At 39.6% G+C, this 144,179-nt stretch overlaps 5 protein-coding genes and 1 long non-coding RNA gene across 11 annotated transcripts in view; 2 read left to right on the top strand and 4 right to left on the bottom strand.

Moving 5' to 3' along the window:
- Window positions 1-55,942, bottom strand: part of LOC129729821 (tetratricopeptide repeat protein 28) — a 465,629-nt gene extending 409,687 nt beyond the window's left edge. For both annotated transcript variants that reach the window (XM_055688659.1, XM_055688660.1), the window contains exon 1: window positions 54,646-55,942. The gene's annotated coding sequence lies outside the window, so the exon portion shown is untranslated. The remainder of the gene's footprint in view (window positions 1-54,645) is intronic.
- Window positions 55,943-58,944: 3,002 nt separating this feature from the next.
- Window positions 58,945-60,285, top strand: LOC129729820 (uncharacterized). The gene is made up of 3 exons (XR_008728746.1): window positions 58,945-59,120; window positions 59,171-59,445; window positions 60,005-60,285. It is a non-coding gene; the product is annotated as an uncharacterized LOC129729820 (long non-coding RNA).
- Window positions 60,286-79,167: 18,882 nt separating this feature from the next.
- LOC129729819 (phosphorylase b kinase gamma catalytic chain, skeletal muscle/heart isoform) lies at window positions 79,168-123,100 on the bottom strand. 4 transcript variants are annotated; one of them, XM_055688654.1, is made up of 11 exons: window positions 122,053-123,100; window positions 106,843-107,012; window positions 106,400-106,532; window positions 99,930-100,081; window positions 99,774-99,864; window positions 99,486-99,622; window positions 99,197-99,294; window positions 92,206-92,289; window positions 91,567-91,581; window positions 80,321-80,479; window positions 79,168-80,257 (listed from the first exon to the last, which is right to left on the bottom strand). In XM_055688654.1, the coding sequence occupies exons 1-11, from the start codon at window positions 122,142-122,144 to the stop codon at window positions 80,123-80,125; spliced, it is 1,266 nt and encodes a 421-aa protein (XP_055544629.1). In that variant the 5' UTR covers window positions 122,145-123,100; the 3' UTR covers window positions 79,168-80,122. The 4 variants fall into 4 exon arrangements, with proteins under 4 accessions (XP_055544629.1, XP_055544630.1, XP_055544631.1 ...); XM_055688655.1 differs by lacking the exon at window positions 91,567-91,581; XM_055688656.1 differs by lacking the exon at window positions 92,206-92,289.
- A 3,326-nt stretch (window positions 123,101-126,426) lies between these two features.
- Window positions 126,427-127,733, bottom strand: LOC129729818 (cyclin-dependent kinase 7). The gene is made up of 2 exons (XM_055688653.1): window positions 127,560-127,733; window positions 126,427-127,494 (listed from the first exon to the last, which is right to left on the bottom strand). Exons 1-2 carry the CDS (start codon window positions 127,611-127,613, stop codon window positions 126,520-126,522), a joined length of 1,029 nt encoding a protein of 342 aa, XP_055544628.1. The 5' UTR covers window positions 127,614-127,733; the 3' UTR covers window positions 126,427-126,519.
- A 1,444-nt stretch (window positions 127,734-129,177) lies between these two features.
- Window positions 129,178-131,287, bottom strand: LOC129729817 (calpain-D). The gene has a single exon (XM_055688651.1). It carries the CDS (start codon window positions 131,023-131,025, stop codon window positions 129,217-129,219), a length of 1,809 nt encoding a protein of 602 aa, XP_055544626.1. The 5' UTR covers window positions 131,026-131,287; the 3' UTR covers window positions 129,178-129,216.
- An 8,135-nt stretch (window positions 131,288-139,422) lies between these two features.
- On the top strand, window positions 139,423-142,184 carry LOC129729816 (mitochondrial nicotinamide adenine dinucleotide transporter SLC25A51). Of its 2 annotated transcripts, XM_055688650.1 has the most exons (4): window positions 139,423-139,676; window positions 139,742-140,655; window positions 140,713-140,842; window positions 141,139-142,184. In XM_055688650.1, exons 2-4 carry the CDS (start codon window positions 140,174-140,176, stop codon window positions 141,421-141,423), a joined length of 897 nt encoding a protein of 298 aa, XP_055544625.1. In that variant the 5' UTR covers window positions 139,423-139,676; window positions 139,742-140,173; the 3' UTR covers window positions 141,424-142,184. The 2 variants fall into 2 exon arrangements, with proteins under 2 accessions (XP_055544625.1, XP_055544624.1); XM_055688649.1 differs by having other exon boundaries at window positions 139,423-140,655.
- Window positions 142,185-144,179: the final 1,995 nt, after the last annotated feature.

Genomic DNA, 144,179 nt, shown 5'->3' with positions numbered 1-144,179 from the left:
GTGTTATATTACAAATTATGTAACGCTGAAAATCTAGATTTCAGACCCCCCCCCCCCTCCTAAGTAACGATAGGTTGCGTTCGACATGACTCCCCCCCCTAAAATTACTTACCACTAATCAGTCTGACTCCTCTCCGAAATTTTCAATTTCGAGCAAACATGATAGTTACGTAACTGTCTCTACTAACCCCCCTCCCTCCCTCCCTCCCTCCCTCCTACGCAAAACTAAGTAACGCAGTGATTCTTTGTAAAAAGTCAATCCGAAAGGAAACGATGAAAAAATAAAATATTACACGTAGGTACCCGAAACTTATTGTTGCTTGAAAAAAATTATTGCTATGTTTACTAAAAATCTTAGTTCAATACGACTAAAAAGAATTTAGTTTTAGGAGATAGGTTCAGGCATTTGAATGTCTACTATCAATCACGCAAACTATGCCAAGCTTGCGTTTTTTAAATTTATTTATATCAGGTAGCCACCTTCTCTCTCTCTCTCTTCTCTTAGCACTACCTCTGAAATTAATATGAGGAAAATGTTCCATTCACCAAACCATAACCAAAACGAGAGGTAGATAAATTCTTCGGCATAACCGCAAGCTTAAAGTAGGATAATTCGGGTAATTGTATAATAGCAAAGTTTGGTACCTATCAATTTCTGTATTACCTGCTTAAGCAGCCTTTTTTTTTAAATGCATAAAACAAAAAAATATTATATAATATCATGTTTCACACTACTCCAGCAGTTTTTCATTAATTGGTGTAGCAAACCTGCTGAAAACAATCGTTGCCCAAGTAGTCCGATAGCCTAAAATAACTCTCCCTCCCGCCGTCACCGTACCACATCACTGCTACTGCGTCACTGCGATGCGAAGGGGACAAGTCAAGTTTATTATTCTCTTTTGCTATCGTTTTTCCTCGTGCGACGAGCCACGTACGGAGAAAAAAACACAACGAGTTGCGCGGATCATTCTCTTCTAAGAGCTGTATATAGTCTAATTATGTATTTATTATTTCCGAGTGAGCAATGCATCAACATTTTGTTACGTACTGAGAGGATTCAAGTTTATTCATTACTCGAACACATCGCAATCTGTACAGTTTGGGACAAAACGACAATCGGGTCATAATCGTTTCGTTTCCATCGCTGATCAAGAATATTACAGGCTTTGTTATTTCTATAAAGTTCAGATATATTTGTGTTACCCTTTTGTTATAATCGTTTGATCGGGATGGCATCCAATAAATGCGTTACGCAAGTTCCGATCAATATTTCAACCTTCTTTCCTATATATGCGTGAAGTATGAAAGCCTCCTGTCTCCGTCAGCGCTCATTGTCATTTTCAATTGAGACTCGTCGTGTGAGGCCTCTGCCATGCTGAAGGTCAACGCGTTGGCGTTCAGCCTAGCAGAGGCCTGAGAGTGATGGTGATAATCTCCGCTTTCAACTGAAAAGCATTTTTATCAATTACAAGCCCATCAGTTGTCAAAATCAAAGCAAGAGCTTTCGACTGGGTTTCATGTGACTCACGAAGTGCTCGAAAATGATACAAAAGCTTTTCAATTGAAAGCGACGGGTCAAAGCGTCACTATAACCTGATATTTGTCAATTGAAAATGACTGTTAGGCTCTTACTGGTTCACAGTTTTTAGGTATTACCATAACTGGTACGCTTCCCCTATTTATGAAAAAAATATTCCACAATTTCCATCATGTCTTACTGAGTTTTTTGCTTTTAGCAAATTTTTCTCGAAAAGCATTTTTCGTTTATATGAAAGTATGAGCAAATATTTTTGTACCTTATTTCAAATAATAATAAAAAAAAAATAAAAATAACCTTGAGTATACAGAAATGAGTTGTTTATTATTCACGAAAATCACACGCCATTGCCGAACAATGCAACTAACATTAGAGGAAGACGCTGATGTTGAGAACCACTGGATTTCAATACGCTTTCTGTGGAATCTGTTTGAAATTTTCGCATCACAAACTTTAATTTTGCTATAATTTCACTCTATAATGTAAAATTTGAAAGAACTTTCTTAAATAATCTCTCGAACTTTAAAGCTGAAGAACTCTTTTTGAATATTTCTGGTAAAAAGCTGAGTTTTAAGTTTCAGTATGATTCTTCGTTAGAATATACAGTAAGGTCTTTTTTACACGAAAAATGCGTTTCAAATTTGTATGGATCGTGTAGAAAAAGACTTTTTTGAGTTGCAAATATAACGAAGAAAGCCGTTTTAAAATGTTTAAACTTCGTTTGAATATAATAGTGGTCAATCAAGTTTTCAAATTTTCAGTATTTACACCAAAAATTGCGGTTTTTTTTTTTTTTTGAAAACTGATATATGATTTCATTTGGCCTAGAACGGAAAACGTGATTGAAATGAGGTGGATATCTTTTGCCGATTTTGAGTAATTAAGCAAAGCAACCCGCGTAAAAAAACCGTGTAAAAAAGAACCTTACCATAAAATTTTTTTCGAATGTTACGATATTTTTAATTTATACACAGACATTCCTTTCGATCAGAAATAATCTAAACAAACCGATTTACTGCTTAAGGTTGAATATCCTCCTTTTGTATTGTTGGTGTCCTTAAAAGAATCATAATTACGAAGTGTTTTGAATAATGATTTTACGCTAGATGGTTCATAATTCCACTGTTTTTATCTAGAACACACTTTTTTCACACTTTTCATCATCTTAAACAATTGACTATGAATGAAAAAACTTTTCAGCGAAATTTTTGTTACATTCGAAGTGCCATTTGTCTACAAAACGAATTTGAGATTCTATTTTTTAGTGAATTGCCCAATACTGGTCTAGTTGATGCAAAATCCGTAATGAGCTGCTTTAGCAGCGAAGTTTCATATTCCTGTCAAAAATTCTCTTCATATCAAAAGATTAATAGCTTCCGTTTGTTTTTCTCGAACTCGAAGAGGTCGGTATAAATGTGGTCTGCTTCGGGTTCCAACTGCAGGAAATGACACTTTTGTTGGTGAGCAAAACTAAAAGCACACACTCCGTTGTTTCGTCGTACAAGGAAACGAAAACCAAAACCCGTCCACGTTGCCACCCGAGAGAGGCATGAAGGAAAGCAAAAGAAAAGCCTCATAACCGGCAATTAATTAATCTTCGGCGGAGAGTGAAACTCTTCGACATCTCGCGATCACACAGACAGACGCGGACAGATGGCCAGGTGGTATTAGACACGCTAGGCTAGAAGTGGCCAATGTTCGAGGAAGTGGTTTTCTTTATTCGGAATTTGGTTTCACAAGCGTCACAAGCCTGGGTGGGCTTCACCACTAATAGAAGCCCAGTTGTGGTGCGAGAGACAGACAGAGTTACAAGTTTTATAATGATGTAAATTGCTAATGAGTCGAACGGTTGACGACCAGCAATCGAATCGGTTTGCAGGTTTTAATCATGCGCAGATGTGATAAGGTGTGAAAATCGATCTCCTCCAAGCGGTTTGAAATATTTCGATCGGCTTCGTAATTGCACTAGATCTCCGGTTGTGTGCTAATGCATTTTTTTCCTGCATAGCAGGATCTCGCAATCCGAATTACCACTCTATAATCATCAGCACGGCTCGATCTCGTTCTCCAGGAAAGATCCAATTTTTGATACCGCGAACCCGTCCAGACTTTAGCCTTCGCGGCTGGCTGGCTGCACCGAAAGAGGATCACCACACCTTCCTTTGTTCTTCGGGCCGTCCGTCGTCACCAGCAGGTTCGTCACTTGTGCAGCGGACGGGCACTGCAAATAACTTCGGGAAACAAAAGCATTACCATGAGAGAGGTTTTGCGCAGCAACAGTTACAGCAAAAAAAAAAAAAACAAATTAACACTGAAACAATGTCTTCAATGCATTCGCCTTGGAGTAGGATAGTATGCCCACGTTCTACACGAGAAGAACTTTCGGTGCATGATCGTCTCCTCGTACACCTGCGCGCTCCAGTGCCAGAGCCGGTCACGAAACGGAATCGGAAATTTGAACTCCTCCTTCTTCACGTTCTGCAGTAGTAAGCCGTCGGCGTCGTGGCTGTCGTCATCGTCGTCTCCTGCAATCATCGTCTCTTCGTCATCGGTGTATCTTGTAAGTGCATTGTTTCTGCACCTTGGCCACAATAAAATTGTGTAACGGGTCACCGAGCAGAGGTCGTCATCGTCTTCGACACACAAAAAAAAGACGGGTGATGACAGTGCCCGCGGACGAAAATTTCACCACACTCGCGGCGGAGTGGCAAGGGCGCGGAAGGTAGAACCCCCAAAAGGAAACCGAGTGGTGAAGAGAATGATGGAAAAAATACAATGTTTCGGCGGCGATGATTATATGACGGCGGAGAACCGTTTCCTCTTTTCGCCGTTTTCGGGGCTTTCGCGGTCGGGGTACCGCGTCCGATGTTTTAGGGACCGAGACAAAAAGTTTGATTATAGCTTTGTGCCGTACGGCATGCGGCATCGGGTTGGGCGGCCCTGCGCGGGAGGAATCCCGTGAGACCAGATTTTGTGGGCCCGTTTTAAAACAGTTCAGTTCGGGGTTAGGTTCGATTCGAATCACCTTCCCCGCTCCTCCCAGAGGTCATTGTGCCAATTTGGGTTCCGATGGATCATGTTTTCGTTTTTTTTTTTTCGTTTCAGCAAGCAATCAGTTTCATCAATGTTTCCTACTGTCGCTTCTAGGAGCTTTTATGCGAATAGAATGACTTTATAGTCTTCTTCCAATGGTTCTGTTCGGTTGTCGTAAACTGGCCTGCTATTCACAATTTAGTGGATTTATTTTTCTTTTTTTTTTTACTCAAAATATAACTATGTAAAAACATGTTTCGGTTTTCAGATAGCAATTTCCAGGCTCCAGATATAACCGAGGGTCTAAAAATACCCATCGATTTCATTAAGATAGTTCTTATAATTCTCGAAAATACTTGACTTTCTCATCAATTCTTCTATTTGATATGTAAAATTTTAATTTCAATTGTCCATCGATAACTTAACAATTTAAACTATCAGTCAAAAACAACAATGGAATCTACCACTTTACAGGTTAAAAGTGCCAAACGCCCATCGGCCAGACGTCGCCGTCGTAATTGGACTCGATTAATGGGATGAGGCCGACCTCGAGCTTCCGCAAAAAATAAACCAAACCAAAAAAATAGGCGGAGAATCACGTTTGTCGTGTCATGTGTGTCCTCGAAATACATCCCATTATCGATTCATTCGTTCCTCCGGGCCATCCGACATGACAGGGAGCGAAACTAAAGCGTTAATAATTACACTTGCATTTGCGCGCTTGGTCGCTGCCGATTTTTTTAAACAACCTGACCAAAAACGTAGGGTCTGTGTTTGGAGAGGGGGGACTGGGAAAGAGATGAAATCAGAAATTAGCAGCGACGCAAAATTAATGTGCGAATCCTTTCTTGGGCAGGCGGGTGCACCGAAAGCGGCGGAAAGTGGCTCCACACTTGCGCATGTTTGTAGTAATCTAGGTGTACATTTGTGACTTTATCCTGTTTGCAAACGAGTTGCCTGCCATTGCGATTGGATTGCGGCTGGAACTGGAACTAAGAGAGGAGGCGCGGTGAAACAATAATAAAGTTTAATGGAAGATGGTCGCCGGACTGTCGTCGCCATGGCTGCCGCTGGCTGATGGACACCTCCTTTAGGAATCAAAACGTTGGCATACGCGAGAAAGCGTGCGTACCAACTGGTAAACTTGTCTCGTTTAGCATTTCAAATTCTCTCTCGAAGTTGAACTTAAGTAATTGAATTTGGTGCTCCACAGTTTGTTGGTTGATAATTACGCTAAACTGTTCACAGCAGATAGTTTTAGATTTCAAGAAATCGATTAGATACTATTTTATAGTCAGTTTAGGACATGCCAAACCTACGACGACATGTAACCTGATAATTGCAACCGAAAGGCAGTTTTATGGGATTCGTTATTCAAGCGTAATTGTCATATTATGTTAAGTAATCAACAATTATTACCTCTGGGCTCGGACTCAGCATGCGCGCAAGATTTGTCCTCATGTTTTGTAATAAACTAACAACAGACATCAACTTTTTAATGGGATCTTTTTTTTCTATTCAGTGGTGGAACAATAATCGACAGTCCGACAATCCGAGGGTCGAATTCAGTTCCTCCACTGGTTAGGTAGTATTGCTGAACAATTCAGAAACAAGGTTAAAATAAATGTATCTCATTCTTACGCAGACCTTACCGCTCTTGCCTTTCACACTTACTGGGGTCATTTATTACGAAACTTGTTGGCGTTTTCTGTGCATTTCAATTTACATTTACGTGCTGTTTGTGCCAATTTAGGATCATAGTACTTCAATTAAATAACTGAGACATTCTGAAAACTAATTTCTGACTGTTGTCGCCTCTGCAGCGATACAAAATTATGCCATTGCAGTGTGTTTCTGCTCTGAAAAACTCGCGTTATTGCGCTTTGCAACGTTTTTTGAGAATTAAAAGATTCAGTTTGGGATGCGCCACAACTTTCTCAATTATTCTTGGATAACTTCAATGTTGGTTCTTACAAGTTATTGTCAATATACGAATATTAGCCCTTTACCTAGAACCGTTGTCAGCACTCCAAAAAAGCACGATTTCAATAACGATAGCCTCAGAAACCATTTTCAATACGCTTATGCCGCTTCCTGACAGAGGAAGTTCCAGTACATTGAGACAGTCAGGTTTTTACACGGATTGCTTTCTCCAATACCTCCAGAACGGTACAACGGTTCTCGGTTCTCCAATAACCAAAAACGGTACAGGATATCGACCTCATTCCAATCACGTTTTTCTTTCGGACAAATTCAACCATATATTTTGATGTAAATACTGAAAATTTATGATATTGCATATTGGCCATTAGACTGACCACTAGTTCAAACGTTTAGGGACAGTTGTCTACGTTATTTTTTCAACTCAATTTAGTTTTTTTTACGTGGTTCATACAAAATTGGAACATATCCACCGCGTGAAAAAAAACCTGACTAAATATCTTTTTCTCTGTCAGCACTTATCAGATTATGACGGGGAGCTGGTAGCCACAAGGTTACAGAGTCCGCCTTGATAAGCAGATGGTCGTGAGTTCGAATCTTGTTATAGAAGCAGGCCATTTTTTATTATCAAAGGACTTAAGCATGGGTTAATGCTCAGGCTCCTCATCTCACCACCTTCACACTCCCTAGAATCACCTAGCGATAGAGAACATTTATATGCTTCTGAAATAACTTTGTTCTTGCATCGATAGAACTGCGATACACACATACATACCCTCCACTCCGTTCTCGTTATGAAATAACATTTGAACGTCTCTGGTATTGGGTTTTTTGGGTAGACTAACGCGCGCGTCGTCGCTCTCTCGCAGTCGATAGAGTTAGAATCGCGATACTACATACGGTGAAATTTCGAAAAGGAATGCGACAAAAAAAAACACACTAACACAAATCTCCTTCATACCCGCGATGCTTGTGGAGTGTGCAGGAGTATATCCGGCTCTCTAGTAGCAACAACTTGTTTCCAACAAGTATCGAACTAACTTTCCTTTCCCATTGCTTCTTCGGCAGCCGAGCAGGAGAGTCGTTTTTCTTATATGCTCTGCAGAATTTCCGAATCAACTCCCGCTTCTTTTTAGCGTTCGCGTGTGCAGTGAGTGCTAGTGCCTGTTTTTGGCGCGATATTCTCGGCGGCGGCAACGCAACAAGTGCAAACGCAACACATAAGGCGTGTATAGTGTGTGGTAGTGGCGTCTTACCAGCGTAGCGGCGTTTTTGGCGCGAGAGCTGAAAGGTGTCGTGCTTACTCGACTTCAAATTGCGCGTCCCGCAGCAGAAAAGGTCGATTCAACTGGTAGTGGAACCCCAACGGAGGAAAGTAAGCGGCGCTGCTGCTCAGCAGCCATTTAGAGCAGCGGTAACGCAACCGGTGCTTGCGATACACATCTACATACATAAGATAAGGGACTTCATTCTCTTTTCTCATTTCTATATATATATATATATATATATATATATATATATATATATATATATATATATATATATATATATATATATATATATATATATATATATATATATATATATATTTTTTTTTTTTTTTTTTTTTTTTGTTTCAGGTGGAGGGGAAATTTGCATCCAAACCCCTGGGGTGACCAACCTCAGGGAGTGTGGGGTTGGTTTGAATCAGTGACCGGACCCACTAAAACCCCTCCAGTCTCCAGCCCATAATACTCCCCGGGACCACCGCTAGGTATTGCTTCGGGGAGCGGCTTTTGTGCTCTGTGCACCCTCTTGGTTCTATAGATCTCTTTGCTAACTTAGCTAACTAACCTGGAGACTGGCCGTTAGCTAACACTGGCGTGTCGGTGGTCAACCTGTCGCCTGTTTTGCAATTCTAAAACTATTTGAGAGGCGGCTGTACAAACCGCCCTCCAAATGTTTGGGTCTTTACACATCCTCCGAACTAGGTTGTCCGGAGTGGTGTCTGGCCCGCTCACTACCATCATGTCGCTCCGCGCATGCACAAAACGAGGGCACACGAAGAAGACATGCTCATCAGTTTCTTCCGCATCCGCGCACTCGGGACACATGGGGGACCCCGCATGCCCGAATCTGTGTAGATACTGCCTGAAGCAACCATGACCTGACAGAATCTGTGTCAAGTGGAAGTTAACTTCTCCATGGCGCCTCCCGACCCATCCGGATACGTCCGGAATAAGTCGATGCGTCCATCTACCCTTTGCGGAATTGGACCATTCCTGCTGCCATCTGATCATCGAGAATGACCTTCTGGTGCCTCGTATACCCCTTGTGTCACGTTGATCGAAGCATTCTACGTCCTCCTTAATGGCTATGCTGATAGGCATCATGCCGGACAGGACGCAGATTGCGTCGTATGACACTGTACGGTACGCGCTCACAACCCTCAGGCACATGAGCCTGTAGGTACTTTCCAGTTTTCGACGATGACTGTTGGTACCTAACGCTTTGGACCACGCTGGCCCACCATACCTAAGTATGGACGAAACCACGCTGGCAAGAAGTTTACGCTTGCTGCCATATACCGCTGAGCTATTGGACATCATTCGAGATAGTCCTGCAGCGGCCGTTGAAGCCCTCTTACAGGCATAGTCGACGTGACTCTTAAATGTGAGCTTATCGTCCACCATAACCCCCAAGAGCTCCAAGGAACGCCTTGAGGTAATGGTGCAGTCACCGACTCTGACCACCGCCACGGCTGCCGTCTCTCACGGATTGGATGCTCGGCAGGTTGGCCGACCATCCCTGGTCTGTGTCTGAGATACTGGAACGTCGGACGTGAGACTCAGCAACCGGAGGCCAAGGATTTGGTTCGTGTCGTGGAAAGAGTCCCTCGATGATACGCTCCAGCATCGCTGGTGATCGCTCTGCAGGCGCCAACACGCCTTTGGTCTTCGCCATTACGACTCTGTAGGCGTTGCCCCACGGATTCGTATTGGCACTCGCGCATAGCCTATCGAAGCAGGCCCTTTTGCTCGCCTTTATCGCACTTTTAAGCGCCGATCTTGCAGATCCGAATACTACACGGCGCTCTACCCTCTGTGCATCGGTACGTGCACGTTGCAACATCCGTCTTGCACGGAGGCACGCGCTACGGAGGTCCGCTATCGCGTCGGTCCACCAGTATACCGGTGACTTACCATTCCTAGGTTGGCGGGTCCTAGGCATGGTGGCGTCGCACGCCCGCGGTAATGTGGCAACTAATTGGTCAGCACTCGGGCGGAGCCAACTGCCCCCCTCGCGCTCTCTTCTCATTGCTTCTGCAAATACCTCGGCATCGAAATGCGATGTCTTCCACCCGCGGACGGTCGGAGTATTGGCTCTACCCGTCGCCTGCCGCCTCACGTTCTGGACTACGCTATAGCAGACCGACTGGTGGTCACTATAGGTGTAGCCATCGTTTACCCTCCAGTTCACGATCAGTCCTGGGCTGGAGAACGTCACGTCGATGATCGACTCCGCACCATTTCTGCTGAATGTACACTTGGTTCCAACGTTGGCCAGATCTAGGTTGAGCTTTGCCAAAGCTTCCAACAAGATCTGACCCCTCCGGTTCGTGCGGCGGCTTCCCCACTCAACAGCCCAAGCGTTGAAGTCACCCGCCACTACTAAGGGTGTTAGTCCCGTCAGCTCCATAGATAACAAATCGACCATCTGGGTGAACCTTTCGATAGACCAACGCGGCGGAGCATAACAACTGCAGTAGAACACTCCATCCACCTTGGCAACCGCGTATCCTTCATTTGAGGTTGACACAACCTCCTGAACCGGGAACTTGCTGGTCGTGCATATGGCCGCCGTGCTGGACTTATCTGCAACCCAATTACCGTTTCCGGGAGGAATGCAGTAGGGGTCCGATACGATTGCGATGTCCGACCGCGACTCAGACGCTGCTTGGTATAGCAGCTGCTGTGCCGCATAGCAATGGTTCAGGTTCAATTGTGTCACCCTCACGCCCGTGGTTTCGTGGCCGCCTTACCGGCTGGGCACCGTGGGCCTCCCATGAAGTGCTTGGCGTCCCGTTTTCCAGTACATACCAAGCACTTGGGAGGCTCCCCGCAGTCTTTAGCTTTATGGCCAGCACCACCACAACGCCTACATAACTGGCTCCTATCGGGCCCCTTGCAGGTCCAGGACTTGTGTCCTCCCTCGAAACACCTGAAGCAAACGTCCGGCTGCTGGAGTATGCTCAGGGGACATACTGACCAACCTTAAGTTTGGCTGTCTTCAGGGCCAGAGTTGCATCGGCCGATGCAAGCCGGAAAGTGGCCACCTGGGTCCCCGCTGGACCCTTTCGGAGGCGAATTACCTCAGTGGCTACTTCCACTCCGCACTTCTCCTTGAGGGCCTGTGCAATATCGCACCTCTCGGTGATTTCATCCAGGTTTTTGAGCTGGAGAGTCACCTCTGAGGTGAGTGCCCGAATTTGCACATCTTTCCCGAGGACCTGCTCGGCTACCGTCTTGTAGGCAGCGCCCTTGTTTTTAGCATCCTTACGGAGCTCAAGGATCATCTCGCCGGTGCGAGAACGAGAATATATATATATATATATATATATATATATATATATATATATATATATATATATATATATATATATATATATATATATATATATATATATATATATATATATATATATATATATATATATATATATATATATATATATATATATATATATATATATATATATATATATATATATATATATATATATATATATATATATATACATACGTTTTCTTATTCCTCATTGTCTTTCCTTCACATAAAATCATTCTTTTTTCTTTCGTATTATTGAACTGTGCATATAATAATATTCAAAAATAGACAGCTTACGACCGTAAATGCCCGTGGGTGGACTACTTATCCCCCCGGACCTTTCATCTTCCTCTGAAGGTAATGGTCCGGTAAAGGTAAAGGTCCGGGATGGACTTTTCTGAAATACCCGAAAATAGTAATGGCGAGTTTTTTGGCGTTGTGAAAAAGCGCAAAAGACTTCGCAGGACAGCTTTGATTACTGCACCCGTTGGTGAACCAACGCGGGTTAAAAAGTACCAGGAAGGTCGACCTGGACTTCGTTGGGTGGTTTATTTCCGGCCCAGAAACAAACCTCTGAAGGTCGTTCAAATTTGTAAACTTCTGCGAATAAGATATACCAGCTTGGTTGAGGTTTACAAAGTTAAAGCAGATAAATTGAAGGCCACATTTTCTGATCTCCAACAAGCAAATGAGGTTGTTGAAGATCAAAACTTCACGATCGAGTACCGGGTGTATATACCGGCTCGAGCAACTGAGATCGAGGGCGTAATAACAGAACCCGATCTCACCGAAAAAGAAGTTTTGGAAGGAGCGGGTCGGTTTAAAAACCCAAACCTTCCAAAAATTAAAGTCTTAGAGTGCCGAAGAATGTACTCTAAAGACAATTTGGGCAACTACTCTCCGAACGATTCGTTTCGAGTCACCTTCGAAGGAAAAGTGCTCCCAGATTTCTTTGAGCTGTACAAGCTCAGACTACCGGTACGACTTTTCATTCCAAAAGTCATGTCGTGTACAAATTGTCTGCAGTTAGGTCACACGAAAACCTACTGCAGCAATAAAACCAAATGCTACAAATGTGGGGAAATCATGGAGAGTAACCATGCTTGTAGCGAACAGGAAGCGAAATGCTCCCTATGTGGTGGTAGCCCACACAAAGTCGAGACGTGCGAAAAATATAAACAACGCTTTGACGCACTGAAAAAATCGACAAAACAGCGCAGTAAGCAGTCCTTTCACAGATGCTAAAGGCTGCCTTACAGCAGGAAGAAACTCGCTACTCCAGTTTGGAGAACGATGATTCGAACGATGACGATGAAGTTTATCAGCCTCTCCCGTCAACAGGAGCTGTGCGAAAACGGCCGAGTGCATCTTCTCCAAAACTTCCTAGAAAGGAACAGAAGAGGACACTTAATGATACCCCAAGAGGTCCCGCTGCCAAGCAAGATGCTAAAGCACCACTACCTGGTTTTAAGGTTAATTGCGATAAGGAGTTCCCCAAACTCCCGGGGAAACAATCTGCCCACCCCCAAGATGTCATCGGAATCTGAAATACCGTCTACTGATGGACGTATTTCATTCAGAATGATCATTGAATGGATATTTACCACTTTCGGTTTATCCGATGCTCTTAAGAGTATGATTTCGGCTTGGCTTCCGACAATTTGCATGTTGGGTAAGCAACTAAGCACCAAATGGCCCCTCCTCGCGTTCGTATCCTTCGATGTCTAATTCAGACAACCGAAGCGACGAACCGACAACAAGGATCATCCAATGGAACTGCAGAAGCTTGATCCCCAAATTAGAATAATTTAAACTACTTCTTCACGTTACCAAATGCGATATTTTCGCACTATCTGAAAGATGGTTATCAACTGATTCGACACTAACCTTTCGAGACTTCAACATCATCCGATCAGACCGAGAAAACTCTTCCGGTGGAGTACTCCTAGGTATCAAAAAATGCTACCCATTCTTCCGAATCCCCCTTCCAGCAATTGATGGTATAGAAATTGATGCTTGTCATATAACAATTGCTGGCGAGGCCCTCACTGTCGCATCAGTCTACATTCCACCTAGAGCTACTATTAACCGGCTGAAGCTAGCACAAATAACGGAACTGCTTCCGATACCACGCCTTCTTTTGGGAGACTTCAATTCTCACGGTATGGCGTGGGGAGCACCTGGAGATGATAGCCGGGCTATTCTTATTGAAAGCTTACTAGACGAGTTCGATATGACCCTATTGAACATACCTGGGTTAGCTACAAGAATAGCAAGGCCTCCAATACGAGAGAGCACTTTAGATTTATCTATGTGTTCCTCCTCAATAGCTTTGGATTGTAAATGGGAGATTGTTCAAGATCCCCATGGTAGTGACCATTTGCCAATAAGTATTTCGATTATGAGCAGGCTCCAGTCTGTTACCACAGTCGAAGTAGAGTATGATCTCACCCGGAATATTGATTGGGAAATATTCTCGAACATGATATCCCAGGAGCTCGAAACAACCGATGAGCTTTCTCCATCCGACGAATACAACTTCCTTGCAACATTAGTTCTAGATAGCGCGTTGCAATCTCAGACGAGGCCCGCCCCTGAGATCAAGTTGAAAATTCGTCCTAACAAACAATGGTGAGACAAAGAATGCACTGAGATGAAAAAAACTCTGAAAAGAGCATACCTAGCATTCAGGAAAGATCATTCCATTCAACTTTTTGATCAGTTTAGAGAGCTGGAACTGAAACAGGCTAAACTGCACAAACTGAAAAAAAGATCGTTCTGGCAAAATTTCATAAGCACGTTACCCAGAGATGCTTCTATGAGCTATCTCTGGAATACGACTCGGAAAATGCGCAATAGGTCCGACAACAATGAGGCTAATGAAAACTCTGAACGTTGGATCTATGATTTCGCGAAAAAGGTATGCCCAGATGCTGTCCCACCACAGCAGAAATTCAGCGACACAACGGCGATCGAAGAGCCAGAATTTTCAATGCTGGAATTTCCGATTGCCCTCGCGACTTGTAAGAACAAGGCTACAGGACCGGACAGGATCAAATTTAATTTCATGAAAAACCTGCCGGACTCAGCCAAGATACGATTTCTTAAACTGTTTAGTAAGCTTATCAGGGACAATATGATCCCGAAAGCTTGGAGACAGGTTAAGATTATCGCAATCAAAAAGCCAGATAAAACTGCCGCAGATCACCGCTCGTACAGGCCGATTGCGATGCTCTCATGCATACGCAAACTGCTTGAAAAAATGATCCTGCGCAGACTTGATAACTGGGCAGAAACAACTAACCAACTATCAGAGACCCAGTTCGGCTTTCATAGGGGCAAGGGCCCTAACGATTGCCTGGCATTGCTAGCCACAGAAGCGGAAATGGCTCTTGGCAGCAGACAACAAATGAGCTCGGTTTTCCTGGATACCACAGGTGCATTTGATTCAGTTTCAATCGAGGATTCTCCCCTATATTGACAAACTTTTTGATCAACCTGCTGCCTGAAAAGCATTTACTTTTCAACCACGGTTCTTCAACAATAACACGAACAAGCTACATGGGTCTTCCCCAAGGCTCTTGTCTGAGTCCGCTGTTGTACAACTTCTACATCAGTGACATTGACACATGCTTGACGGACGGCTGCACAATGCGCCAGTTAGCTGACGACTGCGTAATATCAGCCACTGCGTCTCTGGCCGTGGACATGAAAAACAGCCTGCAAAATACGCTAGATAATCTGACCGGTTGGGCCAGTTATCTTGGAATTGAATTCTCGCTCGAAAAAACGGAGATGGTAGTCTTTTCAAAAAAGAGACCACCACCCCGTTTGGAGTTAGTTCTGTCCGGAGACCCATCACTCAGTCACCTAGCTTTAAATATCTCGGAGTATGGTATGACTCTAAGTGCACATGGAAAAAACATGTCAATTACCTGAAGCAAAGATGCCAACCAAGAATCAATTTTCTTCGGATGGTAACAGGAACATCATGGGGAGCTCATCCAGAGGATTTGATACGACTCTACCGAACCACGATACTGCCCGTTATAGAATACGGCAGCATATGCTTCAGAGGTGTCGCAGCTTCGCACATGCTGAAGCTAGAGAGGATACAATACCGTTGTTTGCGTATCGCTCTAGGCTGCATGCAATCGACACATACCATGTCTCTAGAGGTCATTGCGGGAGTACTACCACTCAAAGAGAGGCTATTCGAGTTGGCTCTTCGTTTCCTCATCAGATCGGAGATAGCAAACCCAATGATAATCGAGAACTATGAGAGGTGTTTGGAAGTTGTTCAGAAACCCTGTATGTCAGTTTACCAGCGGTTCATGACCATGGAGATAAACCCTTCGGTTGTTGCTCCATCCCGTGAGATTTCAACATCGCTAGATAATCGTTCTGTTGCATTTGATTTGACGATGAAACAAGAAATCCATGGAATTCCCGAACACCTTGAACCAACAGTTGTGCCATCAATATTTTCGGCAAAATTCGGCCACCTTCTAAAACAGAATTCCTTTTTCACGGACGGATCTGTAATGGATGGACATTCCGGATATGGCATTTTTAACACGGATCATCGCATATCCCGCAAACTGGCACAGCCTTGCCCCATATACGTAGCTGAATTAGCTGCCATACACAATTCGCTGCGATTTTTTTTTTTCTTCACATAACATTTATTTGACACGGCACAAATACAATTTAATGTTTAACGGCGCCAATTATATCTGATGACTAAAAAACTTAAGCAAATTTTTTATCCTCGCTGCCGACTACGAGCTGAAATTAAGTCTAACTTAAAACTAGCATGGAATTTCCAATCTGTGTTTTGTTGTTCAATGGTCGTCTGATAATCGTCGAATGGCATGTATGGATTCGTACTGCTGAGCCACGATGTCGTGAGTTGGGACAGAGGCTCGTAGTCCTTGGGTCCTGGTTCTATTGTGCGGGGTCTGGTTGCTGGTTTTGTGCTTAAGGTTCAAACGTGTTCTTGTCGTTTTGTTGGGTGTAGACGGAGGGGAACGGGACTAGACTGGGGCATGGATGGATTTAAGGAAAACGTATATAAGGGTCATGTAGGGTAGGTCACGGCTCGCCAAGACATCACGAACAGGAACAGCTGGCCGTCTACCTCCGGCCTGAAGGGAAGCTACAAGTTTAGACCTGGCGTCACGGTGAACAGGGCATGACCAAACAACGTGCTCTATGTCGTGATAACCTTCACCACAGGCACAGATACCGCTTTCTTCGAGCCCAATACGACGGAGATGCGCGTCAAATCTATAGTGGTTGGACATAAGCCGAGACATCACGCAAATGAAATCTCGACCTACATCCAACCCCTTGAACCACGGGCTCGTCGATACCTTGGGAATTATGGAATGTAACCACCTTCCCAGTTCCCCTTTAGTCCATGAATTTTGCCAACTGATGATCGTATTCTGACGTACGAATGCGAAAAATTCATTGTAAGCAATTGGTCTTTCATAAATATCGCCGTTTATTGCACCCACCTTAGCTAAAGAGTCCGCTTTCTCATTGCCCGGTATCGAGCAGTGAGAAGGGACCCACGCTAAGGTAATCTGAAACGATTTTTCGGATAAAGCACTCAAATGTTCCCGTATTTTCCCCAGGAAATACGGAGAGTGCTTAACATCTTTCATCGATCGGAGAGCCTCGATAGAACTGAGACTGTCCGTAAAGATGAAATAATGGTCCGTGGGCATTTTTTCGATAATCTTTAGGGTGTACTGAATTGCAGCTAATTCTGCGACGTAAACAGAAGCAGGATTATCGAGCTTATAGGAGACGGCTAAATGATTATTGAAGATACCGAAGCCAGTGGACCCATCCAGAAGTGATCCGTCAGTGTAGAACATATTGTCGCAGTTGATGTTTCGATATTTATTGGAAAAATTTTTAGGGATCTGCTGCACGCGTAAATGATCCGGGATTCCACGAATTTCTTCTATCATGGATGTATCGAAGAACACAGTAGAATCAGAAGTATTTAATAAGTTGACACGATTTGGAATGTTCGGAGAAGGGTTAATATTCTGAGACATGTGATTGAAATACAATGTCATAAAACGGGTTTGAGAATTGAGTTCGATTAACCTTTCAAAATTATCAATCACAGGACGGTTCAAGACCTCACATTTAATAAGAATACGAGAAGAGAGGCTCCAAAAGCGGTTTTTCAATGGTAGAACTCCAGCTAAGACCTCCAGACTCATCGTATGGGTCGACTGCATGCATCCTAAAGCGATACGCAAACAACGATATTGTATTCGCTCCAGTTTGATCAAATGTGTGTTTGCTGCGAAGCGGAAGCAGAAACACCCGTATTCAATTACAGACAATATCGTTGTTTGGTAAAGCCTTATAAGGTCTCCTGGGTGGGCTCCCCACCATTGTCCGGTTATTGTACGAAGAAAATTCACTCTTTGTTGACATTTTTTCATCAGATACCTCACGTGACAACCCCAGGTGCCTTTAGAGTCGAACCAGACACCAAGATATTTGTGTACTAAAACCTGAGAAATCGTTTTACCCATTAACTGTGTTTGAAGCTGAGCAGGTTCATGCTTCCTAGAAAAAACCACTATCTCAGTCTTCTCCGGAGAGAATTCGATACCTAGCTGTAAAGCCCAAGTAGACAAATTGTCCAAGGTATCTTGCAATGGTCCTTGCAAATCGGCAGCTTTGGCTCCTGTAACAGAGATTACACTGTCGTCTGCAAGTTGTCTTATCGTGCATGAATTTGCCAGACATTCGTCGATGTCATTTACATAAAAGTTGTAAAGAAGGGGGCTTAAACATGAGCCCTGGAGAAGACCCATGTAGCTAATGCGAAAAGTTGCCAAATCGCCATGCGTAAAATGCATGTGCTTTTCGGACAACAAATTGTGCAAAAAATTGTTCAAAATTGGAGAAAATCCTTGTCGGTGAAGTTTACCCGAAAGAATGTCAATAGAAACGGAATCAAAAGCCCCCTTAATGTCCAAGAACGCAGACGCCATTTGTTCTTTGCGAGCATACGCCAGCTGAATATCTGTTGAAAGCAACGCAAGACAATCATTCGTCCCTTTGGCGCGGCGGAAGCCAAATTGAGTATCTGATAGTAGGCCATTTGATTCGACCCAATGGTCTAAACGACGGAGTATTATTTTGAAGTAGAATACTTCTCTCAGGAAGTTCAGCTACATAGGGATGTGAAATGAAAATCTAAAACCGAAAAAAGGGAAAAATATGTCCAATTTCAAATGCTGATAAATCGGTTAGTATTCGATGGATTTCCTTCGTTCTTGCAGCAATAGATTGGAAAATCTTCTAAGATTCTTCCCAGAATAAGATAATTGTAATTTTATTATTCACACTATTGTACTATTGAAAATAGTCAAGCCTTGTCAAAACGAAAAATTCGACCTCTGATTGGTCGTTATATGCTTGCTTCCCAAGCACGGTCGACAGGATCATATACCTTGCAATTGAAAACATGCTATTTGGCCTCTATAAGAGCCTGTTCCAGCCGGAGCCGCTCATAGAAGAACGACATCCAAAAGCTGTCTAGAAGAGGAGGCAATTTCGTCATCACAGGTGATCTCAATGCTCGCCACTCCGCTTGGGGTGACTCTAGGTGCAACTCAAATGGTAACATCATCGTAGAAGATTCCGAAGCTGGATAGTACTATCCCGCTCATCCGGAATTGCCAACTTACATCTCTCCTGGTGGTGTAGGCTCTAAGCTTGACATTTTTCTGACCAACATCACCGATCGATTTTCGATTCCGAAAACCATAACAGAGCTCTCCTCGGATCATCTTCCGGTCATTGCTGAGATTGGTGCTAACGTAGAGCGGCGTCAAGTTCAACAAAGAAGAAATTACCATCGTGCAAATTGGGCTGCAGCGGTATGTTGAAAACCATCTTGATGCGGACATCACTTTGAACAGCACTGGAGACATCGATCGTACTCTACAGTCCATGATAGACGTCATCCAGGAAGCAGAGTGCCGCTACATCCCATCTGTTCCAGTGACACGTAAGTTTGCGCAAATCGACGATAACACCAAGCGCATAATTTCCTTGCGAAACTCGCTGAGAAGGCAATATCAACGTACCCGCAACCCTAGGCACCGATTCTACGCTAGACAGCTGACAAAAACCGTTCAAGAACGTCTGGAGAAAGTGAAAAACAGACAGTTTGCAACCGAATTACGTAATTTGCCCAACTGCTCACGGCCATTTTGGCGTGTGGCTAAAGTGTTGAAGAACAAACCAAAACCCATTCCGCCATTAATAGTGAATAGTGAAACTTTGCTAACTTCCCGCGAAAAGGCTTGTGCTATCTCTCAGCATTTTGCCGCTTCCCACAATCTTGGTCGTGATATTGTGAGTGGAATCGAACCAGCTGTCAGTGAATCGATAGTAATTCTGGCCCGCACACCGAGTATCTTACCACCTGATCAGCGGATAACAGTGGACGAGGTACAAAACAACATTAAATTCTCTCGGAACATGAAGGCTCCCGGATTTGACGGAGTGTTCAACCTTGTGCTCAAAAACCTTGGACCAACAGCCTTGTCTGTGGTGGAAAAAGTGTTCAACCGATGCCTTGAATTGGCGTACTTTCCAACAAAGTGGAAACTGGCGAAAGTGATTCCCATTTTGAAACCAGGAAAGGATCCCATATGCCCCAAAAGCTACCGTCCCATCAGTCTGCTTTCTGCCCTCAGCAATGTATTCGAACGATGCATCTACAGCCGTATTCTGTGCCACGCAGAAGTGAACAACATATTCCTGGACGAACAGTTCGGTTTTCGCAGAGGCCATTCAACAACATATCAACTGCAGAGAGTAACAAAACTCATCAATCGGAACAAGGAGCTATCTAAAACAACTGCCATGGCCTGCCTGGACATAGAAAAAGCATTCGACAACGTGTGGCACGACGGGCTTATCTACAAGCTACAGCTCTACAACTATCCCGTTTATCTAGTGAAGATTGTGCAAAACTATCTTACGCTGCGCAAATCTCAGGTCTGTGTGCTGGGTGGCCTGTCTGACCCATACGACGTAGGAGCTGGTGTTCCACAGGGCAGCATCCTTGGTCCTGTTCTGTACAACTTATTCACATCAGATATTCCTGAACTACCCAATGGAGGCATCCTGTCGCTGTTTGCTGATGATACCGCCATTATGTACGAGGGCAGACAGATCAACCAAATAGTTAAAAACTGGGCTTAACGTCTTTGTGAATTACCTCACCTCATGGAAAATTTGTGTGAATGCAGCAAAAACTCAGACCATAGTCTTCCCACATCGGAATAGTCAACGTTTGGTGCCGACAACAAAGATTCGGTTGAACAATGTGGATATTCCCTGGTCGTCAAATGTTCGCTACCTTGGTTTGACCTATGATCATAAGCTACTTTATCGCCCCCGCATTGAACAAACAGTAACGAAAAGCTTAGTGCTAATGAAGAAGTTGTACCCGCTAATCAACCGAAAATCGAAATTATCCGTCGTGAATAAATTGACGGTATACAAACAGGTCATCCTGCCGATGCTTCTATACGCCTCCTCGATCTGGAGAACCTGCGCGAGAACCCACCTGCAAAAGATTCAACGGATCCAGAACAAGTTCGTTCCTGAAAATGATCTTGAACGTGCCCTTCGGAACCCGGAAATCAGAAGTGCATCAAATAGCTGGTATCGATATGACCGAAAACATAATCTCTGCACACGCTGAAAACACTAAAAACAATGCACTTAACTCTAGTGCGGTGCTCATTCGTGAGCTTTATTTATAAGTAGCTAGGTATATTTATTTAATGATTAAAACTCTAATGCCGAGCATTAAAATGTAAATAATGTACGTAGAAAAGGAAAAAGTAGTAACACTTATAGTACATTAAAAACATCAGAGTTGAAAAGTTGATAAAATTGAATCTCTCACAATGTTCAAAAAACAAATGTATAATGAAAATACCGTAAGAAAAATAAAGAATATTGAATCCAAAAAAAAAAATGAGCCGCTCATAATAGTTCTAGACAGCGACAACAGCAGTCCTTCCTTAGCAGCAGCACATTTGCCTGTGGTTGGTCACCACGTCTCAGGAGCAGCGCGGTTTTTTTCAGCGTGTGTCGCCAGACAGCCATTATTCCCCCGTGTTGGGGCAGCATGAAGATTGCCATCAGGAAATCCAATTTCGGAAATCAAAATGCCTTTTTCAAGGCAAATAAACAAGTCATTGAAAATTAACAATTTTTGTCAACGCAAGCAAGCATTCTGTGTTGCATCCTAGCAATTTAAATTTGTCGCACCCGTCTAATTTACTGAATGTGAAATAGCTTCCACAGTGCATGTTGTCCGTGTATCTTAATTCCACCAGTGTTAGGGCAGCTCAAAGGTTGTATTTAGCAACCGATTCTGAACCGCAACATGCTTTTTTCAAGGCAAATAAAAAAATAATTGAAGGGTAATAATTTTCTGGCATCAACACAAACAGACATTCTGTGCGGGATGCAATCAAACTCTGTTGTAGTTGTCTAATTTTCACTTTATTTAGTAAACCCCCCACTGTAGGGGCAGCGCAAAGGCTGCGATCAGCATGACCAACTTTGAATAACAAACTGCCCTGTTAGACCGCATTCACAATGACGAAGATGCAACACGCAACAGCGAGCAAACGAAATCGCTTGATGTTACAAACCGCAATAAGATACGGGTTAAACCCGTAACGTGTGTGAGAGCACCATCGGTGTTTATTCGCTGGATACAAACATCATATGCGAATTGTGGAATAATTCGTCTAAAGAACATAAGGAAATGGTAAACCTGAACTGAAAGACGTGGCCTATTACGTAGCACCCTTCGGCTATAAAAGAGTGTTTCTGGGAAAACTAGCTACATTCATTAGTCGGAAGGTGAACTGGATGGACCGTCCACAACGTTGACAGCAGTAACAGGAGATATCGGCACTCAGCAGTAACAGACCATAGCAGCGGGTCGCGCCTGTGGCTGCTTTCAAATTAAACAAATCACTTGCCCTGTGGTTGGTCATCACGTCTCAGGCCTCTGCCAGGCTGAACGCCAACGCGAGCGATCGGGCGAGATTTTTGCGGTACATCAGCCGGCACTTCCTCTAATGGAAAAGTAGGATCATTTTGTTTAGAAGAATATTACTGTCGGTAATATTACAGAGATGCGATTGCATCATATCCGATGTGGAATTGAACAATTGTTCTTTTGAGGACAAATAAAACACTTAATTTGAAGAGTTAATAGCTTTGGGTACCAGTAGCAGTATGGTAACAGCCTCAGCGATAGGTGCAGCCGGTACTTCCCTAAGGCCGATGTAATAAGAAAGTAAATAGAAGCGGCACGGCGAAACAGTTCGGGTGTTCTTAGACGCGCGTCATTTTTCGTACGATAGCGGCGGTATTAGCGGTAGATGCATTTGTCAACACTTACTCCAGTAAAGCCGTGTCTAATTTTCAATGTGAAAACACCTTTCTATTGTGTTGGCCGTGCGCATTAGGCCTCTGCCAGGCTAAACGCGATAAGCGGCGCGAACCGATACGCCGGTCGTAGGTTAATTTACAGCCGTAAGTAGAGCTGTGTAAAAGTATTCTACTTCAACCTTGCGGTCGTGGCTTTGCACACAACCCTCCTGTGATTTTTCCATCAATTTCCGGATACAGGATAGCATTGCAATCGGCCTATAAGAGTTGTGATCAGAAGCTGGTTTCCCTGGTTTTTGGATGGCGATCACCTTCACTTGCCTCCAATCTGCGGTACAATGTTTTGCTCCAGGAACTTATTGAACAAGTTCAACAAGCGCCTCTTGGCATTGCCGGGTAGATTCTTCAACAAGTTGAATTTGATTCTATCTAACCCAGGCGCGTTATTGTTACAGGACAGGAGGGCAACTGAAAATTCTGCCATCGTAAAAGGTTATTCTATCGCGTCGTGGCCCGGAGACGCATCGCGAACAATGTTTTGCTCAGGAACAGAGTCCGGACATACTTTCCTGGCAAAATCAAATATCCACCGACTTGAAGACTCCTCGCTTTCGTTGACCGTTACGCGATTCCGCATTCTTCGAGCTGTGTTCCAAAGAGTGCTCATCGATGTCTCCCTCGACGTCTCGTTCACGAACCGACGCCAATATCCGCGTTTCTTTGCTTTAGCCAGGCTTTTAAGCTTGGTATTAAGCTCCGAATACCGTATATAGTCGTCGGGTATACCTCCCTTCTGGTAGGCCAAAAACGCGTCGGATCTTTGCGTGTAGACATCGGAGCACTCTTGGTCCCACTACGGAGTGGGAGGCCGTTCTTTGATCGTTACGCCGGGATATTTCTTCGTTTGGGCTTGCAACGCGGCGTCGAGAATCAAGCCCGAGAGGAGGTTGTATTCTTCAAGTGGTGGATGATGTTGAATCGACTCGACCGCTTTTGAAATCATTTCCTCGTATAACTTCCAATCGACATTCCGTGTGAGGTCATACGGAATGTCAATTGGTCGCATGCGAGTTGAACCGTTAGTAATTGAAATAAGAATAGGCAGATGGTCGCTACCGTGAGGATCGAGGATTACCTTCCATGTGCAATCCAACCGTAGCGACGTCGAACATAAGGATAGATCCAAAGCGCTTGGGCGCGCTGGAGGTTTCGGGATACGTGTCATTTCACCGTTGTTTAAAATAGTCATGTCGAAGTCATCGCAAAGGTTATAGATTAAAGAGGAGCGGTTATCATTGTAAGGGGAACCCCACGCCACGCCATGAGAGTTGAAGTCTCCCAAAATCAAACGTGGTGAGGGAAGAAATTCTATTAAATCAAAGAGCAGCCGTTGCCCAACCTGTGCTCTGGGAGGAATATATATTGAGGCAATACAAAGCTCTTTACCTTGTATTGTCATTTGACATGCGACAACTTCGATGCCTGGAATCGAGGGGAGGTTAATACGATAGAAAGAATAGCACTTTTTAATCCCTAAAAGTACTCCTCCATATGGGGTGTCTCGATCAAGGCGAATAATATTAAAATGATGGAAGTTGAGATCAATATTTGAAGTAAGCCAAGTTTCACGAAGGGAAAATGCATCGCATTTGTTTTTATTTATCAACACTTTAAACGAATCAATTTTTGGTAGAATACTTCTACAATTCTACTGTAAGACAGAGATAGAATCCTTCATATACGCAGTTGAATTAGGCATCGAAGGATACAATCGCTGCAAGGAGGGGCCATTGGGCAGTCAACTGCTTCAAAAATGATCAAACTGTTGGGAGGAGCGCTGTAAGAAAGTTTTTAATTGGATCAGGTATATTGAAATTTTCGAAAATCCAGTCCACAATATTAGAAAAATTTACCAATCCAGCATTTGTTTTGTCAACTGGATGTGCAAAAGGAGCAACTGGGGTTTAAGATGTTCCTGGAAGTGCTGGGAACTCCTTCTGGGACTTTAAATTACCAAGCCCAGGAGGGGTTTGCTTCGGTTTTTCCGTAGCACCTTTAGTTTTGGTTGTACTGTTCTTTCCACTTTGGGAAATCTTAGGACCTTTTCTGGGAAGCTTAGGGGAGGAAAGATTTTTCCTCTTTCTAGACTCCCCAAGATTGGCAAAAGAAGTTCCCTCTAGTGGTTCGTCAGAGTCGGTTTCATCTGAATACAACAGATCAAAGGGGTTCGCTGTTATGGTAGAAGTGGTCGTGGTCTTCTTGAGCATATCAGCGTGAGAACGCTTTGAACGCTCTTTGAGAGACCGTTTCAATTTATCCTTGCGCTGCATGTACACCGCGCATGTGGAGAGCTCATGCTGATTCTCCCCGCAGTGGATACATTTTTCAGCATTCGCACTACAGGAATCGTCGGCATGGTTTTCTCCACACTTACCGCACCGTGCCTTATTGCAACAGTAGGCGGCTGTGTGACCTAACTGCTTGCAATTGGTGCAGTTCATTAAACGGGGCACAAATAAGCGCACAGGAAGACGAACCCGGTGGATCAAGACGTGGCTCGGCAATGCAGACCCGGCGAACGTGACACGAAACGAGTCTGACGGAGTGTATACTTTTTTGTCGCCGACGAGCGACACAGATCGCAGTTGTTTAACCTCTAATACCTTAACCTCAGGAAGGCTGCTGTTTTTAAAACAGCCTACAGCATCCTTCAAGAGGCACTCGACGGACAAACTCGGATCAGTCACGACGCCGTCGATCTCCACGTCTCGGGCCGGTATGTATACGCGATACTCCCGAGTAAAGAGCTCGAAACAAGCTATATCGTTGGCCTGTTTCAGGTCATTGACCACAACACGGAGCTTGTTTGGTCTGACCTTGATTATTTCAGTCACAGCCTTGAAGCGTGACGTCAGGTCTTTCGAAATTTGTAATATGTTCAGGGATTTCGACTTAGGTCCTGCTTTTGGCCGGAAATATACAACGAAACGTGAACCTGCTGTTTCGTCAAGGTAGAGCTGGCACGAGGGGGAACTGAAGAGTGAACAGCGGAGGAAGGAGCAGGAGGGACAGGGTCAGGAGGGTTCGGTGTCGGAGGATCGACTTCCATTGTGCTAAGGCTAGCGCCCTAACACCGACAAGAAACACGTACCTTTTCTTGATTTCGAGCGATGCTCAAGTTGTCTTCGACAATGTGGTCACGTAATCGTTGGGTGCAGCAGCCGGCAGCCGGCAGCTGTGCGGATTTACACTTTCTTCTTTGTTTGTAGCTCTGGTTGTCTTCAACACAGCTAAACACCGAAACGATCGGTTCAGCAGCGGCGGTTCAGCTACGCAGCAACAAAGCAAACAATAGCGGATGACCTTCAAAGCGGAATTATTTGGCACTGCACAGCACTCGTTAGACCGGGACCGGGCAAGCGATGCCTTTTGTTCGATTACTTTTTGCGAATATATCGAGACGACCGATAAACACAACCGATGCGCTTGGTTGTTCGACTCGGAATGATCGCTGCGAATTATCGAGCTCAAGATACCAGGTAGTTATTTCATCTTTTCGGACAGCCTCAGTTCTATTGAAGCTCTCCGACCGATTAAACCGGACAAGCACCCGTCCTATTTCCTTCCGGAAATTAGACGGATATTGAAAGTGCTGGTCGATCGGTCTTTCATTATCTGCTTTGTGTGGGTCCCCTCTCATTGTTCAATCCCAGGCAATGAAGAAGCTGATTTATTAGCAAAAAGGGGTGCCATAGAAGGAGATATATTCGAAAGACCGATCACCTATACCGAGTATTTGTATCTGCCCCGACAACTGGCTCTGGCAAACTGGCAGGAAAAATGGAATTCTGGCGATTTGGGGCGATGGATGCATTCCATCTCGCCCAAAGTGTCTACGAAATCATGGTTTAAAGGCCTCGATTTAACTCGGGATTTTATACGAGTTATTTCACGCCTAATGTCAAACCATTACATGACAAATGCCCACCTCTATCGAATAGGAATAGTCGATAGCAACCTTTGCGAATGTGGAGGGTACGAAGATATAGAACACGTAGTCTTCGTATGCCCTAAATACCGCAGAGCAAGGTAAAAACTTTTCGATTTCCTCCGGGAACGGAATGCACCATTTGCAACGCAAGTTCGGGATGCACTTGCCGGCCGTGATATTAGTTTTCTCAGCCATGTTTACCAATTTATTAAAGATATAAATTATCGTATCTGAATCATCTTTCTTTCTCTGTTTCTCTCTGTCCCTCTTCCTATATGTAGATTTTGAGGCTAATACTAATCTATGTTCTCTCTCTCTATTTTTATCTTAGGTTATGATTCCCAAGAGACAAGGACTCATCATCTGCAATTTATTACATAATTATATAGATAGATCGTTTATCATACAAAAAAATATAGATATATAGATGTGCATATTAGTTTTAAGTTGAAATAATTTTGTATTTTTAAATTGTATTTTTAAAGAGAAAAGATGAGAGGGTTTTTATGCCTGTTTGAGGAGGAGCAGTCGGGATACAGGCTCTACTCAAGCTGGCTTTTCCCTACCTCAAAAAGACATTCGGCCCCGTTATGCTTCGCGGTTGGGCCTAAATAAATATTAGAGTTAAAACAAAAAACTTTCCTTTCCTTCCTTTCTCCGATCTACGTTATGGACCGGCAGGCGTCGGTACTGATCAGCATTCCTTGATCATTGGAGATGCACATCGAATAGCTAAAAAAAAAATTCCAAGCAATAATTGATAAATTCCATGTGCAATTCCGGTCGATCCTGGTCAGTAACGAAGTGGCAACCAGTGGTGATCAATTAAGCTCAAGCTCAAGTCAGCACTTATCATCAGATTATGAAACTGATTTGGCAAACTTTAACAAGCACCAATTAAAGTTCCCAATCGAAGCAGAGTATTTCAATGTGCCCAGGACACGATATAAAGATTGTCATCGGAGATGCAAATGCACAGGTCGGGCAGGAAGACTTCTTCCGCGCCGTAACTGGTAGGGAAAGCTTCCACTCTACTACGAACGACAATGGCCTGAGGCTTGTTAATTTCGCTGCAGCTAGGGGAATATCTGGGGGCTATCTGTAGCACTTATTTTGCACGCCGGAACATACGTAAGCACAGTTGAATGCATCCGAACGGAGAGCTTTGCTCTCAAATTGACCACGTTCTGATTGATGGACGGCACTTTTCAGAGGTTACAGACGTGAGGTCGGTCAAAGGACCGAACGTTGACTCGGATCACTATCTCGTAGTAACCAAAATCCGCGCCCGACTATGTGATTATCGATCCAATGCCGAATCCAGAATACGTCGCCATGTCCCTCGGTCTTGGGCTGCTATCCTCCAATCGCCCCTAACACCTATTTCGCGTGCATCCTCGTCGACAGCACACATCCGACGAGTGCGGGGTCTACCTCGAAGTCGTCGACCTCTATCGGGATTCCTGCTAAATATAGCCTTCACTTGACGCTCATCCGGCATTCTCGCTACATGCCCAGCCCACTGAAGCCTGCCGTGTTTTATCCGCTTGACTATATCCGCCGATTTGTATGCCTGGTACACTTCATGGTTCATGCGTCTGCGCCAAACACCACTTTCTAGTTTGCCGCCAAGGATTAAACGCAAAATCCTACGCTCAAAAACGCCAAGAGCTCGCCGATCAGCCTCTTTCAGAGTCCATGATTTATGGCCGTAGAGGGCCACCGGAAGAATCAGTGTTTTATAGAGTGCAAGTTTAGTTCGGATTTGCAGACTGCGGGACCTTAGCTGGTTACGTAATCCGTAAAAGGCCCTGTTAGCGGCTGCTATCCGCCTCTTTATCTCACGGCTAACCTCGTTGTCACATTTCACTAATGTGCCCAGGTGAATAAATTCGTCGACTACTTCAAATGTTTCCCCATCTAGCACCATCGCAGCACCAACCTCCGACGGACTACCACGCACTCTGCCAGCCACCATGTATTTCGTTTTGGCAGAGTTTATGACAAGCCCTAATCTCGCAGCTTCCCTCCTGAGAGGTCCGAAGGCCTCTTCCACAGCTCTACGGTTGATACCAATGATGTCGATATCGTCCGCAAAACCGAGAAGCATGTGCGACTTCGTAATGATGGTGCCGCTTCTCTGCACACCAGCCCTCCGTATAGCACCTTCCAATGCGACGTTGAACAATAAGTTCGACAGCCCTTCACCCTGCTTCAAACCATCTAACGTCACGAAAGAGTCCGATATCTCACCGGCTTTCCCAACGCTTGATGTAGAACCTTCAAGGGTGGCACGTATCAGCCTAATCAGCTTTGTTGGCAAGCCATGTTCCATCATAATCTGCCATAACTCATTCCTCTTGACTAAATCGTACGCTGCCCTGAAGTCTATGAACAGATGGTGCGTCTGCAAGTTGTATTCTCGAAATTTATCGAGGATTTGTCGCAAGGTAAACATTTGGTCCGTCGTGGAGCGTCCCCCTCGAAAACCGCATTGGTACTCGCCAACAAAGGTCTCCTGCAACGGCCTCAGTCTGTGGAACAGGATGCGGGAGATAATTTTGTACACGGTATTGAGAAGTGTTATGTCCCGATAATTGCTACAGTCCAGGCGATGGCCTTTTTTGTAGATCGGGCATATGAGACCCTCTAACCAGTCCAAGGGCAATTCTTTATCAGACCACACTCTCAGCATGATCCGATGGATGGCACGATACAGCTGTTCGCTCCCGACTTTGAAGAGTTCGGCGGGAATGCCGTCCTTCCCAGCTGCCTTGCAGTTTCTCAGCTCTTTCACTGCTTTCTTCACCTCGTCCATGGATGGTGGATCCACAGCTTGACCATCATTCTCAATAGTCATCCTGCTCCTTTCGACTCCACTGTTTCCCTCACCGTTCAACAGCACACTGAAGTGTTCCTTCCAACGCCTGGCCACCTCTGTTTTATCGGTTATCAGGTTCCCCTCCCTATCGTTGCACATGACAGGGGCTGACACGTTTCGATTCCTGATTCCGTTGACCTTCTTGTAGAAGCTCCTCGCATCGTGCCTGGAGAAGCAACCTTCCGCCTCCGCAAGAATACGCTCCCAATGTCTGATCCAGAAATATACGTCAACTCGAAAACATCTCTAAAAACCTGAATTAATCTACCTAGCAGTGCAGAAACCTTTGTTATATTAACTAATACTAAATAGAAACTTATTATGCCAGTAAACCATAAATCGTTCAAAATTAAATTTTAAAGATAGTTTTACAGTGGATGGAACAAGTACAATCATTGAATCAAACTTCGACGTGGTTTTCACAAATATTGTGAATGTGAAGTCTGGGTTATATTTTTTTCGACCCCAAACCAATTTTTTAAGCTGTCTAGGATAGAAAAATGAATTTTTGATATAATCGAACGTGCAGAAATATTAAAGACAACAATGATGCAAATTTCATTCTAGAACAGCATATATGTTTGTCAGCTCATTGCAACACTATTGATATAATTCCCCATAATCCAAGCTTAAATACCACAATCGCTTCGTTTTCAAAAATCTCGAAATCTAGAAAAGAACATAATGATTGTAGATTATGAATTAGCATCGAAGTTCTAAAAACTTGCTCTCAAGAAATTATAGTTCAGAATTATACAAGAACGCGTTAAATGCTTTGTTACCATATAAAAGTTACTTGAATTATACGTGTGATTATTTCAAGAAATCAACAAAAATCCTGATAAAATCTGTGAGGATCAAATGCTATAAGATTTCATTGAAATTCATATAACTGCTGTTGAAAGTTGTCAGTTCAATTCTATTTCAAATGCATTATTTGAAAATGAAGGTTTTTCGCAAGGATGAAGGATTTTAACTTCTCAAAGTGTATTCGAGGACGTTACTCTTTTTTAAGGCCTAGACTGTATGGTAAAATTCAAAACAATTTCAGAACTTTATTAAACTTGCAGCGACAACGAGAAGTGGGATGGATACTCTGTTAGCACTGACTTTTAAATTAGAAAGCAATATTTATAGTATACAAAAGCGTAGTGTATCAGGTTAGTAAGAAGCGGATTTAACCAGGCATTCCGGTTTCCTCTGAAATATATTGGAAGCTGTTAGTAAAGCGCTATTAAAAACAAAAGGTTCATTAATTTACACCCTTTAGGACGCACTACACAGGGTATGAAACACAGCACAGAAATCTTTTACTCTTAGTTTCTTTTGAGAACTAAATAGCGGTTGAAAAAAGAAAGGGTAAGAGAAAAAGAGAGAAAGGGAGATAGAAAGAAAAAAATGATAGAGAGAAATGATCCAAAATGAAAAATATCTCATGTTCAAACATTCTGTTTAAATATTCTAACATTCAAGCAACTAATAAAATACTCGCTCAGTATGATTTTTGAAGAGCTTTGGAGTTTCCATTTGCACTTGTATACACCAAAATCGGATAATGCGTTCTGTAAGAAAGGTGGGATTTTTTCTTGTTTTTCTTTGTTCGATTTTGATATACCACACGAATAAACAACATATTTACACCTACACACGTACAGACACACATACACATATATACATGCAATGCTCATTCAGTTGAACTGGGTTGATTGGTATACAACACTTGGCCCTCAACAGATTCATTTTGTGTTTAAAGTTATCGTATGTAAAAAAAATACTCTTTGATCAATATCTCGAAATCTAAGCCATTAATCAAAAACCCACTCGGTAGCATTCTTTAGGAGCACAGTAGCTTTTATTTGCATATAAGATCATCAAAATCGGATATCGCGTTTTGTAAGAGAGGTGCGTTAGTATTTTGCGACACATACATACAGTCAACACACATACACACACATACACACATACACACACACATACACACGAACAAACATTGCTCAGTTCGTCGAGCTGAGTCGAATGGCATATACGGTTCGGCCCTCCGTGCCATGGATCTATTTTACGTTTTTCGACCGATTTTATAACCTTTGTTTAGTATAACAAAGGTAATTAGTATAACAAAGGTAAAACTAGTGAGAAAGCATACAAAAGTTTACACTGGAAAAACATGTCTGATATCCAGAAGAAAATGAGAAGAAAATATTCCTGAATGTAACTTCAAGTGACTGAAATTGCGATAAGCAAAACAAAACAAAAATTTTAAAACCGTATGCGAAAATGTAAGCAATTACAATTTTATAAACCTCTTCTAAACAAACAAAAATATTTTTTCTTCCTACTTGCAAAAGTGGAAAATCTCTCCCAATACTTCAAAACTCAAATGATAATTTTTCCGCATAAGCCTAGGGCTTCTTTCCTCAAGCCAAACAATAATCACGTTGTCAAGATGAATGGGGTTATTTTAAGTTGGCCTGACAAGATTAAGTACTTGGGACTAATTTATGATAAAAAACTTATTTTCAAAGAGCACATTGAGAGTATACAAGCCAAGTGCATCAAATATACGAGATGTTTATATCCTCTCATTAACAGGAATTCTAAACTTTGTTTAAAGAACAAACTTTTGATTTACAAACAAATTTTTAGACCAGCAATGCTTTATGCTGTACCGATCTGGTCAAGTTGCTGTTCAACAAGGAAGAAAACGCTCCAAAGGATTCAGGATAAAATTCTGAAAATGATTTTGAAGCGTCCTCCTTGGTTTGGTACACTCGAGTTACATAGACTTACTGGTGTTGAACCATTAGAAGCTATGTCAAATAATATTATTGACAATTTTCGACAAAAATCGTTGCAATCCTCAATTGCTACGATAAGCTCTCTTTATAGCCAATAAATTAGCATTTAAGTTAGTTGTAAGTTTACTTTCCTTTCTTGACAAGTAGGTTTAAATCCCTACGAATGATAAGTCCTAATTGCGGAAGCAAACAAATCCTAACAATTAAAATTACAAATTTCTAACAGTGTTGAGAAGTCACCATTTGTGATTGGACACACATACTCATTATTTACTAATATTTATCATAAATACTTAAGCTACTAACAAATCCCCCCGTTAAAAAAAAAAAAAAAAAAAAAAAAAACAAACAAACAAAAATATCTAGATGTAGTCTAATAAACGAAGATTTCTTTTAAAAGATGAAACCAAAAACGAAAATAACAATAAAGAATAAAACTTACATGTAATTAACAAATGAAAGTCGATTGTCATAGCCAAAATATTTTCATAAACTTAAAAATAAAAACCAAAAATATATGGCTCCAAACGCGACCTAAAAAGCATAAAAATAAAATTATCTCGAATATATCTAGAGCTATTAGAACGGTCAGAAATTCATATGATTGAAATTCGGCCAAAATGTCCAAAAACGTAAAACAGCGGTGAGTTCCCAACAAAAATGAATTTCAAATTGAATAAAAAAATCGTTCGAATGAGCAGAGAAACGCTTCCAAAACAAAAAAAACTGTTAAAAAATGATTTCAAATTGGCATCTAAAAACTTGAAAGAGCAACTATAAATCAGAACAAACTCAAGAAAGAACTATTCAATCAAGTTTAATTTAAAATGCATAAAAAATTCAGTTAATGTATTTCAAAACATCTGAAAGCACTTCTTTCAATTAGAAAAGATGATTACTGGATTTTGTTCAAAATTATTAAAAAATCGTCACTAATGTCTAGAAAAAGCCAATAATGGAAATAATAGTTTATGACGCTTTATTTAAACAGAAAAGATAAAAAAAGATTAAAATGTTTCGAACTTAGCGGAAAAATGTGGTTTGAAATTATGTTAAAAAAGCCTTTAGAGAACGGATAAAGCAAATTAGGCATTCCAAACTAACTCAAAGTGCTTAGGAACGCTCCTGAAATGCAAAAAAAAACAAAAACTAAGAAAATGTTTTCAAATTTAATCAAAATAATAAATTAATTCTTTGAAGAGGAAAAGGTCAAAAAGAAAATGATTTAAATTCATTTGGTTGCAAAATGGAAGCTCTCTGAAAAAAAAGGCTAAGCAGAAAATGATTCCAAATTTAACGAAAAGTGGATTGATAGATGGATGAATCTTAAAACAAAACTTGTTCCAAATTGAGCTTAGTAGAAAATGTCTCAAAGACCTCTGCTAACGAAAGAAAATTATTGTAACGGAAATATATATTATAAGCCAAATTTATCACAAATGCAGCCGTTAACGACTTGAAAACCAGAACAGCTGTAGTTTTTTTATTGCATGTCAATTTTTTTTGCAGATTTCCATTTTTTTTGAAAAATTATCGGGTCATCAATAACCCCTCCCTCTCCCGCCGTGGACAAGCGTGGACATTTGCGTACAGCCTTGGTGCTACATTTCGATTCGGAACTTGACCTTCTGTTTATTATACACAGACTTCGCAGCCAACTGTTTAGTGTACAGGACAATTGCGGGGCTAGCGCTACGATTCTACTGACACTAACAGTCTCTCCCGAGTCGAGACTCAAACCTACGACGACTGGCTTGTTGAGCCAGCATCGTACCTCGAGACCAGCTGGGAAAAGCACCGTTGGTATTTTTCAGAGCTCAATGTAAGTTTTTCTTTCTTTAGTGATTGAGTAGATGACCAAACAAAGCCGAACTGGAGGTGAAACCCATCTACTGACAACGAATGATACGTTTGAGCCAAGTGTTTAAGTAAGTTGATTGTTTCGCATGAAAACGCTCGACCACATCGTGCTAAGGTCACCAAAACGTTTTTGAAAACACTGAGATGGGACATCCTACCTCACCAGCTGTAATTCTCCGATATTGCTCCATCCGATTACCACCTCAGTCAGAGCAGTTTTTTCGACACGAAGTTCATATGAAAAAAAGGCGGTTTTCAATTTGTGCACCTGATGCAGTTTAATTATTTTCGACGATTAAATTTTTATTACAATGATATTGTCGATAACTTCGAGGTGTATTTTTACAAATTTCTGCTATCAGAAACTGTATTATTGCATAAATTATTTACCTAATATAACATACTCTAACACCTAAATACTTAATAAACTGTTAATTATTTTTGTGTTAAATAAATAATGATTTTGACTTTATTTTAACTAAGTTCAACTACCTATCCACAAATGAAATCAATCCGTCCGTCGAAGTGTGTTTAATTGGTATCTTAATTGAATGTTGTGTTTTGGAAAATTTTAAAAATTTTGCTTGGTAACTATGGAAAGTGTGAATATTTCCTGAATCTAAATCTTTATAACTTGTAACCTTTCTTGTAAAAGTTTTGTGTTTCGAAGGTTTCTATCAACACAAACATTCACAGTTTTTTTGAGTAGCAATTATTAAGCGAGGTGACGTTAAAACAAGAAACTCTTATGAATTTTAATTGCGTTAGGAAGAACAAATAAAAGAAAAAAACAGAACCAAGAGTCATTTTCAAACAAATACAAATCATCGATGACACCACGAAGGCATGCAGCGTGTGGACGGATTTGAAAAATGACCCCCCCATTTAATCTTCTATTTTTATATCCACCCGTTGACTTGTGAGCAACCTACAACAAAATCATGATGAGCATTTTTATCTTCTTCGCCTCTTCGCCTTCTTCCTCCTAGCGAGGATTGCAAAACAGAAGCCAAACGGTTCATTTGGAATCACACCGCCGGCTGCTGGGTGGCGGCCGTTGGATCGCCTGGCGGAACACACGACAGGTTCTTCTCTAGTGTGACACAATGTCGCATCAACCGGGACCGAACGTTTGTGGTCCGAAAGCGTCGTGTTGATCTTGTTCGTTTCATTTGGTTAAGCATCAAAAATAAAAGAAAGAAAAAAAGTCCGAGAGAATATCTTAAAATAAATCTGCTTCTTCCGCCCAGTTTGCCGTGTTATTATGCCAACCGGGCGAAGACGACTCCACACATCATATCTTTTCACCACTACGACCGGGGCGCGCGAAGAAATTCCCGGAATATAGATGGTTCGAATTTGCATACAAATGTCAATTTAATCGATTAATGATTGAATAATATCGTACTGATGGGGAGAAATGTTTCTCTGATTGCAACGGGTCCGATAAAACGGCCTTCCGGCTTGTCGACCAGAGGCAGCCATGCAGCGGCGGGCGATTGCCTGTGTGAATCTGGTCCGAGGAATAAAAAACCGTAAATTATAAAGAGAAAAAAAACTGCTGACCCAACGGGGGTTTCGTAGAGCATTCTAACGCAAATGAGATCTCGTACCAAATGCGCCCCAAGATGTTGCTTTGTTGGATGATGGTAAATAGAAATTTTATTACTTTGTCAACATTGCCCTCGATTTTTATGGCGGCTTTTTCGAGAAATATTGATTCGACTCACCACCGGCTCGCTTCGTTAGTTTTAACGACGGATCGGAACGAATAACGAAGCTGACACGGTGTCCATCCGTTCGTCCGTCCGTCCGTCCCTGGTCGAATGAACCAGAACAAGTACCCGCTAATTAGTTTGGCTCGAAATTCGAGGGAAAAAAATCGTGCCAGGCTGAGCAGCGCGCAAAAAGACCTATCGAACTTTTATCATGTTCAACCACATGTTCCAACATATCACGATAATTTGTCCATCACGATCTATCTCCTTCTCGGCTGTTGTTACTTCATGCTATCCCGCTTCCGCCCGTTGCTCGGTTCGGTTTCGCCCGGATGCGCGCGAGTCGTGCATTAATTTAAATTAATTCCCGATAAGAAAGGTTCGATAATTTACTTCAGTACTAATTTATCACTCACTCACCGCTTGTTGGAAGGATTTTTTTTTTCGTGTGTGTTTCGTTCACTGCTGGGCTTCTTGGGGTTTCTTTCAGTTGGCCCCGGATCGGTTCAATCCATCCATCCTTCTCGTCACTCCACGGATGGATCCGATGAAGAGTGGCTGCCGTTGGGTGCACTTCTTAAAGCATCGCAAAAAAAAGAGCCGATCGCTCCGCTCCGAGCAAGGATGGATGGACTTTAATTAGGAGCAGAACTGTTAGGAGATAATTTGGTGGCAATTCTGCTGTCTCCCGGCACAAACCCGCTCATTGTAGATTCGCGCAGATTTGCTCCGAAGATAAATGAATTGAAATGTAAAATTTTATGTGATTGATTTTTGCGCTCTGTGTGCACAGCAAATGGGTCGCCGTTTTTTCCCGTGTGAATATGCGGTGTTGGATTGCTGGCCCGCCTCCGGAATGACCCCGATGAAACCGTAACCGTACAGTTTACTTTTTGTAGGGGATTATTTCCAAACTGGTGATGGTCACATCTTATGCCTATTTCCTTGAAAGGAGGTCCGTGTTGTCCCATCCTCTCCGAAAATTTCGACCTTTTGTGGCAAAATGAATCTTAATGTCACGTACAATTCTTCCCTTGTAGCTAAAAACATTTATGGTAATAATGAATTAACAGACCAGCTTCCGTGGAAAACTAAACAAAACGCTTTAATCTTATAGTTGGCTCCGTAAAACATTAATTTGTATTGTGCCGTGGCAAATAAATGTTGTGTGAACAAAAATAACCCTTTAATCGGTGTACAAATTTTTGTGGTACTTTTAGCCAAATACTTTTTTAGTATCATTCATACAGTTTGTTCAGTACTCTGCAGAGGAATAACCTCGATGTTAATTCTTGCTGAAATATGAAAAAATAATCCAATTATAAAAAATGTGTGAAGAACAATATATAAAATTCTACTATTTTAGATATTGTTCTTCACACATTTTTTATATTTGGATTATTTTTTCATCTTTTAGTAAGAATTAATAAGCTAATAGACAAAATAAATATAATTTCGTGGAATTTTCAAATGCTCGAAACTGGAGGATCAATTTTCTAAAAACAAATACCAAATTCTCTCAAAATTCCAAAGTTGCGCGACATTCTGAAGTTGACGCAAAAAAATCTAAATCTTTAAAAATCGGTATGGAATTATACCATTTATCACGACTCTCGGTATAATTTTTTTTTCGTATTTACAATCAAATTTCCAAATTTGACTAAATGAAACCATCGCTGTAAATCGAACACCAAAAACATACTCTCCCGCCCCATACCGAAGCCGCAGGCAGCGAACAATTCACCAGTTCCAACCTGTTGCAAAGAATCCGTCGGCACAAGTGAGTTCAACACTTACCATGCCAACGCTACCGAGCCGAGCGACGAACCTCATCTGTCGAACATTCCTCAGCCTTTCGATCATCGTCGTCACTCGGCAAGCATCTCGACCACGGAATTCCTGTGGCACTGCTCCCTTCTACACCCATCTTACTATCTCCCAGAACACATAAAAACAACTGAACTTCTCCCGCCTGCCTCATTCCCAGTCCCCCGTTCCACCCAAACGGCATTGCAATTAAAATTTTTCCTTACGCATTTTGATTCTTTTCTCAACAGACAACGCGGTACAATGCATGACGAACTCTAGTATATTCCACAACCATCACAGCTGTAGTGAATACGTCGGACACAAAAGGACAGGAAAAAAGTGCGTGAGTAACTCCGTGGATCGAGAGGAACTAAGACCAACACTAACGTCTCTCGTTTTCCAGTCATTTCTGCTCGGTATTGGTGACTGTGGCGGTGCTTTGCTATTGCCCACGAACATCAACCAACATTAATGACGTGCCTATTTTAAAGTTTTTTTTATTATGACTATACACAGAGTTTTAACACAAATAATGGATAGTGTTTTGATGGCTAGCTTCAAAGTTCGAGAAGAAAATTGAAGTAAATTCGTACAAGATAAAACTTTTCTCAAGCTGTTAACTTCTTTGTTTGAGAATAGTAATTGAAAGCTAACTAATTTAATTGGCCCGATTGCAATCAATTCAAAGACTTTCCAAACATATTCAAAGGAGTTTCACAGATTTCATTCACTAAGTTTGAAGTATTTTAAAATGATAGAAGAACAACGAATGCCACTTTATCGAATAATGGAACAAATAAAACTGCAAGTATTAACGATAGAAAATCGGAAAAAAATAAAATAAAGTGAATCGGTGACTACCATTTCAGTCAAACATCAAAAATTTGATATGAGGTCGAAGCGAGAATAGAAACATAAAAAAATCACAGGAGGGTTGTGTGCAAAGCCACGACCGCAAGGTTGAAGTAGAATACTTTTACACAGCTCTACTTACGGCTGTAAATTAACCTACGACCGGCGTATCGGTTCGCGCCGCTTATCGCGTTTAGCCTGGCAGAGGCCTAATGCGCACGGCCAACACAATAGAAAGGTGTTTTCACATTGAAAATTAGACACGGCTTTACTGGAGTAAGTGTTGACAAATGCATCTACCGCTAATACCGCCGCTATCGTACGAAAAATGACGCGCGTCTAAGAACACCCGAACTGTTTCGCCGTGCCGCTTCCATTTACTTTCTTATTACATCGGCCTTAGGGAAGTACCGGCTGCACCTATCGCTGAGGCTGTTACCATACTGCTACTGGTACCCAAAGCTATTAACTCTTCAAATTAAGTGTTTTATTTGTCCTCAAAAGAACAATTGTTCAATTCCACATCGGATATGATGCAATCGCATCTCTGTAATATTACCGACAGTAATATTCTTCTAAACAAAATGATCCTACTTTTCCATTAGAGGAAGTGCCGGCTGATGTACCGCAAAAATCTCGCCCGATCGCTCGCGTTGGCGTTCAGCCTGGCAGAGGCCTGAGACGTGATGACCAACCACAGGGCAAGTGATTTGTTTAATTTGAAAGCAGCCACAGGCGCGACCCGCTGCTATGGTCTGTTACTGCTGAGTGCCGATATCTCCTGTTACTGCTGTCAACGTTGTGGACGGTCCATCCAGTTCACCTTCCGACTAATGAATGTAGCTAGTTTTCCCAGAAACACTCTTTTATAGCCGAAGGGTGCTACGTAATAGGCCACGTCTTTCAGTTCAGGTTTACCATTTCCTTATGTTCTTTAGACGAATTATTCCACAATTCGCATATGATGTTTGTATCCAGCGAATAAACACCGATGGTGCTCTCACACACGTTACGGGTTTAACCCGTATCTTATTGCGGTTTGTAACATCAAGCGATTTCGTTTGCTCGCTGTTGCGTGTTGCATCTTCGTCATTGTGAATGCGGTCTAACAGGGCAGTTTGTTATTCAAAGTTGGTCATGCTGATCGCAGCCTTTGCGCTGCCCCTACAGTGGGGGGTTTACTAAATAAAGTGAAAATTAGACAACTACAACAGAGTTTGATTGCATCCCGCACAGAATGTCTGTTTGTGTTGATGCCAGAAAATTATTACCCTTCAATTATTTTTTTATTTGCCTTGAAAAAAGCATGTTGCGGTTCAGAATCGGTTGCTAAATACAACCTTTGAGCTGCCCTAACACTGGTGGAATTAAGATACACGGACAACATGCACTGTGGAAGCTATTTCACATTCAGTAAATTAGACGGGTGCGACAAATTTAAATTGCTAGGATGCAACACAGAATGCTTGCTTGCGTTGACAAAAATTGTTAATTTTCAATGACTTGTTTATTTGCCTTGAAAAAGGCATTTTGATTTCCGAAATTGGATTTCCTGATGGCAATCTTCATGCTGCCCCAACACGGGGGAATAATGGCTGTCTGGCGACACACGCTGAAAAAAACCGCGCTGCTCCTGAGACGTGGTGACCAACCACAGGCAAATGTGCTGCTGCTAAGGAAGGACTGCTGTTGTCGCTGTCTAGAACTATTATGAGCGGCTCATTTTTTTTTTTGGATTCAATATTCTTTATTTTTCTTACGGTATTTTCATTATACATTTGTTTTTTGAACATTGTGAGAGATTCAATTTTATCAACTTTTCAACTCTGATGTTTTTAATGTACTATAAGTGTTACTACTTTTTCCTTTTCTACGTACATTATTTACATTTTAATGCTCGGCATTAGAGTTTTAATCATTAAATAAATATACCTAGCTACTTATAAATAAAGCTCACGAATGAGCACCGCACTAGAGTTAAGTGCATTGTTTTTAGTGTTTTCAGCGTGTGCAGAGATTATGTTTTCGGTCATATCGATACCAGCTATTTGATGCACTTCTGATTTCCGGGTTCCGAAGGGCACGTTCAAGATCATTTTCAGGAACGAACTTGTTCTGGATCCGTTGAATCTTTTGCAGGTGGGTTCTCGCGCAGGTTCTCCAGATCGAGGAGGCGTATAGAAGCATCGGCAGGATGACCTGTTTGTATACCGTCAATTTATTCACGACGGATAATTTCGATTTTCGGTTGATTAGCGGGTACAACTTCTTCATTAGCACTAAGCTTTTCGTTACTGTTTGTTCAATGCGGGGGCGATAAAGTAGCTTATGATCATAGGTCAAACCAAGGTAGCGAACATTTGACGACCAGGGAATATCCACATTGTTCAACCGAATCTTTGTTGTCGGCACCAAACGTTGACTATTCCGATGTGGGAAGACTATGGTCTGAGTTTTTGCTGCATTCACACAAATTTTCCATGAGGTGAGGTAATTCACAAAGACGTTAAGCCCAGTTTTTAACTATTTGGTTGATCTGTCTGCCCTCGTACATAATGGCGGTATCATCAGCAAACAGCGACAGGATGCCTCCATTGGGTAGTTCAGGAATATCTGATGTGAATAAGTTGTACAGAACAGGACCAAGGATGCTGCCCTGTGGAACACCAGCTCCTACGTCGTATGGGTCAGACAGGCCACCCAGCACACAGACCTGAGATTTGCGCAGCGTAAGATAGTTTTGCACAATCTTCACTAGATAAACGGGATAGTTGTAGAGCTGTAGCTTGTAGATAAGCCCGTCGTGCCACACGTTGTCGAATGCTTTTTCTATGTCCAGGCAGGCCATGGCAGTTGTTTTAGATAGCTCCTTGTTCCGATTGATGAGTTTTGTTACTCTCTGCAGTTGATATGTTGTTGAATGGCCTCTGCGAAAACCGAACTGTTCGTCCAGGAATATGTTGTTCACTTCTGCGTGGCACAGAATACGGCTGTAGATGCATCGTTCGAATACATTGCTGAGGGCAGAAAGCAGACTGATGGGACGGTAGCTTTTGGGGCATATGGGATCCTTTCCTGGTTTCAAAATGGGAATCACTTTCGCCAGTTTCCACTTTGTTGGAAAGTACGCCAATTCAAGGCATCGGTTGAACACTTTTTCCACCACAGACAAGGCTGTTGGTCCAAGGTTTTTGAGCACAAGGTTGAACACTCCGTCAAATCCGGGAGCCTTCATGTTCCGAGAGAATTTAATGTTGTTTTGTACCTCGTCCACTGTTATCCGCTGATCAGGTGGTAAGATATTCGGTGTGCGGGCCAGAATTACTATCGATTCACTGACAGCTGGTTCGATTCCACTCACAATATCACGACCAAGATTGTGGGAAGCGGCAAAATGCTGAGAGATAGCACAAGCCTTTTCGCGGGAAGTTAGCAAAGTTTCACTATTCACTATTAATGGCGGAATGGGTTTTGGTTTGTTCTTCAACACTTTAGCCACACGCCAAAATGGCCGTGAGCAGTTGGGCAAATTACGTAATTCGGTTGCAAACTGTCTGTTTTTCACTTTCTCCAGACGTTCTTGAACGGTTTTTGTCAGCTGTCTAGCGTAGAATCGGTGCCTAGGGTTGCGGGTACGTTGATATTGCCTTCTCAGCGAGTTTCGCAAGGAAATTATGCGCTTGGTGTTATCGTCGATTTGCGCAAACTTACGTGTCACTGGAACAGATGGGATGTAGCGGCACTCTGCTTCCTGGATGACGTCTATCATGGACTGTAGAGTACGATCGATGTCTCCAGTGCTGTTCAAAGTGATGTCCGCATCAAGATGGTTTTCAACATACCGCTGCAGCCCAATTTGCACGATGGTAATTTCTTCTTTGTTGAACTTGACGCCGCTCTACGTTAGCACCAATCTCAGCAATGACCGGAAGATGATCCGAGGAGAGCTCTGTTATGGTTTTCGGAATCGAAAATCGATCGGTGATGTTGGTCAGAAAAATGTCAAGCTTAGAGCCTACACCACCAGGAGAGATGTAAGTTGGCAATTCCGGATGAGCGGGATAGTACTATCCAGCTTCGGAATCTTCTACGATGATGTTACCATTTGAGTTGCACCTAGAGTCACCCCAAGCGGAGTGGCGAGCATTGAGATCACCTGTGATGACGAAATTGCCTCCTCTTCTAGACAGCTTTTGGATGTCGTTCTTCTATGAGCGGCTCCGGCTGGAACAGGCTCTTATAGAGGCCAAATAGCATGTTTTCAATTGCAAGGTATATGATCCTGTCGACCGTGCTTGGGAAGCAAGCATATAACGACCAATCAGAGGTCGAATTTTTCGTTTTGACAAGGCTTGACTATTTTCAATAGTACAATAGTGTGAATAATAAAATTACAATTATCTTATTCTGGGAAGAATCTTAGAAGATTTTCCAATCTATTGCTGCAAGAACGAAGGAAATCCATCGAATACTAACCGATTTATCAGCATTTGAAATTGGACATATTTTTCCCTTTTTTCGGTTTTAGATTTTCATTTCACATCCCTATGTAGCTGAACTTCCTGAGAGAAGTATTCTACTTCAAAAATGAAAGAAAATCTACACAAAAGTCAGTTGTTTGCATTGCAATTGAAATCGAAGATTGAAACACAACCAAATGAAAATTAAACAAAACTAAAACTAGTTTAAATCAAATTGCAGCAAGATAAAAAAAGTTAAAGTAAAATTAGTGCAAAGTGAAATGGAATAATACTTTATTAAAACAAAAATCGATACGACATAAAAACAAAAACAATTTTATTGTATAAAAATGGAAAAATATTGAAGTTTACAAACATTTGAGACGACTCTAAAACTACTTTTGATACCAAATCAAAATAAGCAGATAAAAATGAAAAGAAGTTAAAACACAAAACTGAAAACAAACCTTTAAAAAACTGAAACCAAACACAATCGAAAAAAGGATGAATAGAACTAAAGCAACGTGTAGGAAACTTAATAAAATAAATAAAAAGAATCACACATAAAAATAGTAAACAAAAATATATTTAAAATCTTGAAAACTTGCTATCAAGGCAAATCAAAACCAATTTTAAACCAAATTGAAGCCAAATTCAAAACGAGATTGGAAAAAAATTATGCAAAGTTAAAAAATATATAGCACTTTATGAAAGCAACGATAGAAAGCCAAACAAAGGTTAAAATAATCGAAACGAAAATCGAAATAAATCTTCAACAACATGGGAGATATTTTATAATATTTCAATGCAAATATTATTTAACAATATCAAAAAAACCACAAAAAATATTTAAAAATTAACACAAAAGATCAAAGCAACGGTCCCAGTGGCACATCTGTTCAACTGAAGAACCAAAAACGAGGCAAAATCTCTTTATTTTAAGTATCGACATCTAGCGGTGGAGAGCATGCATTTTACACTCGAAATTTCATTACGCTTATATTCCATTCATTCAACAAAAGGACTGTATGAGCTCTCGCCGCTTTTTCATCGAGAGAATCCTTTGTTCTCCCCGGTACTGGTATAGCGAGGGTGCCTTTTCATGATAAACGTACAGTACCACCCGCATACGTGCAACGGTTTTTATGTAGATATATTTTTAATGAATTTCATTGTTGCCCAAGTTGAAAACTGAATATCTTGACTAACGACAATCAATTTTTACATTGTACCTAATGAAGTAAGCAGTGCTTGTACAGCGCGTCTGATATGCATTTCTAGCCATGTTAGGTATAAAAAACGGTACGAGAAATAAATATTGTCGTTGATCGAGAAATTCGGTTTCCAAGTCCAACGAAAATATTCAACTAACAGGTTAAAATAGTTTTAGCAGTCGTGAGGTGTACGATCCAAGAAAATTCGTTAGACAATGTTTGAATGGTAGAAAGATTTTTAGTTTAATTTGTTTCATTGACGTTGATTGTGAATTGTTACTGAATTTCCACTTTAAAGATCTCTTGAATGCGATCCTGTCTTAACTTGATTTTGATAGATTCAACTATTCAAGATCACCTTTTTGCCTGGTCATTAAAGCAAAAAAAAATAGTTTTTTGGTACATGTTCAAACTATTGGAGCGAACTGTTCGAACGATGCACTGTAAAATCAATGTAGGATGGAACAGCAAAAAATGAATGCGAAAGCTTGGGCACCGATTTGCTGCAGAGTTTTGTTCGAAGTTGCATATCTGTTCTGTGCCAATTTTAAAAAAATACATACAATAGGTTAATTTCAGACAACATTCAAGAAAGTGATCAAAACAACGTTATATCATTATGGGCTATTAATAATTTTTGTCGATCATTTTGTCTTCCCGAAAAATATATACACCGTAAAAATCTGTTATCTGTAAGCTGATAATAAAATACAATATTCAATCATTCAATATAAATTGTTTTATTCGCTTGAACATCAAAATTCTTTCCATAACATAACATAACAAAAATTGGAGTGATATTGATTGCACTGCAAGCGTTTTGTTTGTCTTCGCAGTTAATTTGTTTCAATTTAATGTCAGTTCCGAAATTCTGTCAAAAATGCTTGTTATTATTTTTTTCAGACTTTTTAGCGCTCAAGAACATCATTTTTCAACTTATTGTTTAAATAGTAACTATTGAAAAAAATCCTCCCAAAAATACATTTTCATAAAACTGCAACTTAGGATGCACCTGCTGTGAAAATTTCATCAAATTCGATGCAATATTTTTCAAGATATGTTTATTCTTAAAAATATCAACCATAATTTTGAATGACAATAACAACTTGAAAACTTACCTAAATTTAAAAAAAATTGAAGAATGAAGTTGTCGAGTGAAACTTTTGAAGTTTTAATGTGTATTTGAAAAAATAAACATCGCGATTTTGAGTGATTCGTTTCACGAATTTCGACCAATCTTTTCTATTTTTTTTTTGCTTTCAACAAATTTTTTCACAAGGTTTTTTTTCAGAGAGACACGATTATTTATTATATACAACTTTGCCGACGGCGTCAAACTAACCGTTCTAGCTCTGAAAACATATAATATATAAACCTACACATTCTTACATAACGCTCCTCGAAACTTGATCGTAATTAAAAAAATCACAGGAGGGTTGTGTGCAAAGCCACGACCGCAAGGTTGAAGTAGAATACTTTTACACAGCTCTACTTAAGGCTGTACATTAACCTACGGCCGGGCGAATCGGTTCGCGCCGCTTTTCGCATTTAGCCTGGCAGAGGCCTAATGCGCACGGCCAACACAATAGAAAGGTGTTTTCACATTGAAAATTAGACTCGGCTTTACTGGAGTAAGTGTTGGCAAATGCATCTACCGCTCATACCGCCGCTATCGTACGAAAGCGCGTCGTTTCATGTGGGGAATAATATCAACAACGAAAAATGACGCGCGTCTAAGCACACCCGAACTGTTTCGCCGTGCTGCTCCCATTTACTTCCTTATAACATCCGCCTCATGGAAGTACCGGCTGCACCTACCGCTGAGGCTGTTACCATACTGCTACTGGTACCCAAAACTATTAACTCTTCAAATTAAGTGTTTTATTTGTCCTCAAAAGAACAATTGTTCATTCTTCTGAACAAAATGATCCAACTTTTCCATTAGAGGAAGTGCCGGCTGATGTACGGCAAAAATCTCGCCCGATCGCTCGCGTTGGCGTTCGTTCTCAGGCAGAGGCCTGAGACGTGGTGACCAACCACAGGGCAAGTGATTTGTTTAATTTGAAGGCAGCCACAGGCGCAACCCGGACGGTCCATCCAGCTCACCTTCCGACTAATGAATGTAGCTAGTTTTCCCAGAAACACTCTTTTATAGTCGAAGGGTGTTACGAAATAGGCCACGCCTTTCAGTTCAGTTGTTCCATTCCCTAATGTTCTTCGGACAAATTATTCCACAATTCGCATTTGACTTTTGTATCCAGCGAATAAACACCGATGGTGCTCTTGCTCTCACACACGCAACGGTTTTAACTTGTATCTTATTGCGGTTTGTAACATCAAGCGATTTCGTTTGCTCGCTGTTGCGTGTTGCATCACGTTGCAACTTGGCAGCTGGGAGACGACAAAATTCTGTTGATGCTAATTGATTGAATCGACTTCATATTAGCTCTGCATAGTCGAACTTACTGTCTTTGTGAATGCGGTCTCACAGGGCAGTTTTTTTTTCAAAGTCGGTTATGCTGATCGCAGCCTTTGCGCTGCCCCTACAGTGGGGGGTTTACTAAATAAAGTAAAAATTAGACAACCACAACAGAATTTGATTGCATCCCGCACAGAATGTCCGCTTGTGTTGATGCCAGAAAATTATTAACCTTCAATTGTTCGTTTATTTGCCCTAAAAAAGGCATTTTGCGGTTCAAAACCGGCAACCTTTGAGCTGCCCTAACAGTGGGGGAATTAAGATATACGGACAACATGCACTGTGGAAGCTATTTCACATTCAGTGAATTAGCCGGGCGCGACAGATTTAAATTGCTAGGATCCAACACAGAATGCTTGCTTGCGTTGTCAAAAATTATTAACTTGCAATGACTTGTTTATTTGCCTTGAAAAAGGCATTTTGATTTCCAAAATTGGGTTTCCTGATGGCAATCTTCATGCTGCCCCAACACGAGGGGAATAATGGCAGTCTAACGACACACGCTAAGAAAAACCGCGCTGCTTCTGAGATGTGGTGACCAACCACAGGGCTAGTGCTGCTGCTAAGGAAGGACGACTGCTGTTGTCGCTGTCTAGAATATAGGCCAAATAGCATGTTTTCAATTGCAAGGTATATTATTCTGTCGACCGTGCTTGGAAAGCAATCATATAACGACCAATCAGAGGTCGAATTTTTCGTTTTGACAAGGCTTGACTATTTTCAATAGTACAATAGTGTGGATAATAAAATTACAATTGTCTTATTTTGGGAAGAATCTTAGAAGATTTTCCAATCTATTGCTGCAAGAACGAAGGATATCCATCGAATACTAACCGACTTATTAGCATTTGAAATTGGACATATTTTTCACTTTTTTCGGTTTTAGATTTTCATTTCACATCCCTATGTAGCCGAGCTTCCTGAGAGAAGTATTCTACTTCAAAAACTGAATCAAACATGATTGATAATAATGGTTAACTTGTTTTGACGTAGAACTAAATCTATCTTCCCTGTACTGGGGTACATTTTGTGAAAGCTGAGATGAGCGTGTAGGGGAACAACGGGCAAGATAGACACCCTAAGGAAATCTGTTCTGTTCCAAACACAATATTTCAACCAACTATATTCATAACATTCGCGAATGAACGGTCTTTCTAAAATAATTGAAAAAGACTAAGCAAGCCAATTTTGGGGTGCTGAACTAACTTCTGATGTCAGAAAATTTTATTCACCTGAAATGCCGTTAGACCTTTCATATTAACATATTTCTCTCATGCTCAACATTGGTATACTTGTTCTTTCTCGAAAACTTTAGACCCGTCCTTTTTTGTTTGGTCCTTAGGGTGCTCCTTTGTGTATTAGGGTTTTCCAAAGATAGGCAATCTTTTTTAAAAAAATTTGAAACTTTTAAGCCGTGTGACAGATTTAGGATTTTTTAATGGAAAATTAAGAGTAATTAATAGGCTATTCAACAAAAAAAAAAGAGATCGTACGTCAAAGTGGTTTCGTTATATTTTTCCCGTTTTACGAATTTGGGATTAAGCATTATTCAGCCCTTGGAGCAACGATGTGCAAACCGGGACTAGAAAATTCAAAAAGTAAATACTGTTCGATACACATGAGCTCTAAAATACCCGTTATTTGGGCATTTTGTTTTGAGTTTGACTCAAAAACTGGTCGTATTTTCCGCGAAAAATGACATAAATTCGCTTCAAAATGAAACTTGTTGATCTTAAATTGGATTAAAATTGAGAGAGTTACAGGAGCTTGAAGTTCAGATTAAAATGGTGATTTTCGAATATAAAAATCAGCGAAATCGTCTTACACAACAACATTCAAAGTGCTGCCAAAAACCGATATATCAACCGATTCTCAGAAACCTCGGAAAAATACATTGTGTCGTTTCTCCTCAGCATGTAGAAGAATACTACGAAAACAACTGCTCTCACACTGGTGAGCAAAGCGACGCACTTGCTTGAAGAGGGAATCGATTCGTTTGTATCTGAGAAGATTGCAAAAAACACCGCAGTGAAATCTGAAATAAGAGAATGCATCATGGTCGGAACAGTCCGAAGACTTTTGGCAAGGCATTTGATCACATAGACATGCTAATGCTACTCTTTAAATTGCAAAAATGGGCTTGAAGTGGCTTGAATCCTATTATTTAATACCACATTCATTGTTTTTGATTGGGAACTTCCGAGGTGAACTAAAAATTAGCATATCCAATTCACATGTTCTGAAATACTTAAACCATGCTTTGCGGGATGGTTACCATAGATATGAACTTTTTGCGTGGTATCTTAGTTTACAATATTAGTATTTTACGTGGTTAAATCAATATAGAGCATAACAACGAGGTTTTTTGTTATGAACGCAACTCAACAGCAGGAAGTCGTGGACTAGCGAAACGACCAGCGTTCGAAAGTGCTATTGTTATACTTTCATATTCTGACTACCGAATTGGCATCTACTAACTGCTCCTAAGAAAGGTACAGAGATTTGAAATAGGGCAAAAAATAAATAAAAAATAGTCCATAACTCATAGTTTTCGAAACAATACGAATGTAGTATCTTTCAGACAATTGTGTATATTGATGCTACTAACAACTTTGTAGAACATAGTGAAGGCCTAGAAAATAGAAAACAATATGTTTCATTGAAAAATGTGTTTTGACAGGCCTTTTTTTTAACAAAAACTCTCTGAGTCAATTTGAGTAAGAGATACGAATTTCGTGTCTTCGGCAAAGTTGGTCATTGGTCATTGGATTTTACCTTTAACTTCACCAAAGACATCAACCCTGTATCACGATGGAACAAAAAAGTAGATTTTGCATCTCCCTTTTAGAGAGTTTAAACACAAATCTCATAGGACCAAAGTATTCAGGGGGTCATACCTATCAATTTTGCTGAAGATATCATAATTTTATATCCAACGTACGTGGAGTTATCAATAAGCGCGTCAAAATGGACTTTTAAACCACTGAGTGGCATGGTATACAAAAAGCTTACTAGAGCTAAATGTACAAAATGCAACCTAATATCATTCTGTCAAAAAAGAACAACACCAAACATTACAATATCATTAGGAAATCAGACTGTAGCAAATTATGAGAGATTTAGGGACTTAAGAGTTGTCTTAGACTCCAAATTAACCTTCATTGACCATTACAACACAATAATCCACAAAGCTAATAACATGCTAGGCTTTATAAAGCGCTTTTGTTACAACCTTCAGGATCTGTATACCATCAAAACATTACATACAGCGTGTTAGGAGCTCACTTAAAATCCTCTAAGGGGTGATAGAGGACCCTATTTGATAAAAAAAAATTCTTCTACGCATATGGCCAAAATTTAACTACTGCAGTGTTATTCCCTATTTTCAATTTTCGGTTATGTTTGCCAATCTTACAACACTAAAAAAAGGCGCAGCTTATTGCTTTTAAAGTGAAATAACAACTAAACTAAAAAAATTAGATGCTTGGTGTCAAAGACTACCTACTTGTAGAGTAGACTTCAATGTTTATTTTGGTCAACAATAAAACTCATGTTTATCACTCATTTCAGAGAGAAAATTGCAGTTTAGTGCTCCAAAAAAAGGGGGTTCGGCCACATACTCGGCTACATACTGCCGGTACCCGTATAACTGTCTCATAATGAAAAACAACATGTTGAGAAAACGGCAATTTAATATTATCCGTGAATTTTCGGATTTCCAGCAATTCCATCCAGAACCAATGACCATAACAGTTCCATGGCACAAGTTTATCGTTGAGAAGAAAAAACCATGGATGGAATTGGTTTTACGTTATATAACTTGGAAAAAAGAAAAAAAGGGACAAAATATGCGGGTACATTTAAAAGTACTCGCATATTTTGTCCCATAACCTAAAATAATCCGATATACACTAATCTGGAGCAAAATTATATGTTTGCAGTTTGTACCACTATGCAGTAGGACTGTAATGCGGGTACTTTCAATATGGGACAAAAACAACTTGGTATTTTTTCCATGTTTTTCCATACAAAAGTATCAATTTTAATTTTTTTCCAGAAAATATGATAACAATTAAGTCGATTCCCGATGATAACTCAAAAGTGAACAAAATCAGTATGGGACAGTTATGCGAGTACCGGCAGCATAGGGATGTAAAATGAAAATCTAAAAAAACGGAAAAAATTAAAAATGTGTTCAATTTCAAATGCTTATAAATCGGTTAATTTTCGATGGATTTCCTTCGTTCTTGCAGCAATAGATTGGAAATTCAACTAAAAATCTTTCCAAATGCAGAAAATTTTAATTTTGTTATTCGAACTATTGTACTATTGAAAATTGTCAAGTCTTTCCAAAACGGAAAATTCGACTTCTGATTGGCCGTTATATGATCGCTCCCCAAGCACATTTGACAGAATTTTCGACCTAGTAATTTGAAATGTGCTATTCGGCCTACATAAGAGCCTGTTTCAGCCGAAACTGCTCATATTAGTTCTAGACAGCGACAATAGCAGTCCTCCCTTAGCAGCAGCAGCAGGAGCAATACAGCGGATACCAATGGCAGCGGATAGCGGCCACAGCTGTGACATGGCAACGGATAGTGCAGCAGTTACAGCTGGTGTCAGCATCGATAGTAGCAGGGCCAGCTAATGCAGTGGCACTTCCTTTAGTGAAATGTTGTCTCTGTGCGATAGCGGGCAGTAGTAAATGCGTCCAATTAAAAGTTGCCCCATTTTGACAACACACCAACGTTCTGGAAAGCTGGCGTTCAAAGTACATGAGTATTGAGTTTTAAAACAGCTTTTCACTGTATTTTCTATCACAAGGAATACCTTCATTCCTATTTACCTATTCGCACTGTCAATGATAATGCAAATATGTGATCAGCATCTTCATATCTAGTTGAAGAGTTAATATTTTCTCTTAAACTAATTACACCTTTAAATGGTAGAAAAGATATTAATTTTACTTCCCCTCCATGCCTCAAAACGTACTGAATTGTCCTTATAAGGACAGAAAACAAATTGTTGAAGATTCAATTTATTCTCGTTTTGCACTCTACTAACTAAAAGTAAAATTTTAAAAATTATGTAATAAACAACTTTATGTAGTTCCATGGAATGGGGTGAAATTGGCCAATTTTTATAACAATTTCCAATTAACTAGCTTCATATACATTTTTCCCGAAATAGTATAATTTTAAAACAAGTACTGGTATGTGCTCCAGTAAACCTCTATGGCTATTGGTGAAATTTCTATCGTCTACTTCATGACATAAATTCGATAATTCTATAAGGTACTATAAGGTAAATTGGGGTGAAATTGATCACCAATGAAATCCACACATTCTTTTGGCAATGTGCTTTTTTTCGATATGCTAAAGATTAATGATGATTTCTGTACTGGAAAATATCATTTACAGCTAGTTTGGAAACGAAAATAACGATATTTCAGGTTAAAATTTGTTTATTTAGGTTCACGAGCTGCTTGTTGCTTAATTTTCTTTTATTTGATCGTCGTTAGATCGATTTCAATTCGGTTTGTTGCAAAAGCTCAAAAACTAGCTCTGAAATTGAAATCTTTGTGGTTTCTTGCGAATTCATCAGTATTTCTTTAATGGTATGGAATGATCATTGTTGAAAATTACATTTTTTGAGTTTTTATTAAACTTTACTCACTTCTCCAAATTTAACGTAATTATCCCTCAACTAAGATTACTTTCAGTAAATTCAATACTTTTTTATTGTTATTTGGAAACTTGTTTGATCAAATTTGATTGAGTTTTGACTGAGTTAGAAGAATTTTTCGAAGATATGTTATGTTGTTGGGCATGCAAGGGTTAACTTTGACAGGTATGTGAATCATGCAAAAGTTGCGTTGAAGGACACGTTAGCATTGCTTAGAGCAATATCTTTTGAATAGTATTTTGTATCAAGAATTTTCAGGTGATCAATTTCACCCCATTCCACGGTTCTACGTCAACCTGGCGGTCGTGGCTTTGCATACAACTGTTTTTTCATCAAATAGGGTCCCCTATCACCCATTGAAGGATTTTAAGTGAGCTTTCTAATACCCTGTATAGCCTATGTAAAATCGATACTGGAATACTGCAGTATTGTATGGTCACATTACCAGTAAAAACAGTAATGAAGAAATAGTTGTAGACAGTAATGCAGAATTAAGTGTTTTGACTGGATGCCCTAGACGTGTATCGGCGTGTAACTAAGGCGGCATCCACTAATTACGTAGCGCGCATAGGAGGGAGAGGGGGTACCCTTGACTTTCCAGAAACGAGCAGGCAAATTCTTCTACAGCGTTTGGAAATTTTTATGGGGGGTTGGTGTTGGCGTTATTTTTGTTACATAGGAAGGGGTGGGGGTCCAAAAAAAATTGTTTTTTGCGTTACGTAGTTTATGGATGACGCCTAATCACCAATTCTAAAATATCGGTAAACCCGGTTTTTCTTTATGCTGCTAATAATTCAACAAGAATTTTTCGAAAAATCATCAAAGCATCAACGATCATAAAATTCTAAGATAGTTCAGCCTGATTACAAAATACTAGCGCTGGCCTCGCAATACAGTCCTGTACAATCAACAGTTGGCTGCGAAGTCTGTGCATATAAATGAACAGCAGGTCGAGTTCTCATTGGGAATGTAGCACCGAGGCTTTGCTTTGCTTTAGTAACGCAAGAGAATATTGTTCGAATATTTTCATTTATTGTTGTTTAAAATATGCCTGTAATAACTTTACAGAACTGCAAAATATGCTTCTCCGACTGATCGACTTGTTTTCATTCAACACAGCTTTTGCTGAGAAGCCGAGGTCGCCTTGCGTTGGAACCAACATTCCTCCGACAGCTTGAAATTAGTTAGAGACTTCGGTTTCATTTTGAGAACCTTTTCCATAGTCGGTAGAATCAAGCTAATTTAGTTATCATACAATAAAAGTGACAGAAATTCTTCACGTTGATATTTCCTCGGAAATTATTCATCCAATGAAGCTGAAGACATGAAAAAGCCTCTCTGATTAACGCACAAATTATGCAAAATTCGGACCTTTGTATCGCATGATGGCCACTTACAATCAATACTGCGAAACCATTGACATTACAATGTCTCGGCATGAGCTGAAGCACTTTTCAGCTCAATACGAAATCGCACCGCTTATTGAATAAAAAAAAAGCTTGTGAGTAAACATTGTATAAGAATATTGTTTACTTCTGATTGACGAAATAAAAAAATCACATGCTCTTTTCACATATTGAGGATAATAACAAGCCTGCATGCAGCAAATAACTAGCATACCTGGAGTGTGACATACTGACATGACATTACACATTTCGCTCCGAGTAACTCGAAACGAAATAAATCAATCAATATTTTGAATGCGACCATTTGTATGTAGCATATATTGTTTGCACTCAAAGCTTATGTCGTGCGTCAGACTTTTGTTGGGGTAGTAAGAGTAAGAGTCACCCAAATAATTTTTGGAGCATCAAAATAAACCGATAAATGCATACAAATTGTGCCATACTTACAATTACCGGTGGATTATGAAGATTGTGATTTTTGTGCTTTGAATTGTACCAATGATAAACCACTAAACAAAAATGTAAGTAAATTTTGAGCAAAACTGAAACTAAATTTCTTTTCTTATGTATAATTTTCTTTCCCTGATAACCCACAATGTGTTAGAATATCTGATGTTTTTATCGAAAATTTACTCATTAGACTTTTTTCATAAAACTTGTGAAGTGAAATATTAATAAAAATACGTTTAGTGTCTTTTTATATTGAATAACCAGTTTTTGGTTATGTTTCAAAAGTACATCGTAAAGCCATTGGAAACAAGAAGTTGTCACTCAAATTTCTTGAAATCAAACTAAACTACAAACTACGAAACACAAATTTGCATTCAGCGAATCGTTACGAGTTTCAAAATGAGTCCTAATGTGACACGTTACATATAGTTATCTGTTTATCATTGATAAAAAAAAATGCATTACTTACCGCTTCATGCAGGTCAAAACAAACGCAGCATCGGTAAATGAGTACGCTAATCAGGAATCATTAAAAAACAACACACAGCCCACTCCTCGAGGGCTCAAACCGACACGCACACACACGAGCCGCAGTGCTCTGACAGTGGCGCTGATAACCGCCGAGGCTGCGTTGTTGCTGCTTCCTTCCGTAGCTCCATCGGTCCATCGGTGCGTCCCCCAGACTGACACATTCCTCACGCAAATTTTCTTCGTCACTTTCTCGAATTGCGCACAAGCCCGCACGCTCACACAACCGCTTCTTCGTGCCTGCGGTCCTTGATCGCAGAGGGTCATTCGTTCTACTTCAACCGCGACTGGTCATTATCAACGGGGCCCTTCTTCACTGCTGCTGCTGCTCTCTGTCAATCTTCACCGTTTGACAGAACCTCAACAACGCAGTTAAAAAAAACGGGAGCAAAAATAAACACACCTGTGGGTCTCTCCCTCTCACGGGGAGGGGAACTCTGTTTGATAGCAGCACTTGGCAGCTCAACTCGCTTCTTGATAGTGTGCGAGGAAATTCCTACCGACCGCACTCTTACACTGTCACCGGGAGATCTCTCATGACACTTTTAGCTGCTTCCCGTACTGATAACCTCTTTCGTTTACCACATGAATCAATTAAAAATCAGTTGTTTACTACAGTTTTTTCCACCTTCAAATTTTTAAGAAAAGTCCTAGCTCTGAGCTATAAGTTTACTATCAGTAGCAAAATTAAACCTGGCGATCGCGATCTCCTCCACTCCGGTGAAGTTCCCCATACTAGTACAAGCAAGTTGTACAATTTACCCCCAAATTGGGACCTTACACTCACACCGCTTCGCCTCTGACAGGTTGTCCGCACGGGCACTGGGCACTCAGAAAACGGTCAAAACACTACCACCACCCTATCACGGCACTGTAACACTCCGTGGAACCATCAAAGTCAGAGTGAGAGAGATAATAACACACATTCCACATTTTTTCCCGAAACACAATTTTCGACTGCTTCGAGCGGATCGATTAGTACCGTTCAGGCGACATCGATGAGTTTTCCAGCCACGATAGCACCCGGAGCCATCGCAAGTTTATACAATCGTCGGGAAAGTGTCAAAATTTGCGTCGGAAAACCGTTCCAACTCTCGAACGAAAACGGAGTTTTATTGCTGCTGGCTGGCAGGAGTACCTCCACACTTGACACTCACACCACGGTGAACCACACGCGCTCTGCAATGGAGCCGTCCGGCAATACACGGTTGAAGCTGGTCGAAACGAACGATCTTCGGCGAGTTCTTCAGGTAAACTGAGCGAATCGGTTCGATGGGTGGTAGCTTTATGCTGAAGAAACCACACAAGAAAGCAGTTGAGTGAGGGTCCTTCAGCAGTGTAGTGCGGGATGCAGTGGAACTAGACCCGAATCGGTGCGACTAGTGGGCAAATGGTTCGTGTGCTGGATCGAGTAGATGCGAGATGCGCTAGCATGGGAACTTTGTCACCCGCGAATGGTGGAGCTTTCGCGTTGGTGATTTCAACCGGTTTTAACTCAATCGACGGCGACGAACCTGACGGCGGGAAGTATTCCAATTGGTAGGGGTACGATAGGGTGGGTGAATCTTGTTAACCTATTGAAGAGATAAATGAAAATGTGAATAAAGTTCAACAATTCTTTGTTTGACTATAAGCCAAGTCATATTATTATTTATTTAAATTCGTAATAATGAAGGTTGAAAAATAAAGAGAGAAGAACGTAAAACTATGCGGTTCAATTTTTCATTTCTCAATCTCTCGAGTGCACAGAACTAGGTTTTATATCACTTCTTACCATATCCCTTTTCTCGGTCGTACAGTTCATCTTCAGTTATCTAATTTCATTTTCTTTTCGCTTGCAGATCGATCGACCATCAACCATGACGACACGCAATTGTAATTGTTTATTGGACATAGGCTGTTAGCCCGTTACCCCTCTTAAATCTAGATACAATACGTGTTTGCGTTTAAGTATATTGCTGATTTCTTAAGTATAATTTGAGTCTTCTTCGAATTACTTCTGGAGTCATATTTACAGAGATTACGTCCTGCAGTTCATTGAGCTCGTTCATAAATCTGCTGGTGGGTTCGTGTTGTGTGTAGTTCCTCGTTCTCAATGGAGGATCAAAGACCCTCCGACGACGAAGAGAAACCGGGCTTTCGTTGAAATTAAGTCGGTCCAACAGGTAAGAGCTTTCAATCCGTCCACTGAGTATGTTGCAAAAAACACAATATCTGCGATCTAATGTCTGCTACTGATTGTTTCAAAATCTACTAGACAGCAAAGGTTTTCGTATTCGGGTAGTTCGTCATTCCATCCAAGGTGTTTTAAAGCGAATTTCACGAATTTACGCTGAACTGATTCAAGTCGTTGTTTTTGCATGCCATACTTTGGTCGCCAAACCACACTCGCGAAATCCAGTTTTGTTCTGACAAGACTGCCGTAAATTGCAAGAATTGCATGAGGGTCCGTAAATTCCCGTCCAAATCGTCGTGTGAGAGCAAAAAGTTGCATCGATTCCTTCACTACTCTATCGATATGATCGTTGAATGTGAGAGACTGATCCATTGTCACGCCCAGGTCTCGAACATTCCGTACGCGTTGTAAAATGGAAGGTCCTAGCATATAGTCAAATAATATCGGACGAACTCTCCTGGTGTACGTTATGACAGAGCATTTACTCGCATTTATACTCAGTCCATTTTCATCAACGAATCTCGTAAAACTATTCAGATCCTCTTGAAGCAAATCGCAATCTTCGGCGATTTTAATCGGTAGGAAAATTTTCACATCATCTGCGTAAATTAGTACTATTGCTCGGCTCATGAAGGTTGGCAATTCATTCATAACCATTACAAATAACAACGGACCTAGATGGCTACCTTGTGGGACACCTGACTGAACACCAAAGGTACTGGATGTTTTGTTGAATATTTTGACATATTGCATTCTGTCTTTAAGGTATGTCTTAATCCATGCCAACAACTTCCCATTAATATTAAAATGGGCTGCGGCTCGTAAAATGCTATCTATTCCAACCACATCAAAGGCCTTGCTCATGTCCGTATATACACAGTCGACTTGATACCCTTTAGACATATAATCTGTGACCATAGAGGAGAATTCACAAAGATTCGTCACAACCGATTTTCCTTTCAAGAATCCGTGTTGTGCAGTTGAAACGCGCTCTCGGATGCGTTCGTAGAGATGTGAGTAGACTAATCGTTCGAATAACTTAGGAACCGCGGACTGAATCGCTACCCCCCTGTAGTTCTCCGCATTCGAACGAGAGCCTTTTTTATGAATTGGGGTTATATGAGAGATCTTCCAAAGAGGTGGAAAATGACCGGATGACAACGAGAAGTTGAAAAGAAAAGAAAGAGGTTCAACGAGTTCATCCTTGAATTCCTTAACCAACTTCGCTGGAAGTCTGTCCGGTCCTGCTGACTTACCAGAATCCAGCTCAGACAGCGCTTGTCTTATTTCTTCACGACGTAACTCCAGCAGATCGGTGGCATGTTCAACTGGATTGTTCACTTCCTCGTTGTTGTCAATTCGATAAACATTTTTTAAATATTCAGCGAAAAGTTCGGCGGTTTCCTGTCCGTTGTGTGAAAATCGATTTCCATACCTCATCACTTCCGGTATTCCGTTGACTCTACGCCTGCTATTTACAAATTTCCAGAACGATTTAGGGTTTTCCTTCACTCCATTCTGTATTCCATCGATGTAAACTTGATAGGCTTCTCTGTGCAACACTTTGAAGATCCGAAGAAGTTCTTTGTAGGCTGCGACATTCTCTATGGTTCGGTTTCGATGCATTCTTTTCAGAGCTCTCCGTTTGTCTTTAAGAACTTGAATTACTATCGGCGAAAACCATTCCGGGTACGGATTTTCCCCATTCGAGCGTTCCTTAGTCAAGGGGGCAAACCTTGCGAAAATAGTCAAGATAACAAAGTAAAACGACAAGACGTTGAAGTCTAGGCAGTTGCTAATGATCGCTGAATATTCAAGTCCACAATTCAAGACATCGAAAGAGTTTAGAAATTCTAACATCGATGCCGCATACTGTTGATAATGATCTTTTTCACGTTCAAAATCGTCTTGAGAGATGAAAATAATACTCCACGTAACGTCCGTTAATGCTGCTTTCACGGACGCCGTGTCCAATAATTCAAGGTTCAGGTGCTTTTTGGACATCCCAACTTCCAGTTCGCGTAGCGCAGCAGTGTTTATTGTCAATTGCATTGCGTAGTGGTGAATCTCGTTCGCTATTACCGGATCAGTCACAACAATTTGACAAGACTCGGTATCGGTGGTGAATACAAGATCCAAGTAGGTGCTGTTTGCGTTCGGCAAATCGCAAATTTGCATCAGTCCAGCTGACAGCAAACCATCAACAATGGCAGCTTCACTCTGAGAAGTAATTCGATCAGGTAAGAGAAACGAATTCGTTCTTTCTTGCATACGCTCATTCCAGTTCAAGTTTGGCAGGTTGAAATCCCCACAAACGACGACCGTATCATTCGGACCAGCGGCTTCAACCATGGACTCAACAAAAACGACGAACGAATCGTAACGACGAGTGTTAGAGGTCGTACAATCGTACATCATGAACAAATCCTCGTAAATCTTCCTAGAATGTTGTTTACCTCTCGATTTAGTTTCGTGTAACAGTCCGGTACAACTTCTGCCTCGCACTTTCCAGTCACCTCGAGTTCGTCAAATTTTTTAATGACTACTTTGGGTCTCGTCTTTTGAGTAAGTTTAAAAATTTACGATAACTACAATTTCTTGACCAAATCGCAAAAAAATGAGAAATTTTTTCAATTCAAATAAAATATTTTAAATATGTCCGATCACCCAAAGTTGCATTCATGATTTTCAAAAAAAGAAAATAAAATGGAAACTTTGATACACGTATCGTCCTGATAACGCACATATTTTTACTGTGCTACAAATTTTAAATTATTCTGTTTTTTGAAATCAATTTTTGTGGCCATTTTAGTTTTTAGAAGCTGTTTTTCCAGTATTCTAAGCTCATTTTGGGGTCATATTTAAGCCGTTTCTGAGTGCTAGTAACGGTTATTCTGAACTCGAATTAGGATAATTTTCTACTTTTTCATGTCTCCAAACGTAATTTCCAACTATCTCAAGCTTGATTTAGGACCATTTTGTCTTTTTGACCTTCAAAAGCACTTTTCGTTGTTCTGACCTCAATTTGATATAATCTTTGTTGAGCTCTTTGTGACCTTCGAAGCGTTGTTTTTGCTATTATAGATCTAATTCAAGGTTATTTTCTTTATTTGTTTTTTTTCAGTCTTCAAAGGTCGTCATTTGGAGATTAGTTTGGAACCGTTTCTTTTATCTTTGAAAGCAATTTCTGCTATTCAGGTATTTTCTGCTCTCTAGAAGGGTTGGAAGGGTTGAGAAAATGGATGATTTGAGAGTTGTACTGGATCCGATACTATCATCAAGGCCGGTTTCAGGATTGTGGGGGCCCGGGAGCCAAATATCTTGTGGGGCCCCTTTTTCAGTTTTCAAAATTTTAATAAAATAATATGTTAGGAGTATTGGTAACCACACGTTGCTCCACCAACACGATATGTTTTATCTCCGACTTACACCCCCGTATAGCCATATCACTGTTTCACTCTATCCCGATCGTTGTCGCAGGTAGCAGATAAGTGATTTCGGATACGATCGGCTTGTTGAACTCACCACTAAGACTTACTATCGTCCAGTATACTGCCTATAATCGCATACAGTCCCATATGGATTTTCATCGTTTTTGAGTTAAATATCAGAATCCATCTATTTCTTACTTTACTATCGATTAAGGAAACAAAAAAGTATGTTTTATTTGGAAAAAGTCAGAAAAAAATGTGAGGTAAAATTGTCCCATCTTAAAAATAATCGCATATCAGTCCCACCTAATGTTTTTCCTGAGTATGGCCATATTTTTTTCTTCAATCCATATAACAAATATTTGGTGCTATTTTTCAGGCTTTTTGTTGTTAAAAATCATCAAATAATTACTAAATGCAAGGTTGTTTTAAATAAATTCCACACAAAAGTAATTTTAAATAGAAACTGAAACTGCAGCTTTTTCAGAGGGTTCGTTCCTGAAAAGTTATTGGTTTCAATCAGAGGGATACTTTCTGTAAGCAGTTTATTTCCTGTGGATGATCTGCTCACTTCAAATGATCATTCAAGTTGAAATTGTCAGAACTCAGAAGAAAACTCTTTCAGTTGCTTAGCTAAAAACAGCTTGTACCTCTTTTCATCGCCGTCGTCTTCCGTCAAGTCACTGTTGTGATGGAATTGGTAACTTTCCTTTCTCAATACTACTTTTCCAATATCCAAATGCACGGGCTAATCCGGAATAATTCTATTCAGCTCGCAATTCGTACACTGAAGACGTAGGAAAAGAAATTATTCAGTAGTTTATCCAGTCTGATACTAGTACTGATCTGCCACCGCCTCAAATGTTCTGCCAATAGTGTCCACGTCATCCGCAAATCAGCTAATTGACCGGGTTCAACGAAAATCGCTTCCGCGTGTTTATGCCCGATCGTCTCACAACACCTTCTAGCGCATATTGAGCAGCAGGCAAGAAAGACAGTTATCATGTCTAAGTCCCCTATTTATTTAGTTGCGACGACGAAGACCTTAAAGTCGGGGTAAGTAATGGATGGTTGTCTCCGCCATTCTCTGTGCAGCATATTTGGAAGTTATCTGCGGCCCTGAACGTCTGCTTATTCAAAATACTTGAGAAAAAAATGACTATTCCTACACCGAGTGGTTGAAAGTAAGACTGGTATGCGATTATTTTGCTATTCGACGGCTAAAATAATCGCATATCAGTCTCTTCCTTATTTTTATTGTATTTTCCATGAAAAAGGAAATTCTTGAATGAAGAAGTTATTATTAAGGTCTATTTCATTACATCATGTCAAAAATATAAGAATAACCCACCCCAAACAGGTGAAATATCCAAAACAAGAAAAATATCTTCTAGCGCTGTTCTCTCAACTCGATGATTTTCCAGATGGGACTGATATGCGATTATAGGCAGTATAGCAAGCAATAGCTTACTTAAATGGCCGTACGTTCTAAGACATGACCTGCACAACATAATTCCGCAAAATTGATCGGTCCACGGCTGCCCGCCTCCAATTATGCGGACACTCCGTACTTGCCAAATCATGCTCCACCAGGTCTAACCACCTTGCTCTTTGCGCTCCTCTTCGCCTCGTACCAACCGAATTCGCAGTGAGAATCAATTTTGCAGGGTAATTGTCCGTTGTTCTCACCACGTGCCCTACCCAACATATCCGTCCAGATTTGGCCACTTTTTAAATACTGGGTTTTCCGTAGAGTTGCGCCAGCTCATGGATTATTCTCTGTCTCCACACTCCGTTCTCCTGCATACTTCGTTCTTAGCACCCGTCGTTCGAAAACTCAGAGCACCCGCAGGTCCTCCCCAAGCATTGTTCACATCTCATGCCCGAGGAGAACAACCGGTATAATAAGCGTTTTGTACAACGTGCACTTTACGCGGGAACTTAGACGTTTCGACCGTAATTTTTTGTGGAGCCCATAGTAGGCACGACTCCCGCTGATAATTCGACTTCTAATCTCACGGTTGGTATCGTTGTTCTCAGTCACCATTGACCCAACTTACACGAACTCGTCGACTACCTTAAACTCATCACCGTCGATTATCACAACACTACCAAGGCGTACCCTATCGCGCTCAGCACCACCAGCTAACATGTACTTCGTTTTAGACGTATTTATCTTCAGTCCAATCTTCTCTGCTTCACATTTTAGTCTGATACTAGTACTGATCTGCCACCGCCTCAAATGTTCTGCCAATAGTGTCCACCGGGTTTAACGAAAATCGTTTCCCGCGTGTTTATGCCCGATCGTCTAACAACACCTTCTAGCGCATATTGAGCAGCAGGCAAGAAAGACAGTTATCATGTCTAAGTCCCCTGCCGGATCCGAATGGGTCGGATAGACCATTCCTCACACAACACTGCACATCCTCCATCGGAGCCTTTATCAGTCTGGTAAGCTCCCCGGGGAAGCTGTTCTCGTCGAGTATTCTCCATATCTCTTCACGATTAATCGTGTCATAAGCGGCTTTTCAGTCGATAGTGAGATGATGCGTAGGGACTCTGTATTCGCGACATTTTTGGAGGATTTGCCGCAGAGTAAAGATCTGGTCCGTTGTGGACCGACCCTCCATGAAGCCGGCCTGGTAACTTCCCACGAATCTGTTGGTTAGTGGTGACAGTCGCTGGAAAATTTTTTGGGATATCACTTTGTAGGCGGCATTCAGGATAGTGATCACTCGGTAGCTTTTACAATCTAGCTTGTCACCTTTCTTGTAGATAGGGCATTCGAGAAGGCATTCCATTTCCCAAATCTTAACAACCAGCCGATGCAGACAACTGGCCAACTTGTCCGGGCCCAACTTGAGAAGCTCCGCTTCAATAACGTCCTTTCCAGCTGCCTTGTTGTTCTTAAGCCGCCGGAATGCATCATTAACTTCGCCTATCGATGAGGGTGGCACATCTCCGTTGCTTGCTGCACCGACAGAGTCACTTGCGTCGCTGTTCTGGTCTCCTGCCTCTACGCCATTCAGATGTTAATCGAAGTGCGGCCTTTGCGGGATGCGTTGAATTTCTGCTGGCACAGCTGTTGTAGTTCCTCCGCTTTTTTTCCTGGAAGAGTTGGGTTTGCTGCCTCCGTTTCTATTTGTACCGCTCCACGCTCTGACGGGTGGCTCTTCGCAGCAATACTGCCCGCGCTGTGTTGATTTCATCCAGTATCTGCAGACAGTCCCTGTCAAACGATTACTTACGTCGACTCGGTACTTTGCGACCTAGGACGTTCTCCGCTATACTGCTGATGGCTGACTTGACGGTATTCCAGGCTGGAATTTCCAGCAGACCTCTAGAGAAAGCGCGTAGTTTTCGACGACTTTGGGTTGCTTCAGCCGCGCGAGATTATACTTTGGCGAGCAACGGTACCGTAACGGATGAAAACTAAAAATCTGGAATTTTTGGGGGTCTTTTACTCCACAGCAAACACACTCAGAGATGAGAATTTTCCTCTTTATGCTAGTATTTTTTGTTTTGTTTATGCATGCTCAATTCGGTTCAAAATGGTGTCCAAACAAGGAGCATTTCGCAAGTGCATTACGGTTCGGCATGAACTGCACAGCAATTTTGACAAAAAAGTTCATGGTAAACCATTTTGAAAACGAAAATCTTCCGATTTCTATTGTGTATGGTTTCCTGCAAACCTCAACTATAATCCGCCATGAAGGTAGCTGAAGACCAGCCTGCGTAGTGTTCAGAAAAAGATTTTTTCCTTGTCAAATCAAGGTGCATGCCTAGTAATTTGGCTGTCAATCAAAATATATACCAGAACGAATGTTTAAACGACATTTAAACGACATTCCATTTCTTCCAAAACATCATACAGATGAAAAATATGTAATTTGGGCAGAGAAAATATCATCACTGTACGTCAAAAAACACAAACGTTTCTGACCAACCATTCGACTCCATTTGTACCCCAAATACGCAATCCAACAATTCCACCTCAGTGTCGTCCAATCGAAGATTTCTCTGTGATTTTGAGTTTCTTCAGTGCAAAAATAACTGGAGATCAACAAATTGCTAACAGATGATCAGTAAAATCAAACTACTATCGAACACTAATAAACAACCTTAATAAAACGGAAGAAAAGTAAAGGCTCGGAAAACACTCGTGATGTGAACATCTAAACATTACTTATGAATAAAACTTAGTGCTATCTTAACCTAAGTGCTATTACACTACAATATTACCTAATTACTTATAAACCAAATTGGAGCTTTGGACTTAAACCTAAAGGGGCAGTCACAGAAAGCTAGGTTAGACCATTGCATTGCATCAAAAGTGAAAGTACGCTCACAGCGCCGTCTGTTAGCGGATAGAAAAGCGAGAGGTGTACATGAAAAAGTTGCGACCTGCATATTTTTCACTCATATTCTTGCGTGCGCGTTAGGCAATTCCATTTTACCATTTTACGAACTGCTAGAGTAGGATACACGATATTTGCTGTTCCATGTTTTCTATGAAGATATTGTCCATGAATTGAGTTCTGAAACGTCTCGTAAAATAGCCGTGTAAGGTCGTTTCTGTTTCGCTCAAACTGTGAATCGTCGCATCGCGGTACTCCATTTTTTTCACTTTTTGCTGATAACATTCATGGTTGTGATAAATGCGTGAACGTGTGGATGATTTGTTTAGATGACTTTACGCGATGAATAGTCGTAGAAAAGAGCGAGACGTCTGTGCAAACGCGGCAGCGTTTTTGTAATAACCTATTTCAATTCACGTTTTCAGTCACTGAAAGGAGCAGAACAACAACTATTGATATGTCATGAAATAGTCTAAAAAAGTCCATCACTCTTTTTGGGAACACAATATAGCGGACACTTTTCATATGTTTTTCGATTCCGTTTTAATTATTTTTTGCGTTTTTCACTTTGAAAATATGAAAATTTCAGCTATGGAAGGCAGTCAACCGAGATTTTCTTCACATGCTTCTTGTTGTACTTTATAATTCATTTTTAAGAATCTCACATTATACATGATCGTATTTACAATGTTTAGATGACTTTATACGGTGAATAGTTGCGATGCAATGTTGTTGTAATAATTTATTTCTATTAATATTTTCAGCCGCCGAAAACAGCACAATAACTACTATAGAATTGTCATGAATTAGTCTAATATAAGTTCATCTATTCTATTTTAGCACAACATGACGGATCATTCTCATATGTTTTTCGAATCTCTATTAAATATTTTTTTTGCGTTTTATGCGTTAAAAATTTGGATATTTGAGCTATGAAAGGCAGCCAACCGAGATCTTCTTTACATGCCATATTACTTATTATTGTATTTTAGAATTCATCTTCATTAATCTCACATTATATGTATATGATCATATCTATATTGTTAAAATCATCCAATTAAATCATGGTCATATCACTTATCAAAGTGAATCCTGATCAAAAACCTACCCCACTAACAAAAACTCCCTTCCGTGGTCTTTGTAGGGATGCAGAGGTATACTCGGTTTCTAACAAAGCAAAGACTACATTCTAACATTCCTTCCTTATTAAAGGCTTCGTGCGGTACTGACATAACTCGAAATTCAGAGTACGAAGAGAAACGGGATTGAAAAGTTGGCGTTTAAAATTACCTTTATCGTCTCCAAGAAATCTACGAGCAAGTTAAAAACTTTCAAAGACACATCGACTTATAACTCAGTTTTTCTTGTGGATTTTGAAACAAGTTTTTGTGAAATAAAATTTAATCATTTTGGTATCATTTGACTGCAACATGGAAAACTTTTGAGTTGTGCCGGTGTTGCACGAAACCGACGATATCCCCACCTGACTGTAAGGACGTGGCCGGCGCCGTTATTGGTCTATAAAAAATCGGGTCATTGAATGATGCACAGTGAGAAGGAATTACCACTCCCAGTTGTTCCTTCAGTTGATTCATTGTACATCTTGAGTGGCTCGGACCCACCACAGAGTAGCAACCATTGATATGTACGGTCAGAACTAAGCTAAGCTAAGCTAAGCACTGTGCATTGCATCAAAAGTGCAGTCTGGAATAACGTTAACCTACAAGTAATTATTATAAAGTTATTTTTGAACTACATGCAGTAAAAAAATTACAGCTAGATTTAAAATATAAAGTAGTTCAGATTGACCGTGAGCAACAACCCGGTGAGAACACCGAAAGTGTGAGTAGAGAAAAAATACAACTAATGTAACAAAACTAATTAATACATTTGCAGTTTAAAGCTGCGCTGAGCCGCAATTTGGTTGTTTGTGCTGCTAAGAACCCGGTGTTCGAAATTCTATCCTTGTTCCCCGCCAACACCTAATGACTGGTGACATGAAGAATCTCAAGTCGCAGCAACGGCTGATTCGGAGTACATTCGATGGTGTGAAACAGTTTATTCAGAAGTTCGAACGAGAGAAGCATGAGTCTCAGATCGAAGCCAGCATGGAGATTTTGCCATGAAGAAACTGTTCGACGCAAGATGGATATCCTGCTGGAGGAAGTGGACGATAAAAATCGAATTCAGTGGTCGAATTCGAGAGTGGGTCACGTGTCAGAGTCTGATATATCGCAACGGTCAATTAAGCGATATAGACAAATTCAAATACCTTCGATCGTCTCTCTTGGGTGAAGCTCTTTAAGAAAACGAAACAATTGAGATATCAGCTGCAAACTACCAAATTGCTTGGGATCTACTTTAAAACGCGAACCAAAAACTTATCGTGCAAGCCCATTTAGATTGCCTTATTTGCGTAAGAACCGATTGAAGGAGAGAGCTACGATGCTCTCAGTCGTCTCATTAGTGAGTATGACCGTACAAATGAACTGTTTTCGGATGGTGGTAAAAAATAACTAAGACTGATAATTGAGTTAGATAAATTTCCCATGGAAGGTAATTATGTAAGCTTACTTTCAAAAAAATTCTACGCCCTTGCGAGCGGCCTTCCAGCAGTTAACCGAACATTCGCCATGGCGGACCAAAACATGGGCGTAGGAATGTTTTTAGGTTCTTTTTTCGTTTTTTTTTATCACTTCCTCCTCAGTTTTCGCGCCGAAATTGTTGGAGTAGATCTTACGCTTCAGGTTTGGCCAGAAATCCGCCAGATCCGGCCAGAACACCGCGTCTTCATCCTTATAGTATTTCTTGATGAACGACGCAACTTCCGGCAGGTTCTTCATACTATAAATTCCTCCGTTAACTACCAGTTTGGAGCGAAAAGAGCGAATTTGACATTCCCTTCTCGCTAATTGTCACCCACAGCAGCACTTTCTTGGGGAACTTGGTGTGTGAAATGAACTTCACCTCGTGGTTGAAGTAGAATACGAAGCGCCCTCCTGCCAGTCGTTGCCATCTAGGGTGAGATAGGTCTCATCGTCCATCACCACCGCTACGTCGCTATTCGCCGGGAAAATCTACTTGACCGTCATTGCCTGCAGCTCCAAGACCAGTGGAGGGGACTTCCGCTTCTTGTCATGTATGTCCATGACCAAGCGCACACTGTGATGTTTTCTTCGGTTTTCCTCTTCAGCATTCTTCGAATATTCTTGTCGCTCAGGGTCGTCGGCCGTCCGGAACCGGGCTTCCTTTAGATGCTCCAATTGATGTCCAATAGTGCTAATATGTTGTACATGTGCTAATATGTTGTACGTACCGTTCTTCGAAAGCGCACACTTCTGGACGGAGTAGTTTCACTGTTTTCGCCATCACGGTTAGAATTTGACTAATAGAGCCGTCAATTTTTTTTCTGCTGACTTATGAGTTACTATGATTGGTGCTGCATGGGTAGTTTCGACAGTGCGTGTGAAGTTGAACCCATGAAAAATCGGCAATTTTCGTCTCATTTTATTGACGGCAAACTTTATTGACTAATTTAAAAAGCTCATTTCCAAGATCTGAAACGAGACGTCGATAGATCAGGTGCGTGCTGCGTACGATTCTTTCGAGAAATGTCTCAAGTTCGTCATACAGCACAAAGGAAGGGTGCTCCTAGCAAATATATCGTAAAACTTCTCAATAAACATTACCTTAATAAAAATTGATTCTGAAAAACCATGGGCATTCCACAACTCATCAATTGCTCAGAGTTACTAATATGATACGAGCTAACAAATCTGAAGGTTATTCCACTGGAGCTGCTCTTTTAGACATAGAAAAAGCATTCGACAGTGTTTGGCATAAAGGTTTGATTGCGAAATTGCAAACTTTTAATTTTCCAATTTTCCTAATCAAAATTTTAAAAAATTATCTTACTGATCGAACTCTGCAGGTTGTCTATCAGAATTCAAAATCTGATAGATTTCCTGTCAGAGCAGGTGTGCCTCAAGGTTCAGTCTTGGGTCCAGTCCTGTACAACATATTCACTTCAGATCTTCCTGATTTGCCTCCAGGATGCACAAAGTCATTGTTCTGCGATGACACAAGCATTTCCGTAAAAGGAAAAAGTCTTCGTGTCATATGCAGTCGATTGCAGAAAAGTTTAGATATTTTTTCTTCCTACTTGCAAAAGTGGAAAATCTCTCCCAATGCTTCTAAAACTCAAATGATAATTTTTCCGCATAAGCCTAGGGCTTCTTTCCTCAAGCCAAACAATAATCACGTTGTCAAGATGAATGGGGTTATTTTAAGTCGGACCGACAAGGTTAATTACTTGGTACTAATTTATGATAAAAAACTTATTTTCAATGAGCACATTGAGAGTATACAAGCCAAGTGCATCAAATATACGAGATGTTTATATCCTCTCATTAACAGGAATTCTAAACTTTGTTTAAAGAACAAACTTTTGATTTACAAACAAATTTTTAGACCAGCAATGCTTTATGCTGTACCGATCTGGTCAAGTTGCTGTTCAACAAGGAAGAAAACGCTCCAAAGGATTCAGAATAAAATTCTGAAAATTCATTCTGTGCCGAACACGCATCAGTACTGGACGTGTTTGGTGATCGGTCCGATAGAGTATAAAACAAAAGACGTGTGAACAAGTGTTGGCATTGTTTGCCTGGTCAAGTGAAATAAATCCGGGTTCAAGGTCGTGCCTTTGTGCAACTGTTTCGCATCGTGACTGCCAGCTGGTGCGTAAGCCGATTTGGCTGCTGGCTGGATTGTGCTACAGCAGTGGACGAGACACAAACGAGGAAAAAGAAGAAGCCATCAGTGTCAGCGAGTTGTATCGCTGTGTGGAGTGATCTCACACCTGGCTCGCTGCTGGTGGCTGTTTGGTGCTGCTTTATTGGTGCTGCTGGCTGTAACGGCTGCTACTTCGAACGATCGGACAACCAACCTTACTGGAAGGGAGAAATAAAAAGGTACGTGTTCTTGTCAGCGCTAGTGCGCTAGACTTAGCGCGATGGATGTAGATCCCTCGCCTCCCGCGCCACCATCCCCGAACCCCTCTGACCCTGACCCTTCTGTTACCCCCTCCCCTGTTCATTCTTCAGTCCCCCCTCGCCCCAGGCTTTACCCAGACGGAGCCCAGGGCAGCTATACTGTTTATTTTCGGCCAAAGGCAGGACCGAAATCGAAAAAGTTGAACCTCTTGCAGATTTCTAAAGACCTGACGAAGGAGTACAAGGGCGTGACCGAAATTTCCAAGGTCCGGCCTAACAAGCTCCGTGTCGTGGTCGGTAACCTGAAAGAGGCCAACGATATAGCTTGCTCTGAGCTCTTCACACGCGAGTATCGCGTTTACATACCCGCACGAGACGTGGAGATCGACGGTGTCATAACCGATTCGAGACTGTCCGTAGAGTGTATACTGCAAAGTGCCAAAGGGTGCTTTAAGAACAAAACGTGTCCCGAAGTAAAGGTGCTCGACTGCAAGCAATTGCGGTCAGCATCGATCATCGGTGGCAAAACAGTATACACTCCGTCAGACTCGTTTCGAGTTACGTTCGCCGGGTCTGCACTACCAAGCCACGTCTCGATCCACCGGGTTCGTCTCCCTGTGAGGCTCTACGTGCCCCGCGTCATGAACTGCCTGAATTGCAAGCAGTTAGGCCATACAGCCGCCTACTGCTGCAATAAGGCACGTTGTGGCAAGTGTGGGGAGTCTCATGCGGAAGATTCTTGCAGTGTTAACGCTGAAAAGTGTATTCACTGCGGAGAAAATCTGCATGAGCTCTCGACATGTGCGGTGTACATGCAGCGCAGGGATAAAATAAAACGGTCTCTCAAAGAGCGTTCAAAGCGTTCCTACGCTGACATGCTGAAGAAGACCGTTACCACTTCTCCCGTTACTTCGAACCCCTTCGATCTGTTGTCCTCTGATGAAACCGATTCTGACGATTCACCAGCGGGAGCATCTTACGCCAATCCTGGGGAGTCTAGAAAGAGGAAAAATATTTCCTCTCCTAAACTTCCCAGAAAAGGTCCTAAAATTTCTCAAAGTGAAATGAAAGTTACAAACAAACCAAACAGTGCTGCGGAAAAACCGAAGCAAACTCCTCCTGGGCTGGCAAATTTAAAGTCCCAGAAGGAGTTCCCAGCACTGCCAGGAACATCTAAAACCCCAGTTGCTCCTTTTACACTCCCAGTTGATGAAACAAACTCTGGATTAGTGAAATTTTCTGACATTGTGGACTGGATTTTTGAAACTTTCAATGTACCCGAGCATTCCTCCCAACAGTTAGATCATTTTTGAAGCAGTTGACTGCCCAATGGCCTCTCCTTGCAGCGATTGTATCCTTCGATGCCTAATTCAACTGCGTATATGAAGGATTCTATCTCTGTCTTACAGTGGAATTGTAGAAGTATTTTACCAAAAATTGATTCGTTTAAAGTTTTGATAAATAAAAACAAATGCGATGCATTTTCCCTTTGTGAAACTTGGCTTACTTCAAATATTGATCTCAACTTCCATGATTTTAATATTATTCGCCTTGATCGAGACACCCCATATGGAGGAGTACTTTTAGGGATTAAAAAGTGCTATTCTTTCTATCGTAATTATCTCCCCTCGATTCCAGGCATCGAAGTTGTCGCATGTCAAATGACAATACAAGGTAAAGAGCTTTGTATTGCCTCAATATATATTCCCCCCAGAGCACAGGTTGGGCAACGGCTGCTCTTTGATTTAATAGAACTTCTTCCCTCGCCACGTTTGATTTTGGGAGACTTCAACTCTCATGGCGTGGCTTGGGGTTCCCCATACAATGATAACCGCTCCTCTTTAATCTATAACCTTTGCGATGACTTCGACATGACTATTTTAAACAACGGTGAAATGACACGTATCCCGAAACCTCCAGCGCGCCCAAGCGCTTTGGATCTATCCTTATGTTCGACGTCGCTACGGTTGGTTTGCACATGGAAGGTAATCCTCGATCCTCACGGTAGCGACCATTTGCCTATTCTTATTTCAATTACTAACGGGTCAACTCGCATGCGACCAATCGACATTCCGTATGACCTCACACGGAATGTCGATTGGAAGTTATACGAGGAAATGATTTCAAAAGCGGTCGAGTCGATTCAACATCATCCACCACTTGAAGAATACAACCTCCTCGCGGGCTTGATTCTCGACGCCGCGTTGCAAGCCCAAACGAAGAAATATCCCGGCGTAACGATCAAAGAACGGCCTCCCACTCCGTGGTGGGACCAAGAGTGCTCCGATGTCTACACGCAAAGATCCGACGCGTTTTTGGCCTTCCAGAAGGGAGGTATACCTGGCGACTATTTACGGTATTCGGAGCTTGATACCAAGCTTAAAAGTTTGGCTAAAGCAAAGAAACGCGGATATTGGCGTCGGTTCGTGAACGAGACGTCGAGGGAGACATCGATGAGCACTCTTTGGAACACAGCCCGAAGTATGCGGAATCGCGTAATGGTCAACGAAAGCGAGGTGTCTTCAAGTCGGTGGATATTTGATTTTGCTAGGAAAGTATGTCCGGACTCTGTTCCTGAGCAAAACATTGTTCGCGATGCGTCTCCGGGCCACGACGCGATAGAATCACCTTTTACGATGGCAGAATTTTCAGTTGCCCTCCTGTCCTGTAACAATAACGCGCCTGGGTTAGATAGAATCAAATTCAACTTTTTGAAGAATCTACCCGGCAATGCCAAGAGGCGCTTGTTGAACTTGTTCAATAAGTTCCTGGAGCAAAACATTGTACCGCAGGATTGGAGGCAAGTGAAGGTGATCGCCATCCAAAAACCAGGGAAACCAGCTTCTAATCACAACTCTTATAGGCCGATTGCAATGCTATCCTGTATCCGGAAATTGATGGAAAAAATGATACTCCGTCGTTTAGACCACTGGGTCGAATCAAATGGTCTACTATCAGAAACTCAATTTGGCTTCCGCCGTGCCAAAGGGACGAATGATTGTCTTGCGTTGCTTTCAACAGATATTCAGCTGGCGTATGCTCGTAAAGAACAAATGGCGTCTGCGTTCTTGGACATTAAGGGGGCTTTTGATTCCGTTTCTATTGACATTCTTTCGGGTAAACTTCACCGACAAGGATTTTCTCCAATTTTGAACAATTTTTTGCACAATTTGTTGTCCGAAAAGCACATGCATTTTACGCATGGCGATTTGGCAACTTTTCGCATTAGCTACATGGGTCTTCCCCAGGGCTCATGTTTAAGCCCCCTTCTTTACAACTTTTATGTAAATGACATCGACGAATGTCTGGCAAATTCATGCACGATAAGACAACTTGCAGACGACAGTGTAATCTCTGTTACAGGAGCCAAAGCTGCCGATTTGCAAGGACCATTGCAAGATACCTTGGACAATTTGTCTGCTTGGGCTTTACAGCTAGGTATCGAATTCTCTCCGGAGAAGACTGAGATAGTAGTTTTTTCTAGGAAGCATGAACCTGCTCAGCTTCAAACACAATTAATGGGTAAAACGATTTCTCAGGTTTTGGTACACAAATATCTTGGTGTCTGGTTCGACTCTAAAGGCACCTGGGGTTGTCACGTGAGGTATCTGATGAAAAAATGTCAACAAAGAGTGAATTTTCTTCGTACAATAACCGGACAATGGTGGGGAGCCCATCCAGGAGACCTTATAAGGCTTTACCAAACAACGATATTGTCTGTTATTGAATACGGGTGTTTCTGCTTCCGCTCCGCAGCAAACACACATTTGATCAAACTGGAGCGAATACAATATCGTTGTTTGCGTATCGCCTTAGGTTGCATGCAGTCGACCCATACGATGAGTTTGGAGGTTTTAGCTGGAGTACTACCATTGAAAAACCGCTTCTGGAGCCTGTCTTCTCGTATTCTAATCAAATGTGAGGTCTTGAACCGTCCCGTGATTGAAAATTTTGAAAGGTTAATCGAACATCATTCTCAAACCCGTTTTATGACATTGTATTTCAATCACATGTCCCAAAATATTAACCCTTCTTCGAATATTCCAAATCGTGTCGACTTATCAAATACTTCTGATTCTACTGTGTTTTTCGATACATCCATGATAGAAGAAACTCGTGGAATCCCGGATCATTTACGCGTGCAGCAGATCCCTAAAAATTTTTCCAATAAATATCGAAACATCAACTGCGACAATATGTACTACACTGACGGATCACTTCTTGATGGGTCCACTGGCTTCGGTATCTTCAATAACAATTTAACCGTCTCCCATAAGCTCGATAATCCTGCTTCTGTTTACGTCGCAGAATTAGCTGCAATTCATTACACCCTAGGGATTATCGAAAAAATGCCCACGGACCATTATTTCATCTTTACGGACAGTCTCAGTTCCATTGAGGCTCTCCGATCGATGAAGATGTTAAGCACTCTCCGTATTTCCTGGGGAAAATACGGGAACATCTGAGTGCTTTATCCGAAAAATCTACTCAGATTACCTTAGCGTGGGTCCCTTCTCACTGCTCGATACCGGGTAATGAGAAAGCGGACTCTTTGGCTAAGGTGGGCGCAACAAACGGTGATATTTATGAAAGACCAATTGCCTTTAATGAATTTTTCGCACTTGTACGTCAGAATACGATCATCAGTTGGCAAAATGCTTGGACCAGAGGGGAATTGGGAAGGTGGTTACATTCCATAATCCCCAAAGTATCGACGAACCCGTGGTTCAAGGGGTTGGATGTAGGTCGGGATTTCATTTGCGTGATGTCCCGGCTTATGTCCAATCACTATAGATTTGACGCGCTCCTCCGTCGTGTTGGGCTCGGGGAAAGTGGTATCTTTGCCTGTGGTGAAGGTTATCACGACATAGAGCATGTGGTTTGGTCATGCCCTGTACACCGTGACGCCAGGTCTAAATTAATAGCTTCCCTGCAGGCCGAGGGTAGACAGCCGGCTGTTCCTGTTCGTGATGTCTTGGCGAGCCGTGACCTATCCTACATGTCCCTTATATACGTTTTCCTGAAATCCATCCACGCCCCAGTCTAGTCCCGTTCCCCTCCGTCTACACCCAACAAAACGACAAGAACACGTTTGAACCTTAAGCACAAAACCAGCAACCAGACCCCGCACAATAGAACCAGGACCCAAGGACTACGAGCCTCTGTCCCAACTCACGACATCGTGGCTCAGCAGAACGAATCCATACATGCCATTCGACGATTATCAGACGACCATTGAACAACAAAACACTGATTGGAAATCCCATGCTAGTTTTAAGTTAGACTTAATTTCAGCTCGTAGTCGGCAGCGAGGATAAAAAATTTGCTTTAGTTTTTAAGTCATCAGATATAATTGGCGCCGTTAAACATTAAATTGTATTTGTGCCGTGTCAAATAAATGTTATGTGAAGAAAAAAAAAAAAAAATTCTGAAAATGATTTTGAAGCGTCCTCCTTGGTTTGGTACACTCGAATTACATAGACTTACTGGTGTTGAACCATTAGAAGCTATGTCAAATAAAATTATTAACAATTTTCGACAAAAATCGTTGCAATCCTCAATTGCTACGATAAGTTCTCTTTATAGCCAATAAGTTAGCAATTAAGTTAGTTGTAAGTTTACTTCCCCTTTTCTGACAAGTAGGTTTAAATCCCTACGAATGATAAGTCCTAATTGCGAAAGCAAACAAATCCTAACAATTAAAATTACAAATTTCTAACAGTGTTGAGAAGTCACCATTTGTGATTGGACACACATACTCATTATTTACTAATATTTATCATAAATACTTAAGCTACTAACAAATCCCCCTTAAAAAAAAAAAAAAAGATTCTGAAAAAAATATCTTGTATTTCCAATTTTTAAAGTTTTCGAACTTGTTACACTTCCTATAGGAGTATGAGTAGTATCCATGACTTCTTTTTTCTTTGGGTTGCTGGCGTGAATTTATTTTTTATCGCCCGTCACGATGCGATGAAACCTTCTTACCGCTAGAAGCGTTTGACCGATTAGGGCTCATTTTCTTCTATTTGGCGTCGTACACAAATTACGTAGTGCATGACAGCGTTACGTGATTTTAGGGGGGAGTCATGTCGAACGTTACTTATCGTTACATAGGGGGGGTCTGAAATTTAGGTTTTTAGCGTTACGTAATTTGTATACGACACCTTACACTGGTCTACAGAATGAAAAAAGTGCATTCCAGAAGCTAAAACCGGAAAAAAATTAAAGAATCCAACTATTCATATAGAAATTGCTCGCTGGGTTCGTCGCTTCAACGTTATGTTACCGAGGAAACTCATTTAAGTCTCTGAAAAAACGGTAATGGCTAGAAACAAAGGTCTTTTAAGAGGTCGAAAAATAATGAATTTTTCGTGATTTTTTTTCGAATGTATAGAGTAAAATGAAATGTTCGGGTATTTTGGCTATTGATTGAGCTGTATTTGAAGATGTATTTTGAATGTTTTAGATGCAAATATAGTAATTATCACGCTGTTGGCAGCTGGGAACGTGGATGCTCTCTCTAAATCGGTACCTAACTAGAGGAAAGTTTTTCCGAAAGAACCGATTTGGCTGGAATTTTTCTTTAGCATGTAAAAGTGGAATATCCAACTTGTTACATAGCCGTTTTTTTTTCAAATTCCAGAAATTGTCAAAATGGCGGTAATTATAGTAGAAAATTGTTTTTTTTTTCATAAAAAATCACTATTTAAAAAATTGAAAAAATCAGTTGGATAATCCATTTTCACAGACTAAAAAAAATTTCAACCAAATCGGTACCATAAATGCTTAAAAAGCTTACCATCTCAGCCATTTCTGGTCTTTAGAAAAGTTTTTAGATATTCTGAGTATTCTTGGTCTCTTCTCGTCTTCAGAAATGTTTTTCTGCTATGTTGTGATCAGTTTGACATCGTTTTTCGTGACTCTGCATTCAATTTGATATATTTTTTCATTAGTTGTTCTGGACTTTTGAAACGTTTTTACGTTATTCGGAGCTCAATTTAAAACCATTTTCTTTTTTTGGTCTTTATGATCTTTGGAAGCAAATTTTCTGCTATTCTTGGATCAAATTGGAAGTTATCTTTCCGCTTTTTGAGCTCTCTTTGGGTTTATTTTCCTTAATTTTTTTTTGTTGACTTTTGGAATCGTTTTTTCGGTATTCTGAACTAAATTCGCAATCATTCCTAGAAGCCTTCTTCAGTTTGTCCTACCTTAATTAGGGATTTTTTTCCTTTTGTTTTCTGGCCTCTAGAAACGTCTTTCACTGTTCTGAGCTTAACTTTGTATCATTTAAAAAAAGGCTGTCGCAGTATTGTTTTCCTGTTTGAGTTCGCTTTCCGTCTTTCGGAGCGAGTTTTTCCGCCTTTTTTTTCAATTCTGGACCATTGTATTGTTTGGACTTTAGACGCTTTCATTTCGCTAATGGGTTGGCATCCCTACCCAAAAATTCCCAAAATTTAAGTTTTTAACCGATTGTTGTAAAATTTTCACGGTGCACATAGGAGTAAATCAAGTAAAAACCTAATCAAAAGTCAAAAAAGCAAAAGTTTATTAACCATGTTCTGCATAGTCTCATTTTGAAGTGTGATACCTACTGAATCTTTCGACAGCTTATGAGCATCCGGAAGTATTGTTAACCTTCGTTACAGCTGATTGAAATCGATGAAATTTTAGTTTTCTGTCGTCGCATTCGATGCTCCCGTACCGTTCACTGTTTTTCAAAACTATCAAGTGCAACGTAGTGATTTATCATCAAACCAACTATGGTTATTGTCAAAGAAGGTTAGTTTAATCAATCTTCAAACTTAAAAGACTGATAAACAGTTTCGATATTGCCAGGAAACATTTTAAAAAACACAAAAATGCTGTAAATGAGTTTTTTATATGTCATATTATATGAAGTAAGTTAAGTATCAATGAGTTTCAATGTAAACAGTCAATTGCAAATGAAAGCCTGTATGTTTCTAGTCAAACTGGTGGTATTAGAATATCCGAACCAATCCGAACTCGTGAGAAACATCATTTTGAAAATCATCGGAAAAATTCAATTTTTCAGCTTCCGGCAGTGTTTTTGCGTTAGTTCCAAGACATAGATACATCAAAGTTTGCAGATTATGTCCTTAAAACTGCTTAACTCTACATTCGGCTTTATTCTTGGTATCCAATGACTGCTACTTTGCATAAAATATGAAAAAAAGGTCAAACTTTTTCGTCCGTAGCAATGCAAATGTTGCGAGTGAAATGTTCGTACACGGGCAATGATGATAATACTAGTGACTCTTCAGATTCTTCTGAGTACTCAGATTGAATAATAAACCAATCAGTGTTCGTCCCGCACCTGACTGATCTAAAAAACTGTTATATTTCATTCATAAAGGCTCAGCCATACATTGTAGAGAAGAAACTACCATTGAATCCGAACTACACCATCAGAAAAGTAGCAAATCGTTCAAAGGTGGGTTATTTCATTGAAATTTTCAGTCACAACTATTTATTATACTATATTTTCGATCCATTGGAGTACATCCACATTCCACGTGGACAGCTCGGGGGGGTCTGTATAATGTCCACGGTCCATACAAAATTTTCAGAATTTATATGGGCAGTTTTTCACGGAGGGGGAGGGGCAGGGAGGGGGGGGGGTCAAAGTCTTCAAAAACTTGTCCACGTGGAATGTGGATAGCCCCTTATATGTTTCCAGTCCAAAAATCCTTTAAAATAATTTTGATCAGGTTTGAGTGATCTAAGTGCTCCACTGTGCGGTGTACAAAAAAACAATTGCCATCGTTGATTTTTTTTTCGCCTTTACATTTGCACGCTTAACTCCGACCATAAAGTCGGACTCGACAATTTTCTGCATATTTACCCATGGGATTGAATGTTTTAGAATATGCTCCTGGCGAATTTGAACATCTCCTGTGTCCCGAGGTTTTTTGGAACATCAAACTCATCCTTGGAATTGTAACAATGGAGTATAATGGAATCTGTCTGAAGTTCGTCTTAACATAAGTCTTGTCGTCAATCACGCAGCAGTGTGGTTTCGTTAGCTTTTGGTCATATAACTTCCGGACACGGCTTTTTGCGACCGTATTCTGCTTCTCGTCGCGGTTTGGGGCCCTTTAAACCTCAAACGTACGTAATCTAGCTCGAGTTTTGACATCCTGCATAAACGTCGTGCTCAGATGCAGTTTTTTGTCATAGAATGCATTCGATCGGTTCTCGGTTGAAGACCCTAACAACGCGCTTTAGATCCTCGTCAATATACGAACGACTCACTTTTCGGATTTTGGTATTCCGGTAATTCTGCAACATTTTGTAACAATTATGAACATATTCTCCAAAACCAGTATTACCTCTATGTTATAGAATCCATCCAATCTTGGTACCAATGAAGTTCAAAACTTAGATTATTTGTAACTCAATGATTATAAAACTTTTTTTCAGCAGCGAGAAGTAGATAAAAACAATTTGACGTTCACTTTTGACAGAAATCCATAAAGCCTAAGCTTTTCTTTTAATTTTCTATTATAAGATCAAGAATCAACAGCATTCTGGGACACATTTTGTTCACTTTTGCCTAAGGGTAATGAATATTTTCACACCAGGGGGGTTCTATTTTGGTGTACAGTGCAGCACACAACGGAATTTTTGTTTTTCGTTGCTAAACACTTTGATTCTTAACTAGCGAAAATGATACATCGCGCACGTAAGATTCACCTAAACCCATCATCGGTTTGGCAGGTCCTAGGGTCTAGCTCACTATTACCCAGCGTAGCTCCAGCTGTGTTTTTTTCACAACGCTAAGCTCGACTTTGATCAAACTCGAATTGAACGAATTGATTAATTCGTAATACCAAGAAACAATTTTCAATAGCTAATTAACATTGCTTATGAGTATAACTCTGATCATTGTTTTATCATTTCCTGGCAGGGATGCCAATTAGTAAAAAAACGAAAAAGCGCAATGTTCAACCATTGCAGCGAGTAAATCAATTCAACAAGAAAAAAAGATATGTTTTTCTCTACAAACTACAGGAGCTAATTGCTTCTCAGTGCGGATTCGGAATTCCGGTTGGGCCAACCAGGTGAAAATCATTCTTTTTAGAGACGAAAAATAATTGCAACCTATCACTAGCTAATAAATGTACTTTGTAATGTGCTTGCCAAAATACGTACAATAAATAAATGTAGAAAATTAGTACAGTTTTAGATACACTTAGCAGCGATTATATAACTAACTATTAGGTAAACACACTTTAATGATCACCCAAACCCCGCTAACAGTGTGTGTGATTAATCAGATATCCTCTCGCACTCGAGTGTCCTCACTCAGGTGCAAGCAAAACTCTGAACTCAGATCGCAACTTTCGTTACCTACTTAGAGACATAATCGAAGAGCCTTTTACTGCTTTCCTTTCCCGTATCGAGCGAGAAAGCCGCTTCCTCGATGCCGGCCTACAGCTTATCGAGTAAGACTGTTGAGATAAAGATTATAAACCTCGCATCGAGGGGTATTCTCGAACAGGGCGGCCCGATTCTGGCCCTCGCCCTTCTTGACCCAGTGACCGTACACCCGAAATGCACAGCCGTCGATGACCTACGGAGCAGAGGAAAGTTAGAACCTTAAGACCTCAAGAAAAAAAAATAAGGCCATACTAACCTTTCGTAGGACCTTGATGCGGTACGGATCTCTTAGTGCGTCCTCGACCCGCAGCGGTTCCGGCGTGTACCGCAGCCTCTTTATTCTAACCATTGCTCTAACACATAATATAGCGAATTGAAACTTTTTTCTAGCGTTAAAATGACTTTGTTTACGTAACTAAAAAATTGGAAAGTATCGAGCCAAACAGGAAATAAAAATGCAAAGGAAAAAAATGAACATAACAATGAACAGAAAAGATTGAGAGAGAGAGAGAAAAAAAAGTGGAAACAAAATGAAACAGAACAAAGGGAGAGAAGAGACAAAAAAAGGCAATCCATTAATATCGATCGATATCGTTCTTTGATCTGAAAATAGCTGGCATAAAATTACATGTTCATAACAAGCTAAGAGTTTGGTGAAACAAGAGCACAAATGATGACTACGAGTATTGGGAATACTTGAATTGTTTGTTTGTTTGTTTGCTCCCTGCGAACGGAGAGAAGAGAACCGGTAAAAAAGAGAAAGAAAAAAAAAGAGAAATGCAAACTTTTCACATCGTTTGACTTCCTAGGCGGTACGGTACAGAAGCTGGCGGGTGTGGGTACGAGACGGGGGCAAACTTATTCGAATGTGATTATTCTGATACATTTAGGGTAATAATTTTGCATTAGGACAACAAAAGCGTGGATGTACACTACGGAGGCAGTCAAACCATTGATGGAAAGTTTGTTTTTATTCTAGATTCTCTATATTAGTTGTTTGTTGCCAAAAAGAGGAACTTTTTTTGGTTTGAGAGCCAATTAGAGCAAGGGAGAAAACATTGCAAACAACGTGTTTTTTGCATGTTGGTGTTTGTGTTTATGCATGTATGTGAGTGGACAGTGCACTATTTATCCCATAAACAAGGCTATGCATATGAGTAAAAGTGTGAGAGTTAATGAGTGAAGAACCTGTTGAGGGTCATATTTTCAGATGTAATAACCCTTCGACAGGAAGAGTGAGTGATGTTAGTTTTCGAAAAGAAATCGGAAATCCGCACTTTGGTATACAACGTTATTCAAACTTGTGCTGAAGTTCTGCGAAATGTTACTCAACTACATCGTGAGCACATCTAACCTATTCATATTTACTTTTGTTACAAATTGTGCGGCCGTCGAATGGCTCACAAAAACAAAGATAACTTAGTTTTATGCTTGGAACATCATGAAGCTCAATGAGATCGGAATAACTAAAAATATTTGAAAACTACGAGCATTATGTTATTTGTCTTTTGTGCAATCTTATTTACCATCATCACGATGGGCAGACATGTCACACTGCCGAACACAATCTGAGCAGTTCAAAAGAAGAAAAACGGAGATAAATTTAATACTGTTTAAAAATTTATTGGGACGTCACAATATTCAAAACCTTGCAGGTAGTTACAGGAAGAAGCAACGTAAATAAATCAGAAACTAAAGAAATTATAATCTAAATTTTACTGAAATCATCATTGAAAATAAATGATCCGAAAAAATATTTGGCCTCAAAGTTGAGAAGTGCGCTTGCAAACTCTGAAACATTCGGAATGGTTTATTTCAGTTGGTCCTTATAATATAGATTTTTTAAATGAGAAAGACAGAAATCAGTACCTTACAAAATTTCTCAATCCAAGATGGTGGACGATAAATAACAATATATATTTGAAAACTCTGAAGCAAGAGCAGACTATTTTTGCACACCAACCTCTTTGGGAGTATCACAAAAGCTTTTAGTCGTAGTAATAAATTGGATTATTTTCCATTTGAAATTCTGCCAAATATTTCGCCCTATTCATAATCACAATGTTGCCTTATTCATAACCACAATCGCCGCTTACCTTACCTTGTAATAATTTATTTATGTACTAAAATATCTATTCAGAATTAATATTGTGTGTTCTGCCACAAATGGTGACATTTCAACACTATTATATATATATTTGTACGTTTTTTTTATATTATTGAATGTTATTAGCTTTCGCAGTTAAGTTAATGTAATTGTAGGAAAATTATTAAACCTACTTGTCAAGGAGAAAAAAAGGAGTAAAACGAAACTTAAAATAAACTTAAAACTATCTTACTGACTATAAAGTGAGCTAATCGTTGCAATTGAGGATTGCAACGATTTTTGTTGGAATTTGTTGATAATTTGGCTTGACATATTTTCTAATGTTTCTACAGTAGTGAGCCTATGTAGCTCGTTCGTGCTAAACCAGGGAGGACGCTTCAAAATCATTTTCAAAAGTTTATTCTGAATTCTTTGAAGTGTCTTCTTCCTGGTTGTACAACAACTTGTCCAGATGGGAACTGCATATAACATTGCTGGCCTAAACATTTGTTTGTAAATTAACAGTTTATTCTTGAGACAAAGTCTAGAATTTCTGTTGATAAGAGGATATAAACATTTGATATACTTATTGCACTTTGACTGGATATTTTCAATCTGCTCCTTGAAAGTAAGATTCTTATCATTAATTAGCCCTAAGTATTTAACTTGATCAGACCAATTTAAGACCACATTGTTCATCTTAATAATGTGGTTATGGGTGGGTTTGAGAAATGAAACTCTTGGCTTATGAGGAAAAATAATTAAGTGTGTTTTAGAAGCATTAGGGGAAATCTTCCATTTCTGCAAGTATGAAAAAAAATATCTAAACTTTTTTGTAGCCGACTGCATATAACACGAAGGCTTTTTCCTTTTGCGGGAATGCTTGTATCGTCACAAAACAGAGATTTCTCACAACCTGGTGGTAAATCAGGAAGATCAGAAGTAAAAATGTCATATAAGATTGGGCCCAAGATACTCCCCTGAGGCACACCAGCTCTAACAGGCAATCTATTAGATTTACCATTTAGGTAGTTAACCTGAAGAGTGCGGTATGTTAAATAACTTTGTATCATTTTTGTAAGGTAAAGCGGAAAACTGAAATTTGACATTTTAGCTATTAAACCTTTATGCCAAACACTGTCGAATGCCTTTTCTATATCTAGTAGAGCTGCTCCAGTCGAATAGCCTTCAGATTTATTAGTTCGAATCATATTTGTTACTCTAAGTAACTGATGAGTAATGGAATGCCCATGGCGAAAACCAAACTGCTCATTTGCAAAAATTGAGTTCTCATTGATATGTGTTATCGTTCTATTGAGAATTATTCTTTCAAAAAGTTTGCTAATAGAGGAAAGTAAACTAATTGGTCGATAACTTGATGCTTCAGCTGGATTCTCTTCGGGTTTTAAAATTGGAGTGACTTTGGCATTTTTCCATTTCGTAGGAAAATGTGCTAGTGCAAAGCATCTGTTAAAAAATTTTACCAAGAAATTTAAAGAGTTTTCGGGAAGTCTTTTGATGAGGTTATATACAATCCCATTTCCTCCTGGTGCTTTCATGTTTTTGAATTTTTTGAGAATAGTTCGCACCTCATTCAAGTTTGTTTCAATACCTTTTCAGAAAGAAATTCTTGGGTGGTGATCTGATCATACTTTGGGTTTACTTCATTTTCAATAGGACTTACTACGTTCAAATTGGAGTTATGAACGCTCTCAAACTGCTGAGCAAGTTTTTGAGATTTTTGTTCATTCGTTAGAAAAATGCAATCACCATCTTTGAGGACTGGAATGGGCTTCGAAGGTTTCTTAAGAACTTTCGAAAGTTTCCAGAAAGTTTTTGAATAAGGTTTTAGTTGTTCAACTTCTCTCATGAAATTCTCATTTCGCAAGAGAGTGAATCTATGTTTAATTTCCTTTTGTAATTCTTGAAAAATAATTTTCAAAGCAGGATCACGAGATCTTTGGTATTGACGTCTCCGTATGTTCTTCAAACGTATAAGAAGTTGAAGTTCACTGTCAATAATTGGTGCATTAAATTTCACTCGAGCCTTAGGAACTGATGAATTCCGGGCATTGAGTATTAAGCTGCTAAAATTATCTAATGCTCTGTCAATGTCAGCACTATTTTGTAAAATAATATCATCATTCAAATTTTCTTTGATCGTAGAACGATATCTATCCCAATTAGTCTTGTGATAATTTAACACAGATCTAGTGGGATTCATAATAGTTTCATGGGAAATAGAAAATGTTATGGGAAGATGATCAGAATCAAAGTCAGCATGAGTTAATAAATCACTGCATGAATGACTTTGATTTGTTAGTACCAAATCAATTGTAGATGGATTCCTAATAGAAGAATAACATGTAGGACCATTTGGAAATAAAACTGAATAAAATCCAGCCGAGCAATCATTAAACAATATTTTTCCATTGGAATTGCTTTGAGCATTATTCCATAATCGATGTTTCGCATTAAAATCACCGATGATTAAAAATTTAGATTTATTTCTTGTGAGTTTTTGCAAATCCCCCTTGAAATTATTTTTTCGCTCACCAGTGCATTGAAAAGGCAAATACACTGCGGCTATAAATAAAATGCCAATACCTGTTTCAATTTCAATTCCCAAACTCTCGATAACTTTGGTTTCAAGATGGGGTAAAACACGATGTTTTATTCGACGGTGGATAACTATTGCAATTCCACCACCGGCAACATCAATTCTATCAAACCTATGAACTATAAAATTTGGGTTCTTTTTTAGTTTAATATTTGGCTTTAAAAGCGTTTCAGTCACAACTGCAATATGCACATCGTGGGCTGTTAAAAAATTGAAAAATTCATCTTCTTTCGCTTTTAAAGAGCGAGCATTCCAATTATAGAATTTACAGCATTATTTAAAATCATTGCTGAATTTCAATTACATAATAATATTAGTTGTAAATTTTATACTTTCTGGAGCAGCCTCGTACATCGAGTTACAGTTCAACAAAACGGACATTAGCTGCAGCATGAATTGTTGTAGGTAATCAATCTTTTCTGGAGTTGGACTACCCAAATCAGCACTACTGGCTGACTTTTCAGCACCAAACACGAATGGTTTGTTACTGTTTGAATTTGAAATATTACCTGTAAGGACACTGGCATATGAACAGCGTGGTGTTGCCTGAACAGGATTTTTTGTCTGAAATTTGTTATCTGAATTTAAATTATTACCTACAGACACACCTGCTAATGAAAGTGCTGGTGATGCCTGAACAGTATTGAAAGTCTTTTGTATACCCACATTGACAACAGGTTGCTTAGAATTCCTACGTTTTCTGGAAGCAATAATTTTTGACCTTACAGGACAATTAAAGAAATTAGATTTGTGATTTCCCCGACAATTTACAGATTTGAAACTATTAGTGGTCTCTTTCACGGGGCAGATATCTTTCGTGTGACTAGTGTCACCACAAATCATACATTATGCTGACATATGGCAGTTTCGAGTTCCATGACCATAGGCTTGACAATTCCGACATTGAGTAAGATTATGGATTTCTCCATGTCTCTTGAAATTTTCCCACTTTATTCGCACGTTAAATAAAACACGTGCTTTTTCCAAACATTTCAAATCATTTATTTTGGTACGATCAAAATGTACTAAGTAATTTTCCTGGTGTATTCCAGTTTGATTAATTTTGGCATTTGCCTTTCGTTTCATCAAAATTACTTGGTTGGGAGCAAAACCAAGTGATTCTGACAAACATTCTTTAGTTTCCTCAATAGTTTGGTCATTTGAAAGACCTTTCAAACAGCCAACAAATACTGTGAAAGATGTTTATGGCCATCAAGAGATTCGGCCAAGATACGAATTTCGCCTTGGCGGCCAATTTGAAAATTAACTTTCACATCCGACAGAAACGATGAAAGCTCTGATCGAAATGCTTTAAAATTTGCTACAAATACCACAATAGGTGGAACTTTAACCTTCTTCATAACGGCTTTATGCTCAGTATGAGAAGTTTGAATTTCTTGATCCCCAACGGAAGAAAGAATATCATACCTGTTAGTCGAAATTTCAGTGTCACTTGGAGGAGATGCCTCACGTTTCCTTGAAGCCGCATCAAAGCGAGCTTTTTTGTTTTTTCCAGGCATAACTGGAAAACTTCACTACACTTTCACTTCACTATAGAATTTAAGTAGAAATATCTCAAACCAAATTTACTCACTAAACACTCGTTAACGTTAAAAACAAATCTATTACTTTGTGTTTCAACAGGTAGTCTTTCAAGAAGATTGCCTGTTGAAAGCGAAAAACAAAATTTCAATATCTCTCGGTAGTCTAAGACTTAGCCTCGAGCTGTTGGTAAAATGCGACCGTAGTGTAGGACAGTTCAAGTCGATCTGTATATCAATCACCTTGTATAACTTCTATAGCCCGGAAGTGAATGAAATAAACACCATGTGATTCTAAATTAAGAATTACATCTAAATTATTACTGAGTTACATTGAAATACCATGCCCATGCGGTTACCTGGAATTTTCTACATAGGTCTATTTTTGAGCAGTAAGTTTAGCGATTCTGAATTAATGGGTACTTTCTAAAAACGTTGTAAAATTAATTCAAAATCATATGGCTTACTCTCGCTCAGGACTTTAGAGCAATTCCATGCATGGCAGGAAAGCTTTAGTCGAATAACGACGTTTAATAACTATTTACGATGTCTGCCGGGTAATAGCGGACACTATGAATCATAACTTTTCGGTTGGCTTCGAGGTAAAAATTTGAGTCTAACAAGCCAATCGTCGTATGTTTGAAACCCGGTTTTCGAATTGTTTTTTCAGTGCTTTGCAAATCAATCGTACGAAATGGGCAACCTTTTTAATCGACCATTTATGATCCTAGTGAAACTCTGCAAAGATGTTTCTATAAGCTAAAGATGTCATTTTGTGCTGTTAGTTTTTTTGAATCACGACTCGACAACGTGAGAAGCCTATGTAAAAAGGTCATAATGATTACAAATATTTTTAGAGTCAGGACGGTTTATTTGATCAGCGCAATGTCTTCGGCAAAGTTGTAGATAGTATTTTTGTCTTTCCGACAAAATATATACTGTATAACTTATATATTTAAACTTGTTTCTATGAAAACAACAAAGGCAGAAGCAATAAGAAAAAAAGTATATTCAACAAAATTAAGCCTCAACGGTTTGTATGATAGTGATGATGTCTTCGACAAAGTTGTAGACAGCAATTTTGTCTTAGCAAAAATATGTTTACAAAAAAAAAAACACAAAAATACAGGTCGGACTCGATTATATATGTTTCGATTATATAGAATTTTAAACTCGATTATGATTTTAAAATTGAAGTTTTTTTTTAAATTCGAAAATAATTTTAAAAAAATGGAATAAAACGAAACAAATTAAAAATATATATTATTAACTTAAAAAAAAAAATTTTGAAAAGTTTAAAATATGTAAATGAAAAAATAAACAAAAAAATTATAAAAATTAAAAAAAAATTAAAAAAAAACAAAAAAATAAAGAATAAAATTTTTCTTATTCATTCAAAACAACGAAGCAAAATCATTGAAAATTCGTTTTTCTGGTTCGAATGTATAAAAAATTTTATTATATATGGTGAAATGAAAATTAGAGACTATATAAATTCGAGTCAGACCTGAATTTTCAATCAATAATTATCTCAAAAATCTCACTTGTTAAGAATCGTTATTTTTTTATTCTAAGACTACACAATGGTAGCTACAAAATAAAAAAAACTCACCACAAAAAAAAAATCTGCTCGCATTCACATAGTTTTTTTTTCTATGATAGTCTTTTGGCTTGGCTGCACACAAATGAATATCGAGTTCTTCTGCACTGACAGATGACGAGTGACCAGCGCTCTATTCATACATTGCTCGGTCCAGTACTGTTGCCTGTGCCTTCAAGTCATTTAGTTGTTTTCCTTCAAGTCATCAGTTTTAATAACATTCAAACAGCAGAACATAAACCTGTCTGATAGGGGAGGTGGTTATGAACTTTTCGAAAAAGCTTCACCTTCAAGACATCAAAATAGTCTAGGCTCATAGAAGCAAACGTTAGTTGACCTATTGGGACGGGGAGATTCTGTCAATTTTTTTTGCCACTGTTATACAGGATATCACAGCAGGCAGTTGGTGTCTACTCATGAAGTCTGTGCCAGACGTGCTTGCATGTGATTGGTACATTGTTCGTGAAAATTCGACCTTGAAACTTTTATGAAATTTTCACTGTTTGACAATGAAGTGATAACGATAACTGTAGAATCAGAAAATTTTCCATCATTTTATCAATCCAACGATATATTGATTATTGTGATCCATCCTGTGGTTACATCAGTATTACCGTTGGAAATCTTCCATTCCAACGTTACACCTTGATTTTAATGTCCGCAGAATGTATTTTAATATAGTGTGGTTAGACGTAGTCCTACGCCAAAGGCACTAATTAACTAGCAAATAGTTACAAAAGCCGCAAATATCCGCAGTTAATACCATTTTTATATTGAAATATAAGTCTAAAATCATTCAATCCAGATATAGGCATTGTTTACTTGCTGTCCCTTGTCTTCAAGAACTTGTGCTCAAATATCAATCACTTCGCTCTGTTATGGTTGCCTAACCGTGGGTGACACACATTGCACACTTCTTCAAAAGCTTGAGTAACGTGATTGGAATTATTTTGACACAAAAAAAAGATATTAGATTCGTATTGTCTTCAGCAAAGTTGTTTCATTATTCTCTATTTTATAGAAGTTAAAATTTTGTGAATAATTCGCACAGATTTTACAGAAGTCCATTTCATTAGACAGAAAAAACTTCACTAAAGTGTTTTTTTGTGTGGGGATACGTAGCGTGTAAAAAAACCGCATAAAAACTTCATCAGCTCTATACGTTTCTAATCGTTTCTTTCGAAAAAGCATCAATAGCCGTATTATTGAATTAAATAAAAAACGATGTTTCTGAAAAATTCACGTGAATTCAGAAAGCCGCGTTAAAAACCGTATGAGAAAACACGTTAGCATATGTTGTCTTCGGCAACGTTGTTTCTCATGAAATATCCCACAACTTTGCGACAAAATGGATTTTTTTATACGAAAATGAGTGAATTAAAATTCGTTTTTTACTTCTAGGAGGAATAATCACAAAGTGATAACTTCAACAACTTTGCTGAAGACACTAGGGTCTTAAAATCCTTTTTTTTATTCAAAATAATTTCGATCAAGTTCTACTTTTGTTTGATCGATATAGTATCTTTGGCAAAGTTGTAGATAGTAATTTTCTCCTTTCAAGAAATAAACAGAGATTTTTTTTGTTCTGTAAAATTTTAGCTTTTATATTTTTGTATTTCTCCAAGTTCAAACAACTATCAATATTTAACTAGCGTTGTGTAGTTTTCGTGGAAAAAAAATCGGATATTTAAAAAGTGAGTTTTTAATTTATAATATTTTTGCGGTTTTTTCTCTTCCATTTTTTATGTCATTTTTTTTTATTACCGTCTACAACTTTGCCGAAGACATCGTACTAAGCCAAATAACCGCTTTGATCTTTTTTTGGAAATTTTTAACCTTTATTCTCATTTCTTCATGATTACGACTATCAGTGTTTAGCAAACCACTTAAAATTTTCGCAAAAAAAAACAGTTTTTCTTAAATAGGCTAACAAGAAAAATCTTTTAAACAATTTTTTGAATTCTTTTCTTATTTTGTTTTCTTGGAAAAAATGTTTTTGCGGTATAAATTTTCTCGATACGACAAAATTAATGTTTACAATAATATAATGTATTTGGCAAAGTTTTTGTAGATCTCAAGTAGCAACTTTTGATGCGAATAGATTTTTGATTATTCCATCCAAAAGTTAGATGAGAACTATATTTATTTTATTGCTTGTCAAATCAAAATAAAGTCTTTAGTAAAGTTGTAGGTAATATTATGTAGAAAAACTTCATTGAATACACTTGGTTCTATCTCTTGAAAATCGACCACATACAGGTATTTTTATACACAGACACTCCTCCAATTCTTTGAATCAAAAAACGCCAGTAAAATTTTTCATATTTGAGAAATACTTCATTCAGTTGAACATCCCTCAAGCATATTTTCAACTAAAATATCTGCCAAAACAACCGTCTACTTTCAAAATGCATCCTTATCACAAACATTTGATAGCTAATAAAGATCAAAGTCGCAATAAATGCTCTGTCATTTTAATGTACACTGAAAATGCCTTATTAAATTAGCTTTAATTAAGCATGGTGAAAATTGCTCCGTGTATAGTTGAATGCATTCAGAGTGCTTATATACAGCACAAGGCATCTATAATGTAAGTATAGAGCAGCAAAAATGCAACTTTTAAAGTTTAACGGTCACCTGGTTCTACCTGGAGTAACGACAGAAACTCCTTTGATGACTTTTCAATTGATCGCAAAACAGCTTGTAATCATTCCAAAATGTCGCTGGCAGTATTTTTTCTTTCAAGTTTGAGATTCCTTATCACAGTTTCGTGTCTTCCTTCTTCATTTCGCATCACTTCACACAACGGTATGAAACTTGGTAGTTAGATCGAAAAAAAAGGAAAGTCGTTTACGTTTTTAATCCAAGAAAACAGCACGGCAAGGAAAAGCTGTATTAGTGTTGCATAGTGTGTTAGTGTAAAAATTCTGTGATTTGGCACGAAATATCTTCATTTCAGTGCTCTTGATCTACGTACTTCGTGGCTGAATTAACTCATTTTCACACTCACATGTTAGCGTACTTTTTCTTTCGCCTTGCGAAAAGGAGTTAGTTTACCACAAAGTTATACTAAATCTATGAGTGTTCATCAGGCCAACGAACAATACAACAGTGGAATGACTATCACATAGGTATCCAGACAATATACACCCTTTGAGGGTGAAGACGAACAATTGCTTACAGAATGGGGACAGGTTTTGAGACAGACATCTTCTGATCATATACATCTACATAGAAAACGATGACAGATGAAGTGTAAAAAACAGCACAATCCCGTGACTATGACTGAATGATTCGAAACACAAATTCAACTAGGATACAGTATGATACCCAGGACAAACACAAAAAACAACATAAAGTGTTTTTATTTTGTTTGATTAGAGTCTACCTAAGCCAGAGAGAGAGAGAGAAACACTATGAATCAGAGTAAAGAATAGTAACCCCATTTTAAAAAAGAACTATAATACAGTAGAAGAAATACAACCGGAACCGATAGCATAGAGGGTGAAAGAGAAAGCCGACCCCCCAAAAATACAATAGTACTCTATACCAAGCGTAAATGGGTGCTGCTACTACGCTAAAATGGGGGTGGTAGCAAACAAAATGGTCGCATGAATCTACTACGCTCGTGGTGAGACACGCTTACAAGGCTTACTTTTTCCGGGACGCCCTGCACGGTTCAGTTCGGTTCGTTTAGAAGGGCAATTTCGAATTGATTAGAGTTGTTTGAAAAGAGAGAGAAAAAAAAAAGATAACACAGAAATCATCAGTCTCGTCGATTAGGTTCCGGCAATCTGGTTCGCTAGATGGTGTGAATGTGCTACACTACTAGAGGCAAGTTTTTGATCCTGGGCATAAACTAAACGCTACACGCGAATCAATCTCTATGGTCGAATGTTTGGAAATGAGGACAACATTTGGACTGTTTTTTGAACTCTGCGAGCGCGCACTGATCAGAATTGCGTTGATAACGGTTTTGTAAGTTAAAAATAAAACATTATGTTAAAAACAAAAGTTGTTACACGAAAACAAAAACACTCAACAGAAGGGCACAATCCTCCCAAGTCCAGGTCCGTGACAGTTTTGGTGGTAGTCCCCGATGTCCTTTTTCAATTTTGTGCCAGAGAGAATTGTGCCTGAACTCAACAAAATGTCAACAGTGTAACGGAAGTGAGAAAAAAAACGAACACAAACGTAAACAAATCGGATGCCCGCAAACTTAGGCCCTCTTTTTCTAGCAAAACAGAAAATGCGTGGAAAGTGAAAAGAAAGAAAAATAAGTGGACAACGTTACCAGTGCCAGGTCGGCGATACGACTCAACCGTCTCGATTTGGCCGACAGGCTGCGCTTCAGTGGGCCAATGTCTTGTTCGAAAAGCTGTTTATGTGTGTTGGTTGTTGTTTTCGGTGATGTAGTCGGTCATGCACGATGGTGTGATCAATTTTAATGTGTTCGTCACAGAATAATGGAGCGTAAATTAATAAAAAACAAGACAGAGTCCACAACACGATGACGCGGCAGCAGCAGTGTGTACAGTTGCGGTTGTCAAGATGGCGATGGCACAACGGTAAGTCGCAATGGCAGTTACACGGTTGCAGTAGTAGCGGTAGTAGTAGTAGTTGTGGTAATAGTAGTAATAGTGATAGCAGTGTTGTTCATGGCCAATCAGAGCAGTCGATTCCGATTCGGGTGCGATGGGGCGATTTCGAAACAAATTTTGTTGTTGAATGGTGGATAAACAATGCCGTTATTGATTGTTTTTTTAGTGTTTTTATCCGGTACGGTGCGCACGCAGCAATAGTTTTGTTTCCAATTGGGAGGTAAACCGAGTGTATATACATGCACGAGAATATTTGGATTTGCGGATGTAAATGCGTACAATACAACAAATTGAAAATATACATTGAAGAGAAGAAAAAAGAAAAAAAACTCGTAAATAGAAGAAATTATTTTGCGCGCTAGAAAAAAAATGTTTATGTTAAGCAAAGAAGATTGCAATATATACACAAACTTGTTTTTTATCTTTCGTACCTTCTACCTTCCCCTTTTAATGTTGTGTTGTTTTCCCATTTCCCTTAGTCTATAATTACCCTATACTATATGAACTATAACCAGCAATCATTTTTCACATTTTTTTTTTCAAACTTCTTGTGTAGATGACAGTACAAATCATCTAATAAATTAGCCCTTTTCATTCATCTGCTTATCACGATTCGCGTAATTATAAGCAATATGCCTAATTTCCAATTACGTATTAAGTGCGCAACTAAGTTCTCACTATTGGTCAATAGATGGCGCCAGCAGTAAGTGCTGATGGATTTAATCGACAAGCTTAGATACACAGTTCTGATTTTGTGTCAAATGATCGTCATTAGCGGGAAGTGCTACTTTTCTCGTTTCATTCGACGAAAACGGCGGCTAAAGTGCATCGAGAGTTTAAAAAAATCAAAAATACTACTCTAAGTGAAACAGCGTGCCGTGCTTCGTTCCGTCGCTTTGGAAACGACAAATGTTTAAATACAACAAATTCTAGCTATACAGGCTCATCTGGGTGGGTCATGTAATCCAAGTTCAATGGCATGGATACATTTAAACACATGCAACCTCATCAGTCAGGTATGATCGAAACCATCTAAAAAAGCACCGCAGAGAGCTCCAGTTTATCCAGCTCTCATAGAAGGATTTCATGATTCACACGATCGAACGCTGCTTTTAAGTCCGTGTACACATCATCCATTGAGCGAGTACACAACGGAAAGAGAACAGCGGCAGATTGTTTGCGACGGATCTTTTGGGGTCAAATCAAAGTTGGTCACATGAAATGTAATTCTCATCCGTTAATTAGTGGTTGCTTAGATGTTATGATGTGCATCGGCATCCATGCGTTTAGATGCGATGTTTGTCTGGTACCTTTCACAAGTTTCGCGTTGTTCCGATCTTATATTTTCGACCTTTCAACGGGCGAAATTTTGCCTTTTGCGTTGCACCAATGATTCTGCAGTCTGTTTGCGCTCTTGTGTGTTAAGTGGTAACCGTGTCTTCTTGAGGTGTATTTATGCATGGGAATCCTCTCGATATCGTCTCACTCTTGTTCTGCCGTCATATGTAAAATTTGAGTGTTTTCCATTTTATGCCAGAATGGGTCCATTTTGGCATGCTTTTCAAGAATAGTCATTGAAAAAGTAAGGTTTGATTACCACAACCTCGATTTTAATGGCTATTCTTAAAGAGCAGGCCAAAATAAACCCATTTCGACAAAAAAAAAAAAAAAAAAAAAAAAAAAAAAAAAAAAAAACGAGAAAGCATAGGACTTTTACATACCACGGTTATGCGAATAGCGGTAGTGTAGTGTTCAACGAAATCTTAATCGTATCCATTCCATTTGGCAACGTTTCTTGCGATCCTTTGATTGTCCAATGCTCCCCAATTGCGAAGTATATGTTCAGCAATTTCAGTTTCAAATTGAGTAATTGAATAAGTTCTTCCGATTTTATTTAGGTGATACCTACTCGGGCAGTGACCCATCATTACCCGAAGATCCTTTTTATTAAGATCAGGTAACATCCGGGCTTTCCCTGCACTCGGTTTGATAAATCGTTTAGCTTGTAGCTTTCCAGCTTGATTGTACTATAGACATTTTCAACTTTCTAAATTCAGTCCTCTTATCTCCCAGATGGTCTCGAGTTACGATGCTGGCCTAACAAGCCAGTCGTCGTAGGTTCGAGTCTCGGCTCGGGAGAAACTGTTAGTGTCTGTAGGATCGTAGCGCTAGCCCCGCAGTTGTCCTGTGAACAGTCGGCTGCGAAGTCTGTGTATAAATAAACAGAAGGTCAAGTTTCGAATCGGAATGTAGCACCAAGGGAAAAAAAGAAGAAAAAAAATCAGTCCTCAGAGCACATTCAGGGACTCCACAAAATGAATCCGGACCAATGAAATTTGATGCTGAACCTTCCCTTGCTAGGCTGCCGGATTTTTCGTTTCCTTCTATGCCACAATAGCCGGGCACCAAGTATAGAGTGACTTCGTACCTACTTATCAATTGTCTCAAAGAAAGAGTTTTATGTGCATTTGAAGCTACTTGACTGTCAATGAATATGCAGAGAAAACCGTTGGATTGTGTCTCATCAACATAGCTTAAGTGACTCCAGGGCCAAACACCCCGACTCCAATATTTTCACCCATTTTTGATCCATCCATCTGACTCCCATATTTAGCGGCTTAATTTAAGTACATTAAGGGGAGTAGTATCCTTTTAGTGAAAGGTACTGCAATAGTTTTAGAAGGATTTTCATTCAAACCCTTTTCTCTACACCATTTCAAAGCTAGCCTGATTGAATATTGTGAACTATTATGGCTACATCGTCTGCGTTGCCAATCAACTCATACCCTACTCCTGATAGCCTTTTAAGAAGTTAGTCTACAACTAAGGACCACAATCAGTGCGAAAGCACTCCTCCTCGAGGACATCCCTTTATTGATCTGATATTTAGTTGCGCACCTCCAAAATCAAGAAAATTTCTCGATCTTTTAGTATCGCCTTTATCAATAATACGGTTATCCAGGCCTCTTGCTTCGATAGCGGAACGCATTGAGCTACAAGATGTATTATCGAACGCTCCTTCAATATCAAGAAGAGCAACCAAAGCTATTTTTTTGCTTCGAAGTGATTTCTCGATTTTACTAACTGGCGACTGTAGCGCCGTTTTTGTAGATTTACCTGATTGGTAGGCAAATTGGTTTTTACTCAATGGACCAAGCTTTGAGAGTCGTTTTGTCTCGTATTCCCACTTTTGGAATAAAGACAACCCGAACCTGCCTCCAGGTTTTTGATATGTAAATCAAGGTAACATTGGCTCGGAAGAGCTCGTTCAACTGAAAATGAAAGCTTGTTTTCCCTATTGCAGTAAAGCTGGCAGGATTCCGTCCTTTCTAGCAGATTTGTAATGTTTAAAACGACGTGAAGATTTCGCAGGCTTTAAAATGCATCTGTTGACCATAAACGACTTGCCTCATCTGAGTCCTGTACTTCAGAAGATATTTGTATAAACCCTGAAAAATGAGTTCTCATCATTACTTCCATAATTTCAGAGGAATCAACAGTAAAACAGCCATTCTCTTTTTTACCACTATTTGAATGATCTTTTGAAAGAATTTCACGCAGCCTTGCAGCTGATGGAGCGTTGTTGATCTCTTCACAGACCCGTTCCCAGTCCTTCTTCTAGTCTGAAGTGACTTTCGCTCGGATGAACAATTGTCTAGATTTTTTCCTCGATTCTGCCAGTTTCTCGTTTCACCAAGAAACACCTTTATTGGATGATCTATGTTGAGCAGAACAAGTAGCTTGATATGATGAGCTCATTATATCAATAAGTTCCTCGGAGGCACCTTTGAGTTGTGAACAAGTTTCTATTGATGTAACTTCAACTGTATTGTCGTTCTTTAAATAGAATCGATACAGATTCCAGTTTGTCTTTCTTGGGTTTGTGTAATTTTCTACGGTATTTGGTATGCGTCTTTGGTAACGGTCTCCATTAGTATGTTGGCAAGACCATGCACCAATGTGGAATGCCGCTTGTTTTTGTGCTCCACAAGGATATCCATTCGCTATTTCATTTTTCGGTGTTATCATCGAATCCAGGAATGGCGATTTTCATTCACTTCTGGTTCTACGATGAAATTAATTGCAGACTAACATCACGCTGTATTCTATCTGAAAACTGGAACATAACTTTTGTGGGATTCCGTCTCTAGTGGTCCAAAACAGATTAAACTAATTTATATATTTATGTATCTTGCATAGCAGCGGAACATACTTCAGTGAAGACGCTTGTGACGATTGAAATAAACAGTAGTCGGACGAAGCCAAGCCTGGTTAATATCGAAATGGTTGAAATACAATTTTTCAGGTCACTAGGCAATAAACTGGCCGTTTAACTCTCTCTCTACCATGGTTACCCTAGAGCACCACAGGTTTGGATTCAGAAAACCTTATGAAATATTCGCCGCTGCTACTCAAAATGCATAAATATATTCTTGAACAATAAACTGATTGTTCATGAAAATATTCATGCATTTTGAGTAGGAATAATGAACATTTCGAAAGACTTCTTGCATCCAAACCTGTGGTGCTCTAGAGTAACCGTGGTAGAGAAAGGGTTAATGCAGCTTAATCAATTTCACCAGCAGACTACGTTAGATAATTAACTACCGCAGCTCATCACGCTTAACTGAGTCGCACGCCGCTTGTACTCTACGAACTCATAACGAAACTCTCATAGAGTAAACATTTGATGCGTCGGGAAACGACCTTTTTTTTAAAACCAGGCTAATCTTCGTCAATAAAGAATCCCTCTAACGAACAATCAGGTGGATCACTCGCTTGCTACTGTAAAACATTCGGCTAGGATACTGTTCTACCCTGCGATTATTCCTCTTTCGCAACTTGCTGACGATAGCCTTTTTCTCTAGTAGTTCCACCACTGCTGTTTTACTTCCTTTGTCCCTCACCATTTGACAATGTCGGAGGAGATTTTGACCTTGCTATGGCCATTGTCGGTTGTTCAGCAAGTAGGTTGCCGTCTTTATCAGTACACATCATCGGCTAGAAGTTTCGTAGGTCATTTCCACCAAGGCTGTATTTAATATTACGTTTTAGCTCCAACTGTTTCCAGTGAATCTTGTAATCTTGGTAATTGTTTACTTAGTTCTCTTAAGTATCAACATCTAAATATTTGTTTTCTGAGTTTCAGCATCGATTTTGCTACAAATAATTTCATCAGTTTTAAGTTATAATTAGTTTTCTTAGGTCAAAATGAGTTAATGTATTTCCCGGATGACACCATCTGCTATCAGTTGAATTTCCGATGTTTTGCTCGACTGCTCAAGTAATGATCTAGTACACTCGTATTGAACACAACAACTCCTAGATTTCGATCGTGTAGTTTGTTTTAGCTACAATGTATCCTTCGGGTTTCGACTGGTGGCGTATTACGCTATCTTTCGTTTTATTTCGACCTTTTCATTCGGGACGTTCCACTAGATTTAGGCTCACATTTCATATCCTGCTTCACACTGCAACATATTTTCCCACTCTTCTGAGGGTCATAATCAATATTTGAAATACTATTTTTCTCCATGTTTCTTCGCGATCTAAAAATGTCTCCACTATCAAGTTCCATGTAATCCAATTCTCCTGGACCACCTTTTTTGGGGGTTAACTTATAACACTGGAATAGACACACATGATCCCAGCTCGGTGTGTACTACGTCTTCGATGTTTCTCATGAGAGATTATTGCTAGATGAAACTGAAGTATAAATTTATAAAATAGAATTAATTATTTCAAAAATTGCCTTGAGTTCAATTTTATTCATATATTCCCTGTTGTCATTAGTTTTTCCACTTTTCCATCTCTCCTTTATTTTTCGAAGATGTGTTTTTAAATATTCTCAAAACAAGCATGTTGGGTAATTCTCCAAAAGACCAGCCAGCGCACTGTTTCAGACACTCCATAAAAAACCGTTCAAAGTCACATTTAGTAATAAAAAAAATCAACCTAATGACAACTAGAACACCAGTCCATTTTGCCGAAAACAGCATTAACTGGTAAACATGCGACACCGGCCACCAGTCGAACCAACTCAATCCGGTTCTCAACCCCGGCTCGTATCTAGAATAACCAGTAAATAAAAGAAAAAGCGCGTTTGTCAGAGGCGAACCGCGTTCGTCACCAATCATGCGCTCGCTCGGTTTATTGAGGTTTTCGCTTGCACGTAGCGCACTACGCACTCCCACGCGCCGATCCCGTTTCAGTGACGTCAGCCATTCGCACGGTTTCACAGTTTACGTGTTATATTGCAATCTTCTTCGCCACGTTTTTCTAGCCTAAAACAGACATAAGCATACAGCAAGCAATCACACGTTTCGGTACAAAAAAAATACCGATCACGTTATAAACAAGAGAAAAAAATATACATTTCTATTTTTTTGCAATCCGTCATAGAAAGAATGCAAATCTTTTAGGAAAACAAGTGAATTTTTTCCGAAGATATACAGATGACTGTACAATATCATGTGGTTGAAAAGTGTAATCGGATGCAAAATAGACAACACGGACTGTTGCGCTGTACTAAAACTAGTGCGAAAAAAGGATAGTCGATGGCTGCTGTAGATGCTGGTGTTGTTGTGGTTGCGGTTGCTCAATCAGTTTAGATATAATTATTATCATTATCATTATAGATATCACTAGTGGACGTGGCAGGGTAGAGCTAAAATCATCACTTACTACTGTGTTGAAGAACGGATGCTTCAAGGCGTCTGTCACGGTTATGCGCTTCGTCGGATCCACCACCAGACACTTGCGGATTAGATCTTTCGGATCCTCTAAAAGCGAGGAAAAGCAGAATGGTTAAAAGAATGTCAGCACAAAAATTTACACTGAATATCAATAAATCCATTCAAGGCTATTTTGAAAACAGTACTGAAGAAATTCGAATTCTTTGACGCCGCAAGCAATGTTTTAAAAATAAGTTAAACCGTTGAAACCGTCGTAACCGTGAATCGTGTTTACTCACCGGAAATGTCGGCCCACTCGGGCGAGGTGAAGCTGTACTTGCCCTCCATGATGTTCCGCAGCATGACCATCTGCTTCCGGTGCCAGAACGGTGGACAGCCGACCAGCAGTGTGAACATGATGACACCACAAGCCCAACTGGAGGGTCGATACAAAGCACGTAGCAGATATCACCGCGAAACAAACCAAGAATCGACAAAACAAAACTCATGAGTCAACGATTCGCCAATCTGATTCAACTTAGACGGGTGATTGCGAATTTTAAGCGATTGGTGAATTGGCTACTTACATATCGACTTCCTTCGAGTAACCGGGTGCATCCTCAAACATGTTGCATTTAAGCGTCTCCGGTGCTAAGTAACCAGGCGTGCCGCATAAGTCTGCCAACCAGATAATGAGATATTATGAAATTATTCAATTAACCTATTCCATTTTATATACTAACCAAATAACTTTTCGCCATCTTTCAGTTTGCGTGCAAATCCAAAATCGGTAATCTTAACGTTCAAACTGTCATCCAGCAGGATGTTTTCAGGTTTCAAATCACGATGTACGATGTTCCGCGAGTGGATGTAATCGACTCCTTCGAAGATTTGCCTGAAATGATATTTCGTTGTCACTCAGTTAATGACTCACAAACAATGATCGACATTGGTCTGACATTGACGGTTGGAATTTTTCACTGCTAACTGCCGAAAGAGTTCAACAAACCAAACCAAAACCGAACGGTTCAACTGTCTTTTACGCTGAACTATTGCAGCACTGTTAAGCGTCGTTTCATCGTGCGATATACGACGAAGAGAAAACATAAACACACATCGACCTTTCAGTTTCATTGCAAATGTTCAGTGCAGTAGAACAACTGTTTTAGGTGTTCAGCTGAAGTGCACACATTTTATATGTAACCCATTCATATTCTTTCGTCATTTTTTAACAATAATATTTGAAATGTATAAGAATATGAGAGATATTGCAAAACCTTATTATAAATATAATAAATGTAATAGGACTGTCTAGTCGACTAAATTTATTGATTAAAAAATTTATTTATTTTTAAGTTGTATAATTTTCAAATTATGAATTAATTATATCTATAAATTTACAAGTCTAAAATGTTTTAATTATAAATTGATTTTTTAGATATTTTGACTGATTATTCAATGGTTAAAGTAGCAGTAGCATACTGGTTGACTTCCTTTTCTTGATTTTTTTGTTATTTTTCAGGCTTTACTTGATTTTTTTATTCTTATATTCTTTTTTTGTATTTTATGGCTTGTTTTTGAGGTTCACCTTTTTGTTTTTTTTTATTTTTTTGACATTTTTTCGTTGCTAAAATTACTTAAATTTTAAGTTTCTTTAAACTTGCTTCGATTTCTAGATTTTTATAGTTATAAAACTGAAACTATCTTCAAGTTTTCAATGCCGTATGTTTAGGATCAAATATGGAAAATTAACCAAAACTGCAAGTGTATTTCTTATTTTCTCCATGACTGTATATTATTCTTTTATAATTGCATTATTTTAGTTATGTATAACAGTAACTAAAAACAGCTTTCTCAGTTTTATCTCTTCTGTTCTCTTCTCGTTATCTTGCAAGGCATTTTTTAATTTGTTCTTGGTTTTGCTTATTTTTTCAAATTTTCATTGATTTATAGGTTTGTTGTTTCGTTGATTTCCTTGATTCTCTTGGTGAATATTTATTATTTGAATTTTCTAGATTTTGCCTTTCTCAGTTTCCTTATGCTTTTTAAGTTTTTGTGATTGTCTCGATTTTGTTCATTTTCTTGATTTTTTTTTGTTTGCATGTTTTCTGATTATTATTTTTTTTTTTTCAAATTACCTTGATTTTATGGTTTTATTCATTTACTTGATTTCCCCAATTTTCTTCAGTATGTACTTGATTTTTTTTATTTTTCAGATCTTCACATTTAAAACCTTGATTGTTGATCCTAATTTTCGATTCTTGAATTACTTCCTTCTTTTAATTTTTCTCGGCTAACTAAATTTCATCACAATTTTAAATTTTAGTTTTTTTTGCTTATTTTTGTTACATATTATTTTCTTGTTTTTTAATTACCTTGATTTTCCTAATTCTGTTGCTCAAATGTTTTTTTTTTGTATTTTTTTGATTATTTTTCTAACTACATATTCGATTTTATTCTGGAGCTGCGTTTGGTAATTATCTTGATTTTCTTGGATTTCTTCTTTTTTAAAGTTGTTGGTTGTTTGGTTTTGATTCAATTTTCGCTACCTTCTAGATTTTTCGTTTTAGATTTTTTCGTTGGCTTTTGGGAATCTTTTCTCCTTAATTAGCTTATTTAGCACCTCTTAGTTTTTTTGACTCCTTTTTAAGTGTTTTGTTATTTCTTGTTGTCTTGCTCTTATTTTCAAAATTTTTTTTAAGGTTTTATATTGCCTGGTTTCGGTTTTCTTAGCCTGATTTTTTTGCTCTATTATCGCTACCTTTTTTTGTTTTCTTGACCTTGTTTTTTGATATATTTTCAATATTTTGGTTTCATTTATTTTCTTGTTCTTCTTGCATTTCTTCGTTTTCAATGTTCCTGATTGTTAGGTTCTCTTAAATGATTTCAATTTTCACTCACTTCAGATTTGACGTTTAAGATTTCTTCGTTGGTTTTTGGTTATCTTTGTTTTCCTTACTTTCTTGCTTGCTCTTTAAAATTCTCTCATTTTCTTAGTTTTATTGAGCATTTTTTGATGATCCTAGTTTCCTTATTTTTCTAGAGTTACTATTTTTTGAAATTTTCATTTTTCCTTGACTCCTTTTACAGTTTTTTTTTATTTTTTTTTTTGTTAATATTTGTTTGGCTGTTTTAGTTTTTTTACTATCTAGTTTTAGTTTTCTTAGTTTGATTCGTTTTCATTTCTTGATTTTTTTTGCCATTTTTTCATCTGTGAGTGCTCTTAGATCCCTATTTTCTTCTTCATTTCTAATGTTCATGGTTGCTTGATTCTCTTATTCGACTAAAATTTCGCTCTCTTTTAGATTTGTCGTTTTAGATTTCCTCTTTGGATTATGGTAATTATCGTGTCCTTAATTTTCCTTTCTTTTAATTTTCCTGAGCTAGGTTTATGATTCACGTTTTCTTGTGTTTTTTTTTTGCAGTTTTTTATTTTTTTAATCCTTTTTCAGTTTTTTTTTATTTTTCTTTGTTTATGCTAATTTTTTAGGCTTTTTTAGGTTTTTGTTGTCTAGTTTCAGCTTTTTTAGTTTGATTTTTTTACTCTTATCGTTATTTTTTTTTTTTTGATGGCATTGTTTTTTTTATATATTTTTACAGTTTTTTAAAGATTTTAAAACACCCCCCCCCCTTGGACAACTGCCCATATAAATTCTAAAAATTTTGTTTGGACCGTGAATATCACACAGACCCCCCCCCCCCCCCCAAAGCTGTCCACGTGGTATGTGGATGGCCCCTTCTCTGGTTTGTTATAGTTTTGGTTTCATTAATTTTCTTGTTCTTCTTGTATTTCTTCGTTTTCAATGTTCTTGGTTGTTAGGTTCTCTTAATTGATTTCACTTTCACTCTCTTCTAGATTTTTCGTTTGAGAATTCTTTGTTGGTTTTTGGTGATTTTTGAGTGCTTAATTTTCTTGCTTCCTCATATTTTCTTCTAACTATCTCATTTTCTTGGGCTTGATTTTTTATGATCCTGTTCTTCTTTATTGAATTTTTTTTTTTTTGCTAACTCCTTATTTAGTTTTTTAATATTTTTTTTGTTCTCGCTCAAATTTTTTCGTTTTTTGCTCTCTATTCATTCTCATTTCTTGTTTTCTTGGCATTGTTTCATCTGTTAGCATTCTAAGAACCATTTTCTTTTCGATTTTCGATTTAATTGTTCTTGGTCGGTTGGCTCTCTGAGTTGAATTAATTTTCGCTCCCTTCTAGTTTTGTCAAGTCTGTTAATTCTGTCAGTTTCTCGTCAATTTTTTGTGATCTTTGGGTGCTTAAATATCTTGCTTCCTTCTTCAGTAGTTATCTTAGTTTTCTTTACTACTTTCTTTTTATCAATACAGGCAAACTTCGATATAAGGTACATTTCGATTTTTAAGTTGTACCTTATATCGAATTGTACCTTTTATCGAATCATGAAACATTTTCAACAATAGGGCTTCAAATACTTTATTTTGTTGTCATTTGTCTACGTATAGTTTATTTTGAGACAAGAATCCAACTATAAGTGTTAATCAACTTGTTATTAAAACAATTTGAAACACATAGTTTTTTTTTTTGGCTTTTTAGGAGATCTTTAGCCGCGTGTAAAAGTTTATTTCCAAAAAGTATGTCAAGAAAAGTATGTCTAGAAAAAAAGAAAAAATCAAACCGTTACGTTATTATCACTATTTCTTTCAACATTAATTTACATTCGTACAGACTTTTTATTGAAACTGCTTCATTTTTTCTTCTTCTCGTTGTTACTTATTTTTTGGTCCGATGTATAAGAACCATGAATATCTGCTTACGGGTTGACAACTTTTTCAATGATTTCCTCGTCCTTCAGGATTTCGGAATCTGCATTTTCTTCATTTCATCCAAAAATGACCGTTTGAACTTACTTTTCTTTACACATAAGGGTGGCCTAAAGTTGCACTTTGCACACTGGTTTAAAACGTGAAAAACGTGATTGTCAACCTTTTGAGTGTGAAAATGCTATTAAAATGCTATAGTGCATTCAACAAAGTTTTTGTTTATCTTGAGGGGATTAATTACTTATTAAATCAAAGTTAAGTCTTTAGCAAAGCTGTAGATAATATTATGCCGAAAATTTTTGCTGAAGACGCTTTGATTTTATCTCCTGAATATTGACCACATACAGGTAGTTTTATACACACATTCTTAAAATGTTTGAAAATCAAAAATTACCAATCAACTTTTTTGGGTGAGGTTTCAGAGGCCCACTATACAATAAGATCGCTTTTTACGCGGGTTGCCATTACTCAAAAACGGTACAAGATATCGACCTCATTTCAATCACGTTTTCCGTTTTAGGCCACGAGTGATCATATATCAGTTTTAAAAAAAATTCACAATTTTTGGTGTGAATACTCAAAATTTAAGATATTGAATTTTGGTCTCTAGATTAACCACTATCATATTCAAACGAGGTTTTAACGTTTTAGGGCAGTGTTCTTTGTTATATTTGCAACTCAAAAAAGTCGTTTTTTACGCGGGCCCATACAAATTTGAAATGCATGCCCCGCGTAAAAAGTGACCTTAGTGTATTCTGAACATTTTTACATATTTGAGAAATACATCATTCTGCCGAACATACCTTAAGCATATTTTCAACTTTTTCATGGGTATTATGATGTTTTTGATAAAAAATGCACGTATTTGAAACATTACTAGCAATCCGAGTTCTAATAAAATTTTGTCTTTTAAAATTTCAAACAAATTCTCCAGGGATCAAACTTTAAGTAAATTTTTTTTATCAGCTCCTCCGTTCCCATCAATGTTAAACCACACTATATCATGTTTTTTCAGCAAAATTGAATTTTTCGGACGGGTTTTCAAACTTCCGCTAAGTGTGGAGTATTTTACGGACACTCCCCAAATGGTTAATGGTAACCAGAGACGTTGCAAGATAACCAATATATTGTTTATAGAAGTTTCCATACCAATTTCGGAGTTATTTGTAACATAATGAAAATGTGTACCTTATATCGAGGTAAAATGTACCTTATATCGAGTGACGCTATATCGAAGGTACTTTATAACGAGGGTACCTTATATCGAAGTTCGCTTGTATTGCTTAGTTTAATTTTTCAGTTTTGTTTGGTTTTGCTCATTTTATGGGTTTGAAGCTTTTTATTGCCTAGTTTCAGTTTGCTTAGCTTGATTTTTTAATCTCTTTTGTTATCTTTTTTTCTGTTATCCTGGCTTTTATATCATACTTAGATATCGAATGTTTTCAATATTTTTGATTTTCAGGTTTTATTGTAATCTCGTTAATTTTTGTGTCTTTGTTTTTAATGTGCTCGAATGTTCGGTTTTCTTAATTCATTACTCTTCTTCTAAGAAAACATTTTTTATTTGAATTTCCCAAATTTTGCAGCCTTTGTTTTGCTTTCCTTAATTTCCCTAATTTTACAGAGTTTTTGTGATTTTTTCAATTTTATTTTCGTTTTCTTGGTGTTCTTGTTAGTAAATTTTCATGAATTTTTTTATAATTATTAGGTTTAATTAGTTCTATTCAATTACTTGATTTCCTTGTTATTTTTTTTAATTTTCTCGTTTTTTTTGGTGTTTTCGTTTTTTTATGTTCCCAATTCAAAGTTTTTTTTTCAATTTTCGTGGCTTTTCATACTTCTTGGTTGCCTTTATTTGTTGTTCTGGGTTTCTTGTAATCTTGATCTCGGTTTTTTTGTATTTTTTTTTGGGGGGGGGGGGGTGGTTTTCATATTTCTTTATTTTAGTAATATTCCAAACTTCTTGGTTTCTATAGTTTTCTGGATTCTATTGAATTTCTCAGATTTATTTTAGATTTTGTGGTTTTCTTGTTGATTCGATTTTCTTGGTTTCCTAGTTTACCTATTTTTTAATTTTTCTCGGCAGGCTGGTTGAAAGAATAGAGAACTGTTCTTTTAAATTTTAATTTTGGTTTTCTTCCACATTTCTTCATTTTTAATATTCATGGTTATTTGGTCATTTCTTTATTTGGCCAACATCAACAGTCAACAGATGGTTTGGATATCCGAATTGATTTTCTAGATTTTTTCCTCGTTTTTATATGTTTGATTAGGTATATTTTATTGTATATTATTTGATTTTCGCGACTATACTGAATTTCTTTGTTCTCTGTTTTTTTTGTGCTGGTTAAATCGAAGTACCAGTTCCTTCCTCGACTCAAAATTTTTTTCCAGGTTTTCACAATAATTTCACCCGATTCTTACCTCATAATGTAACGGGACTTTTTCTCCGACAGTGTCACCACCGAGGTCAGATAGTCGAACAGTTCGCCCTGCCTGCAGAGTTCGAAGACCAGAAAAATGAAGGCATCCGATTCGAACACATCTTGCAGTTCGACTGGAGACATTCAGCAGCATGGAAATAAACAGATTACGACAAAGTTAAATATCACAAATCAAAGCGACAACGAAAACGCGACAACAATCCAGCCGACCGACGTTAAAAAGCAACAGCCTCAAACTGAACCGAAATACTTCCAACACATTTCATCGGAACCGATAATTGGTCGCCTGAAACCACTCTAAACTAGCTAATTTGCAGTTCAAACTTAGCCAAAATGTGCGAACTGGATTGCGCCACGTGTCGGCGTTCGTTTGTTTACTACTACTGGACTAGACTGGCCAGGACAAGGCCATACTATACTCACTGATAAACTTGTGTCCCATGACCTGGCGCAAAATCTGGATCTCCTGCCGGGTCGCTTCCAGCATGTGATTGGAATCGTTTGATTCCGCCGCTCCAAGGTCGATGATTTTGGCCGCGAACTCTTTGCCCGTTTCCTTTTCGATGCATCGTCGAACTGTGGAACTGATGCCTCTGCAATGAGGAAATGAGGAAGCGGATGGAACATAAACATGAGTCATTTTTGTTTTGTGAATTGAAGAGTTAATGTTGCGAGGAGTCAGAAAATGTTTTAGATTATACCCACGTGGCTTGAGAGCGTTAATCGCATACTCCATAGAAAGGTACAATGTATTCTAACCACTGGGCGCATAACGGTGAACGGGCGGTGACTTAATCGCATCCCAGTGCGATGCCGTATCAGTGAGTGCATGTAAATGGTGCTACTTGACTAGAAATTTGCTTAGAAAAGTAAATTTACATTGTGCCGAGGGATGTGTCTGTCCATATTGACTAATGGCAAGTGCAGTCGCCTGTCCGACGGAATGGAACTGGCACTATTATAATATAATATAATTTCGAAACAAGCAAGATCTACGTGCTTTGGATATGGAAGCACTGTAGTGCGCAATAATTATGCAGCTAGTAATAGAACAAAAATAAGGGCAAAAATAAATAAATTGAGATTTAGGAATCACGAAGTCGTCTTATGATTATCTATTCAGGAAATGAAAGACGCTCGCGTCAGGCAATTCCACGAGCATGGCAGACTGATTGCTGCAGCCGGACCTTACATGGATAAATTTTATAGAGCGCTTTCAGTTGGTACAAATGATTACCTCAATATCAAGTTGCAGCAAATCACGTGGAAAAGAACGCACTCTCGGTTCCCTACCAAGCGAGGAATGATAGAATGTCGCGCACATGGCGGTTTCGTTACGGTTGGCTTGAAACGGCTTAGGACGGAACATAGATATAGGTCGTGCTAATCAGCGATCAGTAGAAAGGACTCCTTTTTACTTTGTCACTTAAGCTCAGTGAAGTGTAACAAAAATGTGACGCTTCATTGTGTATTAGGAAATATTACAGAGCAATAACAATCCGTCATCCAGTTTTGATGGCATTCTGTCAGTAGGGAAGCTTGAGTTGATAGGTGACTAAAACCTGTATTACATTCTTTGACCAAGCGTCAAATATTTGTCACTTTTTGACAGATAAAAATTTGGTCAAAGATAATTGTTTGTCACTCTCAAATTTTAACATGGGGCAAACACGGGCAAACAGCAACTATGATGTCAAATAAATTTAACCATTATGTCAGAAGGTCAAATATTTGACCATTAGGCAAAGAGTGTACTACAGGCTTAAGAAATAATATAATTTTCGTGATTGACACGGTTGCTCGTTTTTTGCTCCTGAACTCCCATCCGTCTCAGGATCTTTCGGTAATGACAAGAATAGAAAAGTAATCAAAGTAATCTTTTAGGAAATTGTCTGAATTTTCTTTTAAAAATATTGAAAAAAAAATTGAGATTCTTCACTGAAGTTTTTTTAGAAACAAGAAGTGACATTAAAAAAACGGTCATCTCATCTTGTGTTTCCACAAGATGAGTGCAAATTAATCCAGACTTCCACCTGTTCAAGCCCAGATTTTCAGCCTCGAATATCCAATTTTTTTTTTTTTTTTGATATTCATTATTGTAAGATTAAGATAATTAATAAATTTCCACTCTAAATTTAAGATTCAATCTGATGACTTTCACCTCTTTCCCTTTCTATGATTTCGTTAGCTTTTGAAAAACACGGTTGCTCTTAGACATGATATAAATCTTGACCTTAAAATTGTAAATTGATTTAGAATAACATGTTGTTACTCGTGCTTATAGGCATTTTTTCTACTATTTGTGCTTTGAATGTATGAGCTTTGCTTAATTTAATATTCATTAGGTATATTTCCTTTTGTTGTGTTGACTAAGAAAAATATTCGCGCTGTTTTTATTGAGAGGGATGACCAATACCTTTCCACCAATACTAATGCCTTCATCTATTCCTGTTTTGCCAATTTTTGTTTTATTTCTTTAAATATTAACTTAATATACAATTATAAAGAAATTTGTATAATTTATGATTCAAACCACACACACGCGTATGCCTGGTTTCAACAGTATATGTGATTGTAAGCTGTTGGCTTAAACTGGTTTCAAATCGTAGGATTTAATACTCTTGATATTATTATTCTTATTGCTTGTTGGTTTACCCAGGTTTCAAAAATTAAAATATATTAAAATTTGATTTTTTTGGGTAAATCACACACATGTGTGCGTGGCCCCAACAGTCTTCCTAGGGTATGGTGGTTTAAATCCGGTCCTCATCGTGTAATATAATATTCTATATTTCGATGAGATATACCACACACACCTGTGGGTTGCTCCAATAGCTTTCTACTGTCTGTTGGCTCAAATCGGTGATAAACAACATGGTACTCTTTTAAAATAAACTACACACATTTGTGCGCGGCCCCAGCAGAACTTCTATTGTCTTTTGGTCTAAGCAGATACCAAATATAACTAAGCTAATTCGTCCCCCCCCCACGAGTTTGAAAATTTGAACTATTTTGGTGATAACGGTTCAATTACTACAATTTCTCAAAAGTGATATTTTAAAATTTCATCAATGTCTTGCGAACTGGCTCTTAACAGGTTCATCTAATCGTGTTTGTATTGGTGCACTTTACACGGTGTAAGTCGGATTAAAAATGAGGCAAACACAGTGTTGTGAAATTTCTTGCATTAATTGCGAAATTATTTATTTGCCTCGTGACCTTGAATGTTAACCTTTTTATCAGTATTGAGAGTAACTGATATGCCGATTTTATTACCCGTGCTTGTGTGTACGCTTTTCATCCTTCTTTTTTTTCTTTTATTACTCCCAGAAACATTCTTCTGTTAATCTTATCGCCAATAACACTGATCAACACAAATTTGGGTGTCCCTAGCCACTATCTGTTTTTCAGTCACCTAAATGAGTTTTCCCGTGAACACAACGCTGAAGCTACGAACCCGGCGAGCAATTACTATGCGAGCTCTCACGTAAGTTGACACGTTTTGGTAATGGGTAGGGGCACCAAAATTCATAAAAATGGTTGAATAGCTATAATTTTTCCTGTTTCCCGGTTTGAGCTTTTGGAGTGCACTTTTTTTCATTTTGTTGGCCAGTGTCATAATTCCGTGGGGAGGTTTCAGCGAAATACTCTAAGTTTTTCATTTTTTGGAGCAATTTTTCTTTATAGAGAAGAAGTCATCGAGATGTTGAAGTTTGAAATAACAAAAAAATAATCTACACTACTCTAATACTGCCCATTATTCAAAAATTGGCTAATATGCCATAGGCATCAAATCAAGAAAAACGCAGTTCAAAGTTTTTTGTCGGTACTACATATTAGACTGTCCATGACAACTGTTTTATATCACCCTTCATATATGCTGGAACCTTGCCGTTGAGTTGAAACAGAAAAATCTGCAGGAAAATTCTATCCGCCACGTATTTTTAGCGCAGTAGCCGTTTTTTTTTTTTGACGTAGGACTACGTCTTTGTTTTCTATACTAGATTACACTTTGTGAAAATGAAAATGAAACTGGCAAATGTTGCGTCAGATTTCAAACGGTTATAGCAAGCGAACGACTTAATGCATCTTAGTCATTTATATTTCGGTGGATAGATAAAATGTGTAACAATTTTTGGATATTATGTTCAACATAGTTGCTTTACTGCTTAATGGTGGAAAAAGGTGAAAAGTTCCAAGGTCAAGCTTTCCCATACATTTCCCTTGTTCTTGGCTTGCTTCCCAAGCACAGATAACAATAACATGGACTAAATAAATTCCACTGCCTACATATTTTGACTCAACAAAGTGTTTTGGTTTGTTTGTCTTTGTCTAAGCTGCGTGGCCACGCCTTAATGGTAAAAATCTACGCTGAACTCGATACAAAAGACTGCGTGTGGAAAATTCAGCTTCAGTTTAGTTTGTTCCACAATAGCGAGTGCGGTGCAGCCGTTAAAGCTTTGCGACATTGAGAAACGAGAGCTGCATACGAGTCAACTTCCAGGCACCGCGGAGCATGTTACCTGTATTCTGCACACGGCAGCAATAATAACCATTGAACGCTGCAGGATATTTTGCTGGCACAGCTGCTGGAGGGCACAGCGGAGAGCAAATTTTATATTTTATCGATGCTACCGGTGGTGGTGTGATTATCAGCATTCTGTAGCATACATTTCGAGCTGAAGATTATCGAATCGGTTCTTTTTAGAACTATAAATGCTTGAAGATAAGAGTTACGAGAATTTTCACAACTACTCCTAGTGTGAAATGTCCATCTATTTCTCAATAATCATTTTTACAATAACGACCAGGGCGCACCAAAGATAAACGGTAGTGTTGCCTATGAATAGTTTATCACAACAAGACATAAACCTTATTTCAAGAATTTCCACTGCTAAATTGAGTGATTTTCCGGTTTAATTGTATGTTTGTGCCCACTCGAACACCGTTATCAGTCAAACATAAGAAACGAAAATTAGTTAATTTAAAGAACCAGAGTGATTTTCGCAGCGGGAAAGCAAAAACTTTCTTTTGATGCTTATGAAAATCACTCAGTAGTATTGAAGATGTATTGGATTGTTTCTCTTTCTTTCTATAAGTTACGTGGCCACGCCTTAATGGTAAATATCGACGCTGAACTCGATACAAAAGATTGTGTGTGGAAAATTCAGCTTCAGTTTAGTTTGTTCCACAATAGCGAGTGCGGTGCAGCTGTTAAAGCTTTGCGACATTGAGAAACGAGAGCTGCATACGAGTCAACTTCCAGGCACCGCGGAGCATGTTACCTGTATTCTGCACACGGCAGCACCAATAACCATCGTACGCTGCAGGATATTTTGCTGGCACAGCTGCTGGAGGGCACAGCGGAGAGCAAATTTTATACGCGGCCAACAAAATAATCGATGCTACCGGTGGTGGTGTGATCATCAGCATTCTGTAGCTACATTTCGAGCTGAAGATTATGAAATCGGTTCTTTTCAGAACTATAAGATGATGAAGATAAGAGTTATGAGAATTTTCACAACTACTACTAGTGTGAAATTTTTATCTATTTCTAAATAATCATTTTTACAATAACGACCAGGACGCACCAAATATAAACGGTAGTGTTACCTATGAATAGTTTATCACAACAAGATATAACCCTCATTTCAAGAATTTGCACTGCTAAATTGAGTGATTTTCCGGTTTAATTGTTTGTTTGTGTTCACTCGAATACCGTTATTCTTCAAATGTTAGAAACGAAAATTAGTTAATCTAAGAACCAGAGTGATTTGCGCATCGGGAAAGCAAAACCTTTCTTTTGATGCTTATGAAAATCACTCAGTAGTATCGAAGGTGTTTTGGTTTGTTCCTCTTTCTCGAAGCTACGTAGCCACGCCTTAATTGCAAAAATCTGCTCTGAACTCGATACAAAAGACTGCGTGTAGAAAATTCAGCTTCAGTTTAGTTTGTTACACATAAGCGAGAGCAGTGCAGCTGTTGAAGGTACGCGACATTGAGAAACGAGAGCTGCATACGAGTCAACTCAAAATATTCATGGTGCGATTATCAGCGTTCTGTAGCACGAATTTTCAACTGAATATTATGGAATCGGTTCTTTTCAGAACTATAGATGCTTTAAGATAAGAGTTATGAGAATTTTCGCAACTACTACTAGTGTAAAATTTTCATGTATTCATGCATCGTTAGTTTTAAAATAACGACTATCAAAAATAAACGGTAGTGTCACCTATGAACAGTTAAGCGCAGCATATAATAATATTTAGTTTAGCATATATTAAATACTAGTAAAGCGAGCAATGTATGTAGTTTCGCGGGAATGCGAAGATGAACGGGAATAGAAGGTGTGACTAGAATTAGAAAAAAATTTCCCTCGTCCAGACCGGACCCGTCTGGACGAGGGAAAATTTTTTTCTAATTCTAGTCACACCTTCTATTCCCGTTCATCTTCGCATTCCCGCGAAACTACATACATTGCCCGCTTTACTAAAACTTAAAATGTAAGTCAATATGACAAAAAATGAAATTAGTTCGTAAAAGTATATATTAAATATTTAGTCCTACGTCACCATTTCATACAACCCCTAGGGCTGTATAGCTTGTAGTATTTTCAATCATAAACGAAAGATCAGTTGACAAACCGGTGTGCAATTTGGCTAATATCTATACGATGTGAATTATATCGTGCTCGTTGGTGATGAAAATGGTTTTAAATTTAATTAAACAACACGGAAGCACAAGTGAGGACGAAAAGGACGAGGAGACAATTGTTTCGTGCAACGTTATAACAATGTAACGAAAATAATATTTTTCATGATAATTTCAGAATCCACTTTCCTATTTTCTCTCATTAAATCCAAAATGAAATCTGAATCTTCTCTTCAACATTACTTCTGATCAAAGAGCTAAATAGTATTTTAATGTAAATATTTATGACAGAAGGAAACAGTCACGCGTTTTGATTATTGGGTTATTATCGGACCCGTCTGGACGAGGGAAAATTTTTTTCTAATTCTAGTCACACCTTCTATTCCCGTTCATCTTCGCATTCCCGCGAAACTACATACATTGCCCGCTTTACTAAAACTTAAAATGTAAGTCAATATGACAAAAAATGAAATTAGTTCGTAAAAGTATATATTAAATATTTAGTCCTACGTCACCATTTCATACAACCCCTAGGGCTGTATAGCTTGTAGTATTTTCAATCATAAACGAAAGATCAGTTGACAAACCGGTGTGCAATTTGGCTAATATCTATACGATGTGAATTATATCGTGCTCGTTGGTGATGAAAATGGTTTTAAATTTAATTAAACAACACGGAAGCACAAGTGAGGACGAAAAGGACGAGGAGACAATTGTTTCGTGCAACGTTATAACAATGTAACGAAAATAATATTTTTCATGATAATTTCAGAATCCACTTTCCTATTTTCTCTCATTAAATCCAAAATGAAATCTGAATCTTCTCTTCAACATTACTTCTGATCAAAGAGCTAAATAGTATTTTAATGTAAATATTTATGACAGAAGGAAACAGTCACGCGTTTTGATTATTGGGTTTTGCAGCACAACAAATGAATTCCTGTTGCATCAAACATTCTTCGTAAAAAAGTCAAATTTGATGCAAGGGCCTCACGATCGCTTACCTGTCGCCAGTAATCACCAAGCTACAACCTACAACACACTTTCGAAAGTTAGACGAAACAGAGTACAGTAATAATACACTGGTTCGTGAACATGTCACATATTGGATATTAGCCAACTTCTCAATTGTTTTGGATACTAGTCAAAATTGTTTCACATTTGCTGCCTTCCCAAATGCATTTTTTGATAATCGGCTTATGTAAGGACCTTGTTTAGGGTGTTTACCGTCACGAGAAACTGTTTTCTCGATTTTGGTGAAAATGGCATATTAGCCAATTTCTGGATTATGGGCAGAATAGGTAAATCAAAAATTAACATTTTATAAATTTGTTCTATAAGTCGATATTTTCTTGAGCCGATGGTCCCTTCGAAACCGATATAACAAAGTTCCACTGTACTAAATTTGAGCAACAGTAGAAACAGTGAAAAATATTTCTATACTAAAAAGCAAAGCAAAGCCTTGGTGCTACATTCCGATTCGGAATTCGACCTTCTGTTTATTATACACAGACTTCGCAGCCAACTGTTAAGTGTACAGGACAATTGCGGGACCAGCACTACGATCCTAATAACACTAACAGTCTCTCCCGAGCCGAGACTCGAACCTACGACAACTGGCTTGTTAGGCCAGCATCGTACCTCGAGACCAGCTGGGAGGGTACCATACTTCTTCTATACTATAATCACTTAAATTCAAACACATTTCAAATATTTCGAGGGAAAATAGCAGAATGTTACAAATGAAAGAGATTTAAACTATAAACGTCTGGCTTTATGCAGGAAAAGCATCATCGAATTTCAAAAACTGACCATGTACATTCTTTTTATTGGCCAGCTCAATCGGGTATGATTTGGGGGTGCCACGAAGCGCTCAAAGTTGTTATTTTTTGACCCTTTAAAATGGGGTGTGTATGAAATTGGAAGAATCCAAAATTTTATTTCGATGCCAAATGACTTAAAAATTCATAAAACATCGAGATCTGGTGCTATCTCGAGAAAAAAAATTCGGCCGAAAATTGTCTCTCTGAGACTTGCCCCTAGTAAAAAATAAATCAACCACCCTAATGAAAATCAAGTCAAGATGCTTAATAAACATTAGAATAATTTACATGTAGTTTAGAGCATGATGAGTAGAACATGGTGCAACGGTTTGATCAAAAAGTAGGCGCGGGGTGAGGAAGCGTTTTTTCACTTTGGAGGGTTGGAGACGAAACATCACTATGCAACAGCAAATAACTTTTTCGTGTTTGTTGATATATCCTGACTAACTAGGCAATTGAATACCGCAAATTCGGGTGTTTTAAGTTGGAAATTGTTTCTTAAATTAATGAATATTGGTAGCAAGGAATGTAGCATTGCCATATTTATAATTTAAATGCATCCAAATGGTATATATTGTGATGCGATAATTTGTATGCCCTAGTTGTTTATAAACAAACCTGCTCGCAATTTATTTTTTCCAATATGGCCGATTCTGCTTTTGACATATCGTTACACCATGTCTCTATACATCATGGTTTAGAGTAAGTTGTGAGTCATTTTAAAATTTTCTTTAGTAGGCTGCGGCTAAGTCCCAGAGAGACGATTTTCAGCCAAAATATTTTTTTTTCGAGATAACACCAGATCTCGACGTTTTCTGCATTTTTAATTCATTTGGCATCAAAAGATTTTTTTTCGATTTTCCCAATTTCATGATTGAGCTGAATTTTTACACAAGTCATTTCTTTTAGACCAATAAATGGTCGGTTTTTGTAATTTGACATGACCCTTCTCGCCGCAACCCTAATAATGTATACACAGTAGGTTGTCACAAAAAATTCGATGTTGAAAAAGTCAAGGTGCTTAACCCTAAATTAAAAGATAATGATATTTATAGTATTTTTGTAGAGCATTTCGACTTTCTAGAAAATTGTTTTCTGGTTGCCCAAATGGAAAAATGACTGAAAGCTACGAAACCACTTCTTTCGCACTTTTTGCAATTTTGCTCAATTTCTACATTTATCCATATATTTTTTTATTTTTGTAGGGTTACTTTTGAAAATTTTATATGATTCAACATTGCATTCAGTTATTTGAGATATTGACATTTTTACATGTGATGGAAAACTAAGCCTTTGCATAAAAATGCCACTAAAGCTCAATATCTCCATTGCGCTGTGTTTCATTTTTCCGTTTGTGCGATTTATTACCTAAATAGTGATTTAAATGTTGATTATAACCAAAACGTATGTTCGGAGAAGTTTCAGGATATTCAAAAATACATCTTTTAATATAGAATGATGGGTGATTAATCCACCAATGAGTAAGATAAGAGTTATTCTTTAATTAGTTTGAGATAGAGTTCTCGACAAAGTTTTAGGTTATGTTAAACCAAGAAACTTTTCCGAAGACAGCATGTCTCTTCCGTATACGCGCAACATAAAGTTTCCTTTAAAAAGACACAAAAAATCAAAATTTTAGTTTTAACTTTTTTCCCAAATTTTTCCGGATTTTTAAACCTTCTACTAAGTTATCAGCCACTCAAAAATGCATGTTTTCTGAATATTGTTATTTTTTATCTCCCAAAATGAAAAAGTTAATTTGAAATATTTGTGAAATTTCGAAGTATTCATCACATATAAAAATGGCTATATCTCAGCCCCCGATAAGATAACAAAGATCTTTTTTATGTAAATTTTCGTCATAAATCCCGCTTCCCAGTAAAAATTTCTGTTTTGGACTGAAAATTTTATTTCTATGTGTTTTCGAGGGTTTTATCTAAAACATATGGGAAAATTCACTTTTTTGCAATGTTTAATGGGCTCTGTGAGTCAAATAACTGAATGCGATGCTGAACCAAACTATGTAAAATATTCAAAATTAACCCTACAAAAATAAAAAAAAATTGCAAAAAAATGCAAAAGAATGGTTTCGTAGCTTCAAAAAGTTTTTTTTTTTCATAAATCACGTTTAGGAAACCTGAAAATGATTTATTAGAAAGTCGAAATGTACTACGAAAATGCTATAAAAAACATTATCTTTCAATTTAGGGTTGAGCACCTTGACTTTTTGAACATCGATTTTTTGGGGAATCCCTAATACACAGCGATTTTGCTCAAAATTGAAGAGATTGGTCCCCAGCCAAAAAAATGGTCTTTTCATTTGCCTATTAAGGTGTCCAGTCTTCAATTAGAGTGACAATATTTTTGATTTTATGTATTGAACGTTCCAAATCGCTTGGTCGCAGAAGATCGCAAGAAAACTCTTCAGACATTTCTAGTAGATACACAAACATTGAAAATAAACAGAGACCCAGCCCGGGGGCTCCTGGGAGTAAAAAGTTGTCGTCCAGCAAAGTTGAAAATAATCATTTTTTTTCTCATTTTTTTCTTTTTGTTATGCTTTATCTTTATTTTTTTTTCAACTCATAATACCACATAACCTATCTTATAATGTGGTGGAAGCATCTCGTTCTCTATTTTCTCCAATAGTCTTGGTGGCCTTGAGCATGTGCCTGGGTGGAATTATCTTTTCGAGAAAATACTATTGGTGTTGATACAACTATTGTCGGTGAAACCGGTTGTTTCATTCGGTTGTTTCATTCAGGATATCGACGGAATCGTCAATAGGAATTATTCGACTTGGACCAGAACTAGTTACCGGTCATCCTACCTAGCGCGTAGTTGATTTGCGTGTGCACGAATGAACTTCTAATGTCCCACACCTTGATCTAGTAGAACTACAGTTCTTCATCACAAAAGCTTTATTGATAATTTCAGGTGGCCATGTCCAGTTTGGTGTTTTTGTGGACCTCAGCAGATAGAGTTGTGGCGAAAGGTGAATGCGAAGTTGACCTCCGATGGCCTGTTATTTGATGGATTTCCGTAGGACAAATCAAATCAAGATAAGTCGTCATTGGTCGGCCAAACATCACTCCTGCTGGGGATTTTCATTCCAACACATTGTTTTTCCGTTGAGCGGTACACTGTGGATGGTAGAGAGCAGTACGAATGTGAATGATTCTGGATTTCTCGAAGAACTGCTTGAATCAGGTTAAATACAATGAATCTACTTCAGAATTCGACCAGGATACGGCTGGAACTACTATGCGATCGCTGAACATGATGCAATCCTTCATGATCGAAAGAGATTCTCGCCGGTAACAGAACGGCTTGAGACTCGGTGATTCGTTTGACTGCTGTCCACCCAGTATTGATGTCCTAGATAGATGGTCGTGACTGGAAGATTGCTGAACAAATCACATAAGGCGTTGTCCAACTCTGCTTCGATGCCGACTGTAGAAATTACGAAGGCATATCCGAATTGATCAGTGAAGATATATTTCAGTGGAGTGAAATTCTTTTCTTGGATCCGAAAATTTTTAGGAGCGGTTGATGATCGGTCTGAAGCTTGAAATGACGACCCAGCAGCATGGGACAATCAACAATCAACAGAGCGCTGCTTCTTTCTTCACTTGACTGTACTGCCCATAAAAGCATAAGAGTCCCATATGACTTTAAGGCAAATTTTAGTTTATACTGTCAATGTATCTAATTTTATTCAAATTTTCGTATGCCCTAATAAAATTTGAAAGTTTGTTCTGAAAAATACTGGAAAAATACCAAACCTTGTCTGTCCCATATTGAAAATAAAGGCATATGAGTCCCATCCTAAGTTTAGCCTTCTAAGCATATGGAATGAGTAGAATTAAAGTGTTCAGTTGTGTGGCCTTACGGTCTGCATCGATTCCTAGTGAACTGTTTGATGATGATGATGATTGTAGACTCTATCTCGAACGAGGTTTCATCTATCAGCTTTAGTTACTTTTTGGTAAGTAACATGGACCGGTCCATGTTGCAATCTGTTAAAACCAAAACATCATATTGCAACTCATATGATCCAATGTGGCCATTTCAAAAAAAAATTGAATTGAATAAACTGTTTACATGAGATACACAATAAGGAATGATAATAAATGCCTTGGCCGTCTTAGAATGCGTGGAGACTGATATGCTATATATATAGAGAGAAAATAAAGGTAAACGAGTCCCATCATTTATTTACAAGCCTGGAAATCATTTAAAAGTTCTTAGAACTCATGGAAATATATAATGTTCCACCTCATAAACATACAGTTGAATAAAACATACTCTTTGTCAAATCATAGTTATTTGCATCAAATTCAAGATTAGAATTTCAATTGCGATTTTCTCAATTGTGAGCATTTTCATATGGGACTCTCTTGCTTTTATGGGCAGTGTAGTTTTGCTCCGATGCCGTCAGTGTTTATATAGTGTGAAATTAATGCATGATGCACAATTCTTGATATGTACCGTTAATTCTTGATATTAACGAAAGATTTCTGGAACTGCTGGCTCCAGACAAATTGGTAATCTTTCTTCAGCAGATTGGCCAATGGTTGTCGCAATTGGTGCATGTCTCTAACGAATTTGCCGTAAAAGCCAGCGGCTCTAACTTGGCTGACATCAGTAGGACGTGGTATCTGGTTGGAACTTACAATATGACCGATGAACTTGATGCTGGATTGACCAAAATTGCATTTTTCCAGCCGTAGATTTAAGCCAAATTCAGGAAACCAACTCAAGAGCGCTCTGTTGCAGTGTGGATATTGAAAGACTTCACCCTCCAATGCCAGCGATAACAACTGATGAGTTAAAATGCGCTTCCGAGTTGTACGAAAATGAATGAGGCTTCAGAATAACGTTTAGTCCGGCCGAATAATAAGTGCAAATTTACACCTTTACACCTGGCTTCTTCCTGGCACTCGGAAAAATCAACTGGAGTGATGATGTTGAGTCGCTGTAGACGATTCAACTTCTCGTCAACCTTTTGGACCATGAGAAACGATCGCTTGGGGCGAAATATCACGGTCCGAATCTGCGTTGTTGGATAGTGGCAGCCTACAAACAAAAAAAGGGCTCCTTAACTAGTCGATGGTCAGCTTGTTGAGTTCGAAGTTCTCGTACTGGCGATTGACAATGCCGCCTGCTTCATTCTCATCGATGCGGAGACAGTCGTATCGTTGGCTGAATCGACTTGTGGTGTCCAAAAACAGGTTTCAGTTTTGTAACCACTTCCACTTGAAGAGTAAAATCCCGTGGGTGTCATGGCAGGAGTTAGTTCAAAAACCTTTCGTGAAATGGAACGCTGAGACCTCGTTAATGCAGAAGAAATTTTGTTGCCTCAGTTCTATCCCGTCGGCATTGAATAAATCTTCACGCTTTGAGAACCCGATCGAACGTCATACCTGCGGCCGGGTCATGATGAAACTCCTTGATTGTTGCCGAAAGCGATCCGATGATCTGCTCCGGAGAATTCCTTGGTTTTGAAGTAATACTAACATTTGAGATTTGTGAAAGTCAGCGGTCTTAGTTTCGTTCCCACCTGGCCGACTGGAAGCTCATAGTAGAATGTTGCCTTTCTTTTATTTCCCGCGCTGAAATTGGCGCCAGTGATTCAACTAATTTTTAATCTGCGGTAACTCGACAAATGATAAAGTGTTGTCTCGCAACGTAGCACAGCTTTTTATTTACTTCAAATATTTAGGCCATATTGTTCCGTTAATGAGCGTAAAATGTAATTTGACTCTGAAGCAGTTTATTCAGATGCCGTAGAATGTATCTTAGGAGAGATCAACACCCACAAAGATGTCTAGGGTAAGTTTGTAGCGCGTCACCAATTAGCCTGGCTGTTGCGCCTCTTTGAAGCCGTTTAGATTGTGATACACGCAAGAAAGAAAACATCGTCTATCAGCGGAGCTGTTTTTTCCTGAGCCAATTATAAAAACAATAAATTATAAGCTGCGTTATTGTCGCTTCGTGGTCGTCACTTAATCAACACATTTTTTCTGCTTCAACAAGTTCCATCCGAAACACAAATTTTCAACTAGTTTGTGCAATCAGCATCACCTCTAGTGGTGCGAAAATAAAACGGCATGCAATCAACTAGCTTCAAAACAGCAAACAGGATATCAAACAAACAATGATATTTTTTGCGATCGATCTTCACCAACAATTGGACGCCTTAATGAGGCTATCCAATTTTCTATTGAAACAAACAATCGAGCGATGATGTGTGAATAAATTACGCATCTGAAATGCAGAAATCATCAATCTTAATATGTACTGATTGTCACCCGCCCCAGTAGATTCGATGGCATAATCAAACTGTACATAGTTTCCGAAAAAAAAGCTGATAAGAATCCCCGTTGCTCACCCGAGAAGAAAGTCGTGGACGCGTGTGACCGAAAATAATTTTCAATTTCATGCTGTTCCGTCACATCAACACAGGGTTTGTGCTGCCCGGTGTTTACATTTGATTCATGTCCCAGCCCGGTTTCTCGTGCTCGTGTGCGATTGACCGCCATTTGGCCAAGATATAGCTTGAATGGTAAAAAAATGATCATAACATCGCTCGATTCCGATGGCCGTTGGCGTCATCGTGGTCGTTGTACGGTTTGGAGGTTGGTGCACTGTCGTCACTGCTGGCGATGACGATTTAGCATTCCCCGACTCGACACTCCCCCAAAGCAGACCACTTATCATCAGGCTCATAGGTTTTCGCTCGTTGGCTTGTCTTTTTTTTTTCTTTTCGCGCCGAAGCTGGTAACATTTTAACTTGCGTTTGTAGCGGTGCTGTGTTAATAATAGAATGAATCGCCCAATTACCACAAATGAAAGCGAAAGTATGCGCAAAGTCGTAAAATTTTCCTTATCAAATGAATTTGATTGGCGGAGTGGTGTTTCAACCCACTTTAAAACATTAATGGACATTGACTTTGCCTCCTTTTCGGAACGACACGGATCCGAAACTGACAAATCTTAGTTAATGAACCCCAAAAACGTGCTCATTTTTATTCCGGAGACACCGATTGATTCTACAAGGCGCCCCAATTGAACTTAATTGAAGCAGATTGAACTCCTCCTCGCTGTTATTCTCTTCTTCCTTCTCAATCAGCACATTAAAAGCAACGTAACTTACCTTCCAAGAATTTCCTTCGGCTCGTACTTGGCGTAGAACCCTTTGGCGGCGTCCTTGTCGGGCAGCAAATCATCCTCCTCGTCTTTGGCCATTCTTTTTCGCTGGCTAATCTTTTTCCACCAAGCACTGACCGAAGTGAATTAAATACCCGCGCACAGTTACCGTATTAGTGAGGGGGAAAGAAAAAACTTAAACCGAACTGAGAATAAACTAAAGAAACTCCGAACTCGATATTCCCGTAGCGGATTAGCTGTTGGCCATCCAACCGGGTCCGGCTCGTTTGTCTTCAAAGGCGATCTGGGAATCGGGAATATTGTCCGATGCTGCTGCTGCTGCTTCCACCGATCGACAGAGAGTAGTGAGCTACAATCAGTCACAGCGCCACACACTAACCGCACTCACGAGCAGTTTCAATGTCAGAAAGGTTAAAGCGCCTCCGCCGTCCGACCGACGTACAAACACCTCCTACTGGCACGTCGTATGTCTGTAAACTTGTGGATGACAGCAGAATCTAACTGACTGACTGACGACGACGACGTCGGCGAAACACAAGTGCACAAGCAAAACAAAACCGGGCAAGGAACCTCGGTGGGTGGTGAGAATGTAGGTGAGAAACTCGAGAAACTGTCACCCACCAACAATAGCGAAGACACAAGACCACAACAAAAATAAAAAGATCAAGCACACAAATTCCCTCACACTACAGGCGACATGAAAACAACACAATACAGCGGAAATACAGTTTTAGATTAGCACTTTTCGCACTTTCTTGGAGGCACGACCCTCCTGACGGGAGAAAGAAAAACACACAACACTACTCGCTAGCAAACCAACAATGGTTATAAACCAAAAAGCCACGACCGAAAAAGCAACGTTATTAGCCACTAGTGACACTGCAATCTTCTACTTTCCAGCGATAATTGGCCACTATTTGCATATCACTTCGCCAGGTGCAAATAGAAAATAATTAACTTTACAAAAGCAGGAAAGAAAGACCAGCCAGCAGCACACGATAGTTTTCTGCTTGACGTTGTGCATAAAGATTGCGAGATTCTCATTCTCACTCACACCCACACATTGGAGCACAATATTTTTCGCAACCAGAAGTAGGTCAACTGTCAAAGGCGCAAGGTGTTATATTTGTCGAGAGGTTGTCACTGTTTACTGCACCAGTAAAAAAGCTTTGCCATTTCTATAAAATGGTTTCTTCGAAAACCTTATTATAACCAAATACATGATCAAGAATACTTAGGCAAACCTGTATTCGAAAAAAATATCAATATTATCTGGAAAACATTCAGTAAATTTTTCCTATTATGAACAAAATAATTTATGTCCAATTCAAATACGTCAGAGTCATTCAAAAATCATTTTGCGCAAAAATGCAACCACACTGAAAATATTCGTGGATCAGCTGTAGAAACAAAACAACTTTCGCGCTTACACAGACATTGGCGTTGATTAAAATAAAAATAATTTTGTTTGTCTAAAAGTAAGCAAACGGAAGAAAAATTTAGTTGAATTTGAACAATTTTCATAAATATTCAATAATTTTTGTTAAATTCGTATAATCGTATCATCTCGGTTCTATTCGAGCATTTTTTACTGTTTTTGCATAAAGTTGTTCTTTTTGTGGTACCGACTGGGATACGAGCAACCAAGGGAAGATCGGTGAACCGGTGGGATGTTGGTCGTAAACTGATAGGGAAGGAGGAGCTGTTCTCCTCACAGGGTAGCTTGCCTGAGCGTCTGTTCTCCATGTTGGGTCCGGCTCAAACATCGTCTAATCCGGAGCGGACGGCTGAATTATAAAATGCGATGTTTCGCCAGCTACATCAAAGGTATCAAAGGGCCCTAGAAGGGCAGCATGCCTAATAATTGAAATACTACAAATATTAAAGAAGACGAAACGGATCGGAACAATCGGCTTCGACCTAGGCCACGAATAAAGGACACCGATTGGAAGCTTGGAACATGAAACTGTAGATCACTAAACATCCCGGGTGGCGACAGGATCCTACTGAATCAGCTGGTACCCCGTCACTTCGGCATCGTAGCGTTACAGGAACTTTGCCGGAAAGGAGAAAATGTAAGGACAATGTATGGCTGCAGGGTCTAGTAATACCAGAGCGGCGGCACAACAAATGAGCGGGGTATCGGTATTATTGTGTTAGGGCAGCATGCAAAGTCGTGCAATCAAGTGGCAGGCGATCAACGACAGGATGAGTGTATTGAGAATCAAAAGCCGGTTCTACAATTACTACATCATCAATGTGCACTTCCCGCATGAAGGAAGACCCGATGTTGGAAAGGTAGCCTTCTACGCACAGCTAGAGGACGTCTACGACTGCGCTCGCAGCGGGACATCAAGATCGTCATCGGGGATATGAACGCTCAAACCGGAAGGAAAGACCTGTATAAACCGGTGATCTGACACGAAAGTATGCACACCGAGACGAACAACAACGGCCAAATATGCGTCAACTTTGCAGCTTCCCGTGGATTGGTAGTCCGAAGTACATGCTTCCCCTGCAAGGACATCCACAAAGCCACTTGAAAATCCCCTGACTAACGAGCAACAAACCATGTGCTCGTCGAAAGACGGGTTATCCTGGACATCACCAACATACGCGGACATTGACTCGGACCACTAACTTAGCGGCTGTTTGTATGCGCTCAAAACTGTCGACTGTTTATCAGTCACGACAGAGCCGATCCCCGCCGTTCAATATCAAGCAGCTACGGAACCCGCAAGCTGCCGAAGTTTACGCGCAACAGCTTGAAGCGGCACTGCCCACGGTAGAGGAGTTCGGCGCCGCTTCTATCGAGGATAGCTGGATCAGGGAACCCGCAACGACGCCATCGGGAAATTCGAAACGACGACACTAGGAACAGAGGCACCGAGTGGCAGAAACGACTGAGAATGCGAGGCAGCGGTGACAGAGAAAAGCCAGACATGGTTGAATTACCTGAAGGTAAGGACAAGAGAGAACCTGGTCAAGAACAGACGAGTAAGGAACGACATAACCATGATTCTGAGACGTAAAAAGCGGCAGCAGGAGGATCGTGATAATGAAGAGCTAGATTCACTATGCTAATGATACGCGAAAGTTCTACGAAAAGATTAACCAATCCCGTAAAGGCTATGAGCCGACTTTGCAAGGATATGGTCGACAAGTGGACGCAGCACTTCGATGAACATTTGGATGGTGATGCAACAAACAGAAGCATGCTTGCTTTTTAACATCGGCCTCAAAGATATGAAGAGCACGAGTGGTACGATTTTTACGAAGCGGGTTCAGCTCAAAGGCTTCGCTGATGACTTCGACATCGTAGCACGAAACTTTGCGACAGTGGAGGAAACCTACACCAGACTAAAAGCGGAAGCTAGGCGTATCGAACTAAGATTAAAGCGTCAAAAACAAAGTATATGGAGAGAAGAGGCTCCAAGGAGAACAATGTTAGTCTCCCACCCCGGATCATCGCAGACGGCGATGAGCTTGAGGTGGTCGACGAGTTCGCTGGTGACCGCTGACAACAACACCAGCAAGAAAATCCGAAGATGCATTCAAGGAGAAAATCGTGCCTACTTTGAATTCTCAAGACGCTGAGATCCTATCGAGTTCACCGCCGTACGAAGCTGAAGCTGTACAAAACACTAGTTGGACCGGACAGTCTATGGGTTAGAGACGACAACACTGTTCTCAGAAGACCCTTGGAGTTTTCGAACAGATGATGCTACAAACGATCTAGGGTGGAGTACTAACTGAAGACAGAATGGCGTTAAAGTTACCAGATTGCGATGGGCCGGACACGTCGCAAGGATGTCGGACGACAACCCGGTTAAAACGATTCTTTTTAGTAACCCCTCCGGAACCAGAAACAGAGGAGCACAGCGTGCACGATGGCTTGATCAAATTGAAAGTTACCTACGAATGATAAGACGCCTGAGAACATGGCGCCATACAACCCAGAACCGAGTGGAAAGGGGACGACTTCTTGATACAGCACGAGCCTAGCCTGCTGGGTAAGGTAAGCAAGGGTTAATAAAGTCGTAGAGAACTAATCTATTGCAATAAAATGCTCTGCAATATGAAGAGCCATCATGCAAGAAATTAAAGTCCCCTAACGATAATAGGACAAACCTGACGGTAATAGAGCTGATATACTATCCGATTTTTCAAATTTTGTAGAACTGCTAGAAAAATATTGCTATAAAATCGTGTTTGCGAGTGCTTGGAATGGCCGAACCAAAACACAAAGGCCATCACGTGGGCCCTTTCATGCATTTTTTTTTTTTGTTAAAAAAAGGTGCGATGAAGTTGGAAAAGCCCTTAGAGGACCTCATCGAAAAAATCAATTAAAAAATTAGTATTCGTCGTTAATTATACTTTTTTACTTAAATAATAGAGCAGTAACAAAACGAAACAACCAGACATATATTGTATCGGAATGAGCCGAGTTCCTTCAAAACTGCAACCGTTTTGGCAGGGTCGCACCGTCCACTGTGTCCGGAAGTTTCCGCTTCAAGGCCGCCTGCTTTTCGTCTTTGTCCTTGCTGCCAGCGTAGTAACTAGCCGGCATCGGCAGTTTACTTCCCACAGATGGTGCAGGTTTGTTGGAAAAGTATGGCATCTTCAGTGCCTCTGTACAGGTACACCGAGCGGGTGGATATAAAGCGAGCATTTTATTTGCTAAATCCAGCAAATCATCCGCTGCGGCGGTGAAAATATCCTGCAGGGGAATCGGCGGCACGTATTTGTACTGCACATAATCAGGTAGAGATTTAACGTTTGGCCAGTTTTCCTCAGTTGGAGTTCCCATGACTTTGAAAATTCGCGTCAGCTGGTCGAGATCACTTTCCCCAGGGAGAAACGGAACCCGAAGCAGTAGTTCAGCTAAAATGCAACCGACCGCCCACATGTCCACTCCGGTAGAATATTGTCGGGCACCGAACAGCAACTCTGGACTACGGTACCAGCGGGTTACGACCTGATTGGTATTTAGCCGATTCGGAGAACCGAAGAATTTCGCCAAACCAAAATCACCGATCTTCAGGATGCCACTTCCACTAATCAGCAGATTGTTCGGTTTCAAATCCCGGTGCAAAATCCAATGCATATGCAGGTACTCCAACCCTCGCAGCGTTTGAATCGTGTAGTTTTTGATGTTGGCCGGCGTTAGCACAATTTTCGGATCTTTAATAATAATCTCCAGATCTGTATCCATAAAATCAAACACCAGAGAAACGTTGCTTTTGTGGCCGAAGACATCCAGCAGGCCAATAATGTTCTCATGGTGCAGCTCGTGCAGCAGCTTGATTTCCCTCAGTGCCGTTCGGTTGATACCATCGGCCGCTTCCTCCCGGTTACCGATTTTGATCTTTTTGACCGCAACAATTTCGTTCGTTTCGATGTCACGAGCTTTGTAGACGGTTGCGAACTGAAAAGTAGGTGATTTTTTTTTGTAAGTGTCGAACACGAAGTGGTTCGCAATCAAATACGTACCTGTCCTTCTCCTAGGAATTCGATTTTCTCGTAACGATTTAACCGACTTTCCATTGCGAGTGCAACGACTTGGAGTAATTTTCCCTAATGCTAAGGCTTAAATTAAAATCTGCCTAAACACTGTTCGAATCTACCGGTAGATTTGCGAAAAAAAGACGAGAAGAAACGTCAAAAAGAACGGCTGAAAACAAAACGTGTTTTTTAAGTTCTGAACAGAGCTGCCAGGTTCTTCGTCATATTCGTGAAAACCCTAAAAAAACTGTATAAGTTTGTTTGAAGCGTTTGAAGTATTTGTTTCTGACAGCATTCTCCCATTAACAGAAACCATAAACCAATTTGAGAATTATAACAACAGCGTGGTAGAACCAGCTAATAATTGTTACTTAATTAATTTGGATTGTGATTTATTCAATTAGAATAAAGTTACTGCGTTTTTAAGCGCGCCTCGTTACAGCAGCTTGTACTAAATTAGAAACTTCAAACGCGATTAAATCATGATTGCTAAAAAACTACCTAAGAGTTTTTCATCGTGTTTTGAAGGATCGTTACCGTGTGCACCAAGATATAATCGCCAGTGTTAAGTAGGTCTTTAGCCTGTGGTCACACTCTTTCATAATAAAACATTAAGAATGTGATTTATTATCTGATGAGTTCGAAATCACAATCCTTTTTTGTTTGTGTTCCAAATCAAGTTTTTTTCCAATTTTGTCATTTTCTTGGAGGGTGTCAGGCACATAAGAAATAAATTTAAACTCTTTACAAAATGTGGAAAAATGCAAATAGGGGTTCTTTTCGAATGAAATTCAGAATCCAATAACAGCCTTATTATAGTGGCTCAACAATTGTTTGTTGGGTATATTACTGTTAATGTCAGCTAGATCCAACATAGAATGAAGTAAAATGATTTCAAAAAGTTATATAAGTATGTACAACTAGGTACTACTGTTTGCAAAGTAATTTGCAAAATGTTATACCAGTTATTTTAGATAAATGCAAAATCAAGAATCTGTTTAAATGTTTGGCATCCTTGTTTTTGGCGTGTAAAAAATATTTGAAGTGACTGTGAAAAACAAAGGACATCTCGTCTAAAAAGGGCTGGCCGATATCGATTTCTCATGTGTGTGTGTGCTTGGCACTTATCCGCTCCAAATCCGACCTAATCAAGTACTATTGATAAAATTGAAGGATTTTTCGACAACAAAATTTTTTGGTCCGCTTCGTCGGGTAGTCAGGGACATGGGTGCAGAAATCAATACAATAATAAGACTATTCGGTATCGTGTGATGGGTGGGTTTATTTTCTGGCCTCTCCTTTTCATATTACATACATTCTTTTATGGTACCTACCCCAACGAATCCCTCTTGACAAATCGATCCTCATGAATGATTCTGCTGGCCAGAGAACCCCGATCCGTATTATAACGTATTAGCACATACTTAGTATGTGATATTGGGCTTCAAAACAAGTAAAATAAAAAAGGATGCATTCTACTTCCACAATTAGCAATAATGAGACCCACAAAATAAAACTCTAGACTACTGTGTTGGACCTTACAAGCCTGAAACAATCAAAAAGGGGTTTTCTTTTTCTCGAAATAAAATAGTCCAAACGCATCGTGTGTATTTCCGACACTTATGTTTTATTTATAAAACGCTTTTTACGTTATTAAACGAGGAGAATGTAGATCGATGACGCCATCAATCGATGGGCAATGCAAACTGTCAGGTGGGCCCCAGTCGTGTAATCCGCTGGAGTTCGCTAATCTGTGGGTAAGTCTGTGTGCAATACTGAATCCTTCACTGCCCTCGAGTTGGGTGAGTACGAGAATGACCTGTCGCTGCATCGGGGGCACCGAATCGATCGTTTTCAGCTCCCCACGAGTGGAAACAACATTGTAGCTTTCGTTGCAATCGCATTTCACATGAATCCACTTGTTCTCGTGTCTGTTCTCGACCATAACCACCAGGCCAGCCCATCCCTTTGTCAGATAATATGCCGTCATACCTTCTCTGCCCTCGTGCCTTTGTCCCTTCGCTAGAGTAAGACCGATAATGGCATCTGCTAGCAGGTATGATGGTGGGTTGATTTGCTCAACCAACAGTTTTTTTGAACTATGAATAGCCAGAACACATTGTGGATACATGGACGGGTCCTCAATACCTGTGTGCCAATGGTTGAAAGCTAAACAAACTAAGAGATACAAATCTGTTTCCAGCATTTTATGGCAGCCAACAAAACCGCGAACTTGTCTTTTACTGTGCTCTACTAACCTTCCTACGTTGGTATTCGTTGAATCACGCGTTCTAAATACGACTACGCACAGATCCAGTTGGGATCTTTGAGATTTCTCGGAATTTCTTTGGTTTTCCTGAAATAAAGTGAACTCTACTTCTGTAGGCTCGTGCACCATCAAGAGTACACAAAGCAATGTGCAAAGCGGTTGCACCCGTCCTAATAATCTAACCTCCTTCCAGCCGGTGCGAATTTTGCAAATGTCTATACTGTCGAAATATTTTAAAACATCTTCAAATGAGATCCAGAAAACGCCCTCAGATCCTCCATGCGGCATCAGCAACCCTCGCAAGTCATCATTCCACAGGGGAGACTCATCCGACCAATCGCCTTGCCATGAGTAACGACCCCATGGATTACGCAGCTTCAGTAAACGATGTCCGTGGACATCCTTAACGTCCAGAACCGAGTAAGCATGCCTTGGTCGAAGTCCCTTACTTAAATATTCATTTTCATCCACCTTCATATTACCGCCACCGCAGCTTGCACCCATCAAAAATTTTACTAATCTTGAACTAAGTAATTGCGCCCATATGAGATCCTTGTCTAAATCATCCTCACTTGGTAGTGGAATCGAGCTCGGTTGCAGCGGTATACTCTCACATGGTGCCCCGGTTAGCGTTGCCAATCCTTCGATTGCTCTCCCGGACACTAGCGCCTCGTAGCAGCCATGAATTTTCGCAACAGCTTTCTCTATCAAGGGCACCCAGAGCTGCTTTCCCTTAGCTTGTGAGTATACTAAATTGCCTCTTTTATCACATGGTAATAAATCATCGATCACAACAGTTACCCACTTGCCATCTTTACAGAGTCGCACTTGATACACTCCATGAGGACATATACTTTTGGTTATTAACACTTCTCGCACAAGATCTTCCCTCTCGGCGAGAACTGCCAGGGCACTTAACAACCAGCAATTTCCCAAAACTCCTTGGCATATATCAGATGGATGGGGTGTCCTGAAGACAACCCAGGGGGGATTGCTTCCACCCTCGGTACTTATTTCATGTGGTCTACGCCATTGAATATCACGACTAGATTGAACATACAATGCTGGTTTGTAATATAAACTTTTCGGTGCCGGGGGAAACGAATCGTCTACGAATGATTCGCAGTTCTCTTTGCAATACTGTATGATAGTTCTCCACCTACTTAAGGCTTCAGAATCTTCCATTAGTCTCTAATTTTCGTAAACTTTCTAGCGTATTTTAGTGATTTTTTCTCTCTCGACGCTTGGAAAAAACAAAGGGTGGCAGGTGTTGAGCAAACACGATGAATCGAATAGTCAATAGATTATCACTAAACTGTTGTAATCACTGGTTTTGTTCTCCTGCTAAACGGTGGTCACAATTCAGATTTTGGTCAGTTTTTTTCATTTCTAAACCATTCAGGAAAAAAACAAATAAACGCACTTACACTACCACCGGTGCGCTGTCCTGTTGTGAAGGTAAATAATGTTTTATACCAGTTCTGAAACATCAAATTTTCTAGCTTCCCGTGACCCCATAGAAAAAAAACTTTGTTCCATTTCATGCTGACTAATCACTCATCGTCGGTTAAAAACTGAATTTTAACCCTTGCCGTGCATTACCTGACATCCAATCTTTAATCACAATTGAACAACTAGCCGTGAAATTTTTGGCAATGCTTAGTTAAAAACAGAAACAGATAATAGATCTTTTCTATGCAAAATACAGTCGTCGTTCGATAACTCAACATGTTTACATTGTAGTTATCGAGTGCCGTTCGATAAGTGCAACACTTGACACATGCCAAAATTTAGAGGGGGTCCGTCACTACCATTTCTGTTTCCAATGATGTCGATATGTATTTTTTTAATGGAATTGTGGCAAAAATTAGCAGAAAACTAAAATAGGCGAGCTTTTTGATTAATCAATTTGATATTCATATTTCCGCATCATGATTTATTGCGTTTTAGTAACTACTTTACATAACCAATATGTAGGCGAAGACTCGGGCGAAGTTAAAGTTCATCACTACAATTGACCATTTTACGAGACGCTTCTGAAACTCAATTCTCGAATGAAACTTTGACAGAAAGCTCAGAACCACTGACATAATGCAAGTAAAAGCAACATTAATGTCAGCAGGATCCGTGACACCTGTCAGTTCGTAAAATGGTAGTGAAAGCTAGCCAAACAATGCACAAAGGATTTTTTTTCTCTTATAATAATTACGAAAAGTGAACTACATAACATGGTGATTTCGCTTTATTACGACCTATAATCTCCCATCCAGAATAAAGAGACAACTAGAAAACGAAATCGAAAAATCACAGGAGGGTTGTGTGCAAGGCCACGACCGCAAGGTTGAAGTAGAATACTTTTACACAGCTCTACTTACGGCTGTACATTAACCTACGGCCTAATGCGCACGGCCGACACAATAGAAAGGTGTTTTCACATTGAAAATTAGACACGGCTTTACTGGAGTAAGTGTTGGCAAATGCATCTACCGCTAATACCGCCGCTATCGTATGAAGGCGCCTCGTTTCATGTGGGTAATAATATCAACAACGAAAAATGACGCGCGTCTAAGCACACCCGAACTGTTTCGCCGTGCCGCTTCCATTTACTTTCTTATAACATCGGCCTCATGGAAATACCGGCTGCACCTACCGCTGAGGCTGTTACCATACTGCTACTGGTACCCAAAACTATTAATTCTTCAAATCAAGTGTTTTATTTGTCCTCAGAAGAACAATTGGTCGGCGTGCGACCAGACCGAACCAAGCGCCAAAAACATTATTTCGAGTAATCGGCGATCAATGTTCACTCACCCCGTATGCTTCCTGCAAGCTGCTGCAGAGAAATTTTGTTATAATACCATTATAAACTGTTCAAATGATTTCGTTTCTTCGTGAAATATAGATTATCAATTTTAACATCCACTAGTGTTAAAAACTCAATTTTCAAAAAAATGGCGCTTGGTTCGGTCTGGTCGCACGCCGACCAATTGTTCAATTCCATATCGGATATAATGCAATCGCATCTCTGTAATATTACCGACAGTAATATTTATCTGAACATAATGATCCAACTTTTCCATTAGAGGAAGTGCCGGCTGATGTACGGCAAAAATCTCGCCCGATCGCTCGCGTTGGCGTTCGTTCTCAGGCAGAGGCCTGAGACGTGGTGACCAACCACAGGGCAAGTGATTTGTTTATTTTGAAGGCAGCCACAGGCGCGACCCGCTGCTATGGTCTGTTACTGCTGAGTGCCGATATCTGCTGCTGCTGACAACGTTGTGGACGGTCCATCCAGTTCACCTTCCGACTAATGAGTGTAGCTAGTTTTCCCAGAAACACTCTTTTATAGCCGAAGGGTGCTACGTAAAAGGCCACGCCTTTCAGTTCAGTTTCCTAATGTTCTTTAGACGAATTATTCCACAATTCGCATTTGATTTTTGTATCCAGCGAATAAACACCGATGGTGCTCTCACACACGAAACGGTTTTAACTCGTATCTTATTGCGATTTGTAACTTCAAGCGATTTCGTTTGCTCGCTGTTGCGTGTTGCATCATGTTGCAACTTGGCAGCTGGGAGACGACGAAATTCTGTTAATGCTGGGGGAATTAAGATACACGGACAACATGCACTGTGGAAGCTATTTCACATACAGTAAATTAGACGGGTGCGACAAATTTAAATTGCTAGGATCCAACACAGAATCTTGCTTGCGTTGTCAAAAATTATTAACTTTCAATGACTTGTTTATTTTCCTTGAAAAAGGCATTTTGACCTCCAAAATTGGATTCCCTGATGGCAATCTTCATGCTGCCCCAACACGGGGGGGATAATAACAGTCTGACGACACACGCTGAGAAGAACCGCGCTGCTCCTGAGACGTGGTGACCAACCACAGGGCTAGTGCTGCTGCTAAGGAAGGACGACTGCTGTTGTCGCTGTCTAGAACTATTATGAGCGGCTCTGGCTGAAACAAGCTCTTATATAGGCCAAATAGCATGTTTTCAATTGCAAGGTATATGATTCTGTCGACCGTACTTGGGAAGTAATCATATAACGACCAATCAGAGGTCGAATTTTTCGTTTTGACAAGGCTTGACTATTTTCAATAGTACAATAGTGTGAATAATAAAATTACAATTATCTTATTTTGGGAAGAATCTTAGAAAATTTTGCAATCTGTTGCTGCAAGAACGAAGCAAATCCATCGGATACTAACCGATTTATTAGCATTTGAAATTGGACATATTTTTCCTTTTTTTCGGTTTTAGATTTTCATTTCACATCCCTATGTAGCAGAACTTCCTGAGAGAAGTATTCTACTTCAAAAAAATCTAGAGAAATGAAAGAGTCCTCCTGAAATGTTTCTAGAGATTCAACAATTTTCATTTTCGACTGCATTTAGTATCCCCCCGCGAGATCTGTCGCTTCAATGTCAAATATGACTTTGACATCAAATTTGACGAATTGCGGTCCGATAACTGCAAAGTTGTTGCAGTTATCGGTCTTGCAGTTGAGAAGCATTACAGTTAAAAGTCGTGCAGTTATCGAACGGCGACTGTAGTTTGTGCCAATTGAGCGTGTTGTTTATCAGTAATAAAATCACAGAGAATAGACTAACAAGCAAACGATAGAAAGGGTGTAAAACAGTTGGTGTGCGCAAAAATATATCCTCCAAATTACATCCCTCGTCATGCTGAATGGTGAAGTAAAGTGTGATCACAGACAAACAGACGTAAGAAAATCGTGGTTCCGACTAACTTGTGCGACACGTACTGGACATATACCGTAAAAGATAAACATTCAGCTTTTCTGCTCATTTGACAGCACGGTGCTCGAATACTGTCAACTGAGTTTAGTGGTAAAGGCACATCAGCGCCACCACCGCAGCGGCGGGAATATTCCGCATAACTGAAACTCATTTGACATGACCGTTATTTTGATTCACAGAAATAAATCTCGTGGTACGTCGACAAAATATAGCCCAATGAGCATTCAAAGAGCAAAAGAGCGAAACCAAGCATGGTTCCCTCTTAACAATATGCGTAATATAATAGAAATTCAGCAGACTCAGAATATAGAGTTTCCCAAGCAAGATCTTACGAACATTAGCATCATTGCAGTCGGAATATATATAGTTTCGTAAGCTGTCAGTGGTCAGGCACACGCCAAACGCAAGTTACTAAAACTGTCTTCTTTCCGAGCAAACTATGAACCTGAGGTACACCAAAGTTTGTTATTTTTTTATGTGTAGCAACTACAAGTTACCATTGCTTGCGTTTAGTCCTCTACACACCTCCTCTTGCCTGATACGGACCCATTGAAGCGTGAGGAAATCAGAGTAAACTGAGTTTTAACTTTCTTAGGCACACGTGTTATTATTCGCACATAGCTAAATGTTCTGATCCAGTTGCATCGACAGAAACCGCCAAGAATATAATGCTTTGCTGAAGACAGAGGAAGATTATTTCGGGATGTAAAAGGAACGTAGTGTCATAAATATTCATCATGTCCCAGAGATTTGAAATTAACCAAACCACTATCAGTTGTTTATGAACGTCAATCTATAGTAACATATCTAATAAGTCCTGTAACATCATACAGCTTCATCAAAATTAGGTTGTTAAGTGATGGTATAAGACAGTACCCGACTATGAAAAAGTCAAGTACATGATGGGTTATTTAAAACAAGAGCTCCAACGTTATCCTTTAACTATACTCCGACGTTCAAACTGTATGGTTAAAGCGATAATTCATTTGCCGTTATGTAAAAATCTTACCAGTCAATACGTTATTAAATAATAAGATATCATGTCGTTACTTTATAAATACAGATACAGTATAAGCCTACACTATTTGTCATTACTTTGAAACATGATGTCAAAACGGATTAACGGTTTTTATTTTCGATGTTTGAAATATCGCCATATAGTTTTCGATTTTTCTAAAATCCAACATAGGTACTATCCTACAGAAACCAAGCATTACAGAAACCAAGATTTGTTTACCAGAAAAGAACAAGACAAATTCCAAAATCGACGTAAAAACCGCTTCAATTCGTAGAAAACTTAATTTGCTAAAGGTTTTCAACCATTTTTGCTAAATACTTTAAATAATTATAATAATAATAATAAACAGCAGTGTTATTTTCGCCTCCGAGCTGAACATCAATGAAAAATGTAAAACTAACGATCCTAAGACATTCTAAATAAGCGATTTTAAAATGAAATGCCATTAAAAAAAGCCGCGACAAAAACGACTTTTCTGAAAAATCTGCGTAGAATCCGAAATGCGTTAATTTCGAAATCTGCGTAAAAAGACCTAAGTGTATTTCCCGTTGAAAACCTTATACACATTCAAGGCTTACACCACACATTTCAGGTTTAAAACTAGGAACAAGGGAACGCGGGAGACAGGCTTTTCATGCGTGAAATTGATAATGTGTGAGGTTATACCGGAGTATCACAGAGAGATTTGAACTGCCCAAAAATAATTAGGAGACGTCAGTACCCAGTTATTCTAGGCTTTGCCATGACTATTATAAAGAACGGAGGCAAACTTTTGCACGAGTGAATAATTTCTGGAGTAGTCCAGTATCGTAGACAACTATTTTGATAATTGTTATGTTTTTCTCAATCACATTTGTTTTTGTTTGTTTTGTAAGTTTTACTTGAAATGTAACATCATACAATTGAAAAATTGAACTCTTATTTAAATTATACAGCTTAAACGAATATTAAAAAATCATTAGAATTTTTTTTTTCGAAAATGGTTAAATAATGGAAAGAATGTTCTGTGCAGTGGTTCCGTATGGGAGGCAAAATATTCATTCGTCTTCAAATAAACGATTAATCCAAGCATTTTCATAATACACTGAAAGAAGGATGTTTCTCACAGTTAAGGTTAACATTTGAGTTTCAAATTAGCGTTGATCATCTGCATTGAATTGTCGAATTGTCATAGTTGAATCTTGATTCCAAACTAGCAGAAGCATCATCATTTTAGAATAAATACCAGTATTTGTAGTGAGTCCAAGTGATAGTCCAACTTGCATTTTAAAAGTGGCTAGCCACTACGGTTCAACTAGTTTAAGATAGTGTGCGTAGAATTCATCTCTGTTTATTTATTATTTATTAAAAATTCTTACAGCTAACAAAGAATACAGAATCAAATGAAGAACTCTATAGTGACTTCACTTGTAACCTTAGACAGACGTACCACTCTGTACAAAATCCTAAAATAATGTGGTTCCCCATTAACTTGTGCGACACCTGCTGAACATATTCCACAAAAGATAAACTTTCAGCATTTCTAGCAACCATAACCCTTATCGGCTATTTCCAGCAGCACGGCGCGCGACAACTGTCAACTGAGTTCAAGGGGGAAAGGCACATCAACGCCACCATCGCTACGACGGAAACATTCCTCGTAATTGAATCTTGAACTGTCGGTACAGCTCGCTGCCATAATCGAGTTTGCGGACTGCCGTAGCAATATCTCGAAGCACTTGAAACATTGTCTTCTATTGCTACTTCGAGAGGGAACATAAGTCCTGGTCGTATAAAAGGCCCGACAGGTCTAGCTTATCATTGGTCTTCAGTTGGCTCCATTAAACATTATATGTATAGTGCCGTGTCAAATATACGTTTTGATAAAAAAGGTCTAGCTTATGTCGATGCTGGGTGGTGCAGGTCATAAAGCGCAAGACTGCGCGGCGCCTCCCAAGTGCTTGGTATGCAACGATAAGCGGGACGCTAAGCACGTCACGGGAGGCCCCAAGTGCCCGCCTAGCAAGCCGGCTACTAAACCACAGGTGCGGGGGCTACGCGATTCAACCCGGACCACTGATACGCGGCACAGCAACTGCTATACCAAGCAGCCACTGAGTTGTTTCGGATATTACCATCGTATCGGACCCCTACCGCATCTCTACCGAGAACGGTAACTGGGCAGGAGAAAAGTCCGGGATAGCGGCTATATGGACGACAGGCGGGTTCCTGATTCAGGAGATTGTGTCGCACTCGAATGAGGGCTACAAGGGTGCCAAGGTGGACGCAATACGGGATACTGCAGTTGCTATGCTCCTCCCCCTCCTCCTACAGAAAGGTTCGCTCAGATGGTTGATCGTGTAACCATGGAACTAAAGGGGGCTAAAGCTGTTGAAAGCCGAGGCTGATAATGGAACACTAGGAAATCAATAGGGTGATGCTTATAGGGTCGTTACGGCCAAGACCAGGGGCCGTCACTCCGGGCGAAGCAACCACCAGCGATGTCCCGAGAGGTGAGCAAAGCTCCGGGACCCGACGAAATCCCGAACCTGGCAAGTAGTAAGAGTAGCCTTTGGGTTGTTAAGGGCGGTCATGCAGAAATGCTTAGATGACTACCTCTTCCTGGATAAGTGGAAACGACAGAGACTGGTATTACTGCCGAAGGCCGGGATCGGCATATCGACCAATCTGTTTGCTAGACACAGCGGGAAAGGTGCTTGAGAGGGTAATCCTCAACAGACTTGTGAGACTCACCGAGAATGAAACCGGTCTGTCAAGCAACCAATTCGACTCCTGTAAAGGTAATTCCACGGTGGATGCTAATCTCTCCGTCACCAAGACGGCCGAGTTAGCACTCCAGCGTAAAAGAAGGAGCATTCGCTGTTGCGCAATTGTCATGCTAGACGTGAAAAACGCGTTCAATAATGCCAGCTAGGACTCTACAGTCTACGCGCTTCGGAGTCTCAGAGTGCCGGTGCCACTGTACAAGATTCTGGAAAGTTATCCAAATCTGTTCTTCAAAAGTGATAACTTGCGGATTACCAGATTTTTGCGTGCTCAACATTTATCTGACAGCCCCACAGCGATGTTGTTGTTTTCTCTCTGTGTTTTTCTCTCTCGACGCGCGCGCATACACAGAGCGCACATGTGCATGTGTCAAGATTGTTCTTCGTTGCTGTCCCAAGTATGATGACAGTTCTACAAGGTATGCTACATTTTTGTCTATCCACGCACACAAACAAATCTCGTTATGAAAAATTTCGCGTTTTGTATGGAATTCAGAACATTTTTGGAAATTTCTCGTTTTATGTTGTTTTATATCTGATTTTTTTGGTTGGAGAATGAATCTCCAGTTGAAACACACTAGAAATTGATATTAATTTAGATGTAGTGTGAAAAATTGCGACAATATGTCGAAATAAAATATATAAAAATGCTATATTTCTAATAGTTGGAGCATAATCTTAGTCATTGTCATAGCTCATGACTTTTGTTACTGTATGAAACATAAGCGACTCTATTTAGAAGCGCTATTAGAGTACAAGAAAAAAACGAAAAGTTCAAAGAGGTTACCGGCAAATTGATGAAAACTAGCATATTTTACCTAAACCGCAGCATGTATTCCCCACAAATAAAACATGTTTCAACATCATTTCTATAACTTTTCAGAAAGTATGTTTTATAAGTTTAGTTTAAAATGCAAAATCATTTCAAATTTCATACAAAATTGGAAAAAGTTCATAACGATCACTGATACCTATGCATCGACGTGAATAGCATACCTTTTAGAACTGTCATCTATACTTGAGCTGTCGCCTCGCCAGCTGATGTTGACGTTGACCTGGTGCAGTGATTGGATTTCGTCCTTCGCTCGCAAAATTTTGTTATCATCATTTCGTAGCATTGCCAAAAAAGAAGCGCAGCAAAATCGCGTTATTCGTTCACTCTATGAGGCAGAAATAACCAAAACAACGAAGACGAAGTTGTAAAAAATTGTCTCGAGCAGTGGCACCACCACCAGAGCAATCTTTAATCAGTGGAATCTGTGGAACGACGTGAGAGAAACGAGGTGTGTATTTACTATTGATGTTCAATTTGATTGAGCGTACAATGATAAACAACAAAAACGTTTAGATCAGCAGAATTCCACGATCGATGGTGGTGTAAACAGGCGGTGTGGGTGCGAAATATATCGATTCAAAAGAATTATTGTGAACAGACGACCGAAGGCCGTGCACACGTTTGTGAGAGATTACCGCATCTCTAGTGTTATATAACGAATTTATGTGTTGATAATTCGTGATTGCCTCCCTGGGGGAGAAACCAAAGAACGATGTGGACAATGTTGCGGAAATGGGCGAATCACATGGAAACAATTGAGCAACAGATGGTATGCTGATTATTTCTGAAACAAACTAGAGCGACGGCGCTGTCGGTGCTGAAGCGAGCAGAATTTTGGCAGCAAATCGTCGTTCTAAAATTGTGCAGCAAATTTATCAAAACAAAGAACAAGAGAGGCTTTTTCCTAGCAAGATTCCTTCTTCAAAACTGACAGCCGACCAGGCGATGGCCGTGGTACGGGCAGGTCATGAAATCAATGGCCACCCGTCGTCGAGTGGACCCAAAACTGGTGGTCCACAGCCGCTGTTCTGCTGGCGCGAGTTTGCCTGCGGCTGGGGAGCTGCCTTTGTGAATATCACCGTGACCTATCCGATCTACAAGATGATCTTCCGGCAGATGCTGCATGGGGTTCAGCTCAATCAGGCTTTCGGTCAGTTGCGGAGCGAAGGGTTCATCTATCTGTATCGGGGGATTTTTCCCCCGCTCGCACAGAGAACTATTTCATTGTCTCTGATGTTTGGAGTGTATGATGGAACCCGCCGGCCGCTGATCGAGTACTGCGGTATGAATCAGTTTTCGGCTAAGACGATAGCGGGCCTAATGGCCGGTTCGGTGGAAGCGATACTAATGCCTTTCGAGCGGGTACAGAACATTCTGGCAGCCGCGAATTATCACCAAAAATACAAGAATACTCATCACGCATTTCGGTTAGTAAGGACAGCGAATGTTAGAAACTTTAATATTATTTTGTGTAAATTTTTTAGATTAATATTCATCGAGTACGGTTTCAAGGAGTTGTACCGAGGTTTGGTGCCGATTCTGTGGCGCAACGGTCCTTCAAATGCGATGTTCTTTATCTTGCGTGAAGAAGCGGACCAACGACTGCCGAAACGGGTAAGTCCTAACATGTGCAAATAGTACTTTCGCTCTTTTTTACGCAGATACGATTGAATGATGGTCACTTCACTTGTCAGTGTTCGCACTAACAAGATGGCACTTCATAGTTTTCTCTTGAGGAGGTTATTTTTAGAATTTTGGAGAGCAGACTGTCTTTCAATCAAAACAAATATTATCTAATCAGTCTGGTTCATGGTCGTGCGCATAAACTGGGATCTGATGAAAGAAGTTATTTGGTTTCTCAGTATGTATGTAATTATGCATGAGTAATGGTTCTTCGTTTTGTTTTGCAGCCGACGGTGATAACGCAACGGACGCAGGAATTCGTAGCCGGTGCGTGTATTGGGGCGTTTATCAGCTCGGTGTTCTACCCGCTCAACGTGATCAAGGTGACCATGCAAAGCCGCATCGGTACCCCGTACGAAAGCATGTGGTCTGCCCTCCGGCAGGTGTACCACGAACGCGACCGGAAGCTGCGGAACGTCTATAAGGGCGTTAGCATGAACTGCACTAGGGCTTTCTTCAGCTGGGGCATTATGAACAGTGCCTACGAGCAGCTGAAGAAGGTGTTCTACTAAGTGGGTCGCAGTAAGTAAAGTGTATCCCTTTTCTTTGGTTATTTCATAGTCTATATAAAATACTAGTTCGAAAGGAATCCCAAAGCGTTCACGGCGTGTCGTTGCGACAATAAAACTATTGGATGTTATTTCTCGATTTCTCGTAATAATATTACGAAACAGGAAAACAATTGTGATGTATATAGTCCTTATACGATAGCTTGAAAACAAAAGTAGGAATCAATCGTTTAGCCTATCGACTAGCTCATAATATGTAACGTTAATTTGTTTTAACCTAATATTTACATACATGTCGTTTGTGGGCGTTATAAACTTCTATTTTGTTGGAGTTGTAGAGGCGTATTATAGTCAAACACTTTTCAATCCATCAATCGTTAGTAACCAAAGAAAGTTCACCCAAATAATTCATGAGTCCAATGCTGCATTTACCTTCATTCATGGCATGTTAACTGAATTTTAGGTTTCTTGCAGTGTTTTTTGGATTCTCTCATAGATAATCTTTGCACTTCGTGTTGGGCATTGAATGTACTGAACACATAATCCTGATGTCCTTCTTCATGTTTAACGTGTCATTGTTAGTTATTTGGAAGCACACACATAAACGTAAACTCACACTCGTTCACACATAAACACAATCAAACGACGATATTTCTGTAGTGTGGTGCCGTATAATCTTTTAAGTTTCATTATAAGATTAGGTGCTACTGATAGCGAGTAAGGAACTGAAATTGGCGCAAAATATAGTTGAATAATTGCAACAATTGTTGCGCAACGCTGAGAAGAAATGGAACGAAAAGAATCCCGAACGAATCCTTAACCGCAGAGGCTTGACGATAAGTTTTCGAGGTACATCCTGAAAACTTACTATATGTTCATAAATTTGACGAGAGTGTACGATTGTGTTAACCGTTTTAATCGATATCCACTAGTTTCATCATTTATCAAAAGAAGGGAATTATTTCTTTGAACGGAATATGATGATTTGTTTGAGAAAAGTTTTTTTACAAACCAGTTTTTGCTTTTAAATTTGCATTGCATACAAATTTAACGATTAATTAAAATTATATAAAATAGTTGAAGAGGTTGTTTATAAGATACGACCGCAAGGTTAACGTAGAATTACGACAGCCTGTCTTATGTCATTATTTTTTTTTGCAATAGCTTTGGCAATACACTCGCTTAGGGTCAATCATTTTAATGGTGTGAAGCGGTATATTTTTTGTATATTATTTTTGCTTGAAATAGTTCCAAAAATAATAAAGGGGCTTATTAACGCTCTCACTTTACGGTAAAAACTGGAGAAATACAATCATATTAAGCACGATGCTAATAATGTAATAAGCCCCTGAAAAATTTACCTTGTCTGGACGTCCCTACTCCAGCATCCCAAGCGGAAGATGAAGCGACGTCGTCTTTAGTTTCTCTTTTTTGTGTCGGTGGCTTTTAGCCCGCTGAGCATCCGATCTCGGCCGCTTCTTTCCGGATCGAGCTTCCTCCACTGCTCTGGCACGTTTGCGTGATGCACGCTTGTATTGGGAAGCCATATATCTCGGAATGGCGCTGACGTTTGTGGCTCAGTTTTTAGAATTTATGGATTTGGTTAAACGTAACTTGCACATTCGATTTAACGGAATAGCGATGTAACAATGAACAAAGCTGCTACCTGTTTGATTAAACAAAAATTCGTATGGTTTCCTTACACATCTACGGAGGACTTACACCATAACAAAGGCGGCGCCGCGAAAGTGATAGAATTTAGGAATACGAAAAAGAGGATGAATTACGCTGCTCTCAGTTTGTCGGTATATAAGCGAAATTTGAGCGTGGAAGCGCATTATTTCTTCGTCAGCTGTGTACCTGCCAACAAATGTATCATTGAGATGGCACCGGAGTAGCATTGGCCAAAACTTGCAAAAGTATCGACAGTCGAGTATCGATAATTTTTTCCTCGGTACATGGTACCGATACATACCGATACCGATACAATCATGCCTGCTACTTGAAACAGGTCTATGAAAAGCTACCATTTTTGACGTAGAATTACGTCCTACGGCAACATATACAGGGGACCAATTTCAATACAGGGATCCAATTTCAAAAACCAAAAACATCGAGAGCGTCACGAAAATTGTCCAATTTCAAACGTTTTAAACTTAGTCAGTTTTCAACTGGTTTTCGTAATTTTTGCAGTAATCGATTGGAAAATCATCTAAGCACCCGTCCAAATGCAGAAAGTTGTAATCTTGTTGTAGCCTTGTCGAAACGCAAATGTCGACCTCTGATTGGTCGCACAATGCTTCTTACCCTAACAGAATATACCTAGTTGACTAGGAATGCGCGCTTTGTGTTTTATGTATAATTTATTCCATGGCAAATGGTTATCCGAAATCATGACGATAATTGAACAAACTTGCCAGTGTTGTTACTGTTGTCAATAATAGCAACCTTTTGGTACTCTACAATTACGTGATTGAAGTAGTTAAGATTTTTCATCATGTGTAACAGACGGAAAACCGCATTTTTCAGCATTTGCTAGCCAAGAAATATTCAACATTGCCTCAAGAACGTGTTGGTGGCCCTGAGAAGGGCTGGTTGTAATTTATACTTGTTCTCGTGCTGGATGGCAACAGATGACAGAAATGCACCAATTACGCTATTGCGTCTTAAAACGAAACGGTCATAGTTTGACATCACAGCAGAATTTCGATCTTCATACTCATGTCTACTATAGGCAATATCAAATACGCAACAATCTG

The sequence above is a fragment of the Wyeomyia smithii genome, chromosome 3, assembly GCF_029784165.1.
Source record: "Wyeomyia smithii strain HCP4-BCI-WySm-NY-G18 chromosome 3, ASM2978416v1, whole genome shotgun sequence".
Lineage (NCBI taxonomy): Eukaryota > Metazoa > Arthropoda > Insecta > Diptera > Culicidae > Wyeomyia > Wyeomyia smithii.
The sequence above is the reverse complement of the archived record's forward strand: the minus strand, read 5'-3'. Positions and strand labels throughout refer to the sequence as shown.

What these genes read in the sequence shown, in the direction of transcription:
- LOC129729819 (XM_055688654.1), bottom strand. Translation starts at nt 122,144, where the DNA reads ATGGCCAAAGACGAGGAGGATGATTTGCTGCCCGACAAGGACGCCGCC. An exon ending in CCGAAGGAAATTCTTGGAAG is followed by an intron (nt 107,013 to 122,052) that starts GTAAGTTACGTT and finishes TCCTCATTGCAG; the next exon opens with AGGCATCAGTTCCACAGTTC. An exon ending in CGAGTGGGCCGACATTTCCG is followed by an intron (nt 99,295 to 99,485) that starts GTGAGTAAACAC and finishes CCTCGCTTTTAG; the next exon opens with AGGATCCGAAAGATCTAATC.
- LOC129729818 (XM_055688653.1), bottom strand. Translation starts at nt 127,613, where the DNA reads ATGGAAAGTCGGTTAAATCGTTACGAGAAAATCGAATTCCTAGGAGAA. An exon ending in AATTCCTAGGAGAAGGACAG is followed by an intron (nt 127,495 to 127,559) that starts GTACGTATTTGA and finishes CCTACTTTTCAG; the next exon opens with TTCGCAACCGTCTACAAAGC.
- LOC129729817 (XM_055688651.1), bottom strand. Translation starts at nt 131,025, where the DNA reads ATGGAAGATTCTGAAGCCTTAAGTAGGTGGAGAACTATCATACAGTAT.
- LOC129729816 (XM_055688650.1), top strand. Translation starts at nt 140,174, where the DNA reads ATGGCCGTGGTACGGGCAGGTCATGAAATCAATGGCCACCCGTCGTCG. An exon ending in AATACTCATCACGCATTTCG is followed by an intron (nt 140,656 to 140,712) that starts GTTAGTAAGGAC and finishes TAAATTTTTTAG; the next exon opens with ATTAATATTCATCGAGTACG. An exon ending in ACCAACGACTGCCGAAACGG is followed by an intron (nt 140,843 to 141,138) that starts GTAAGTCCTAAC and finishes TTTGTTTTGCAG; the next exon opens with CCGACGGTGATAACGCAACG.